This window comes from Loxodonta africana, chromosome 3, assembly GCF_030014295.1.
Source record: "Loxodonta africana isolate mLoxAfr1 chromosome 3, mLoxAfr1.hap2, whole genome shotgun sequence".
NCBI classification, from domain to species: Eukaryota; Metazoa; Chordata; class Mammalia; order Proboscidea; family Elephantidae; genus Loxodonta; species Loxodonta africana.
Genome location: NC_087344.1, coordinates 1,607,108 through 1,728,625, shown reverse-complemented (window position 1 = coordinate 1,728,625; position 121,518 = coordinate 1,607,108). Strand labels below are relative to the sequence as shown.

Below are 121,518 nucleotides of genomic sequence, written 5' to 3'. Positions count from 1 at the left end.
GAGGAGGTGGGGGCCGTGTGGGCTGCCGGGAGAGGGCTCCTGGGTGGACTGTCCTGGGTGTGATCGCTGCACCAGGTTCACACGTGCCTGTGTGTTTACAGGTGACACCTGATCGCACCTGGTCCCTAACATCCAACTGACTTTTTCTGTTCACTTCCTCATCAGCACCTTGGAGAGTCTCCCACGATAGTCTCCTCAGTTTGGCTTGAGAGACTTGGGCCCAGGGGTGTGAGCATGAGGCTCGCGGCCAGCCCTTCTGTCCGCTAGACTTGGAGGCGCGATGCACGTCAAAGCCCAGGGGCAGCTCCAGAGGGACCAGTAGGGCGTGAGGAAAGCATCTGGCTCCCCCAGGCAGAGCATCGACAGGTTTCTTACATGTATCTGCGGTGTGATGTATATCAAGTTGAAATCACAGACTCCATTAAAAAGTACAAAGTAGTAGAGCTAAAAAGCCGATAGGCATCACTTGCTGTTAAGTCGACCCCAACTCATGGTGACCACGTGTGTCAGAGTAGACCTGTGCTCCGCAGAGTTTTCGGTGGCTGCTTTTTGGAAGTAGGCCTTTCTTCCAAGCTGCCTCTGGGTGGACTTTCGCCACCAACCTTTTGGTTAGCAGTTGAGCACATTAGCTGTTGCATCACCCGAGGACTCCAAAAAGCCAATGGAGGAGATAAAAGGAGTTAAAAATCCTTGAACACGAAAAGGAGGAACAAAGGATCAAAGCTAAATCGAAAACTAATAGCAACCGCATCAGAATTATACTAAATGTAAATGGACTAAAGATTCCAACTGGAAGAGGTTGTTCAACTGGATAAGGAAACAAGACCAACTACAGGCTGCTTAGAAGAAACATGCTCTACATACAGGGAGAGGTTGAAAGCAAAAGTGCAGAAAAATAACATCATGCAAACGTGAACAGAGAAAAGCCAGTATCACTATGAAAAGACCAGACTAAGAGACTGAAAGCAATTACTAGAGAAAAACGAAATTTCCAAACATAACAATCCTACCCAGGTATGCACCTAAAAACAGGTTCAAAGCAGAGCAGAAAAAGAACTAAAGTTTCAGTTGACCACATCAGGAAGGTAGCCCAGTTGTAAGGGGTTAGGCAGAATGTTACATTTTGCATTTCCTGTAAAAGTCACCTTTTCCCTACTGAGATGAAATTATGAAGATTTTGAGTCAGGAAATTGATTGCTCCCCGAAGATCCATGTCTGAGGCCTCCACTCTCCCACTGATTTGCCTACTCAGGTGCCAGCACTATTGCTTTTGGGTGCCATCGAGCTGATTCTGACTCAGCAAACCCATGTGATGGAGTAGAACCGCCCCACAGGGCTTCCTAGGCTGTTTTCTGTGGCAGAGATTGCCAGGTGTTTCTCCCCTGGAACCACTAGGTGGGTCTGAACTGCTGGCCTTTCAGTTAGCAGCCGAGCACTTAACTGGTGTGCCACCAGGGCTCCTTGTACAGCCTTGTCATGTTTTAGTAGCTGGCAGGGTAGGTGCTTCCTTCCTCATTGCTCTTTTTCGTGAACATGACTGTTTAATACAGGAGAACCTGCAAAAGCCGAAAGCTGTCAGAGGAGGAAAACACAAGTATCTCCCACTAATTAGAGAGCAATAGAAAGGCGGTAAGACCACAGCTACCACAGCCGCCTTCACCAGACCGAGTCCAGCACAACTAGACGGCACCCAGCTACCACCACCGACTGCTCTGACAGGGGTCAGACCAGGCTTACTGGTCTGACAGACGAGAAATCCCAAAAGTATGGCCCCCAGACACCCTTTTAACTCAGTACTGAAGTCACTCCTGAGGTTCACTCTTCAGCCAAATATTAGACAGACCCCCCATAAAACAAACAACAGTACACGTAGTTCAATCATGTATACAAGGCTAAATGGGCACACCAGGCCACAGGCAAGGACGAGAAGGCAGGAGGGGACAGGAAACCTGGACGAATGAAGTGTGAAACCCAAGGTTGAGAAGGGGAGAGCGTTGGTATGTCACAGCGTCGGTAACTGATGTCACAAAATAATATGTGTATTAATTGATGAGAAAATAATTTGCTCTGTAAACTTTCACCTAAAGCACACACACACAAAAATAAGTAAAAAAAAAAAAAAAAAAAGGAAAGTGTTAAGACTGTACCCTGTTAAAGGCAGAAAACTTGCGAGACCTGGAAAAACAAGGCAGTCCTGTTGAGTTCCAGCTCTCAGGTTTCACAGGATAAATGTACACATTAGAATCTACCCTGCTTTGTCTTTTTGGTATTTTAATGGGGATTACGTTAAAATTACAGATTTATCTAAAGAAAATGGGTAAACCGGGATTTATCTCCTCATTTACTCAAGATTTTCATATGTTCTTCAAATATATTTTGATGTTTTCTTCACAGTTTCTATTTTTCATAAATTTACTACATAGGTTTTTTCTTTAAACTTTTTGGATTCTTAACCTACTGTAAATGAGATATCATCTTTCTTAGACAAACACACTGAGCCAACTTAATGAATTATCTGTTGTAACCTGGGGTTCTCTGGGGATCTCTGTGTTGTTATCTAAAACCCATGCCAACCTTGCTCTTTCCAGTCTCCCCACCGTATGTTACTTTCTCTTGTGCAACTGCGTTACTGGTGGTGATGGTGGACGTGTCTGTCTAATGTAAGATTTGAAGAGAATGCTCTGGAAAGCCCATGTTGCTTCTGGCTTTTATATATTGCTAAGAAAGCATCTATTCTTGTTTTACTAATAGTTTTTTTAACTTTTGGAAATAATTTTAGACTCGTAGAAGAGTTGCGTTAAGTAGTGAGTTCCTGCTTACCCTCCAGCGGTTTCCCGTATGTTACCCTCTCCCATAACCATGGTGGTTACCAAACAAGGGGATTAGCACTGGTACAGTACTGTAACTAACTACAGATCTTACTGGAATTTTATCAGTCTTCCTGTCTGTTAGGGATTGAATTGTGTCCCCTAAAAAGATACGTTGCAGTCCTAACCCCTGTACCTGTGAACGTGACCTTATTTAGAACTAGGGTCTTTGAAGATGTTGTTAGGTTAACCTGAGGTCACAGTGGGGTAGGGTGGGTTCTAATCCTATGACTGGTTTCCGTAGAGACAGACAAAGGGAGGCAGAGATTGGAGTAATGCAGCCACAAGCCAAGGAATGCCTGGGGCCACAGGAGCTGGAAGAGACAGGGATGGATCCTCCCCTGGAACCTTCGGAGGGAGCACGGCCCTGCTGACACCTGGCCTTCAGAGCTGAGAGAGAAAGAAATTTCTGTTGTTTTCAAGCCGCCCACTTTGTGGCACTTTGTCACACAGACACAGGAAACCAGTACAACATCCGTCCTTTTTTCTGGTCCAGGTCTACTTTAGTCGTCACACTTCCTGCCTTTTCAGTGGTGACAGCTTCTCGGTGTCTTTGTGATCTTGATACCTGTGAGGAGTTGAGACCAGTTGTTTTGGGCTTGTCTGATGCTTCCTCATGATCAAATTGAGGTTGTGCCTTTTTTTTTTTTTTTGTAAGAAAACCATTGTGTCCTTCTCAGTGGCCATATCTGGGGGCACGCGGTGTCCAATCGGTCTTACTCCTGGAGGTGCTGAGCAGGTTCTTCACCGTCTAGTTCCTGGTTTTATTCTTGTAATTCACAAGCAGCATCTTGCACGGAGGTATCTGTGCAAATACTTTCTCCTCAAAGTTTTCTAACTGTGGCAGCCATCTATGGTCCTGGCCGGTGACAGTGATCCCGTCCTGATTGCCGACTGGTGATTTTGTATTTCCATCATTCCTTCTAGTCATTAAGTAGAATTCTGCTCAAAGGAAGAGCTGCCCCTCTCTCCCACTTATTCATTCATGTATTTGTATCAGTACAGACTCATGAGCGTTTATTTTATGCTGCAGGTTATAATCCAATACTGTATTGCTTAGGTTGTTGCTCACATTATCTCAGTTTTAGCCACGAGGAACTCTTTCAGGTTGGCTCCTGGGCCCTTTTTGAGCACTTGCTTATGTTCTAGCACTATAGATGTGCCAAGCTCTTCCTGTCTTCCCTGCCCTGGCCCTGGAATCCACCATGTTTCTGAGGCGCCCTGGTTCTTTTTATTGGTGAATGGTAGTTAGACACCATGATCTGGGCTCTGGGCTGCCATTGCTCGCAGGCTGCTCCATGGATGGAACTAGGAGATGCTTGCGTGTGTGCTAACACATGCACACACACACCTCAGTTTCTGCATTTACCGTTTACACGTGTTTATATATTAAAAGCCAGTTTGTACTGATATCCTCTGATTCCAGACCAACACCACAGGGTTCCTTCTTACCTTCCCCCGTCTTTGTTCCTAATTTCTTTCTCTGACTGGGAGAAGCCTGGCTTATGAGGTGGGTACCACACCTTTACTGATCTATTTGAACCAGAACACACATAGCTTGGTTTCATATTTCTGTGAAAATCAAATCCGCAGTATTTATGTACTCCTCCTCTTGTCCTTTAGCCTGTTGTTGCTGTTGGGTGGCGTCCAGTCAGTTCTGACTCACAGTGACCCTACGGAGTAGAGAACGAAACCCTGCCCGGTCCTGCGCCATCTCACAACCATTCTGCTTGAGCTCATTGTTGCAGCCACTGTGTCAATCCATGTGGTCGAGGGTCTTCCTCTTCTTCGCTGACCCTGTACTTTACCAAGCATGATGTCCTTCTCCAGGGACTGATGCCTCCTGACAACATGTCCAAAGTATGTGAGACATAGTCTCAACATCCTTGCTTCTAAGGAGCATTCTGGTTGTACTTCTTCTACAAGAGACTTGTTCGTTCCTTTGCCAGTCCGTGGTATATTCAATATTCTTTGCTAACACGACAATTCAAAGGCATCAATTCTTCGGTCTTCCTTATTCATTGTCCAGCTTTCACATGCATGTGATGCGATTGAAAACACCATGGCTTCGGTCAGGGGCACCTTAGTCTTCAGGGTGACATCTTTGCTCTTCAACTCTTTAAAGAGGTCCTTTGCAGCAGATTTACCCAATGCAATGCGTCTTTTGATTTCCTGACTGCTGCTTCCGTGGCTGTTGATTGTGGATCCAAGGAAAATGAAATCCTTGACAACTTCAATCTTTTCTCCGTTTATCCTGATGTTGCTCACTGGTGCAGTTGTGAGGATTTTTGTTTTCTTTGTGTTACTAGGTTCCTTTTCTTCCGCACTCCTTCAGGGCAGTGATTGTGCATTCCCCGTAGCTGAGTGTGTGTCACTGTGTATGTCCCACTCTGTGTACTCCCCACATCTTGAGTGTGTGTCACTGTGTATATCCCACTCTGTGTACTCCCCACATCTTGATTTTTTTTTTTTTAATTCTGGTTAAGGTATGTTTATAACGAAATTTGGCGTTTTTACCATTTTTAAGTGCACAATTCGATGGCATTAATTACAACACTGTATCGTGTAGCTGCAACAATGGGCTCAAACGTAGATAGCAATGATTGTCAGAATGGCACAGGAGTGGGCAGCGTTTCATCCTGTCAGAATCGACTCGACAACACCTAAGAACAAATGTTGTGTGGCCATCACTACTATTTCTTTTTAAAATTTTTTCATCACCCTGAAGAGAAACTGTACCCTTAGGCAGTAACTTGCCATTTCCCCTCCCCCAGCCACTGGCAACCGCTGATCCACTTCCTGTCTCTCTGTATTTGCCTGTTTTGGACATTTCATATAAGGAGGTAACACAGCGTTTGTCCTTTAGTGTCTAACTCCTTAGACTCAGCATGTTTCCGAGGTTCAGTCACACTGTAGCGTGTATGTGCTTGTTGTAGCTGAGAGTCCGTTGTATGGACGAACCACACTTCATCACTTATCTGTGGTGGACACAGGTTCTCACATCTTGGTTATTGTGAACAGCGCTGTAGGAAACATTTGTGTGCGGGTTTTGGTGTAGAATGTTTCCTCAGGGTAGATACCTAGGTGTGGATTTGCTGAGTCATATAGTAGTTTTGTGTCTAGTTTTTTTTAGGAACTGCAGGACTGTTCCACAGCAGCTAAACCATTTTACATTTCACCACATCCTCACCAACACTTGTTTTTTCTGTCCTTTTGATTTTAGCCATCCTACTGGGTGTGACCCCCACGTGTCTGTCAGTTTGTCGTACTGTGGGGGCTTGCATGTTGCTGTGATGCTGGAAGCTATGCCACCGGTATTCAGATACCAGCAGGGTCACCCATGGAGGACAGGTTTCAGCTGAGCTTCCAGACTAAGACAGAATAGGAAGAAGGACCCAGAAGTCTTCTTCTGAAAAGCATTAGCCAGTGAAGACCTTGTGAATAACAGTGGTACACTGTCTGATATAGTGCTAGAAGATGAGCTCCCCAGGTTGGAAGGCACTCAAAAGACGACTCGGGAAGAGCTGCCTCCTCAAAGTAGAGTCGACCTTCATGACGTGAATGGAGTAAAGCTTCCGGGACCTTCATTTGCTGGTATGGCATGACTCAAAAAGTGAAGAAACAGCTGCAAACATCCATTAATAATCGGAACCTGGAATGTACAAAGTATGAATCTAGGGAAATTGGAAATCGTCAAAAATGAAATGGAACGCATAAACATCAATATCCTAGGCATTAGTGAGCTGAAATGGACTGGTATTGGCCATTTTGAATTGGACAATCATATAGTCTACTATGGTTGGAATGACAACTCGAAGAGGAATGGCATTGCATTCATCGTCAAAAAGAACATTTCAAGATCCTGAAGTACAACGCTGTCAGTGATAGGATAATATCCATATGCCTACAAGGAAGACCAGTTAATACGACTGTTATTCAAATTTACGCACCAACCACTAGGGCCAAAGATGAAGAAATAGAGATTTTTATCAGCTGCTGCAGTCTGAAATTGATTGAACATGCAATTAAGATTCATTGATAATTACTGGCAATTGGAATGCAAAAGTTGGAAACAAAGAAGAAGGATCAGTAGTTGGAAAATAAGGCCTTGGTGACAGAAAATGCCGGAGATCAAATGATAGAATTTTGCAAGACCAATGACTTCTTCATTGCAAATACCTTTTTTCACCAACATAAACGGCGACTATACACATGGACCTCGCCAGATGGAACACACAGAAATCAAATTGACTACATCTGTGGAAAGAGACAATGGAAAAGCTCAGCATCATCAGTCAGAAGAAGGCCAGGGGCCGACTGTGGAACAGACCATCCATTACTCATATGCAAGTTCACCCTGAAACTGAAGAAAATCAGAGCAAGTCCACGAGAGCCAAAACATGACCTTGAGTATATCCCACCTGAATTTAGAGACCATCTCAAGAATAGATTTGACTCATTGAACACTAGTGACCGAAGACCAGACAAGTTGTGGAATGACAGCAAGGACATCATCCATGAAGAAAGCAAGAGGTCACTGAAAAGACAGGAAAGAAAGAAAAGACCGAGGTGAATGTCAGAGGAGACTCTGAAACTTGCTCATGAACGTCCAGCAGCTAAAGCAAAAGGAAGAAACAATGAAGTAAAAGAACTGAACAGAAAATTTCAAAGGGCCTCTCGAGAAGACAAAGTAAAGTGTTATAATGACATGCGCAAAGAGCTGGAGATAGAAAAACAAAAAGGGAAGAACATGCTCGGCGTTTCTCAAGCTGAAAGAACCGAAGAAAAAAATTCAAGCCTCAAGTTGCAATAGTGAAGGATTCCATGGGGAAAATATTAAATGATGCAGGAAGCATCAAAAGAAGATGGAAGGAATACACAGAGTCATTACACCAAAAAGAATTAGTCGATATTCAACCATTTCAAGAGGTGGCATATGATCAGGAACCGATGGTACTGAAGGAAGAAGTCCAAGCTGCTCTGAAGGCATTGGCAAAAAACAAGGCTCCAGGAATTGATGGAATATCAATTGAGATGTTTCACCAAACAGATGCAGCGCTGGAGGTGCTCACTCATCTATGCCAAGAAATATGGAAGACAGCGTCCTGGCCAACTGGCTGGAAGAGATCCATATTTATGCCTATTCCCAAGAAAGTGATCCAACCGAATGCGGAAATTATAGAATATCATTAATATCACACACACACACAAAAGCTTGCTGAAGATCATTCAAAAATGGCTGCAGCAATATATCGACAGGGAACTGCCAGAAATTCAGGCTGGTTTCAGAAGAGGACGTGGAACCAGGGATATTGTTGCTGATGTCAGATGGATCCTGGCTGAAAGCAGAGAATACCGGAAGGATGTTTACCTGTGTTTTATTGACTGTGCAAAGGTATTCGACTGTGTGGATCATAACAAATTATGGATAACATTGCGAAGAATGGGAATTCTGGAACACTTAATTGTGCTCATGAGGAACCTTTACATAGATCAGGAGGCAGTTGTTCGGACAGAACAAGGGGATACTGATTGGTTTAAAGTCAGGAAAGGTGTGTGTCAGGGTTGTATTCTTTCACCATACCTGTTCAATCTGTACGCTGAGGAAATAATCCGAGAAGCTGGACTATATGAATAAGAACCGGGCATCAGGATTGGAGGAAGACTCATTAACAACCTGCGTTATGCAGATGACACAACCTTGCTTGCTGAAAGTGAAGAGGACTTGAAGCACTTACTGATGAAGATCAAAGACCACAGCCTTCAGTATGGATTGCACCTCAACATAAAGAAAACAAAAACCCTCACAACTGGACCAATGAGCAATATCATGATAAACAGAGAAAAGACTGAAGTTGTCAAGGATTTCATTTTACTTGGATCCACAATCAACAGCCGTGGAAGCAGCAGTCAAGAAATCAAAAGATGCATTGCATTGGGTAAATCTGCTGCAAAGGACCTCTTTAAAGCATTGAAGAGCAAAGGTGTCACCCTGAAGACTTAAGGTGCGCCTGACCCAAGCCATGGTATTTTCAATCGCATCATATGCATGTGAAAGCTGGACAATGAATAAGGAAGACCGAAAAAGAGCTGACGCCTTTGAATTGTGGTGTTGGTGAAGAATATTGAATATACCATGGACTGCCAAAAGAACGAACAAATCTGTCTTGGAAGAAGTGCGGCCAGAATGCTCCTTAGAAGCAAGGATGGCAAGACTGCATCTTACATACTTTGGACATGTCGTCAGGAGGGATCAGTCCCTGGAGAAGGACATCATGCTTGGCAGAGTACAGGGTCAGCGGAAAAGAGGAAGACCCTCAATGAGGTGGACTGACACGGTGGCTGCAACAATGACAAGCATAACAATGACTGTGAGGATGGTGCAGGACCGGGCAGTGTTTCGTTCTGTTGTGCACAGGGTCGCTATGAGTCGGAACTGACTCGACAGCACCTAAGAACAACAGTGTGTGTGAAGTAGTAGTAAGTCATTGTGGTTTTGACTTGCATTTCCCTAATGACCGATGATGTCGACCATCTTTCTATGTGCCTGTTGGCCATTTATCTTCTTTGGAGAAAATGTCTATGCAAGTCCTTTGTCCACTTTTTGATTGGGTTGTCTTTTTGTTGAATGTTAAGAGCTCATCATATATTCTGGATATTAAATTCTTATCAGATGACTCCCAGACATTTTCTCCCATTTTGTAGGTTATCTTCTCACTTTAAAAATAAATGTCCTTTGATGCACAAAACTTATTTTGATGGAGTCCAATTATTTTGTCTTTTGTTGCTTATGCTTTTGGTGGCATGAGAATCCAATGCCAAATGCAAGGTCCTGAAGATGTGCCCCTATATTTTAAGACTTGTATGGTTTTAGGTCTTATATTTGGTTGTTAATCCATTTTGAGTGAATTTTTGTACACGGTGTGAGGTAGGGGTTGATTGACCTTAACGTATTTTTGGTTATGGGGAACTTTCCCAGGAGTCATGTTCTCAGAGAAGTGTTATACTCTCTACTCCCTGCATTACCGTGTCCCTACTCCCCTGCTCTTCCTGCCCTGCCCCCACCCTCCACAGGTAACCAGTCTCATTTGTTTCCCCTTTCTTCCACGAAGAGTAGTGTACTGTAGATATTTTGCACCTTGCTTTTCTCACTTTATAATGGAAAAGTGAGAAATCATGCCATAGCAGTTCAGCGTGTGCTGCTTTGCACAGCTGTGTGTCCTTCACCGTGTAGACGGACCACAGCGTGAAGCTGCTCATCCACACTTAGGCCAACAGTACTGGTTTTCCGTAACTTCAACCCGTGCCTACAAAGCAACCAGCGGGCTCATTCTGTTTGATTCCCTTCTCCCTTTTACAGTTGTGTTACTCCTACTTTGTCACAACATAAAACACTGGTCCCTCAGTCTCCCACCCTCATCCTCACTGTCTTATAGATTTTAGCTGCTCACCCTCCGTCATCTTGCTGGTGTTTCCCTCTCCTGGTTGGATGAAGCACATCTTTTAGAAAGCTGCTCAGGAAGGGCTGACGGCTGTAGTGTTTTCCCAAGTTTTTATGTTGAAAATAGATTTTCTGTAGCCTTGATTCTTGAAGGACCGCCTGGCTGAACAGAGCCCTCAGCTCACGTTTTCTTTTACTGAACCTTCCTTTGCATATTGGCTTCGAAGAGTCAGAGGCCAGTCGTGCTTCTTCGCCTTTGTAAATTATCTTTTTGCCTGCGGGCCCTGAGGGTTTTACCACAGGCTTACTAGGAAGGGTCTTGTAGCTGATTATTCTGATTTCGTTTTCCTTGGTGCCCAGTGGGCCCTTTCAATGTGGGTATTCAGGTCTCTATTCCTGGAAGGTTCTCGGGTGATAATTTTAAATACTAGTTCTGCTTCACTTCTCCCAATATTAATGAGAATACTTTTCCCTCTTCACCTGTCTTCCATTTCCTCAATGCTCTTTCTGACCCTTTTTACTTCTTGTTCTCTCTCCATTCTCGTTTTTCTGCCTTTGACGCCCTTTCTTAAAATTTCCACTTTTGAATCTTAGGCACCTTGCAATTTATTTTGAATTTCTCCATCTTTTTTCATTTCTTTCCTGAATTCAATCAGCTGTTTTCCTGATTGTGTCCATTTCTGCTCTTAGCTTTTTAATTTTCAACTTGTGATTTTTTCTTGTATCTTCAAACGTTTTCTAGTCTTTGGTAGAGTATTTGGCTCGTTGGTAGAGTGCATCAAACCTCTGTTTAGGTGTTGACTTCTCTTCTTCTGCTTCTGTGGGTTCTTCCAGGGCTCCTTTGTGGGGTGTGAGATTTTCTTTGTACGAATCCATTTATTTTGTTCATGTTTTTTGCATTGGGGTGTTTCACAAATTTCTAGTTTAATGCCACCTGTCATTGCAGGGAAGTTCAGATTTTCTGGTGGATGTTTTTTTCTATCTTGGCGATGAGAAGGTGGTGGTGTCTGTCCCCATTTCATGGTTCTCTCTTTTCCCCTTCAACAACAAAATTGCCAGATGGTGCCTCACCCTTATGTCTACTTTTACATTCTCCCCCAGAAATGCTGTGTCTCAAAGGCACCCCTGGAAACCGTAGGTCATGCACTTGTTGGCCTGGACTGGCCTTAGCTTTTTTCACACTTAGGTAGACGTGGACTGCCTGGTGGTGTGGCCATGCCCTGGGACTGAGGAGTTTTTCTCTTCCTTCCTTTGGAGGTTTGGGCGTGGCTTTAGTGTAGACCTGGTTTACCCTTATGGTGGTTCTGTGCTGCTTTAGGGGATGGACTAGGTCGCTGCCAATGTCGTCGCTGCATGGAATCCCTGCGAGACGTTTTTGGGTCTGGTGTCCGTGGTGGAGATGATGGCTCCAGTCTGCTCTATCAGTGGGGTGAGCCGTGGGGGTGCAGTGGCAGGGCTGGCTGGAGGTATAGCCTCTAGCAGAGCCCTCTGTGGGTGGCTGGCATTTCTCCTTGAAACCAAGACCTTCCGCTTAGGGTTTCAAGCATGTCTGCATAGATCTAGATTACTGTTTAGGTGCCCTGGGGGCGCAGTGGTTAAATGCGAACCAAAAGACCGGCAGCTCGAACCCACCAGCAACTCCACAGGAGGAAGATGAGCAGTCTGCTTCTGTAAAAATTACAGCCTTGGAAACCCTGTGAAGCAGCTCTACTCTGTCCTATACAGTCACTATGAGTCAGAGTCAACTCGACGGCAGTGGGTTTGGGTTATTTTTTAGTTTGCATGTGTCTGTGGGTTCTGGTCATCTTGATCAGGTTAATAAGCCAAAAGAAAACACCACAGGCTGAGCTCATAAATTTATTTTAGTTCTATCGCTGTTTTCTGTTTCTCATGCCCTGATGTTCCTGTAGTCCCTCCAGTAGGGGCTTACCCTGGTCCCCTAGCCCCACTGCCCTCCACCCAGACCAGAAGGGAGTCGGTCTCTGGGGCAGCTGCCTGCCTCTGAGCCCCTGGAAGAGACACCACACTTGAGATTGGTTTCATTTTTCTTTAATTTTTTTAAAAAAGCCCCTAAGTCCTATGGCTTCAAGGAAGCATCAGAGAAACGTAAATGCCATTTCTGTACACGTTGTAAAGCAAGAACTAGACTCGCACGACTGCCGCCCGCCTGCCTGCCTGCCCGGCAGCTGCGGCCGCCCTGGGCCCTGCAAACGCCCCCGAGGCCGCGCCGGGGACTTTAAGGCGGTTTTGTCACCAGCTGCACCGGACGTGGGAGGAGCCCAGACGGCCACACCAGGGAGGATGTCCCCACAGGTCTGGTGCTGGGACCTAGCCTCTGGAATCAGGTGCATCACAGCCACCTGCCTGGCAGGAGCCGGCCACACACAGGGCCGGGCGAGGCTGAGTGGGGCTGCTGAGCTTTGGTGCAGCATTTTGGTTGGGGTGGCCACGTTCCCACCCCTGCCTGCCCCTTTGGTTTGGGGGGCCCGGGGGCCTCATCCCTACGCACAGGCCCTGGTAAGCACCACCCGGCGGCGCCCCGGCCGGGCCCATGAGCAGCAGCGCCCAGCTCTGCCCCCCCTGAGAAAACGGCCTTTGGATGGAGGGAGATGAGCTGGACTTTATGATACTGCGGCAGAGCCTGCCCCGCTCCTGCCACAGACGGGCAGCAGGCGGCCTCTGCTGAGTTTCTGTGTTTAAATAGTTAATGCTCTCGGAGGGGAGGACTAGACACAGGTGTAGAAATCTCGGCCAAAGTCTTACGTGAAGGAGAGCCCCACGTGGAGTGGGGTCGTGGCATCGTGCCCAGCAGCCCACGTTCTGCATCCGGCGGTGGCAGGTCTGCCTGGGCGGCTGTGGCCTATCGCCAGTTCATGCCCGAGGGGCTCAACGGCAGGTCTGCACCCAGTGGGCTCATTTGTGTCGCTGCAGCGATTTCCTCTTCCTCCTCTTAAAGAAGCAGCAGCACCTGGGGGTGGGGGGCAGGGGGCGGGCAGCTCAGCATCGGAGGGGACCCTGGCGGCCTGGTGTCGCCCCCGTCCCCCCACCCGCAGGCGTACTTGGTGTCATCGGCCACCTCCACCTCCGCAGGCGCCGTGATGGGCGCGTTGGAGTGGCCGGCCGTGGGGTCGTCTGCATTCAGCTCCCCGTTGGTGGAGTTCAGGGCCTGCGTGAGGGGCGACAAACGTCATTGCGGCTCCCGCGCACACCCTTCCCCGTCAGACCCACCCACCCTCACCTGGTGCTTGGGGTGCGGTGGGGCCTTGTCACGGAGCTGGGGCTGTGCGGGCAAGTCAGGGTGCACCGTGCCGATGGGCGTGGGCTGCGGAGGGACGGGCGTCAGGACGGCGGCAGCCCTGGGGCCCCGCCCAGCTCCCCCCGGCCCCCACGTACCAGGGGCTTCCCGGCCCAGTCGTACTCGTAGTCGAAGACAAAGCCGCTGCGGTCAAAGAGGTCGGAAAAGAGCTTGCGCAGGTACTCGTAGTCAGGCTTCTCAAAAAAGTCCAGCCTCCGCACGTAGCGCAGGTACGTGGCCATCTCCTCTGTGGAGAGAGCCCAGCAGTGCCTCGGCACGCCCCAGGGAGTGGCCAGCACCCACGGGTCCCCCCTTACCCGGAAAGTTCTCGCAGAGCGCCTCGATGGGCGTGGCCCGCTTGGTGTCGCCAATCTTCTGGTAGCGCTCCTTGAGCGTGTCCGCCTGCAGGAGGGCAGGGTGGGGTCAGGCCATGCTCCCTGGAAAGGGGCACCCTACCCCACCAGGACCCACCTTGAGCCCTTGCCAGGGGAGGCTGCCACGCAGGAAGTACATAAACATGTGGCCCAGGGCCTCCAGGTCATCGCGGCGGCTCTGCTCTGCAGGGAGGGGGCAGGGGAAGCTCAGTGATGCGGGGGCCGGGCCCAACCCCCCAGCCCACCCTGCCCAGGTGGTGCTGGTGCCCCTCCACGTCCACAGCTCACCCTTGCCCAGGTGGGTGTTGATGCTCATGTAGCGGGCAGTCCCGGTCAGGCTCTTGTGCTCGCGATACGGGATGTGCTTCTTGGTCTCGGGGTCAATGTACTCCTTGGCCAGCCCGAAGTCGATGATGTGGATGGTGTGCTGCCGCTTGGTGCCCGGCCGCCCCACCAGGAAGTTCTCTGGCTTCACGTCCCGGTAGATGAGGCTTTTGGTATGCACATACTCCATGCGTGTAATCTGTGGGGGTGGGCGGGGGGACCTCAGCCACAGCCACAGTCACAGCCTCAGCCAGTCACAGCCACAGCCTCAGCCACGGTCACAGCCTCAGCCACAGCGACAGGCACAGTCACAGCCTCGCCCACAGTCACAGCCTCACCACAGTCACAGCCTCAGCCACAGCCACGGTCACAGCCTCAGCCACTCACAGCCACAGCCTCAGCCACAGTCACAGCCTCAGCCATGGTCACAGCCTCAGCCACAGCCATAGCCACAGTCACAGCCACAGCCTCAGCGACAGTCACAGCCTCAGCCACAGCCTCAGCCGCAGCCACGGTCACAGCCTCAGCCACGGCCAGGGTCACAGCCTCAGCCACAGCGACAGGCACAGTCACAGCCTCACCCACAGTCACAGCCTCACCACAGTCACAGCCTCACCACAGTCACAGCCTCAGCCTCAGCCTCAGCCACGGTCACAGCCTCAGCCACGGTCACAGCCTCAGCCACAGCCACAGTCACAGCCTCAGTCACAGCCACAGCCTCAGCCTCAGCCACGGTCACAGCCACAGCCAGTCACAGCCACAGCCTCAGCCACGGTCACAGCCTCAGCCACAGCGACAGCCACAGTCACAGACTCAGTCACAGCCTCAGCCACAGTCACAGCCTCAGCCACAACTACAGTCACAGCCACGGCCACAGCCTCAGCCACGGTCACAGCCACAGCCACGGCCTCGGCCTCAGCCACGGCCATGGCCACGGTCACAGCCTCGGCCACGGTCACAGCCTCAGCCAGTCACAGCCTCAGCCACAGTCACAGCCACAGCCTCAGTCACAGCCTCAGCCAGTCACAGCCTCAGCCACAGCCACAGTCTCAGCCTCAGTCAGTCACAGCCTCAGTCACAGCCACAGCTACAGCCTCAGTCACAGCCTCAGCCACAGTCTCAGCCTCAGTCAGTCACAACCTCAGCCACAGCCACAGTCTCAGCCTCAGCCAGTCACAACCTCAGCCACAGCTACAGCCTCAGTCACAGCCACAGCCACAGCCTCAGCCACAGTCTCAGCCTCAGTCAGTCACAGCCTGTCACAGCCTCAGTCACAGCCACAGCCTCAGTCACACCCTCAGTCACAGCCAGTCACAGCCTGTCACAGCCACAGTCACAGCCACAGTCACAGCCACAGCCTCAGTCACACCCTCAGTCACAGCCTCAGTCACAGCCTCAGTCGCAGCCACAGCCTCAGTCTCAGTCACAGCCTCAGTCACAGCCACAGCCTCAGTCACAGCCACAGCCTCAGTCACAGCCTCAGTCACAGCCACAGCCTCAGCCACAATCACAGCCTCAGTCACAGCCTCAGTCACAGCCACAGCCTCAGCCACAGCCTCAGTCACAGCCTCAGCCTCAGTCACAGCCTCAGCCTCAGTCACAGCCAGTCACAGCCTCAGTCACAGCCACAGGCACAGCCTCAGTCACAGCCACACAGTCACAGCCTCAGTCACAGCCAGTCACAGCCACAGCCACAGTCACAGCCTCAGTCACAGTCACACACAGCCAGTCACAGCCTCAGTCACAGCCTCAGCCTCAGTCACAGCCAGTCACAGCCTGTCACAGCCTCAGCCTCAGTCACAGCCAGTCACAGCCTCAGTCACAGCCTCAGCCTCAGTCACAGCCACAGTCACAGCCTCAGTCACAGCCACAGTCACAGCCTCAGCCTCAGTCACAGCCACAGTCACAGCCTCAGCCTCAGTCACAGCCACAGTCACAGCCTCACTCACAGCCACAGTCACAGCCTCAGTCACAGCCTCAGTCACAGCCACAGCCACAGCCTCAGCCACAGTCACAGCCACAGTCACAGCCTCAGCCACAATCACAGCCTCAGTCACAGCCACAGCCTCAGCCTCAGTCACACCCTCAGCCACAGCCTCAGCCTCAGTCACACCCTCAGTCACAGCCTCAGTCACAGCCTCAGCCTGTCACAGCCACAGTCACAGCCTCAGCCACAGCCTCAGTCACAGCCACAGTCACAGCCTCAGTCACAGCCTCAGTCAAAGCCTCAGCCTCAGTCTCAGTCACAGCCTCAGCCTGTCACAGCCACAGTCACAGCCTCAGTCACAGCCACAGCCTCAGTGACAGCCTCAGTCACCACCTCAGCCACAGTCACAGCCACAGCCTCAGTCACAGCCAGTCAGAGCCTCAGTCACAGCCACAGCCACAGTCACAGCCACAGTCACAGCCTCAGTCATAGCCACAGCCTCAGTCACAGCCTCAGTCAGTCACAATAGAGCCACAGCCAGTCACAGCCACAGCCTCAGTCACAGCCAGTCACAGCCACAGCCTCAGTCACAGCCACAGTCACAGCCTCAGCCAGTCACAGCCACAGTCACAGCCTCAGCCAGTCACAGCCTCAGTCACAGCCACAGCCTCAGCCACAGTCACAGCCTCAGCCACAGTCACAGCCACAGCCACAGTAACAACCTCAGTCACAGCCACAGCCTCAGCCACAGCCACAGTCACAGCCTCAGTCTGTCACAGGCATCACCATTCACAGCCTCAGTCACAGTTATAGCCACAGTCACAGCCTCAGCCGGTCACAGCCTCAGCCACAGTCTCAGCCACAGTCTCAGTCACAGTCATAGCCACAGTCAGAGTCACAACCACAGTCACAGCCTCAGCCAGTCACAGCCACGGCCACAGCCTCAGCCAGTCACAGCCACAGTCACAGCCTCAGCCACAGCCTCAGCCACAGCCTCAGTCACAGCCACAGCCTCAGCCACAGTCACAGCCAGTCACAGCCTCAGCCACAGTCTCAGCCAGTCACAGCCTCAGTCACAGTCATAGCCACGGTCAGTCACAGCCAGTCACTGCCTCAGTCACAGTCACAGCCTCAGTCACAGCCACAGTCACAGCCTCAGCCACAGCCACAGCCTCAGTCACAGCCAGTCACAGCCACAGCCTCAGTCACAGCCAGTCACAGCCACAGCCTCAGTCACAGTCACAGCCTCAGTCACAGCCACAGCCTCAATCACAGCCTCAGTCACAGCCACAGCCTCAGTCTCAGTCTCAGTCACAGCCTCAGTCACAGCCACAGCCACAGTCACAGCCACAGTCACAGCCACAGCCTCAGTCACAGCCACAGCCTCAGTCACACCCTCAGTCACAGCCAGCCACAGCCTCAGCCACAGCCTCAGTCACAGCCTCAGCCTCAGTCACAGCCACAGTCACAGCCTCAGTCACAGCCAGTCACAGCCACAGCCTCTGTCACAGCCTCAGTCACAGCCTCAGTCACAGCCACAGTCACAGCCTCAGCCACAATCACAGCCTCAGTCACAGCCACAGCCTCAGTCACAGCCACAGCCTCAGCCACAGCCTCAGTCACAGCCACAGCCTCAGCCACAGCCTCAGCCACAGCCTCAGCCACAGTCACAGTCATAGCCACAGTCACAGTCACAACCACAGTCACAACCACAGTCACAGCCTCAGCCACAGCCACAGCCACAGTCACAGCCTCAGCCAGTCACAGCCACAGTCACAGCCTCAGCCAGTCACGGCCACAGTCACAGCCTCAGCCAGTCACAGCCACAGCCTCAGTCACAGCCACAGCCACAGCCTCAGCCACAGTCACAGCCAGTCACAGCCTCAGCCACAGTCACAGCCACAGTAACAACTTCAGTCACAGCCACAGCCACAGTCAAAGCCTCAGCCAGTCACAGCCACAGTCACAGCCTCAGTCTGTCACAGGCATCGCCATTCACAGCCTCAGTCACAGTTATAGCCACAGTCACAGCCTCAGCCGGTCACAGCCTCAGCCACAGTCACGGTCTCAGCCAGTCACAGCCTCAGTCACAGTCATAGCCACAGTCAGTCATAGCCAGTCACAGCCTCAGCCACAGCCTCAGTCACAGCCACAGTCACAGCCTCAGCCAGTCACACCCTCAGTCACAGCCACAGCCTCAGTCATAGCCACAGCTACAGCCTCAGTCACAGCCAGTCACAGCCTCAGCGACAGCTACAGCCTCAGCCACAGCCACGGCCTCGGCCTCAGCCACAGCCACAGTCACAGCCTCAGCCACAGCCACAGTCTCAGTCACAGCCACAGCCTCAGCCACAGCCTCAGCCAGTCATGGCCTCAGCCACAGCCTCAGTCACAGTCACAGCCTCAGTCACAGCCTCAGCCAGTCACAGCCACAGTAGAGCCACAGCCTGTCACAGCCTCAGTCACAGTTATAGCCACAGCCTCAGCGGCAGTCACAGCCACAGCCTCAGTCAGTCACAGCCTCAGCCATAGCTACAGCCTCAGTCACAGCCATAGCCACAGTCACAGTCTCAGCCTCAGTCACTGCCACAGCCTCAGCCAGTCACAGCCTCAGCCACAGCACAGCCACAGCCTCAGTCACAGCCTCAGCCACAGTCTCAGCCAGTCACAGCCTCAGCCAGTCACAGCCTCAGTCACAGTCACAGTAGAGCCACAGCCTGTCACAGCCTCAGTCACAGTTATAGCCACAGCCTCAGTGCCAGTCACAGCCACAGCCTCAGTCACAGCCTCAGCCATAGCTACAGCCTCAGTCACAGCCATAGCCACAGTCACAGCCTCAGCCTCAGTCACAGCCACAGCCTCAGCCAGTCACAGCCTCAGCCACAGCACAGCCACAGCCTCAGTCAGTCGCAGCCACAGTTACAGTCACAGCCTCAGCCTCAGCCACGGCCTGCCCACCTGGTCCCCCCACGGCCCCGCCCTCGGCCCCCCACCAGCTGGATGGCGATCATGAGGACAGTCTTGAGCGTGAAGGTGCGGTCACAGAGGTCAAACAGGTCCTCGAGGCTGGGTCCCAGCAACTCCAGTACCATAGCGTTGTACTTCCCGCACGGCCCGAAGTAGTAGACCTGGGGGACGCCCTCTGGGGACAGAGACGGAAAGCGGACAGATGAGGTGCCGTGGACAGACGGCATGCCCGCCCCCCGCCCCCCACATACCTGCCGTGCTTAGCTGCTTGTAGAAGCGGTACTCCAGGTGCAGCTGTGGGGCGCGTGACTTGATCGGCTCCTGGGGGTGAGGGTGGGGTGGCACCGGGGACCCAGCTCCAGGCAGAGACACAGGAGGGGGCTCGGGCAGACCCAGGGCAGTCTGGCCCTCGGGGCCCCACGGGAGGGGCGTGCTTGGTTGGGGGGTGGGGTGGAGGGAGGGACTCACCAGTTTGATGGCTACGTATTCGTTTGTATAGAGGTTCTTCCCTGCGAGGGAGCAGGGTGGTCAGGACAGCAGGGCCAGGCCCAGGCTCCCCCAAGACCCTGCGTGACCCGCCCCCTCCACAGGGTGGCTCCAGTCCTGCTGCCAACCGATTGGAAGCAAGCCCCCTGCTGTGGCTGTCCTGACCAAACCTGCACCTCGTCTCCCAGAGACCCCATGCTCCGCCCTCATCCCGGCTGCCCCCTCTCTGTGGCCTCAGTTTTCAACACTGTCCAGCTTGCTCCCTTGAGCGCCTCGGCTCCAGCAAGCCTCTGCCCCCTTGGAGCCCATCCTGAGGACCCCCGCTCCCTCCCCACAGGACTGGCCCACCAGCGAACGAGCATGCTCTCGCTTGCCTAAGACTGATCAAAACAGAACACAGCAGCCCTGTGTCTTCCTGGGCTCACTCAGCAGGCTGCTGAGGGGCCTGGCATTTGCCAAATATAGGATGGGGGCTGCACCGAGAAGGGCCCCTAAAGCTGCGTGCGGTCCCTACAGCTTCAGCCACACACACAGCATCTGCGAGGCTGATGGAGGACAAGGCCTGAGGGGCTGGGCTGCACCAGGTGGGAGATGCTGCAGGCCCACCACCCAGGGCCCCTTATCCCAGGACAAGGGCTGGGCCACCTCCCATCATGTCCAACCTCAGACCCGCCCCAACACAGCCACGGGCCAATCCTTGACGGGATCAAGAGAAGCCCCTAAAGCAAAACTCAACTCCTGATGACAACATAAACCCACGCACTTAACCACGAGGTGCCACGAAACAGGGAAAAAGTCGAAGAAACAGAGACTAAGAGGGGCCACAATGAACGAGCAGATGGGAAACCTCGAGAGAGAGAGAGAGAGAGAGAGCACCAAATGGAAATTCTAGAACTGAAAACCACCACTTACGATGTCAAAAATTGACTGGAAACACTCAGCAGAAATTTGTACAATGCAGACAAAAAGGGACCTCACGGTAGGAGGGGACAGGACAGCTGGCGACAGGGAACCCAGAGCTAGAAGGCAGAGTGGTTGACATGTCGTCGAGTTCGTACCAATGTCATACAACAACGTGTGTACTAACTGATGAGAAACTGGTTTTTCTGTAAACTGTCACCTGAACTACAATAAAACAAAACAAAAAAAGTGACCGTACAACCGGGCAACAGAAACCATCCAAACTGAAGGGAGAGAATAGGCCACACGCTCCCAACAGACGTGCAACTGGAATCCAAGAACAAGAAGAAAGTCGTGACAAAAAAATCGGGGCTACACTTTTCCCAAATTTAATGAAAAATACCAATATACAGACCCAAGACGCTCAATGAATCCCAAGCAGGATAAACACACACACAAAACCCACAGTTCGACACAACACAAGTAAATCCTGAGAGCGAAGACAAGAAAGAAAACTTAAAAGACAACCAGAGGAAAAAAGACCCATTACGGGCAGGCAAACAGTACTCAACATCATCAGTCACCAGGGCCGCACAAATAAAGCCCCGAGGAGAACACGACACACCCAGTGACACGCACAAAACTAACGAGGCTGACGCCACCAAGTGGAAACCGCCGCTCTCGCCACAGCCAGTGGGAGTTAAAATGGTGCCAGGACTCTGGAAGGCCGCCTGGCGTTTCCCCATCAGGTTGCACACGCCTGCTGTCTGACCCAACACTTTCGTGAAAACACCATACGGAAGAAAACTCAGGGCAGTTTTATTCACTACAGCCCAAATCTGGAAACAATCCGGAAGACGCTGAGCAGGAAAAGGGACACACACACTCATGGGATGGCCACGATGGGACCACCGCACAGGAAGGAAGGGCAGGGACACACAGGTCCTCTCAGAGAAAAGGTACTGAGCAAGAACCCAGGTGAGAAGGAAGCGACGCTCTTGCCTGTCTCTGCCACCACCTCCCACTGTGCAAGAACAGAGCCATGGAGACCACCTCAAGTCCCCGCAGCACTGCACATCCCTGCTGAGCCACTGGGCCACCCTTGGGCTCCACCGAGGCGTGTCTCCCCAGGGCGGACACCTCCCAACACTGTCCAGCAGGCTCAGGGTCTGAGGCGACCACCCCGCCACCCGCCCTGCGTGTCCCGCCCACCAGCAGACATGGCTTTTGGGCCCTTGGCCCTTACAACTGCCGCTTCCTGGGCCAAAGAGACAGGGCTGAGGCTACACGCCCTGGCCGGCACCATGCCTGAGGGGCCCGCACGGTGGGCGAGCAGACTCGAGGAGGCCTGTGGTCCTAGTCCCAGCCAGACAGGGCACGGGCTCTGGTTCCAGGCAGGGACCTTGACCTGTCCTCGCGGTGAGTCACAGAGCGTGCAGACCAGCCAGCCTGCACTTGGAGACAGGCTCAGCCAGGCGCTTTGCAGCTCCAGCTGCCTGCCTGTCCCTGGCCCGTGGCCGAGAAGCCACACCACCTCGTGGAGACTTCACAGCCACCCCCAGGGGGCAGAGTACCCACGCTCCTCCCAAAACCTCAGGGAATCCACCCGCAGACAGCTCCGTCAGGGAGACCCCTGTGCCCCAGGGACCTGCAGGAGGGGTGGTCAAGTGGGCTGGCTCTCCACAGAGGGGCTGCCCTCCCCACACCCTGCCGCAAGCCGCACAGGGCCACGCCTCACCCAGGCGGAGCTCCCCGAAGTTCCCGCAGCCGATCTTCTTGCCGACACGGAAGTTGGGGCCCACCATCAGGACCCCCGAGCTGGCCCCTGAGCCGCGGACACCGTGGCTGCTCCGGCTGCCACCAGCCTTGGACATCCTCCGAGCCTCCTCCGACTCCCCTTTCCCTCCTTTCTTGTCAAAATCCATCAGTTTGTGGTACCCTGGCCTCTCCACGGTGACTCTGCCGTGCAAATCCCAAGCCTGCGGAAACCTGAGGTGGCGGTGCTTGGTGCTGGCTAGCACACCATCGCAGCCCGCGGTGGGCAGACAGGCGGGCAGGCCCCGCGGCCCAGCTAGTGTGATGGGGGGGCTCTCCAGAGCCCGGCCGCGGCGCTCATCCTGGTGGCCTCGGGGTCGTGCTCAGAGGGTGAAGGCATTCTGCTGGCAGGTCCCGTCGCCCTAAATCTTTCGGCTCCCAGCTGTGGGGAAACAGGCACAGATTAGGGTGGGCCGCAGGCCAGGGACCCCACGGCACAGTCATCAGGGAGGGCACAAGGCTGGCAACATCGCCTGGCTGCCTGGGGGGCAGGAGCTGCCTCTGACCAGCCGCGAGGCCAACAGGGCAGGAGGACCTGCCTCGGGCCAACATCGCAGGGAGCGGGCAGTGGCTCTGGAAAGAGCTTTGGAAGTATGCACATGACACAGCACCCTCGTCCAGGCTCTGGGGGGCCTCCGGGCGCACGGGGCACAGCTGCACAGGATACACGTCTTGTGTAACTGCACCCGCTTTAGGTGGCACTGCTGCTCGTGCTCGAGGGGCCCGTGCGGACAGGATCATGCTGCCCCCAGCATGGGCTCAGGCGTGACGATGCATAGGGCGAGGCCAAGAGCATCCTGAGATCAGGAGGCGCGGGGGCTGCAGCCAGGCCCTCGGGAGAAGGGCGGCAGGAGGACCCAGATGCGCGCCAGCCATCCCCCCACCTGCAGGGGGCCCAATCCCAGGGCCCATGTCTGGGGGGACACACACTGTAGGAGTGTGCTGTGGATGTAGTGTGCCTGGAGAACAGGGGGTGGGAGCTTGGAGCCTGGGTCCGACGAACAATGGCAGGCAGATGGCCTGCTCTTGGCCCAACCACCGACAGAGGACCCTGGCCCGAGAAAACCAGGTCAGGCCCACGGAGGGCACCTGCAGCAGCCGCAGGTCACCCCGGGGTTGGGAGCTGGGCTGCACAGCATGTGGTCTCCAGGTGCAGAGAGCCCCACTGCAACACATCCCCTCTCCCAACCATGCGCATGGAGGACAGTGGGTGCTGGGGCCCCCACAGGACCCCTGGGGGTCTTCCTTGATGGGGTCTGCTGGGGAGGGTCAGCTCACTGGTCAGGGGGCATGTCACCACCTCAGAGCGTCCTGGCCTGAGGAGGATGTCCCCCTGCGTGTGAGGACACCGTCACTGTCCTCAGCAGAGACCCAGCCCAGCCACTGGTCACCTCGATGACCAGCAGGAAAGGCTCTGGCACGTCTCTGCTACTTCACTCAACAGCTCTAGCAGAAAAGCCCGTGGGCCGCTGCCCGGCGGGGACGGTGATGCAGCCAGCCAAGACGCTCTAGCGAGAACACGGCTCACAAGCGTCATCCGCGGCACCGTCATCTGTGTGCAGCAAGGCCCTCACTGAGGAAATCCGCACCTGCGCTCCTATGCGTCTGCACGCTCCACATGGCCCCTGGCCCCTCCCCGCTGGGTGGCCGTGTGAAGGGCAGCCACACCTGCCAGCCCTCACAAGACAAGCCTCACCTGCCTGTGGGCAGAGCCCCTGAGACCCCACCAGGGAGGGACATGGCCAGCCTTGTGTCACAGCAGGAGGCAGAGCTTCACCTCTCTCTGCGGCGAGTGACTCTCCATCATGTGGACAGGCCACCATGTCGCTCTATCACCTGCTGACGGACACCTCGGTTGCGTCCACTTTCTGGCTCCTGCGAATCGTGCTGCTATGAACACACGTGCAGGTTTCTGCCTGGACATGTTTTCGTTTCTCTTGGGTAGACACATAGGAGCAGGACTGCTGGGTGGGACGACTTCCCCGCGTCCTCGCCGGCACTTGTGATCATCCATCTTTTTCACGTAGCTGTCCTCAGGGAAACAGTGGTGACTCCGTCAGGCAGGGCCCAGTCCCCGGCATGGCTGCACCAAAGGACAGCTCCCTGGTGTGCACCAGGAAGGCAAGTGACGGAGCTCATGGGCTGCCTTGCACCACCCAGCCCCACCCCCCTGCTTCTAGAAGCACTAACTCTCCTACTGCTTGACCCTCAGGAACAGTCAACCCTGTGCCCTGGCTTCCCCAAACAGATCCACTCTGACTTTCCTTCCTTCAAGAACGTCTGGAGGAAGGACCTCTTCTCATGACAACGGTGTGCTCCAGAAAGCATAGCCGGTTAGACCAAGGCCTCTCTGTGCATCCGTCTCTCTCCCTCTCAGCAGCTACGTCTTCTGCTTCCAGGCCTCACGGTCACAGTGAGTCCCAAGCGGGGTCCCAAGTGCCTCCTGGCCCGACTGACGGTGCTTTCTGGACCTGGACTGTGGAGGCAACCAACCCCAAGGAGAGGCTGCTGGTCCCAGAGCCGCTCGCCGTGTCTTCTGTGTACGCCCACTCAGAGCAGGGGGCCCGGGGCCTGTGCCTACCACAGCCGGGACGCCCTCTGTGCCGGGTCTGCCGGGCACTGCCATGGCGAAGGGAGCTGGTCCTGGCAGGGACGGCAGCTCCAACGCTGCCAGGTCTGGCTGGAGACAGCAACAGCAGTGCCATCAAGCATTTCCTGAGCGGCTGACCATCACCTCCCACAGCCTCAGGAAAGGTGTTCTCCTCAAGTCTAGAGAGACCCTGTGGGGGGCTCTGTCCGCTCACATGGCCGACCAGGCCCAGGCCCACCCCATACTCGGGGCCCTGCATGAGGCCTGTATCCCTCTGTCTGCACTGCTGTCCTTGTGCTCATGGGTCTCTCGTCAGGACGGAGGTGAGAACCTGCCCAGTTAGACAGGAGATGAACAGGGAACTGAGGTGGCTCAGCAGAGGGGACACGCCAGGACCGGGGATGCCCTTCACCAGCCAGGCCACCCAACAGACCCTGGACCTACCAGGGACGCCCCGCGCCCCCTCCCCAGACCAGGGCCAGGCCACCAGCCCTGCCCCGCCTCAGGCTCAGTGGAGCTGCCTGCCCGCTGCAACATGAGGGCTTGGTAGATGCTTCCAGGAGGTGGCCGGCTTCGGCACAAGCACCCCAAGTGCCAGGCATCACCTGGACTGCACTGCCCCCACCCAGGGGCGTCCCCAGGAGGTGAGGGGGTGTGGGGAGAGTGAGCCACATGTACAACAGAAGAGAATTGGGAACAAAGACACTGATTCACCCGGGCTGTGACCAGCACCCACGGAGGGGCAGAGGCCTGCGGTCACCTCCACCCACACCTGCATGGTCAGCCCAGGATGCCAGGGGGAAGTGAGGCGGGGCAAGCCGCAGGGAGGAGACTGCCACCGTCACACTCACTGGATCTCCCCAGCCCCACCCCCCACGCCAGCAGGCCACTCAGTCATGGCTGACACTGACCCAGGGGCCAGCCCCCTTCCCGGGCTCAGCCTGCCCCAATGACAAGAGCCATGTGCACAGATCGGCCCCTGACAGGGCTGCACGCCCCTGCGCCCATATCAGCAGGTTACCTGCTGTGTCCTCTTGGGGACCCTCCATCTTGTCGGGCCCAAGGTCAGCACCCCCCCAGCGGGGGGCCTTCTCTGCCATCCCCACTCAGTGATGTCACAGTTCTTATGCTGACCTCACCAGCAGCACCCCAGGCCAGGGCTAGGGTGTGGGGGGGACACAGAGCTACAGCCCGCGGCAGGCCTCACAGTGCCCAGGACGGCCCCCGGAGAACAACCCGACCCCATGGTAGGCCTCACAGTGCCCAGGACGGCCCCCGGAGAACGACCCGACCCCGTGGCAGGCCTCACAGTGCCCAGGACGGCCCCCGGAGAACGACCCGACCCCATGGTGGGCCTCACAGTGCCCAGGACGGCCCCCGGGGAACGACCCGACCCCGTGGTAGGCCTCACAGTGCCCAGGATGCCCAGGACAGCCCCTGGACAATGAGCTGACCCTGTGTCAGCAGTGCCGGGGGCAGAGCCTGGGGCAGCGGTGCAGTCAAGACTCCCGTGCACAGGCAGTCAGTGGGACTGCAGACGTGTGAGGACGCCCTGTGTGAGCAGCCCCAGGAGACCAGGCGCCCACCATGCACAGAACACATGCCACCCACGACCCAGGTTCTGACAAGCAACAAGCCTCTGTGCCGGGATTTACGACGGCTCCACTGCCTTGGCCTCATGGTCGCTCATCAGGGAGGGAGTGGGTGGGTGCCCGACCCGGGCACAGGCCAGGGGTCTCAGCAAGCACAGATCAAACAGGAGCCACCTACCCACTGCCCAACACAGGCCGAGCCAGACACTCAGGCCTCCACGGCTGACCCAGGAGAGGGGGCCCTTTCCATAGGGACCCCTGCCCCTGTGGTGGCAGCCAGAACCCAACAAGGCCCAGAGTTCCCAGGCCACAGGCAGGAGCAGCCCCAGCTCTGCACCTCCCTTCACAGTGGGCTCTGGAATGGGGTCACACCCACGGGTATCCCACATGATCTGCCATACTCCCCCTCTCCCCATGACTCGGGCCCACACTGGGAGGGCAGGGGCACCTCAGGACCTTTGCACAGGCTGTTCCGGGTTCCTGGGGGGCAGCTGGCTCCCACAGCACAAACATCTCCAGGTGACACCCCTTCCCAGCCCTTCCTCACCGCCACATCACCTGACACGTGAGGGCACGCGTGTGTGCGTGCTGTCTGCAGGAGTTCAGCGACAGGGAAGACGTGCTGTCCACACACCCTCATCCAAACCACTGACACACGGACACGTCACACTGAAGGGTGGACAGACGGCGGCCATAAGGAGCAGGGAGCCACAGCTGGTCCCCGGGGAGGGCGCAAAACCAACTGCTGTGACAACGGCAGGCCCGCTACCATGCACACCACCCCACGTTCCCCAGCATCGGAGGGTTTCAGTACACGTGCAGTTGTCGTGTGCCGTCAATCCCAACTCATGGCGACCCACGTGGCAGAGAACTGTCCCATGGGGTTTCCTGAGCTGTGATCTTTGTGGGCGCAGATCGCCAGGTGTTTCTCCCACAGAGCCACTGGGCAGGTTCAAACTGCCAGCCTTTCAGTTAGCAGCCCAGCACTCACCACTGGACCACCAGGGCTCCTGTCGACATGTGCACGTGTGCACACCTGGTACTGGCAAGGGGGACGGGAAGCCCTCGGTGGGCAGGTGAACTGGACCATGTCTGGAGGCTTCCTGACAAGCTCTCCCCCGTGCTAACCTGTGGGGACGCCTACCAGGAAGGGGGTCCCATTCACTTCAACGCAGCCGCAGCACAAACCACTGTAATGTCCAGACAGGTCATTTGCAACAGAGAGGAACTAGTAGATAACTAACGCCAGAGCATCCTGTTACAGGTGGGTGTGTCACAGCCTCGCCCACGTGTACACGACGCGTGTCTGCACAGATGCGTGCAGAAAGTTCTAAAAGGAAGGGCAGAGGGCTGTTCACAAGGGTCTCTGGGGGCCTGGTCGCGCAGCAGAGGGGGCAAGGAGGAGCCCGAGAAGACAGGCTGGGTTATTGGGCTCTCACCCTGCCCTTCAGTCCCTGAAGCGCCTCGCCCATCAGCTTTGCAGGTGAGGGGTGAGGACTGGTGAGCCGCGTGCTGCCTGGGGACCTGGGGAAGCGAGGGCTTCCCACCCATGGACTGGTCCCCCACAGCCGCCTCTTTTCGGGAGACTGTCAGAAGGACCCTGGTGGTAGCTGCAGCAGCCCAGCCCCCAAACGCCAGGGAAGCAGCCCACCTGGCGAGGGTCTGGGGGGCCAGAATGGGAGAGATAGGGTGCTTATATTCACCCAGACGTCACAGAGCCAATGTGCTCCTGGGTGGGTGGCCCTGAGCATCCCTACCCAGCCCAGCACCCTGCAGCAGAGCTGAGCGGGCCCACTGCCACCATTAGCTCCCAGAGGCCCAGCCCCTCCCCAGGGACCAGCAGCCCCTCCATCCAGGTGCACCTCTCCCCCTTCGGCCAGACTTGCCACATGACCAGGGATTTCAGCAGGTTCTTTCAGGGTGGGAAGGGGGTGAGCAGGGCCACCAGGTGTCACTAAGCCGCAGGTGGGACCCTGCACAGCAGCCTAACCCCGTCCCCTCAGGCTCCCCAGACACCATGTCATCCCTGTCTGACCGAAGGCTGAGTCGTCACCCAGACTCTCACCACTGGTGGGGGATGACATCATCTGAGGCCACCATGCCACCCTCCTCAGACAGAACCCGGCCTGTGGGTCCCTGCAAAAAGGGGCGCCACAACCAGGCCCCAGAGGAGCAGGGAGGCAAACACGGTGGGCTGTGCAGAAACGCCTCCAAGTATCTCAGACATGGGGGAGAGGGCAGACGGCTGTCTCCTGGACCGGGAGTGACTTTTTAAAAAAGTTCTCTATGCTTGTCAACCCTGGTGGCGTAGTGGTTAAGTGCTACGGCTGCTAACCAAAGGGTCAGCAGTTCGAATCCACCAGGCGCTCCTTGGAAACTCTATGGTGCAGTTCTACTCTGTCCTATAGCGTCGCTATGAGTTGGAATTGACTCGACAATACTGGGTTTGGTTTTCGGTTTGTATGCGTGTCTGTGACGTTATTTTCAATGTGCGTGTATCGCTTTGCAACTTAAAATACCAAGAACCAAGCCAAACGCCAAACCAGCTGCTGCGTAGTCAATCCGCACTCGTGGCGACCCACGTGTGTCAGAGTAGAACTGTGCCCCGTAGGGCTTCCCATGGCTGAGTTTTCGGAAGTAGATCACCAAGCCTGTCTTCTGAGGCACCTCTGGGTGGACACAAACCTCCAACCCTTTGGTCACCAGCCGAGCGCTTAACCGTTTGCACCACCCAGGGGTACCTACACAAACAAGAGGGCAGGGCTCTATTTTGGCCTCCCAAGGCCAGAGGCACCTGGAAGGTTCCATGGGGCCAAGGAGGCAGGATCCCAGGCTGTTGGTCAGTTTCCACGGAGACCAGACCCTGTGCTGAAAGGCTAGTCCACTCTCCTCCAAAGAGCAGGAGGGAGCCAGGCCTGACTGGTCCGCTTCAAAGGCCAGGGCGGTGGACAGGCAGGGGGCGGAATGTTCCGGAAGTAGACTGCAGTGTTGGCTGCACCACACAGTGAAACAGGCACCCAGAGCACCTCAGGCTGTGCGACTCATGTCTCGAGCACTGTCTCGGTGCCACTGGACGGGGCAGCGCCCCCACAGACACTTCAGGCAAGTGGGGGGTGCCACAGGGCATCACAGGGACGGCGGGCTGCAGCCTATCCCCACGCCGCCCCCGGGGGCCACGACTGCCCCCAGAGACCACGCCAGATGCAGTTCAAGACCCTCATCACACCCACCGTGCCCAGGACGGCACCCCCCGAGGCTCACAGGCATGGAAGCCACCACGGACATCAGTGGGGAGGGGATGTCTCTGCCCAGCTCCTGGCAGCTCGTGATACGCACGGGGCCCCACGACAGTGCCCTGGGCAGTAATGGGAGCTACGCCACAGCTCAGGCCCGGCGAGGCGGGTGGACACGTCAGCCCCAAAAAGCTGCACCTGGACTTCTAACTGATTTCAATTTAAACCAGAACACCCGCCTCAGCCTCGGGACTACGGCTCGTGCATCTGAACACACTGGGCGTGTGAGTGTCCATCTCCCCTTTCAGCCATAGGAAGTTTATGAAACGTGGTATTTCTGATGAGAACTCAGCATCCAAATGGGATGACCTGTCAGCGTAAACCACACACCTAGATTTCAAAGCCTTACTACGGAAGTGCCGCCAGAAGGCTCCTGAGACGCAAGAATGGTGAGACTCTGTCTCACGTACCTTGGACATGTTATCAGGAAGTATGAGTCCCTGAAGAAGGACACCATGCTTGGTGAAGCAGATGGTCAGCTAAAAAGAGAAAGACCCTCAATGAGATGGATTAACACAATAGGTACAATGGTGGACTCAAATATAACAATGACTGTAAGAATGGTGCAGGACTGGGCAGTATCTTGTTCTACCCTACAAAGGACCGCTACTAAGTGGGAACCGACTCGACGGCATCCACCTAACAATGATAATATGGAAAAGAAGTGCCCTGGATAACACAATCAGCGAACACGCTTGGCCGCTAACTGAAAGGTTGGAGGTTCAAATCCACCCAGAGACACCTTGGAAGAAAGGCCTGGAGATCTACTTCAGAAAAACCAGCCCCCGAAAATTGTATGGAGCACAGTTTTACTTTGACATGTGTAGGGTCATCAGGCATGAGGACCAACTCAACAGCCCCTGGCTCTTCTTCAATATTTAAAAAAACTAATAAACTACGGCATCCATGACTCTTACGCCGGTTACATGTTGACGTGATTAGCTCCCAGACAAGCCGGTTACCTGTGCTTATCTCCACCTTGCCATTCCGCCACAGGGCTACCTGTACTCTCCCACGTAGCTCATGCTGTATCTGTGGGGCAGTGTCTGGAGGTCTCAAGCACACTTTCCCTCCTGAATACTCGTCACCCTCACAGAGTGGGAGTCCAAGGCCTGGGCAGGCACGGGGAGGCAGCACTCTGTCCCTGCTGAAGCCTCGGCCACCTGGTGGGGAACAGGAAACCCCCAACAAGGCGCTCACCTGGCCTCAGAGGTGACAGGACCCCAGGTGGCCGGATAAGACACATCCCCCAACCCACCAGGCTGCACAGGGTTCTCTGTGTGGGCAGCAGCCTCAAGGCCAGCAGGGCTCCAGCCTCTGGAGGCTCCAGGCAGGAGTCTGAAAGGGAGGACCAGCCTCCCGGGCTTGGGGAGCCAGCAGGTAACCAGAAGGCCAGGTCTCAATCCTCCCTCTGAGGCCTCCAAGGGCTGGAAAACAGGACCAGGAGGCTGCATGCACAGTCTTCAGGGGCCAAGCCGGGGCAGCTGTGAGCCTGGGGTCCTGCATCATGGCACAGGAACGGAGCCAGACACCACACAGAGAAGGACAAATCTCCAGAGATGCCACCAACACCGCTGCAGCTGTCCCACAGGGACCAGAGGAGACACTGCCCAGCATCCCATACACCTGTGTGTCGCCACGATGGAAGGGGGCAAGGCTGGAGAAGGACGCGCCCTGCCTCCTTTCTGAGACCCCTCCCAACAGGATGCCCAGCTCCTGGGCCAGACCGTGCTTCCTGAGCCCAGGTGCGGGCTGCCCCGGGAGCCTGGCATCGGTACCCGGAGGCCCCTTCAGCTCTAACTCCTGGATGTAGGTGCGGGCTGGTGGGAAATTCTCTAGAGGAGTCCTCACCAGGGAGAGAGGGGTTCGAGCCCACGCGATGGCATCTCAGAAGAAAGCTCTGACGATCTGCTTCTAAACAACTGGCCATTGAAAATCCTACAGGGCACCCTTCTATTCTGACACACATGGGGTCGCCACGATCGGGGTCAACTCCACAGCAGTGGGTTTTTATCTGTTTCTACCTCCCCTGACCCCCCTGCCGTGACCCAGGGATGGGAGCCCAGCCCCGCACTGGGGAGCCCCGGGCCTGTCACTGATGTGCAGTGTGCTCCCCCGAGCAGAGGACGTGGGGACACCCAGAAGAGGAACAGGATGGAGGACTAAGGGGCAGGACGCGATGGAATGACAGCAGGGTAGGGGCGGCGGGGACAGTGGATGCTGGGCTGCACGTGGAGCATCTGTGTACAGGGCACAGAAGCACGGACCTTGAGGAAGGAAAATATGTCCATAAGCACAGGGATCCTGCTGCTGGTGGTAGTGATGTTCCATAAAGTGTCGTGAACACCACGCCCATGTCTCCATCCCCTTGGGCTGCCGTGACACAAACATAGTGTGGGCGGCCCTAGAGAATAGATCCACCCTCTCTCAGCTCTGGAGGCCAGGAGTCTGGGGTCAGGGTGTGGGCACTCGGTGCTCCCACCGCAGGCTGTAGGGATCCTTCCTGGTCTCTTCCAGCTCTGGTGGCCCAGACCATCCGTGGCGTCCTTGGCTTGCAGACGGGTTCCCATATGGTGTCTTCCCAGCCTGCGACTGTCTGTCCCTCCCTTTTATGATCTCCCAGCTGGCATCAGCCCCATCCTATTCCAGCACGGCCTCCTTAATGGATCACAGCCTTGAGAAAAGCTCTGTCTCCCCAAACAAGGTTGCACTCACAGTACTGGGGTAAGGGCTTCAGTGTGTCTTTTGGAGACACAAATCAATCCTAACAGCAGCTTTGTTTGACCTCAGCTGGAAAGACACATGGTGGGTGATTCAAATTTTTTGCCTCTCTGTCCACAAAGGACCATGAGAGCACCATGTGGGGGGATTTTGGGGTCATAGGTGAATCTTGGTGAGCTGCAGAGTTTGCAGACACAGAATCGGAAAACTCTGACAACGTGATACTGTTCACACGATGGTCTGCTTCCTTCTCTCCTGGTGTCAGGCTCTCAGGGACCCCCCACTCCAGGCACCCCCAAAGAACCCTGCGTACACTTTGCATTAGCAACTGTGAGGAGCTGCGGGGTGGCACTGTCCTCATGCCAGCAGCCGCTGCAGGGCCGAGGCAGGGTCTCCACTCGGCCTAAGCACCCATATCAGCTAAAGCGCTCCCCTCAGTGCTTGTCTTGCCTGTGAGGAGACACGCTCAGACCGACAGGACCCCAGGGAAGCAACACTGGTGAGGCGACACCAGGAAAAACGAGAAGATGTTAGAAGGTGCTGGGCAGAACCTGAATTATTTAAAAAATGAGCCGAGACTTCTGATTACAGCTGCCGTTCGGGTGACAGAGAAGGTGGCAGGAAGCATGGAGGACATCCCCGGCCCCTGTTGCCACAGTCAACAGCCCATGACACCCTGTGCCCACTATCTGGTGCCGGGGGCAGGGTGACAAGGTACAGGGGGTGGGGACACAGGGCAGAGAGGGGAGGAAGGGGACCAGAGCAAGCAAAGATACGGTGTGTGGAGCACCCTGTGCAGAAGTGACCACAGAGGCTGGGCTGCACTGAGCATCATGTCTTCACCGCCCCCGACGCCAGGCCCAAGTGTCATCAAGTCAGGGACCAAGAAGCCAGCAGGCCCTCCTCAAACCTCATGCACAGGGCCACAGAAATGTTTCAGGTGCACTTTCCTGCATTTGTGGTTAGAAACTGTGCGCTGGGGTTCTCCCGAGGCCCATCCAATGCATATCCCCAACTCTACCCCAGCCTAGGGTGCGGCCCTGCCACTCCTGAACAGGCTTCGAGAGAGGGATCAGGGTGCAGCATTGCCTGGGCAGGTGTGTCCATGCACAGGGTACCTGGACAGGACTCGAGGAGACTCCTCAGCCGGAAGACGAGACATCCCGCCCCGCCCCCCACGGAGAGTGAAAGGCTCAGGTGAGTCAGGCCACAGGCCAAACCCCAGGTCCCCCTGGCCCGAGAGTCTCAGCCTGGACTTGTTATCCGTGAAACAGGCACCCGGCCCAGCTCCTGGGGCCCATGAGTCCCAGCCTGGATTCGTCATCTGTGAATTGGGCTCTCAGCCGGGCTCCCAGGCTATAGACCACAGCGGCTGCAGCAGGGCCCTCATGGTGACGGGGGTACACAGAGCAGCTGTCAGGTGGGCCTTCCCAGCCCCCAGACCTCTGTAGACGTCGCAGTCTTCACTCCATCTGTTTTGGCACCACTGGGTGCCCCATCCCTAGGACTCCGCCTCCTCTAATGGGCACAGTGAGCATCCCACACGGCATCAGCCAAACCCGCCAGGACATAGGACAGGGGGCTGGACACAGGAGAGCCTACGCTGCCCGCCTCGCTGCCATTGCCAACCCAGTGAGCCCCCACCCCTCCGCTGGGCTCCACTGCCCCGAGGCCTCCGTGGAGCAGGCTCCTGTGGGGCAGGGCTCATCCTGCCCCTCTGGGTTTTCGGGGTCCACAGCAGATTGTGGGGACAGTGCCTGCAAAACGTGGACCACACCCACCACAACTGAGGGGAGCACTTGGCCACGGCCAGGACAGTGCCAACTGTCCTGAAGTACGGCCTTGGTCCAGGTCCCTGTGTGGACACGGCCAGTGCCCAAGGAGGCCAGGCCCCAGGCCCCTCTAGAGGGGTATGCCTGCCCACCTGTCAATGCACAGGTGGTCTGGAATAGGCACAACCTCACTACTTGGACGGCTGGCCTCCCAGAGCAATGTGCTTACGGGTGTCCCCAAGCACAGACCACAGACACTAAAGCACTCCACTTAAAAAGGCCTCACTTGCTTCCTCCTGCAACATTCAAGTCACCACCATGTAATTACAGAACCTTCAGACAACTAAGGAAAAGCCTGCAAAGTCCTGCCCTCTCAGCAGTGTGGCCCTGTTGGATGTGAGGACCCACAGCCCTGTACCCACCCTCTCCCTAAGGTGCTCTAGAGAAACGGGAGGTGGGAGTGCGGCCAGCACTTGCAGGCCTCACTCTCACCCCAGCCCCTCACCTCCACCTGGTGAACGCTGGCTGAAATATACCTGCCCCTCCACTGGGGCCGCCAGTCCCCACCCCACTGGCCCCCAGCAGCCTCCATCCGCAGGGCCCCTCCAGCCCTCACGGAGCAGAGGCAACGGAAAACGACTTCCCCTTGGAGCCTGTGGGCCCCGAAGTCAGCTCTTGGAGCAGCAGGTGCCCCCGCCCTCCGCCCTGGGGATTTCCCGGCGCCACCGCCACCCCACACCCCTGCACGCGCGCCCCCACCCCACCGTTGCGTTTCCCCTTGATTTCCCCTAGGCTGAGGCCTGATCGACTCCCACCCCTCACTGAGCCTTTCCTGGGGGTGGAGATCCAGGCCCCCCAGAGCTGCAGCCTCAAGGATGACCATCCAACCGCCTGCACTGATGGGGTGCACCGTGGAGGGACCCCCTCCTGCACATAATGCTGCCGGAAAGAGGTGTAACAACGTCCTCCCCAAAGCAAACTCGGGGCGCGCGAGGAGCGAGCGTGTCGCCAGGCCCAGCGCAGTGGCCCGCCCGGATCCGGTGTTTCCGGAAAACAAAGCCGGTGGCCAGGACGGAAGGGGCGGCGCGGCCGCAGAGAGCCGGGAGTTCCCGAGCAGCGCCGCAACAGGTCCACCCGACCCACCCGCTCGCGGGACCCCGTCCCCACCCCAAGTCGCCCTCGCCCCGTCCTCAAGAGTCCCAGGGCCCAAGAGGGGCGAGAGTGCGCCGTGTGCGGCAGGCAGGGCTGCCGGAGGGGGAAGGGACCAGGTGGGGCCAGGTGGACGGGGAGGGGGGTGGGCTTCAGTATCAGAGGGAGTGGAGGGGGGACGTGATGCCACACCAAGTGGACAGTAGAGCCGCCTGGACCTGGACTGGGGGAGTCAGTGGAAACATCGGTCTGGAGTATGAGGGTCAGAGCTGGGCAGCAGGACGGGGAGCGGGGGGGCGGGGCGGGGGGACGACAATGTTTGCAGTGGCAGGACCAGTGGGGGCGGCTGGACCTGGGGTGGGAGCGTCAGTGGGGACAGGGCTGGAGTGGGCCGTCCATGAAGGTGGTGGACAGGGAGCCTGAACTATGGGGGTCGGTAAGGCTCACTGAGGGCGGCGGGTCTGGAGTAGCGATTCAGGAGATGGGACTAAGCGAGGCACGGGTGTGTGGACTGGGGAGCTGGGGTCTGAACTAGGGGGCGGGGATCTGGACCACCGGGGTGAACGCAGCAGGGGACACGGGACGGGGGTCCGGACCACGGGGGTGAACGGAGCAGGAAACGGGGGTCCGGACCACGGGGGTGAACGGAGCAGGGGACGGGGGTCCGGACGACGGGGGTGAACAGAGCAGGGGACGGGGGCCCGGACCACGGGGGTGAACAGAGCAGGGGACGGGGGTCTGAACTGGAGAACTTATGTGTGGAGTGGGGGATGGGGGTCCGGACTGCGGGGGTGAACGGAGCAGGGGACGGGGGTCCGCATCACCGGGGTGAACGGAGCAGGGGACGGGGGTCCGGACCACCGGGGTGAACGGAGCAGGGGGCGGGGGTCGGGACCACGGGGGTGAACGGAGCAGGGGGCGGGGGTCCGGACCACCGGGGTGAACGGAGCAGGGGGCGGGGGTCGGGACCACGGGGGTGAACGGAGCAGGGAACGGGGGTCCGGACCACGGGGGTGAACGGAGCAGGGGGCGGGGGTCTGGACCACCGGGGTGAACGGAGCAGGGGGCGGGGGTCCGGACCACGGGGGTGAACGCAGCAGGGGACGGGGGTCTGGACCACGGGGGTGAACGGAGCAGGGGGCGGGGGTCTGGACCACGGGGGTGAACGGAGCAGGGGGCGGGGGTCCGGACCACGGGGGTGAACGGAGCAGGGGGCGGGGGTCTGGACCACCGGGGTGAACGGAGCAGGGGGCGGGGGTCCGGACCACGGGGGTGAACGCAGCAGGGGACGGGGGTCTGAAGCCCGGACTCGGAGGGGGAAGGGCCTGGACCGTGGGGTTCGCGGGGTGGGGCGCCGGGGTGGCCACCCTCGGTCCCGGGGCCGGGCGCGCGTCCGCGGCGAGCGCGCGTCCTTACCTCTCGGCCTCCGCCGTGGCCCCGGCCAGCCGCGCTCGGCGGCCCCGACTCGCCTCAGCAGCGCGCCGCGGCCCTGCGCTCCGGGCCCAGCTCCCGCTCCCGCTCCGGCTCCGGCGCCCGCTCGGGCCCCCGCTCCCGTGCCGCCGCCGCCTCGGCCGGCCTCCGCATGTTCGGGGCGGGGGCCGCGTCCCCGCCGCCCGGCTCCGCACCGCGTCTCGAGCGCCGCCGCCGAGGGCCCGCGCGCCTTACGCCGCCAGCGTCGGCCTGGGGGCGGCGGCCGCGACGCGCGCACAGCGCAGCCGCCGTGCGCCGGGCTGGGCGCGCGCGGGGCCGTAACGTCACAGCGCGGGGCGGGGCCGCGCCAGGCGGCGGTGCAGCGCGTCGGCCCGCCGCCCGCTTTGCGGCATCGGGCGCTCCGCGCGACAGCTGCCGCGCTTTATGGCCGCTCCGGGGCCGCAGAGCCCCTGCCCGCGGGGCCCCAGGAGACGTGCGATCGCGGAAGGAGCCAAACGGCTCTTACGCTCGAGGGGCGGGGCTTCCGGTGCCCGCCTGGCCCCGCCCCGCCGTTGCTATGGCGACGCGTGGCCGGTCGCCCTTGCGCCACCGCCCAGCCACCGCATGTGTGGCGTCATGGTCTCGCCACCTGACGTCACCACGGGGCGGGGTTGTGCGTGGCGCGGCTCCGTGGGCGCCCGAGGGAGGCTGGGGACCCCGAGTGGGAAGCAGTGGGGCCTCCATCAACGTTGCAACGACAGGCTGCGGAACGCCGTGGTCCAATGCAGTGCCGTGGCTTACGGCCAAGAGAAATTTTTCACCTGAGTATCATGGCCAGGCTGCTGACCAAAAGGTTGGAGGTTCGAGTCTACCCGGAGGCGCCTCGGAATGAAGACCTGACGATCTACGCCTGAAAATCAGCCCTGGACAACCCTGGTGTTGAGTGCCGTTGGGGGCCATCACGTCGATGCCAACTCATAGCGACCCCATGTGACAGAGTAGAAGTGCCCCGTGGGGGTTTTCTAGGCTGTAGTCTATGGGAGCTGTTGGGTGGGTTCAAAGCCAAGGTTTCCGTCGGCAGCCGAGTGTTTAACCATTGGGTAACCGGGGCGCCTTTATTGAAAACCTCAGGGAGCACAGTTCTGCACACATGGGATCCCGTGAGTCGGGGCTGACCCAAGGGTAACTGGTTTTTTTTTATTTCGGATGGTGCAAACAGTGAACGCTAACTGGAAGGATGGAGGTTCAAGTCCACCCAGAGGTGCCTCACAAGAATCTTCTGGTGATCTTCTGAAAAAAATCAGCCACTGAAAACCCTGTGGAACACAGTCGTAGTCTGCACACATAGGGTCACCACGAGTTGAGGCCACTCCACGGCCGCTGGTTTTTGGGTTTCATGACCCAGGAGGGGGAGATGATTCTAAAATACGGTGCTGGTGGGCTTGTCAGGATCGTGACATACGCAAGACCAAGGAGAGGGTCCTGGCACAGGGAGCGACATCGGCCCCTGCAGGGTGCCATGTTCGAGATGCAGCACCCGAGGCACCCGGTCAGTGGTCTGCTGGGTCTCTGGTGCCAAGTACAGGACCTGGCCCACAATGGACGCTCCATAACTGTGCTTCTCAAAGTACTTGCTCATACATCGTTAGACTCGCTCCGTGACTGAGGAGGGACCCTGGGGAGGGGGTGACTGGCCAAGGCCCCACACATGAGGCTCTGCTCTACCAGGACAGGGCCTGGGAGCGGAAGGGCAGAAACGCTCATGGCCTCCCGGTCTTTAAAGCTGGAGGAATCATAGCAATTCAAATATTTATTAAGTGCCTGCCAATGTCTTTAAGAATAGAACAGTAAGCTAGTCTCTTGGCACCATCTCCCAGAGAGTCCTCAGTCCTGGGGGGCTGGGGGAACAGGACAATGGACAAAATGATTTCAGACAGTGTTATGGGGTGGAGCATGACAGGGTGGCTGAGGGTAGGTCACTCCTTGGGCTGGATGGTTGGGCAGGGTGACCCCTAAGAGCTGAAAGCTGGATGGGAGAAGATAGGAAAGTATCTCGGACTTTCCTTATAGTGCTGCCGTACTGTAGCTGGATAGGGCTGCCAAAAAAAGGCAGGGCTCGGGGGGGTAGAATTAAACTGGAATGTGAAGGCTGACACATTTTAGGGACAAACTAAGCCCGTGCAAAGGAACCCTGGTCACACAACAGTTCAGCCCTCAGCTGCAAATAGAAAGGTCAGTGGTTTGAACCGACCCAGCAGCTCCAAGGGAGAAAGACCTGGGGATCTGTTCCCATAATGATTACTGTCCAGAAAGCCCTATGGGGAAGCTCTAATTTGTCATGTGGGGTCGTTATGAGTCAGAATTGACTCAGTGGCACCCAACAACAGCAAGCCCTTGGAGAGGCAGGTTCTAGGTCTTGTTCAGCAGCAATGTGGCAGAGGAAGCCTGAGCCATGTTGGTCTTCGGCACTGTACCCTCCTCCCTTCCCTGATGGCAGTGAAATGAGTAAATGCCACGGACCTCACAGGTGCTGGGAACTCGGGGTTGTGTCCGCTCGGACTTCCTTTTCTCCTCTCTCTTAGTCTTTTCCATTCTTGGCGTTGAGGGAAGTCAGCTTTCAGGCACTCGAGCCCCCGGGAGGACAGCAGGCATCTCCTCCAGTGCGTTTTGCATTGTAAAAGGTGGGGCAGCTCCTGCAGCTGAAAGAACAGGTAAAGTGAGGCCAACCCTGCGGTTATGCCAGCCAGATGCTGTGTGACCACTTACCCTCTCTGGTTCTCTTCTCTTCGTCTGTAAATTGGGGCGAACAAGACCCCCACGGGTATATTGTAGGAATCCGTGAATTACTGAATGAAAAATTACCAGCATGGAAACTTCTGCCTCAGATGACCATATTTCCCTCTAATCACTTGAGTTCTCTAAAAATTGAAATGGCTTCGGTGCTTCCTCATTTATACGCCACTTCAAACATGGGCCACTTGTCCTCACTCCTTTTGGCTTTGTGGAGACGCTGTTTGAGAAAGGTGAGCGTGAGAAACTGCCCCTTCAAAACTTTCAGTAAAATAATACGAGCGTTGAAAAAACGATGAGCTGGTCTCCCCATTGCTGCTTCGCCCCAAGAAAGTAAAGCGATATCCCAAACGAAAAACCAAACCTACTATTGTGGAGTTGATTCCAACTCACAGCAACCCTACAGGATAGAGGAGAACGGCCTCATGGGGTTTCCAGGGCTGTAATTTTTACGGAAGACAGACTGCCACATCTTTCTCCCACGGAGTGGATGGTGGATTCGAACCACGCACCTTTCTGTTAGCAGCTGAGTGCTTAAACACTGTGCACCAGGGTGCCCCCAAAAAATCCCAAACAGCTGTGAGGCAGGGAAGGAGACAGACAGGAAGCACTCCCTTCTGTTCTGTTCCCAAATTCTTCAAGGAGACATTTCCATCTGTCTCCACCTGCACGGGGGACACACTGGGTGGCACAAATAGGTAAGTGCTGGGCTACTAAACAAAAGGTCGGTGATTCAAATCCACCCAGGTGCCTCAGAAGAAAGGCCTGGCACTCTACTTCCAAACAATAACCCATTGAAAACCCTGTGGAGGATAGTTCTACTCTGACACACACTGGGCCACCCACGGGTCAAGGCTAACTCAACGGCAAATGGTTTAACTTCCGTGGAGGGACCCTGAGCTCGGCTGCTAAGCAAAAAGTCGGCAAACGACCGACAGGCAGTGGGTTTGGGTTTGGTTTTGGAGGGACCCTGAGGACAGTCCAGTGCCGATCCAGGCACAAACCTGAACTGCTCAGTTGACATGTGTTGAATGGAGTTGAATTGAATTGACTTAGTGCTCCCTCGAGCCAGGCCTCTCCCCCCACAGGAAGGGGCTCTGACCTGTGTATTTCCCATTTTGCAGAGGTTTGGAGAAGTGAAGTGACTTGCCTACCACTGTCACCTGGATTCAAACCTTCAACACAGCCACCCTGAACTGGCGGGCAGTGCTGCCTCCAGGTGTTCTTTCGGGGGCGGGGGGCCAGCACCTCCAGCCCAGTCCCAGTGGCTACACAGGCCGAGGTCCCTCCGCCCTGGGACAGGGTCCAGCACAGGGCCTGTGACTAAGTCTGCCACATCAGTTGTCACTCTCGGAGAGCCGGGAGCTGTGGAGGAGACGCTGAGGCTGGGTGACAGCTGTCCACGAGCTGGGCCAAACCCTCAGGCCCAAGAGGCCACGGCACCCAGGACGACTCCAATTACAAAGGGCTTTCCCGCCTGCTGGGGCTCTGCGCCCAACTTCGGGCCTCCAAGGGGGCATCAGTCATCATCTCACGGTCATGGTCAAGTGCAGGGGTCAAGTGACTCACATCCAGGGCTGAAGATGCATGTGACCCTGAATCCGCTCCAGGAACAAGTGGTGTGAAGCTAACTCCCAGGAAACGAAATTCCCAGGAGTGGTGGGTGAGGGTAGGGGCTGTGCCCCAGAGTTACCCGTTGGCGGGTCACTGGGTCTCAGCCTCCTTGTCCATCTAAGGATGGGATCGGATGTGGTCTGAGCTGCCAGACGGACTTCCTCCCAGCGCCTCTGGATTTGACTGGCGATGTCTGCTTTAAGGACAAGAGGAAAGTGACGGAGTCGAATATTACGATATTCTGTGCTTCATAGGATTTTCATTGGCTGGTTTTTGGACGTAGATTGCCAGGGCTTTCTTCCTAGTCTATCTTAGTCTGGAAGCTCTGCTGAAACCTTTCCACCGTGGATGACCCTGCTGGTGTTTGAAATAGCAGTGGCATAGCGTCGAGCATCACAGCAACATGCAAGCCCCCACAGTATGACAAAGGGACAGACAGGGCTGAGGAGGTTGGGATGGGGGGACATCTCATTACCTTTGCTATATTCTATTGGCTAGAAGCAAGTAACAGGTTCTGCCCCAACTCAAAGGGAGGGGATTACAGGAAGGCATAAAACCCACTGCTGTCAAGTTGATTCCAACTTATAGCGACCCTGTAGGACAGAGCAGAACTACCCCATAGGGTTTCCAAGGCTGTAATCTTTATGGAAGCAGACTGCCACACCTCTCTCCTGCAGAGCAACTGGTGGGTCACACCATTGACCTTTTGGTTAGCAGCTGAGCACTTAACCACTGCACCACCAGGGCTCCTCAGGAAGGCATAAGTACCAGGAAATAGGCGTCGTTGCAGATCGAATGAGGGTCTCTGTGCCGCAGCTATCCATATCCACGGCCCTATAATCCCAACAGGTTAGGGTGGAACAATGAGAAGAGCTTAGCTGCTAACTGAAAGGCAAGAGGTTTGAACCCACCGGCGCCTCTGCGATAAAGACCTGATGATCTACTTCGGTAAAGAATAAACCCATTGCCATTGAGTTGATTCCCTGGTGGCACAGTGGTTAAAGTGCTCAGCTGCGAACAGAAAGGTGGGTAGTTCAAATCCGCCGGCTGCCCCACGTCTGCTCCCGTGAAGATTTCATCCTCGGAAACCCTATGGGTAGTTCTACGCTGTCACACGGGGTCACACAATGACAGCAGCATAATTCCACCACTAGAAATTTGCCTGTGAACACACTTGTGGAGCTTTGTCCAGCCATTTGCCAAGAATGGTCATTGCAGCCCTATTGATGCTGGCAAAATGGCCGGAAACCAGGAGATAGCCAGGGGCAGGTGCTGGCTCAAGTCACAGGTAACCTTCCAAAGAGACGTGGCAGCCTGGGAATGGGGGAAGCCTGTGGTCATGAGGCGGCAGGATCGATGTCCATCTGGTAGGGACAGCCCCTGAGATACTCATTAAGGGGAAAGAGCTGCTTAGAACACTGTGTGCACTGTGACCTTCTTGGTCCAGTAGACACGTGGATTTGGGCCAATGAATGAGTTTCACATCTTTCCTGGAAGGTGGCCCACAGACTCTTCTCAGTGATTTCCATAGTCGCGAAATGGGAGAGCAGGGAGGGGGCACTCAGACGACCAGGGTCTTGATCCTGGTTTCCAGTTCACTCAGTTTGCTCATCTGTGGCACAGGGGTAAGAACAGCCCGCAGTGGGCTACAGAGCTGGGTGAGGTCTTGGCCTCCCACACTCTTGGCTTCTCATGTTGGGACTCTCATCAAGGGTTATGAATTGAAATGTGTCCCTCCAAAAGATATGCTACCGTTTTAACCCCTGTGCCTGGGAACGTGATCTTGTTTGGAATAGGGTCTTTGACGATGGTATCAGTAAACATGAGGTCATACTGGAGTGAGGAGCTCTGGTGGCACAGTGGTTAAAGCACTGGGCTGCTAACTGAAAGGTCAGTGGTTCAAACCCACTAGTCGCTTCTCGGGAGAAAGACACGGCAGTCTGCTTCCCTAAAGATTAAAAAAAACTCATTGCCATCAAGTTGATTCTGATTCATAGTACCCTATAGGACAGAGTAGAACTGTCCCATTGGGTTTCCAAGGAGCAGCTGGTGGATTCAAACTGCGGACGTTTTGGTCAGCAGCCAAGCCCTTAAGCACTGCGCCACCAGGGCTCCCCATAAAGATTAGAAACTTGGAAGCCCTATGGGGCAGTTTATTCTATAGGGCTGCTATGAGTCGGAATCAACTCAACGGCAGTGGGCCTGGGCTTGGTCATACTGGAGCAGGGCGGATCTGAGTGGTGTCCTTATTCAAGAGGAAGAGACAGAGAGACACAGGGGAAGACGGCCCCGTGGAGACACAGCCACACACCAAGGAACACCAAAGGCCACCAGAAGCTGGAAGAGATGAGGAAGGATCCTCACCTAGTAGCTTTGGACAGAGCTTGGCCCTGCTGACACCCTGAATTCGGACTTGCAGCCTCCAAAACCCTGAGACAATACGTATCTGTTGTCACAGGCCGCCCAGTAGGTGGACGTTGTTATAGCACCCCAGGAACTCCTTTGGGGACCCACTTGTAAAGTAGTTGGAACTGCGAGTTTGTGTTTGGAAGTCGTGAAACGTCCAAAACACATGGTCTCCATCATGGCCTACAGGGGTGTGGAGGAAGCTGCCTCCAGGAAGCAATTGTGTGTTTCTTCCTGGACTGATGGGATTTACAGACATTGTCTCCAGAGGGGGGCGAGGAGAGTGTTGGCTGAGAAGGGCTTGACAGAGGGGTTGAGGAAGGTGGGCAGGGGATGGATACAGCGGGGCAATGCAGCCCCCCCATGGCAGAGCCCTCCAGCTGGCCTTGTCGCCTGCTGGTCCCCAAACACCTCCCTTTGCTCTTGCAAAAACGGGGTTCCTTGTGGGTTCTTCTTCAAGCCCTTGAGTGCTTGCTGCCTGTGTGGTGCTCTCTCCTTGCAGCCACCCCCCAGACTCTGCATGGCCCCCTGGGCTGCGGCCAGCCTCAGGGAGGGGCCCTGTGCAGAACCTGGGACCCAGCACCTGGGCCAGTGCTCTGGGCCAACGAGGGAGCCCGCTACTACAGGGAAGGGGGACAGGTGTGGGATGTGAGCCTGCGCCTTTCCAGGGACATGAAGGACACAGCAAGGAGCTCCCCAAAGGAGGAGATTTGGGCAAAGACTGGCCAGCTGAAGTTCTCTCTGTACCTGCTGTGAGTGGCAGTCTGCCCAGGCTCTTAAAGAAAAGAGAAGAAAGAGAGCGTTGGCCAATTCAAAACAGAAAATACAAAAATTTTAAAAATAAAAGAAAATGAATGAAATACAATAAATATAAAATAAATTAAGGTAATTTAATAAGTTGAATACAAGTAAAATTTAAGTGGAATGAGTTCAAATTAAATTATTGAGATAAGTAGAATAGAATAAAAATTGAATACATTAAATTAAACATTGAAGAAATATAATAAATAAAATAACATAAAATAGATGTTAAAAAATAAAATAGAATAATTAATAAGATAAATTACCTAAAATAGAATAAAATAAGTAAAACAAAATTGAATAAATAGAAAACAAATTAACCAAAACAGAATAAATAAATAAAATGGAATTAGTTAAGTAAAACAAAACAATAAATAATTAAAATGAATTAAATATTGAGTATATAAAGTGAGATAAATATACTAAATTCAGAAAATAAATTAAATTAATACAATAAGTAAATAAAAATGAAATAAAGTAAAATAAAATAAATAACACTAAATAGATTAGAATTAAAAATACTAAAATAGAATAAAAATTAAATTAACTAAAATAGACTAAATAAATTAAAATTTAAATAGGATAAATTAACTAAAATAAAATAAGCAGAAGAAATTGAATAAAATAGATTAAATGAAATAAAGTAAAAATAGAATAAATTAAAATTAAATTGAATAATTAAAATAATAAATTAAATATAAATAAAATCAAATAGAATATATAATACAAATTAAAACCAATAACATAGAATAAAATTAACATAAAATAGTATAGAATAACTAAAAGAATGATAAATATACTAATAGAATAAATTTAAAATAGAATAACTAAAATTTTTGCAACACATATGATATAGAGCTAATTTACTTGATAAGGCTGATAAATCAACGTTAGAGATATACCTGTAAGAAAAAAATACAAAAGGTCAATAAACGTGGGCAAAGAGGCTTAATCTCAGTCCTATTTTTCAAAAAAGCCAGTTGCCATCTCGTTGACTCCTCATGCAGACCCCGCGCAAGTCAGAGCAGACGCAGGCTCTGCAGGGTTTTCAATGGCTGATTTTGAAAGTAGATTGCCAGGCCTTTCTTCCAAGGCACGCCTGGGTGGACTCCAACCACCAACATTGCAGACAGGAGCAGAGCTAAATTTGGAGCTAGGTTTGCCCCACCTGAGGACTCTGCAGTCCTGGTAAGGAAACAGGAACTCTGGCAGTCACAGCGGGTTTTCTGGTCAGACCGGAGGAGATGGAGGTGGTAGTGGACACCAGGCAAGGGCCGGGCCTGCTGCTGTCGCTGCCGGGAGTGAAGCCTGCTGAGCGCTTCCAACAGGAAGACTGGTAGGATCTGCCTGAACTTTCCTGCACCATCCCACGGACGAGGATTCACCTGGTGGGAATGTTTCCTGGACAGCATGGGTAACAAGCACCCACCCGGCAGGAGAGCTCCCGATGGCAGAGTCTGCAGCAGGACGCTGGGACAGCCAGTCCCCAGCCATGGGGACAGTTACACAGGTGAGCACGACACACCTGTTCCAAACTGGGGCAATGCCCGGGAAGTGTCCAGGTAAACAGGGCAATGGGAAGAGGGAGCTCTCAGACTCCCGGGTGGCCGTGGGGCCTCTGTCTCTGAACTTCAGCACAGACGTGCTGGTCACTGGGCCGTTCCGTCTCTGTATCTGAGGACGAGAAACCACTGAGGCAGCTTTCCTACAGCCTTGAGAAGTCAGCTTTGAGCTCCTGGGAAGGTCCCCAGAAAACAGGGCTCCTGGGGACAAACCCTGTGGAAGGTTCACTCACCACTGATGAGGACTCTGGGTTTGCTCCTTCGTCCATTTGACGGGGGAGGGAGACTGAATAGAAGGTGCATTCTACAATCCAGGGAGGCCCTGGGTGGTGCAAACAGTGAACGTACTCAGCTGTAACTGAAAGGCTGGAGGTTCAAGTCCGGGCAGAGGTGCCTTGGAAAAAGGCCTGGCAATCTGCTTCTGAAATATCAGCCACGGAAAACAGCCCTACTCTGACACAGTTGGGGTCACTAGAGGTTGGAATCGACTTGAAGGCAACTGCTTTTTCCTACTCTCAAGAGTCACGCGCAAATGATCACTCACAAACCCACAAGTTTTGGATTGAATTGTGTCTCCAAAGAGAGACGCTGAAGTCCTACCCCTGTACCTCCGTGACCATGCTGGGAATAGGATTTCTCTTTTGTGGTTGTTAACTTAAACGAGGTCATACTGGACTAGGGTGGGTTCTAATCCCCCGCTTTTTTAACATTTTATATGTACAGGTCAAGTTAGTTTGTCATTCAAAAACGTATACACATATTATTATTCTGTGACGTTGGTTGCAATCCCTGCAATGTGTCAGCACTCTCCCTCTCTCTACCCGGGATTCCCCGTGTGCATTCATCCAGTTTTCCTGTCCCTTCCTGCCTTCTCGTCTTTGCTTTGGGGCAGGTGTTGCCCATTTGCTCTCGTGTACTTGAACTCAGAAGCACGTTCCTCACATGTGCTCGTTTTTGTTTTATAAACAAAGGCCTGTCTAATCTTTTTCCGAAAAGTGGGCGTCGGGAATGGCTTCACTTCTGAGTTAGCAGGGTGTCTGGGGGCCTTAGCCTCGAGGGTTCCTCCAGTCTCTGTCAGACCAGTAAGTATGGTCTTTTTTTGTGGATTTGAGTTTCGATCTACGTTTTTCTCCTGCTCGGTCCGGGGCTCTCAGTCGTGATCCCTGTCAGAGCAGTCGGTGGTGGTAGCCAGGCACCATGTCGTTCTGGGCTCAGGCTGGTGGAGGCTGTGGTTCATGGGGCCCTGTAGTCCTTTGGGCTAATATTTTCCTTGTGTCTTTGGTTTTCTTCATTCTCCTTTTCTTTGAATGGGATGGGACCAATAGATGTATCCTGGATGGCTGCTCGCAAGCTTTTAAGACCCCAGACGCTACTCACCAAAGTAGGGTGTAGAACATTTTCCTTATGAACTATGTTATGCCAATAGACCTAGATGTCCCCTGAGACTATGAGTGCTGTCTAATAAAAGGGAAGGACAGACATGGGGACAGGGCCACACAGGGGACACCACATGACGATCCGTCCACAAGCCACAGAATGCCAAGGATCGCCGCAGCCCCAGAAGCTGGGAGAGAGGTAAGGACATCTCCTCCCTGAGCGCCCCCAGAAGGAACTGACCCAGCTGAGGCCCAGATGTGGACTTCTGGCCTCCAGAACTGTGAGAAAGTTAATTCCTGTTCTCTTAAGGTGCCCACTTTGTGGTATTTTGTAGAATTCTTGCCTTCTGTGCAGAACTGAGTTCAATTTCTGATGAATGTAGCAAAGGCTGGAATGTAGCGAAGACTGACTCACTAGCCAGAGGCTCTCTGTACAGATATTTTGAGTGAAAGTCGGCCCGGGGTCTTAAAGAAAAGACAGGGAGCATTTGTCAATTCGAAAAATAAAAAATAGAATAAATAAAATGATAGGGATAAAATGAAATAAATAAAAGAGAAATAATGAGATAAATAAAACAATAATATTAAACAACAAAATTAAATTAATAAAATAAACTAGAGAATAAATAAAACAGAAAATAATAAAATAAAATTAAACTAATATAAAAAATAAATAAAAACTATATTAACTTTAAATACAATTAATGAAATTAAATTAATGTAAAATAAACACAAATAACAAAATATTAATTAACATTAAAATAGATTAATAAAATATAATTAAAATGAGATAAAACCAAGTAAAATAAATTTGAATATATAAGATAAAACTAATTGAAATGCATAAAATAAAACAGAATATGTAAAATAAAATTCAGTAAATACAATAAATTAAACTTAAATAGAATACAATAAAATGGAATGTAAAATACAATAAAATACAATAAATGAACTGAAATAGAATAAAAACAATAAAATAGATATAAGAAATAATTAATTAAAAATAAAATTGTTGTTAGATGCCAGCAAGTCAGTTCCGACTCCTAGCGACCCAATGCACAGCTGAACGAAACCCTGCCCGGCCCTGCGCCGTCCTCACAATCATTGTTATGCTTGAGCCCATTGTTGCAGCCACTGTGTCAGTCCATTTTGCTGAGACCCTTCCTCTCACTCTTCCTCATTTTCGCTGACCCTCTACTTTACCAAGCACGAAGTCCTTCTCCAAGGACTGGTCGCTCCTGATAACATGTCCAAAGTACTTGAGATGCAATCTTGCCATCCCTGCTTCTAAGGAGCATTTCTGGTTGTACTCCCAAGACAGGTTTGTACATTCTTGTAGCACTCCATGGTATATTCGATATTCTTCACCAACACCGTGGTTCAAAGGCATCAATTCTCCCATCTTCCTTACTCACTGTCCAGCTTTCACGTGCATATGAGGTGATTGAAAACACCAGGGCTTGGGTCAGGTGCACCTTAGTCTTCAAAATGACATCTTTGCTTTATAACACTTTAAAGAGGTCCTTCGCAGCAGGTTTGCCCAAGGCAATATGTCCTTTGGTCTCTTCACTGCTGCTGCCATGGTTGACGTACTGCTGCAACCACTTTTGAATGATCTTCAGCAAAATTTTACCTGTGCGTGATATTAATGATACTATTTGGTAATTTCTGCATTCTACTGGATCACCTTTCTTTGGAATGGGCACAAATATGGATCTCTTCCAGCCAGTTGGCCAGGTAGCTATCTTCCAAATTTCTTGACATAGAAGAGTGAAACTCTCCAGGACTGCATCCATCTGTTGAAACATCTCCATTGGTATTCTGTTAATTCCTGGAGCCTTGTTTTTCACCAATGCCTTCATTGCAGCTTGGACTTCTTCCTTCAGTACCATCAGTCCCTGATCATATGCTACCTCTTTTTGGTAAAGTGACTCTGTGTATTCCTTCTATGTTCATTTGATGCTTCTTGTGTTGTTTAATATTTTCCTCATAGAGTCCTTCACTATTGAAACTCGAGGCTTGAATTTTTTCTTCAGTTCTTTCAGCTTGAGAAATGCTGAGCATGTTCTTCCCTTTTGGTTTTCTAATTCCAGCTCTTTGCACATTTCATTATGATACTTTGTCTTCTCAAGCCACCCTTTGAAATCTTCTGTTCAGTTCTTTTACTTCATTATTTCTTCTGAATGCTTTAGCTACTCGACATTCAAGAGCAAGTTTCAGAGTCTCTTCTGATAACCATTTGGGTCTTTTCTATCTCTCCTGTCTTTTTAATGACTTTTTCCTTTCTTCATGGATGATATCCTTGATGTTATTCCACAATTCCTCTGGTCTTCGGTCATTAGTGGTCAACGCATCAAATCTTCTTGAGATGGTCTCTAAATTTAGGTGGGATATAATCAAGGTTGTATTTTGGCTTTTGTGGACTTGGTCTGATTTTCTTCAGTTTCAACCTGAACTTGCATATGAGCAATTGATAGTCTGTTCCAAAGTCGGCCCCTGGCCTTGTTCTGACTGATGATACTGAGCTTTTCCCTCGTCTCTTTCCACAGATGTAGTCGACTTGAATCCTGTGTATTCCATCTGGCAAGGTCCACATATATAGTCGCCATTTATGTTGTTGAAAAAGGTATTTGCAATGAAGAAGTCATCAGTCGTGCAAAATTCTGTCATGCTATCTCTGGCATTCTTTCTATCACCAAGGCCGTATTTTCCAACTACCAATCCTTCTTGTTTGTTTCCAACTTTCACATTCCAAGGACCAGTAATTATCAATACAACTCGATTGCATGTTTGATTAACTTCAGACTGCAGAAGTTGGTAAAAATCTTCAATTTCTTCATATTTGACATTAGTGGTTGGTTAGTAAATTTCAATAGTTGAATTAACTGGTTTTCCTACACGTATGAATATTATCCTATCATGGACAGCATTGTGGTTCAGGAAGGACCTTGTTCTTTTTGACGATGAATGCGACGCCATTCCTCTTTAATTTGCAGCATAGTAGATCATACAATTGTCTGATTCAAAATGGCAGATACCAGTCCATTTCAGCTCACTAATGCCTAGGATATTGATCTTTATGTGGTCCATTTCATTTTTAACAACTTCCAATTTTCCTAGACTCATACATTGTACATTCCACGTTTCGAGTATTAACGGATGTTTGCAGCTGTTTCTTCTCATTTTTGAGTCATGCCACATCAGCAAATGAAGGTCCCGAAAGCGTGACTCCATCCACGTCATTAAAGTGACTCTACTTTGAGGAGGCAACTCTTCCCCAGTCGTCTGAGGGGCTCATCTTCCGGCACTATATCAGACAATGTTCCACTGCTATTCATTAAGTTTTCACTGCTCAGTTTTTCAGAAGTAGACCACCAGGTTCGTCTTCCTACTCTCTCTTAGTCTGGAAGCTCCACTGAAACCTGTCCAGCAAGGGTGACCCTGCTGGTATTTGAAATACCCGTGACAAAGCTTCCACCATCACAGCAACATGCAAGCCACCACAGTACAACAAACTGACAGACACATGGGGGAAAAAATTAATAAAATGGGAAAAATTAATAAGATAAATGAAATAAAATATGATAGCATAAACATTTGCATCGTGTATGAAAAACAGCCAATTTACTTAATAACGCTAATAAATTAATGAGAGAGATATGCCATTGGAGGAAAAAAAACACAACAGGTCAGCGAATATAGGCAGGGATGATCGACTTCAGTCCTGTTGAAGAAAAATTGCTGTCAGTTTGATTCTAACTCCCGGCCACTCCATGTGCGTCATAGAATTGTGTTCCACAGGGTATTCAGCGGCTGATTTTTCAGAAGCAGGTCTCCAGGTTTCTCTTTCCTTTTTTTTTTTTTAGGTGAAAGTTTACAGAGCAAATTAGTTTCTCATTAAACAATTAATACACAATTGTTTTGTGACCTTGGTCAAGTCTTTCTTCAGAGGCACCTTTCGGTTAGCGGTAGATCAAATTAACGGTCTGTGACATTGAAGTAGTCTTCAAAGTAGTCACGAACAACAGCAACCAAAGAACCAAACCTATTGCCATTGAGTTGAGTCTGACTCATAGCGACACTATAGGACAGCGTAGAAGTGATGCTTAGGGTTTCCAAGGCTGTGATCTCTATGGACAGTGTTCCACTGGTATTCATACAGTGTTCACCAGCCAATGTTTTCAGAAGTAGACTGCCGGGTCCTTCTTCCCAGTCAGTCTTAGACTGGAAGCTCTGCTGAAACCTGTTCACTACGGAAGACCCTGCTGGTTTTTGAAATACTGGTGGCAAAGCTCCCAGCATCACAGCAACACTCCAGCTAGCACAGTGAGACAAAACGAGGGAGGAGTGATGGAAGAACGGGGCATCAGGATTGGAGGAAGACTCACTGACAATCTGTGTTATGCAGAGGACACAACCTTGCTTGCTGAAAGTGAGGAGGACTTGAAGCACTTACTAATGAAGATCAGAGACCACAGCCTTCAGTATGGATTACACCTCAACATAAAGAAAACAAAAATCCTCAGAACTGGACCAATGACCAACATCATAATAAACAGAGAAAAGATTGAAGTTGTCGAGGATTTCATTTTACTTGGATCCACAATCAGCACCCATGGAAGCACCAGTCAAGAAATCAAAAAATTCAAGGAGACATTCAAGTAGCTAACAGACACATGAGAAAATGCTCGCCATCACTAGCCAAAAAATTAGAGAAATGCAAATCAAAACCACAATGAGATATCATCTCACCCCAAAATTAGTGGCACAAATCAAAAAAACAGAACACAACAAATTTTGGAGCAGCTTCAGGGAGATTGGAACTCTTATACACTACTGGTGGGAATGCGAAATGGTACAACCATTTTGGAAAATAATGTGGTGCTCCGTTAAAAAGCTAGAAATAGAAACACCATATAATCTAGGAATCCCACACCTAGGAATATATCCTAGAGAAATAAGAGCCATCACACAAATAGACTTAGGCACACCTGTGTTCGTTGCAGCATTGTTCACGATACCAAAAAGATGGAAACAACCTAGATCCCCATCAACAGATGAATGGATAATCAAACTGTGGTACATACACACGATGGAGTATGACCCAACGATAAAGAACAATGATGAATCAGTGAAGCATCTCATAACATGGATGAATCTGGAGGGCGCTATGCTGAGTGAAATAAGTCAATCACAAAAGGATAAATACTGCATGAGACCACTATTATAAAACCTCATGAAAAGGTTTACACACAGAAAAAAATAATCTTTGATGGTTATGAGGGAGGGTAGGGGTGGGGAGAGAAAAACACTAAATAACAATAGGTAAGTGGAAGCTCCGGTGAAGGGTAAGACAATACACAGTCCTGGGGAAGCCAGGACTTGTCCAAGGCAAGGTCATGGAAGCTCCATAGACACACCAAACTCCTTGAGGGACCAAATTTCAGGGCTGAGGGCTCTGGGACCACAGTCTCAGGGAACATCTGGCTCAGTTGGCATAACATAATTTATAAAGAAAACGTTCTGCATTCTACTTTGGTGAGTAAAGTCTGGGGTCTTAAAAGCCTGTGAGGAGCCATCTAGGATACTCCACTGGTTTTACCCTGTCTGGAGCAAAGGAGAATTAAGAAAACCAAAGACACAAGGGAAAGTTTAGTCCAAAGGACTAATGGACCACAACTACCACGGCCTCCACCAGACTGAGTCCAGCAGAACTAGATGGTACCTGGCTACCACTACCAACTGCTCTGTTGGGGATCACAATAGAGGGTCCTGGTCAGAGCTGGTGAAAAAGTAGAACAAAATTCTAACTCACACACACAAAAAAAGGCCAGACTTACTGGTCTGATAAGAGACTGGAGAAACCCTGACAGTATGGCCCCCAATACCCTTATAGCTCAGTTATGAAGTCACTCCTGAGGTTCACCCTTCAGCAAAGATTAGACAGGCCCACAAAACAGAATGAGACTGAAGGGGCGCACCAGCCCAGGGGCAAGGACTAGAAGGCAGGAGCGGACAGGAAAGCTGGTAATAGGGAACTCAGGGTCGAGGAGGGAGAGTGTTGACATGTCCTGGGGTTGTTAACCACTGTCATAAAACAATATGTGTACTAACTGTTTAATGAGAAGCTAGTTTGTTCTGTAAACTGTCATCTAAAGTACAATAAACAAATAAATAGAATAAGCGTCCTCCAAAAAAAAGACGCACTGCATTGAGCAAATCTGCTGCAAAAGACTTCTTTAAAGTGTTGAAAAGCAAAGGTGTTAGCTTGGAGACTGAGGTGCGCCTTTGAATTGTGGAGCTGGCGAAGAATATTGAATATACCATGGAGGACAAAAAGAGGGTCAGCGAAAGAGAGGGAGACCTTCAACTAGATGGATTGACACAGTGGCTGCAACAACGGGCTTAAGCATAACGACGACTGTGAGGATGGCGCAGGACTGGGCAGCGTTTCGTTCTGTTGTATATCGGGTCACTGTGAGTCAGGACCAACTTGACGGCACCTAACAACAACACACTAATGGGGAGACGAAGTGGGACAGGTAAAGGGGCCCATGACAGCCACCTACAAACCAAGGGCCTCAGACCATGCAGGCTGGGCCGAGCTCCTGAGAAGGGAGGAGAGAGGAGGCTGGCCCAGCCCTCAGGCAGAAATCCATCAGGTTAATTTTAATCGTTTAGTTTGCTTCCTTTCCCACAGGGTGGGGGTGGTCCGGTGATAGAATTCTCACCTTTCCTGCAAGAGACCCGGGTTCATTTCCCGGCCGCTGCACCTCACGTCCAGTCACTACCCATCTGTCCATGGGGGCTTGCGTGTTGCTATGACACTGAACAAGTCACAGTGGAGCTTCCAGACTAAGATGGACTAGGAAGAAAGGCCTGGCTATCGACTTCAGAAAATCCACCAATGAAAACCGCATGGATTACAATGGTCTGATCTGTAACCGATCACGGGGACGGCATAGGAGCCGGGAGCATTTCATCCTGCTGTGCATGGGGTCACCACGAGAAAGGGGCCGACTCGAGGGCAGCTAACAACAGGAACAGCAAACACTACCATCTACAGGGTGAGGCTAGACCAGACTGTTAACCTGAAGGAAATGTTGGCAAAGACTCAACAGCCAGAATTTTTTCCTATAGATGCTGTGAGTAGCAATCTGCCCAGGGTCCGTGAAGAAAAGAAAAAGAGACTATTTGCCAATTCAGAAAACGTTGTTAGGTGCTATCGAGTCGGTTCTGGCTCATAGCGACCCTATGCACAACAGAACGAAACCCTACCCAGTCCTGCGCCATCCTCACAATCGTTGTTATGCTTGAGCTCATTGTTGCAGCCACTGTGTCAATCCACCTCGTTGAGGGTCTTCCTCTTTTCCGCTGACCCTGTACTCTGCCAAGCATGATGTCCTTCTTCAGGGACTGATCCCTCCTGACAACACGTCCAAAGTATATAAGACGCGGTCTCGCCATCCTTGCTTCCGAGGAGCATTCTGGCTGTACTTCTTCTAAGACAGATTTGTTTGCTCTTTTGGCAGTCCATGGTATATTCAATATTCTTCACCAACACCACAATTCAAAGGCGTCAATTCTTCTTCAGTCTTCCTTATTCATTGTCCAGCTTTTCCATGCATATGACATGGTGATTGAAAATACCATGCCTTGGGTCAGGCTCACCTTAGTCTTCAAGGTGACATCTTTGCTCTCAACACTTTGAAGAGGTCCTTTGCAGCAGAAATAAAAATAAAAAATATATATAAAATAAAAAAATATAGTAAACAAAATTAAATAGTATGAATAAAATAAAACACAGGAATTACATTATAAGCTAAACATATAAAATAAAATTAAATCAATTACAATAAAATGGAATGTAATAAATAAAACAGAAAATAAATAGAATAAAATAACAAAATTAATAAAAAATAGAGAATAAGATAAAGTAAAACAATAAAATACAAAAGAATAAAATTTAATAAAACTGACTCCTAAAATAACAAAATGAAATAAACTAAATAAAATACAATAAATTGAATTAAATAGAAGAAATGAATAAAACAAATTTAAAAATAATTAGAATTAAATGAAATTGAATAGAAAAAATTAACAAATCAAATTAAAGAATGAAAATGTTTTAACCCTTTCAAGAACCAATTACTTCTGCTTTGAATTTTTTTGGCAGTCGTGGAATGCATGCTGAGTCCTTGTGTTTAAATTTTGGGTTGGTGATAGAGACGTTGAGAAGTATTTTGTGAAAATACATGATTCGTGGGAACCCATCTGGCCCACCAGTCATGGGTAGTAGGCTTATTGCAGGGTGCCTTCCATTTGAATACATGGGGCTCCTCTGGTTTTGCCTGATACCCCAGCTATTTTGCTTCAATGAACGTTCTTTCACCTTTCCACAAGTCTCCACTGGACAGAAGCAAATACATTCAACGGGACAGACTCCCAAAGAACTCCAGAGACGTGAAAAGTGGGTGGGATACCACATGCTCCGTGAGTCACAAAAGGGTTTAAAGTCCTGGGTGAGGCTGCGTGCAGCTGCTTCATGTCCCAAGAACATCGTGGGGGAATAGGTCTGGGTGGAGGGCATCTCGGGGTCCTGCTGCACCATCTTCCTGCCTTCACCTGTGATAACCTGTGTGTGGACTTCCTGGGTGGAGTGAACAGTTAACATGGTCAGCTGCTCATGGAAATGTTGGCAGTTTGAACCCACCCGGAGGCACCTTGAAAGAAAGTCTTGGCAATCTACTTCTGAAAAAATCAGCCACTGGAAACCCTACGGACACACGGGGTCAGGATTGACTAGATGGCAACAGGTTTCTTTTCTTTTTGAACTGGTATCTTTTTTTTTTTAATTGTGCTTTAGGTGAAAGTTTGTAATTCAAGTCAGTTTCTCATACAAAAACTTAAACACATTGTTATATGACCTTGGTTGCTCTCCCTACAATGTGACAGCACACTCCTCCTCTCCACCCTGTATTTCCCATGTCCATTCAACCAGCTCCTGACCCCCTCTGCTTTCTCATCTCACCTCCAGACAGGAGCTGCCCACAGTCTCATGTGTCTACTAAAGCTAAGAAGCACACTCTTCACCAGTATCATTTTATATCTTATAAAAAAAAAAAAAATAGTCCAGTCTAATCTTTGTCTGGAGAGTTGGGTTCGGGAATGGTTTTAGTTCTGGGTTAACAGAGAGTCCGGGGGCCATGTCTTCTGGGGTTCCTCCAGTCTCAGTGAGACCATAAAGTCTGGCATTTTTACTAGATTAGAGTTCTGCATTCCCATTTTCCTCGCTCCGTCAGGGGTTCTCTGCTGTGTTCCCTGTCACGGCAGTCATCAGTGGTAGCCGGGCACCATCTAGTTCTTCCAGTAGCAGGCTGATGTAGTCTCCGGCTTACGTGGCTCTTTCTGTCTCTTGGGCTCCTATTTTCCTTGTGTCTTTGGTGTTCTTCATTCTCCTTTGCTCCAGGTGGATTGGGATCAATTGATGTGTCTTAGATGGCGGCTCACTAGCTTTTAAGACCCCAGAGGCCACTCACCAAAGTGGGATGTAGAAGATTTTAATAAACTTTATCATGCCAATTGACCTAGATGTCCCCTGAAATCATGGTCCCCAGAAGTTTTGTTTTTTTTTTTGGATGGTTGCATAACTGCTGAATATCTAAAATGTACTGAGTTGTACATTTTAAATGGGTGAATTGTATGACAAGAGTCATATCTGAAAAAAGCTGCTGAGAGAGAGGAGTGGGGGGAGAAAATCTGACCTCTTGCGGTTTCCTCTCTCCAGCCCAGAACCCACCCAGGAACCACAGCCCTGTGTGCCCCCCTCCTTTGCCTGCCCTACCCCCTCCCCAATCCCAGCCCCACTGGCCCCGGGACAAGTTCTCCAATGCGTGTCCCAACCCATTTTCCGGGCATGTGGGTGCACCCCTAAATGTCCAAAGGTTTGTATATTTCCTCCCCGAGTAGCCTGGGATGTGGAATCCCTGCTTCTGGATCCCCTAATGCTGGCTCTGGGCCCGCCAGGTCTCTCCATACGGGTCCCAGCCACTCTGTTGGGGGCAGAGGCTCCGTGGGACAGCAGACCTGCTCTTTCCACTCCGCCCAGGAGCAGGCTGTCAGGAAGAGCCAGCCTCCGCCCCCAGACTCCAGCGGCTGTGAGCCTGCCCACTGGCGTGCCGGGTGATGCCGCACTCCTCTTGTCCCAACGATTCTAGGACGGCTGCTCATTTACAGCCAGAGATGCTAGTTTCCTGCAAGTTTCCTTTTTCATATTATAAACTTTGGGCGTGAAAAACACGGATTGTTTGAAGGAAAAACGGAGACCTCCTTTGTCCCATGGCGGTGGAGTGAGGGAACGGTGTGGGGTGTGAGGCTGGGTGCAAGGACCATGCTGGGGCCCTGCTCAGCTCCTCCCCGAGCCTGGGAGGTAGGACAGGCGGGTGGATCTTGGCGTGACTACCTCCAGGGCTTCGGGGAAACACGGGGCGGAGGGAGCTGCAATGAGGCCGCCTGGGGACAAGGACCATGGTCTGTGCACCAGTTCAATTCTGGTTTATGCTGCCAGGGGGCATGCACTCTGGCGCTCTTTGGTGGAGTGGCCAGGCCAGGCAGGGAAAATGCACACACACAAGCATGTACTGACAAGCTCGTGCACACAGGCATGCACATACTCATGCACACATAGGGTCACGTACAGGCTGTAAACACACGTACACACTGTACACGTCCTTGTACACGCACACATATGCACGTTCACATGGTAACACGCACACACACGCACAACCACAGCCCGCCCCAGTCAGTGTGATGCAGAAAAAGAACTTATTTATTTCCAGCATATTTTCATGTAACAAACAACATTAACGAGAGTGCAGAACACAGAAGTAGAGGCGAGGGTTTGTTAGCACCCCCAAAGGCGCACCTCCCACGCCAGGTCGGCTCGACTCTGGCACTGTGGTGTTGGAAGGTCGCAGCAGCACTGAGCTGTGAGTGTGTGAGCTGCGTGCCTCTGGCAGGAAGCCGCTGGACCATCCCTGGACACCCAGTGGGTCCCGCACCCCTCTCATTTTCAGACAACAGCCTGGCCACCTTTGGATGCTGAGTGGCTTGGGGGGCTTCTGGCCCCGGGAAGTGTGTGTTGGGACGGGCAGTTAGGAAGGGCAGTGCTGGGGGCACCACCCGCTCTCGCAAACAGTACAGAAGGGCTTGGCAACGAGTGTTAAAAGGTTATTGGGAAAGGGTTCTGTCTGCCCCACCTGTTCCCAACGGTGCTGTAGAAATCCTACAAGACATGCTTCCCTTCCACGCAGTCAACGCCATGTCAGATGGAGTGAGAATTGGAAGAAGAACAGAAAAAGACGCCTACAGTCGACACCAGGTTTAAATTCCTCGATAAAGCACAGGCTCACGAATTCTTGTTTCAAGAGGCTGTTCTCCTGAAAGAGTCTGGGAAAACTGTCTCCTGAGAAACTCCAGTCCCCATGCTTCCTGCCTGGATGGAGATGTCTCCTCCACAAAGTGATTCACTCTGAGTCAGAATCCAGAAAGTTCCTGGTCTGAGTGGGGAGACTCTGCCCCACAACCTGACCCCCCAAGTCCTGCAACCTGTCAGTTATCTGGGGAGGGTGTGTCAATCACAGGACGCGAGTGGGGTACTGGATGTGTGCGGACCAGTGGCCTGGCACAGCAGGCAGGAAAGATGGGGGGATGGTTCACACTGGCGCTCTGGCTGTGGGTAGCAGGGGCCCCAGGGGACAAGAGGCCATCAACCAAGTTTTCTGCCACCCACAGGGGGCCTGGTGCCACCCACCAGGTCTCCTCCTGGCTCGAAGCCAAGTGGGGTCTCTGTGGGCAAGGTTAGACGGTGAGTGCGGGGCTGGGGGGGTCTCTCAGCTCTGAAAGGAGGACAGAGGCCAGCCTGCTACCACCTCCGCTGTGGGGGTCCCACCAGTCAAGCCCCCACAACCTGGAGGGAAAGGGCTGCACGCAGGGACAAGATGGCGAGTGTTGTAGGGAACGGGGGTCCCCCTGCCCAGAGGGCACAGGCTGGGAATCCCCAGGTAGTGCTGAGCAAGATCTGCTCTTGGAAGTGAGATGAATGTGACACAGCCCCAGCAGACCTCCCATGTCCACTGGCCTGGCTGGGGGACCCAATCCACCGGCCCCCCTGCCAGCCTGCTGGAGAAAGAGTGGCATTGCCTCCTGGGGAGCCTGCGGGGATGGACGCTCAAGGCCCCATGGACCTGGGCAGCGGTGGCATTGACAACGTGGGGGAGGGTGGGTGGAGGCGGTCGCAAGGGCAGGGGGCAGGGCCAGCCGGCTCCCTCAGGGCCACTGGCCGCCGCCGCCGGGGTAGTTGGGCACGGTGGGGTACTCGGGCAGGCTGTTCCCCGAGAAGTTGTTGTACTGGGCCTCCCGCGATGGCGGGTTCCTCCACGTGCCTGTGGTCCACTCCGTCTGTGCCTTCTGGAAGCTTCCGCCGGCCCCTCGGTAGATCCCGTGCACCTGGAGGGAAGCACGAGGAGACAGATTAGGGCGTGTGTGAAAGAGAGAGACCTGCTCCTCCTTAAAGTCCTGCTCCTTCTTCCAAAACTAACTACAGGTGACAAGGAGTCTCTGCGGAAACTCCAGGAAATGTGAATAGGCCGCACTTGCGTTCTCAGGCGCCCTGAAGTGAACCACCATCGGCCCCGCCTCAGGGTGCCCCGAGGTGAGCCACTGTCCTCCCTGCCTGTGTACCCTGCGCTCACTCAGGGTCTGAGGGTCCCAGGGCTGTGGAAACCAAACCCCACAGATGGGGGCTAAGAGGAGCAGACGCTCCTGCCCTCATGGGTCTGCAGGCCAAGAACCCACTTGGCGTCGGCAGTGCCTCGCTCCCTCCGTAGGCTCTAGGGGAGGATGTATCCCTTTCAGCTTCTGGGGCCTCAGGCATTCTTTGTCTTGCGGCCACATCACTGCCATCTCTGCCTCATCTTCACACGGCCGTCTTCACTCTGTGTGTGTGTCTGTCTGTCTGTCTGTCTCTCTCCCTCTCTCCCCTTCTTCTAAGGCATTGAATTAGGGCCCACCCTTCCCCAGCATGGCTTCCTGTTAATGAGTTACATCTGCAAAAACCCCCTCTCCAGACAAGTCCACACTCTTGAGGTTCTGGGTGAACACGGATTTTGGGGGACACTAGGTTTGGCAAGGAGCTCTGGTAGTGCACCGGTTAAGGGCTCGGCTGCTAACTGAAAGGTCAGCAGTTCAAGCCCACCAGCCGCTCTGTGTGAGAAAGACGTGGCAGTCTGTTTCCATAAAGACTTACAGCCTTGGGAACCCTATGGGGCAGTTCCACTCTGTCCTGTAGGGTCAGCATGAGTCAGAATAGGGCTTCAGAAGCAGTGGGTTTGGTCTGCGTTTTCTAGGCCTGGTGATCTCTTTCCAACAATCAGCCAATGAAAACCCTATGGATCCCAACAGGACACTGTCCAACTCCCTTGCCCTGGACACGTCATCAGTCACTGAAGGAAGACATCACGTTTGGTGAGGGAGAAGGGCGGCAAGGGTGGGCGAGAGCCTCGGTGAGGAGTAGGCACAGCAGCCGCAGGAGGAGGACATCACGTTTGGTGAGGGAGAAGGGCGGCAAGGGTGGGCGAGAGCCTCGGTGCGGTGGAAGCACAGCAGCCGCAACGATGGACTCGATCACACACGCGATTGTGAGGATGGCACCGGACCAGGCAGCGTTTGCGTTGCACTTGAGATCGCTGTGAGCCAGTCAACGCAACAGCAGCTATCTATCATCCATCCACCTCCCTATACATATATCCCTATCTACCCATCTACCTCCCTCTCTCTCTCTCTCCCTCCGCCTCCCTCTCTCTCTCCCTATTTATCTCTCCCCCTCTCTACCTGTCTGGTCTCTCTCTAACCTACCTATAGGACACTGAGTCACAATTTTTTCTCTGAGGCAGACTCTGTTTCATGACCTGTCTCTTCTCACTGCAGAATCTTCTCTTCCACCACCACTGCTCACCCGGGGACCGCCTGGCCCTGGCTGACACGTCTTGCCTGTGTCCCCAACGGCGAGGCACTCTCGTGAAGCCCTGAGGACAGCACTTAGCGTGCACACACGCTCCGTAAATCCGTGGTTCTGACTAGCCTGGAGCCTCAAATCCCACGTTGTAAACAGCCATCTTGGGGTGCGTCTGTAAACAATGACTTCCTCAGCAGGGCTCCCTGGTGGGGGTGGACCATGTTCTCAGTCGTCCAGGAGGCTGAGCTGGTCTGTCCCGGCTCCCCCCAGCCCTGTCTGCCCTCTGGGAACTCAGGGCTGTGTTATTTCTAGAATCATGGCAAACTCAACAAGCAAAAAAAAAAGGATATTGTTTTAGTGTGATGTTCTTGATTAGTGAGGCTGAATGCTTTTATTAATTTCCTCTGGAATTCCTTTCTTCTTCTGTGCAATTGTCCACTAAAGATCCGTTTACCCTGGTGGAGACTAGAAGACTACCCGAGATTACTGCCTGAGATATGCTTCAAACCTTGAACCGAAACTAACCCAAGGTCACCTTGTACCTAAATAACAGATTGGTTCAAAAAATAATGAATACCTACCAAAAGCCATCTATACATATAACGCACTTCCGATCCAAATTCCAATGTCATATTTTAAGGGGATAGAAAAACAAATCACCAATTTCATATGGAAGGGAAAGAACCCCCGGAGAAGCAAAGCATTACTGAAAAAGAAGAAGAAAGTGGGAGGCCCCACTCTACCTGATTTCAGAACCTATAATACAGCCACAGTAGTCAAAACAGCCTGGTACTGGTACAACAACAGGCACATAGACCAATGGAACAGAATTGAGAACCCAGATATAAATCCATCCATGTATGAGCAGCTGATATTTGACAAAGGACCAGTGTCAGTTAATTGGAGAAAAGATAGTCTTTTTAACAAATGGTGCTGGCATAACTGGATATCCATTTGCAAAAGAATGAAACAGGACCCATACCTCACACCATGCACAAAAACTAACTCCAAGTGGATCAAAGACCTAAACATAAAGACTAAAACGATAAAGATCATGGAAGAAAAAATTGGGACAACCCTAGGAGCCCTAATACAGGGCATAAACAGAATACAAAACATTACCAAAAATGATGAAGAGAAACCAGATAACTGGGAGCTCCTAAAAATCAAACACCTATGCTCATCTAAAGACTTCACCAAAAGAGTAAAAAGACCACCTACAGACTGGGAAAGAATTTTCAGCTATGACATCTCCGACCAGCGCCTGATCTCTAAAATCTACATGATTCTGTCAAAACTCAACCACAAAAAGACAAACAACCCAATCAAGAAGTGGGCAAAGGATATGAACACACATTTCACTAAAGAAGATATTCAGGCAGCCAACAGATACATGAGAAAATGCTCCCGATCATTAGCCATTAGAGAAATGCAAATTAAAACTACGATGAGATTCCATCTCACACCAACTAGACTGGCATTAATCCAAAAAACACAAAATAATAAATGTTGGAGAGGCTGTGGAGAGATTGGAACTCTCATACACTGCTGGTGGGAATGTAACATGGTACAACCACTTTGGAAATCCATCTGGCGTTATCTTAAACAGTTAGAAATAGAATTACCATACAACCCAGAAATCCCACTCCTTGGAATATACCCTAGAGAAACAAGAGCCTTCACACAAACAGATACATGTACACCCATGTTTATTGCAGCTCTGTTTACAATAGCAAAAAGCTGGAAGCAACCAAGGTGTCCATCAACGGATGAATGGGTAAATAAATTGTGGTATATTCACACAATGGAATACTACGCATTGATAAAGAACAGTGACGAATCTGTGAAACATTTCACAACATGGAGGAACCTGGAAGGCATTATGCTGAGCGAAATTAGTCAGAGGCAAAAGGACAAATATTGTATAAGACCACTATTATAAGATCGTGAGAAATAGAAAAAACTGAGAAGAACACATACTTTTGTGGTTACGAAGTGGGGAGGGAGGGAGGGAGGGAGAGGGGTTTTTATTGATCAATCAGTAGGTAAGAACTGCTTTGGGTGAAGGGAAAGACAACACTCAATACAAGGAAGGTCAGCCCAATTGGACTGGACTAAAAGCAAAGAGGTTTCCGGGATAAAATGAATGCTTCAAAGGTCAGCGGAGCAGGGGCTGGGGTCTGGGGAACATGGTTTGAGGGGACTTCTAAGTCAATTGGCAAAATAATTCTATTATGAAAACATTCTGCATCCCACTTTGAAATGTGGCATCTGGGGTCCTAAATGCTAACAAGTGGCCATCTAAGATACATCAATTGGTCTCAACCCACCTGGAGCAAAGGAAAATGAAGAACACCAAGGTCACACAACAACTAAGAACCCAAGAGACAGAAAGGGCCACATGAACCAGAGACCTACATCATCCTGAGACCAGAAGAACTAGTTGGTGCCCGGCCACAATCGATGACTGCCCTGACAGGGAGCACAGCAGAGGACCCCTGAGGGAGCAGGAGATCACTGGGATGCAGACCCCAAATTCTCATAAAAAGACCATACTTAATGGTCTGACTGCGACTAGAGGAATCCCGGCGGCAATGCTCCCCAGACCTTCTGTTGGCACAGGACAGGGACCATCCCCGAAGACAACTCATCAGACATGAAAGGGACTGGTCAGCGGCGGGGAGAGAGATGCTGATGAAGAGTGAGCTAATTAAATCAGGTGGACACTGGAGAGTGTGTTGGCAACTCTTGACTGGAGGGGGGATGGGAAGATAGAGAGGGAAGACGGCAAAATTGGCACGAAACGAGGGACTGAAAGGGCTGACTCAATAGGGGGAGAGCAAGTGGGAGAAGGGAGTAAGATGTATGTAAACTTACATGTGACAGACTGATTGGAATGGTAAATGTTCCCTTGAAGCTGAATAAAAGTTAATTAAAAAAATAATAATAATAATGAATATCACCTGTAAGTACTGTGCGCTTTCAAAAAACCACCAGTATGAAACCAGTCAGCAATTTAAACAAAGATGAGAATGTAAGGGGGCCAGGAAACTAGATTAATGGAAATGAAACAACCAGAATGGAAATAATAAGAATGTTCACACTTTGTGAAGAATGTAATCAAGGTCATTTAACACCTTGTGTAGAAATTGTTGAATGGGAACCTAAACTACTATGTAAACCTTCACCAAAAACAAAATCATAACATTAGTTGGAAAAGAGACCTGTTTCTGTCTTTTCCTTTGGGGGAGCAGTGGTAGAGGAGAGACAAGACCTCAGGCCTGTCTGCGAGGAAAGGCCTGCTTGCAAGGTGGCCCCCAGCTAGGTTCTGCGAATGTGGCTTTTGGGGGTGTTCCCACCACGCTAAGGAGCCCTGGTGACGCAGGAGTTAAGCGCTTGGCTGCCAACCAAAAGGCTGGTGGTTCGAACCCACCAGTCACTTTGCAGGAGAAAGACCTGGTGATCTGCTTCTATAAAGATTACAGCCTTGAAAGCTCTACGGGGCAGCCCTACTCTGTCCTGTGGGGTTGCTATGAGTTGGGACTGACTCGACGGCAACGGGTATGTCTTCCTGGTTCTTCCCATCACCCTGATAGGGGCGGCTCTCTGTGCCTGAAATGCTTGCACGAACAGCCAGGTTGACGTTAGACACCTGCTTTCCTTCTGTTGGTGCTCAGTGCTGTCCAGTCGATCCTGCCTCACAGCAGCCCCACGTGACAGGGTACAGCTGCCGATAGGGTTTTCTAGGCTGTGATCTTCATGGGAGCTGATGGCCAGGTCTTTCTCTAACGGAGCCACTGGGTGGGTTTGAACTGTCAATCTTTCAATTAGCAGCTGAGCACTTAACCACTGCGCCACCTGGACTCCCTGCTTTCATTCTGGGGTCTGGAATTCTGGGATGTGCCAGGGAGAGGTGCCCACGTGGCCAGCCCCCAATAACATCCCTGGGCACTGGTCTCTAGGGAGCTTCCCTGGTGGCCTGTTATGGGGCATAAAGTACATCCCGTGTGACTCCACAGGGTCCCTGGTGCTGCACATGGTTTGTGCTTGACTACTAACCTAAAGGTTGATGGTTCAAACCCACCCGCTGGTGCCACGGAAGAAAGGCCTGGAGCTCTGGTCTCATAAAGATTACAGCCAAGAAAACCCCGCGGAGATAACCTCTCCTCTGTAACACGTGGGGTTGCCGTGAGGTGGAATAGACTCAACAGCAATAGACCTGGTTTTTCTGTGTGACTCCACGGGGCGGGGGCTCTGGAGAGCTGCGCCTGGTGTCCCGGGACCCCACGCCCTGTGCCCTCTCTCTTTGCAGATTGTGCTGTGTCTTCCCGATAAGCTACCGCCGTGGGTGTGACTACCTGCCGAGGCCTGGGAGTCCTCCTGGCTAAGCACCGGACCTGGGCGGGGGCCCAGGGACACCAAGACAGGGGTCATCTCCCTCTCGTGTTTTGGGAGCACCCACTCTATTTTGAGGCTCTCACGCTTCACCAACACTTTCAGGGCGTCATTTGCATTTTAGCTTGGTGATGTTTGTTGCTGAGTGGAGGTTCACGGCTGGAATTTCTTTAGCTCTCCTCCGTGGACTCGATTTGGAATCTTGCCGTGATTCAGCTAAGGCGTCTTCAGTACATTCAGTTTGTTTTCTGGTAAATCACCCACACAGGTGGAACGGACTGCACCGTTCAGACAAAGTGGGGCGCAGCCAGCTTTCCCCTTGTCTTCCCAGGCAGCGGAGTACAGTGTTACATGATCTAGGTGGGAGACAGGTTTAACAACAAGAATCACGTCACAAGGTGGCCAAGAGGTCCCCTTCTTCATGAGACAAACACATCAGGGCCAAGGTGGCTGTTGTGGGTTCAACTGTGTCCCCCAAAAAGATATGCTGAAGTTCTAACCTCCGGTGCCTGTGAACGTGACCTCCTTTGGAAACAGTCTTTGTAGATGTAATTAGCTGACCTGAGGTCATACTGGAGGAGGGTGGGCCCTGATCCACTGCCTGGGGTGCTTGGGAAAGAAATCTGGACACAGAGACACAGACGGTAGATGGCCGTGAAGAGACAAAGACAGAGCCTGGAGTGATATGGCCACAAGCCAAGGAAGCTGGGGTCACCAGGAGCTGGAAGAGACGAGGAAGGACCCTCCCCTAAAGCCTCCAGACAGAGCATGGCCCTGCTGACACTCTAAATTTGAACTTCTGGCATCCAGGACTGTGAGAGGATGAACGTCTGTTGTTTCAAGGCTCCCACTTTGTGGTACTTTGTATGGCGGCCCCAGGAGTCCACTCGGCTGTCTAAAGCTGAGACGTGCCACCTGCCAGCCCCCGTGGATGCAGAGGCAAGTCCTGTCTTTGGTTCTTGTGGGGGAGGTTGTGACAGCTTTGTTGTGGTTGTTGCTAGCTGCCACTGGGTCAGCCCCCAGAGCACAGTGACCCCGTGCATTATGAAGGAAACGCTGCCAGGTCTGCGCCATCCCCATGATCCTATGTGGACAGGCCCATTGCGATCCAGAGGGTTTTCACCGGCCAGTTTCGAAGCTGATAGCCAGGCCTTTCCTCCTCGTCTGTCTTAGTCTGGAGGTCCAGCTGAAACCTGTTCAGCGTCACAGCAGCACGCAAACCTCCACTGACAGCAGGGTGGCGGCTGCACATGGGGTGCACAGGCTGGGAATTGAAGCCAGGGTCTCCCACATGGAAGGTGAGAATTCTACCACTGAGCCACCAATGAACCCGACAACTTGGTGGATGTTTGTATCCTCAGGCCTCTCAGGGTTGTCAAGAGTCCGGAAGACTGGTCCTAGCTTTGCTTCCCTGTGAAGCACCCACTGTGCGTACAGCCAGAGGACGGCCAGGGCAGCTACCCCTGGAAGGGCCAGCTCTGGTCAGCGCGCCCTAGGGCTGCCTGCTCCTCAGCCTCATCCGCCCCCACTGGGTGGACACGGCTCACAGATATCCCGCGTGTGCAGACAGGCCTCCCTAACTACAGCGCAAGCACTGCTGGCTGCGGAATCTCCAAGTATCTGGAGCAGCACCGTCCAGTGGGACTTTCTGGAGCGATGGAGACCTTCTCAACCTGCTGTCCTGAATGGGCGCCACCAGCAAAGGCAGCCGAGCCTCTGAAATGGGCCTGTGCGACCAGAGGATGAGCGTTTGGTCTGTCTTCCCTTTACTTACCTCGCATCTGTGTACACGGCAACACGTAGCCAAATCGCCAGAGCAGACTAAACTGCAGGACGCATGTGCTCCCACCTCTCCACCACCATGCCATTTCCCAGCCCTTCCGCCTTGGAAGGTGGCCACGGCAAAGCGGGAAGGGTCTCTCACTCTGCCTGACCACCTGGGGGTTCTTGCCAGCTAACAGGCATCTGTCAATTTCCCAGATAGTCAGTTTCCGGCCCCTGAAGCTGGGATAAGACAAGCTCCCGGGGCTCACGGGAGCAGATGAGACAAAACGTACAAAGACCTGGCTGACCTGGGCTCCCCGGGACCCAGAGCGTACCTTCATAATCGCGATGGCCATCATGGCAGCTGACACAGAGAACATGATGGCCGGGACCAGCATGACCACGGCGGCCCCGACGCTTGTCTGGAAGAAGCCGATTGCTGCCAGCCAGCCGCTGCAAGAGGTCAGAGAGAGCATGAGTGCTGACAGGCACGCAGACAAGGGCCTGCTGTCCTTCAAAAGAAAGAAAGATGAAGGACTAGCAGAGAGATGGGCAAGTCACATAAGGACTAGTGGCTGCCAAACTTTTGAAATGATGCTCAGACCCACCAACGAAGACATGCGAGGAGGACGAGGCATGGTTTCCTAACGACCATGCCAGCAAACTTCACTTGGCTAAGGGAATGGGGAAATGAGTGCTACACTGCTGGGGGCGGGGGAGGTATGCCCTTATGGGGGGAGATGAGGCGCCATCTGTAAACGGTTGAAATGCTCAACCCTCCCACCCCGACAATGCCACAGGCAGTCCCCAGGTTATGAATGTCCAACTTACGTACAACCCGGTTACGATCCAACACCCCCCCATAAAGCCTGTTATATTAAAAATCGGGGGTACCGACAATGGTTCGTGATAAGACAAAGGGGCTCCTTTGCAATGCGCGTCAAGACATCGCTGTTGCTATTACTGTCTTACGTTAGAGATGTTTCAGCAGACCTGCATAGGCAGGTACACTATGTACCACAGACCCACTGCCTTCGAGTCGACTCCAACTTACAGCGACCCTATAGGACAGAGCAGAACTGCCCCATGGTTTCCAAAGTGCACCTGGTGGACGTGAACTGCTGACCTTTTGGTCTGCAGCCGAGCTCTTGATTGCCGTGCCATCAGGGTTTCCATATAACTATACATTTGACTAACTGACGTTAGATACGAGCCGTACCTAACTGTTCCGACTCACATACAAATTCGACTTAAAGACAGACTTAGGAACAGAATTCGTGTACAATCTGGGGACCGCCTGTACTTCTAAGAGTTTATCCAGTAATTGTTTCTAATCATGAAAAACCAGACAAAACATGGTGAGAATAACACAAACATCAATATGCTACGGCCACCCAGCAGCTCCACGGGAGAGAAGACCTGGCGATCTGCTCCCATAAAGATTACAGACTATGAAACCCTACAGGGCAGTTCTACTCTGTCACACGGAGTTGCTAGGAGTCAGAATTGGCACTCGATGGCACCCAACAACAGCCACCCACGTAATGGAACACTGAAGAAATAAAAACAGGACGAGAGAAAAAAGAACGCACCGCATCAGCAGGTGTAGCACGAGCCTGTGGGCTGTCACCTCAACAGACAGCACAAGGACACAAACCCACCTCATTATCCACACTTCCCTGGGCTGGGGTGGGGGTGCAGGAAATATGGCATTTCTGACTTATTTTTCCAAACAGAAAATAAACCACACGGTTCAAAATTCCGAAAATGGAAAAGAATATGTAGCGAGTGGTAGACCCACCCCCACCCAGCCCACAGGCCACACACCTCAATGGAGAACATAGTGTGGTCCAGGTATCGCCTGGCCGTAAAGGGAGTGAGGTTCTGGTACACTCTACGTGGATAAACCTGAAAACACCATGCTGAGTGGGAGAAGCCAAACGCTGTAGGATCCCCCTGCCACAACACGCCCAGAACAAGCGAATCTACAGAAACGAGTGTGTGGATCGGTGGTGGCCAGGGGCTGGGGCGGAGGGGGAAATAACACGGGGTGAATGCCAGTGGACATGGGCTCTTTCTGGTGATGGAGAGAAACGGAACATTCTGAATTTAGATTGTGATGTTGATCCTTCTAATGGACTGAGTTGTGTCCCCCCAAAATGGGTGTTGTAAATCCTAACCTCTATGCCTGTGGTTCTAATCCCATTTGGGAAGGGTGGCCTTTGTTATGTTAATGAGACGGAGCAAGCAAGTGAGCAAGCAGAGACGGGGTAAGATGGATGCCAAGCCACATGGAGATCTCCAAGGAACGAGCAAACAGAGGCTGAAGAGACAAGGACCTTCCCACAGGATCAACAAAGAGAAAGCTTCCTCTTACAGCTGGTTCCCTGAATTTGGACTTCTACCCTCCTAAACTGTGGGAAAATAAATTTCTGTTTGTTAAAGCCACCCCCTTGTGGTATTTCTGTCATAGGAGCACAAGATGACCAAGACGATCGTTCGACTCTGTGAAACACTAATAACGCTGAACCATACACTTCAAAAGGGTGAACGTGTGGTGTGAGAATTACACCTCAGTAACACCGCTACTGAAAAATCCAACTTTTACAGAAGTAGAGGATGTCTTAAAGTGAACTCCTGTGCCCCATCTCCCGGCTCTGAAAACTCCCAGCTCACAGCTGACCTTGCTTCAGCAACTTCCCACTTAGCCCCATACTGGGATGTCTAGAAGCAAACTGCAGGCCTCACGAGGCTTCGTGTGTTAGCAGCTCTGCCAGGATCTCTGAACGGACAGACTTCTTGGAGCACAACCACAGTGCTGCTGCTGTTGTTGGGTCCCATCAAGTCGATTTCAGGGAAATGACACGGGATAACTGAGGAGTGTCTTCAACAAATAAACTGCAAGGAAAGGGGGAGGAGCCTATGGATTAAGGGGAACTAAGAAGTTCCGCCACCTGTGGAAATGCGCGGACCTTATTTGGCTTCTGGTTTGAACAAACTGCCGAAAAGGAGCTTAGCTAAACGCGACATGGAATCCTGAAACAGAAGAGAATGTTAGTGGAAAAACCAATGACATTCCAATAAAGTCTGGAGGCCAGGAAGCGAACCAAAAGGCTGGAGCTTTGAGTCTACCCAGAGGTGCCTTGGAAGAAAGGCCTGGCAATGCACTCCAGAAAGATCAGGCATTGAAAACCCTATGGAACCCAGTTCTCCTCTGTTGTGCATGGGGTCACCGTGAGGCGGAGTCAACTTGGCACACCTGGTGGTGGTTAGCTCACAGTGTCAACGGTGGTGAGGGGAAGCTGGGTGAGGAGAGACAGGATTCTCTGTCCTATCTCTGTAACTCTTCTGAAAAAGGTGAAGGGTCCTAAAGTAAAAAGTCTATTTAAAAAAAAAAAAAGAACCCCAAGAGTATGGCCCCCAGATACCCTTTTAAGCTCGGTACTGAAGTCACTCCTGAGGTTCACCCTTCAACCAAATATTAAACAGGCCCATAAAGCTAAAGGGGCCCACCAGCCCAGGGGCAAGGATGAGAAGGCAGGAGGGGACAGGAAAGCTGGTAATGGGGAGCCCAAGGCTGAGGAGGGGAGAGTGTTGACATGTCGTGGGGGTGGCAACCAATGTCACAAAATAGTATGTATTAATCGTTTAACGAGAAACTAATTTGCTCTGTAAGACCCTCATCTAAAGCACAATTTGAAAAAAAAAAAAAAACAAGTGGAAAAGCACGAGCTTCCCTACCTCGATGACATCAGGAAGCTGTTGTTAATTTTTTTAGGTATGATAACACCATTATGGGCCCTGGTGGTGCAATGATTAAGTGCTTGACTACTAACCCAAAGGACGGTGGTTCAAATCCACCCAGAGGCTCCATGGGAAAAAGACCAGGAAGTCTGCTCCTATAGAGACTACCACCTAGGAAACTCTACTGGGCAGTTCTACTCTGTAAAGCGTGGGTTGCTGTGAGCTGAAATCGACTTGATGGGACCCAACAACAGCAGCAGCACTGTGGTTATGCTCCAAGAAGTCTGTCCGTTCAGAGATCCTGGCAGAGCTGCTAACACACGAAGCCTCGTGAGGCCTGCAGTTTGCTTCTAGACATCCCAGTATGGGGCTAAGTGGGAAGTTGCTGAAGCAAGGTCAGCTGTGAGCTGGGAGTTTTCAGAGCCGGGAGATGGGGCACAGGAGTTCACTTTAAGACATCCTCTACTTCTGTAAAAGTTTAAAATCTTCCTCAGTGAAATGTCTGGAAAAATCCAGACCAACAAGTAATTGCGGGTGATGCCCGCCCCCTGGCGGCCAGCTGCAGAACTACCAGACAGCCCTGGCCCAGAAAGGCGGGGGGAGAGGGCTGGGATGGGGATGGGCAGGGGGTGGCCTGGCGCTGTCTGAGCACCCCACCCGCCACACAGGCGAGGAGGCAGGACGGAGCAGCAGGGAGGCATCCCCATGGCAATGGGGGGAGCTGGGCTGAGCTCGCTGGAGCCCTGGTTCCCTCATCTGTGGAGTCGGGGGCCCAGAGCACCGAGGCCGCCTCACAAATGGAACCCGAGTCCCCCACGTGGGAGGCGAGGACTCCACCATTGCGCCTACGTTGTGGCACTCAGCCCACACTAACACACCTACCGCGTCCAGAGCCCTACGATTCCCACGTATTACATTTGCAAAGCTTTTTGATAAAAGACCCTCACAGGTCGGGCTTACCACGCGCCCCATCCAGAGAGGCCGATGGCCTGGATGACGGTGAGGACAAACTGGGCCCAGAAGATGAAGAAAAACGCCATGAAGTTAAAGGAGCTGTCAGCCCTGGGGGTGGAGAGAAGGCACGACTGTGGCTGTGGGCCTGGCCTTGAAGGTACTGCCCAGAGGCGCAGACGGAAGCTCAGGGAGGGCAGGGACAGAAACCGGCTGACATCTTTAACCAGCTGCCACTGAGCCAGCTCTGACCCATGGCAACCCCACGTGTGTCTGAGCAGAAATGTGCTCCATGGAGTCTTCAATGGCTGGTTTTCAAAGCAGATCACCAGGCCTTTCTTCTGAGGCACCTCTGGGTGGACTCGAACTTCCAGCTTTCCAGTAAGCTGCCAAGTGTGCTCCATTTGCTCCACCCAGCGTGTCCACACACAGGTTATTACAGGTGAAAACAGGAAGACTGAGTGTCAGGGACCCAGTGACGCCCTCCACCCAGACCTACTTCTCCCTGATGTTCTTGGGATGGGGGAGAGTTGCAGGGGGCCTCGCCTCAGGACGTCCCCAGGGACTGGTGGAGGTGGGAATGTTCTACAACTAAAAGAGGTGATGGCTGCACAACTCTGAGGAGATACTAAAAACCACTAAGCTGTACACCTTAGAAAGGTGAATCTGTGCTGTACCACCTCAACAATGCTGACGTTAAAAAACAAAACAAAAATAACACACAGGCAGCAGCTGGGTTTGGCCCATGGGCTGCAGTTTGGGACTTGACACAAACTGTCCTCCAAACTGGACACGAGAGAGAGGTAGCTGCCAGCCACTGAGCCAGCGCAGACCAGGCCAACGTGGGCCAACTGGGACACATGCTCCCTCTGCAAACGAGGGAGGGGCTGCAGAATTCGGGGCACAGGGGTGAAGGCTTGGGTACCCTCTGGCATGACTCCTGCTCTGGCCGGGCCGCTCCCACTCACCGGAAGGCCTTGTAGACGGGCCGGAACCAGCACACGTAGCTGCAGGGCGAGAAGAGCAGCAGCCAGACGAAGGCCAGGCCAAAGTTGGCCCCAGAGCCGCCACCGATCCACCAGGCCAGGCAGGCGACAAGGTTCACCGCCAGGGTGGCACAGTAAACTGGGGGCAGGACGTGGCAGAAGAGGCTGAGCTGGGGCCAAGGACGGGGCTGTGCCAGGCACTGGGGACAGGAGGCTTTGCCCATCCCCTCCCCCACCCTGGGCGCACTGGCTCCTTGGAGCAAGGCGGGGACCAGGGTTCTCAGCCTCTTGCTTCCTCTGCCAGGGAGGGCCAAGCTGGGCACTGACCCCGTCTACTCCATTCCCTCCCCATCCCGGGCGCACTGGCTTTTGGAGCAGGGTTCTCAGCCTCTCGCTCCCTCTGCCAGGGAGGGCTGTGCTGGGCATCGACCCCGTCTACTCCATCCCCTCCCCATCCCAGGCACACTGGCTTTTGGAGCAGGGCAGGGAGCAGGGTTCTCGGCCTCTCGCTCCCTCCACTAGGGAGGGCTGTGCTGGGCATCGACCCCGTCTACTCCATCCCCTCCCCATCCCAGGCGCACTGGCTTTTGGAGCAGGTCCACTGCCCCACGCCAGCCCCGGGGTGGAACTTTATTAGAAACACAGGTGGTCAGTCCCCAGAACATCGCTAAGCAGTGCTGTCATCTGGGCTCCTGGGGGGGACTTTTCTCCTGTCAGGTTGTCTTGGCCTCTGGAGCATCAGGGCACCCAGGAGGGGGCGGGGCGCGGCTACACTCCCTCCCACCCACCCCCTGCTGCAAAGGGCTTTGGGAGCTGGGGGTGGGGGGGCTCACACATCCACAGGTGGTAGATGCGCTTCACCAGGACCTGGTGCTCGATGGGGATCTCGTCCGAGAAGTTCTGGTAGAAGCAGGGCTTCACGGGGATGAACTTGGGCAGCGGTGGGAAGTTGTTTTCCTTTTCTGCAGGGACAGAAACCACCACAAAGTGAAACGCCAGGCCAGGGTAGGGGGTTAACAGCCCCAAGACGCCCCGTCCTGGTCCTCAGAGCCTGTGCACATGGTACCTCGCACGGCAAAGGGACCCTGCGGATGGACGAAGTGAAGGGTCTTGAGACCGCAGATGATACTGGATCACCTGGGTGGCCCACGCGATCACAGGGTCCCTGGAAAAGGGAGGCAGGAGGATCAGAGAAGTAACAACCGTGTTTCTCAACCTTTATTATTACCTATTCTCTATCCGCTACGTAGTCAGAGGAAATATAAGGACCGAAAAGGGGAGATAGAGAGAGAGAAACTGACAGATGCTCGCTGCTGGCTCTGAAAACATTGGAAGGGACCATGGGCCAAAGGACGAGGGCCCTCTAGAAGCTGGAAAAGGCAGGACACGATTCTCCCTGGGGTCTCCAGAAGGAGCCAGCCGACACCCAGGTTTCAGCCCTGTGAGACCCACTCCGGACTCCCAGAAAGGTGAGAGCATAGGAAGGTTCCGGCACACGGAGCGTGTGTCCACATCGCACCTGAAGACTTGCAAAGTACTTTCGGGTCAACACTGACTTACTACGGCCAGACCGTGAACAAGACAGGTGGGAACCCTGGAGCGTAGTGGGCAGGGCAAGGCCAGCCCAACTCCGTGCTCACGGGCACCCTCTGGTGGCCACGGGGAGAACAGACTGAGCGGGGGCAAGGGTGAAAAGCACATGGGTGTCTAAATAAAAAAAAAAACTGTTACCGTCCAGTCCGACTCATAGCAACCCTACAGGACACAGCAGAACTGCCCCGTAGAGTTTCCAGGAAGTGCCTGGTAAATTCGAACTGCTGACCTCCTGGATAGCAGCCGTAGCACTTAACCACTACACCACCAGGGTTTCTAGGTGGGTGTCTGGGGAAGGGCAATCCAGGAAAAGGAAACGGCTAATGCAAAAGCCCTGGGGCAGGACTGTCTACCAGGTCTAGGAGCAGTGAGGGGCGGGGCAAAGCACCCAGGAAGCGGAGGACTGAGGTCAGCGGTGGGGTGGCATCCACTTTGAGGGACCCAGAAAGTCCAGAACATCCTGAGAGACGGGCCTCAAGTGCCTTCATGTTGGCCACACTCCCCCAGTCTGGGCTTGCTTGCATGCCCCCTCAGGCACCCGGTGACATATTCATGGGACACATGGTCGGGGCCCTGCCAGTTCACCCTCACAGGGAGCCACCACCAGCCAAGCCCCAACCCCCCAGAAATTAAGGCCTGCCATGCCTCTTGGGGTCACCCCAGTGGAGGCCTCACCACCTCCATGGGGTCATGCACCTCTGCCAGCACCGTCCCCATCATGACAGGAAGGAGGGACATCGCCCACCAGGAGCCACTCGCTTCCATGTGGAAGAGGCGAGACCCACGTCTGCATGCATGGCTCTCCTGAGCCCTTGCTCCTGAAAGGTCAGAGCCTGGGGCCCCGGGCTGACAGCAATGTTGCGGTCAGGTTCTGGACTCTGGAGGCCCAGGCTCAGACCTCAGCTCTGCCACTGGCCAGAGAGCCTCCGGGTGAAGGCAGAGCACTGTGGGTACACAGGGATGACCCAGCATGGATGATATGGCATAGGCCGTCCTCCCACTCCCTGCTCTGACAGGACGCCAGCACACCGCGGGCCTGTCAGGTCTCCTCAAACGCACTCCACGCCGACAGGACGCCAGCACACACGGGCCTGCGTGGTCTCCTCACACACACTCCCCACTGACAGGACGTCAGCACACACGGGCCTGCGTGGTCTCCTCACACACACTCCCCGCTGACAGGACGCCAGTACACACGGGCCTGCGAGGTCTCCTCACACACACTCCCCACTGAGAGGACACCAGCACACACGGGCCTGCGTGGTCTCCTCACACACGTTCCCCGCTGACAGGACGCCAGCACACACGGGCCTGCGTGGTCTCCTCACACACACTCCCCGCTGACAGGACACCAGCACACACAGGCCTGCGTGGTCTCCTCACACACACTCCCCGCTGACAGGACACCAGTACACACGGGCCTGCGTGGTCTCCTCACGCACACTCCTCGCTGACAGGACGTCAGCACACACGGGCCTGCGTGGTCTCCTCACACACGCTCCCCGCTGACAGGACGCCAGTACACACGGGCCTGCGAGGTCTCCTCACACACACTCCCCACTGAGAGGACACCAGCACACACGGGCCTGCGTGGTCTCCTCACACACGCTCCCCGCTGACAGGACGCCAGCACACACGGGCCTGCGTGGTCTCCTCACACACACTCCCCGCTGACAGGACATCAGCACACACGGGCCTGCGTGGTCTCCTCACACACAATCCCCGCTGACAGGACGTCAGCACACACGGGCCTGCGTGGTCTCCTCACACACAATCCCCGCTGACAGGACGCCAGCACACACGGGCCTGCGAGGTCTCCTCACACACGCTCCCCGCTGACAGGACACCAGCACACACGGGCCTGCGTGGTCTCCTCACACACGCTCCCCGCTGACAGGACACCAGCACACACGGGCCTGCGTGGTCTCCTCACACACGCTCCCCGCTGACAGGACGCCAGCACACACGGGCCTGCGTGGTCTCCTCACACACGCTCCCCGCTGACAGGACGCCAGTACACACGGGCCTGCGTGGTCTCCTCACACACACTCCCCGCTGACAAGACGTCAGCACACACGGGCCTGCGTGGTCTCCTCACACACACTCCCCGCTGACAGGACGCCAGTACACACGGGCCTGCGAGGTCTCCTCACACATACTCCCCACTGAGAGGACACCAGCACACACAGTCCTTGCTGACAGGATGCCAGCACACACGGGCGTGGGTGGTCTCCTTACACACACTCCGTGCTCTGACAGGACACCAGCACACCACAGGCCTGTGTGGTCTCCTCACACACTACTCCCTCTGATAGGACGCCAGCACACTGCGGGCCCCCACCACCATCAGCACTGAGGGAATGAGGAAAGAACCCCGTGTGGGACCTTGGGCAAGACTCACCTGACATGTCTGCAGCGGCTGACAGAGCGTGGCTAAAGCCACGATCCACCTGGAAGAGAGGACAGTGACAGTCAGCTCCCATGGCCACAAGGAGCATCTGGTGCCCAGTGCAGGCCCAGGCTGCTGCCGCATGAAGGGGCCTAGCGGCCAGGCTACCCTCAAGAACAGAGAGCCCTTGACTGTGCTTTGGTCTCCCAGTGTTGTGGGCTCTCACTGAAGGGCCAGCCCAGCTCACCTGCAGGCTCAGCTGGTGCCTGAGACCTAGGGTCTGCGCCCTGTTATTACCTCCCCTCAGGACCCAGCCCCTCCCCTCCAGCCCTGGAGCCTAGCAGGCAACCCAGCAAAGGGAGCCAGAACCGGTGCCCCCCTCTGCCCCCTCCTCCAATAGCTCTGTGGCCCAGTCTGAGTCACCAAGAGCGAGGTCCTTGGCCCGGAACTCACGGCTATGATGTTGGGCAGCCACATACCCCTCTCTGGGACCGTTCATGACCCCATGAGTTTCATGGGGCCCAGAATCCTGACTCAATCCAAGTGAAGCACCTGGTACCACAGCAGCACCCGGCAGGCTCCCGGACGGAGCCCACAGCCCAGGTTGGGGCAGTGCTCTGCCCACCAGACCACACCGATGCCATGCCCGAGCAGAGCCCAGTTGGCTCCAGAAGGGCCAGGTGGGTGGACCAGGCTGTTTTCAGGGAAAGGGTCAGCCAGCAGAACACGAACTTCCTGATGGAGACGGTGAGGAAGTCCTGATGACACCCAGTTCTCCCTGGCTCGCTACTCACTGTCGGCCCCCTGCCTAGGCTGGAGTGGGGCATGCCCACTTGGGGGTCCTCACACCCCCAACCCGGACCAAGAGAGAGCCTACGCAGGGAGCCAGGATGGATGCCGCTGCCTTGTATCCCTCCGCACCTTTCCATCATTCCAGCCAGGGGCCCCACCTGCCACCTTGTACCCCTCCACACCTTCCCAATGCCTGAGCCAGGGGCCCTACCGGCTGGCTCCTGACACAGGTGTGGTCCACTGCCTGGAGGCTGGTGCTCACAGTCCACCCTCTCGGCTGTCCACTGTCTGGCTCCTCCAGATGGAGCCCCGATGGGATGGCTGGGACTGTCCCCCAAGCTCAGGGCTCCTCACAGCCCCGACGGCTCACACAGTCACCAATCACATTTGGCGCTAGCTGGATGGACAAAGGCCTAACCTGTGCCCACAGGCAGACGTGGGCTCTGCCCTCATTATCCTGGGGGAGCCTATGCCACCCCTTCTGGGTCCCCTCTCTCCATCTGATGGGGGGGGACATGTGGGACCTAAGGAGCCTTTCAGATCAGCTGGTATCAGACACAGTCAGCCGGGCAGCATCCCAAGCTCATCTAGAATCTTCCAAGCCCAAGAAGTGGGAGGACAGCACCACTGAAGTCCCTCTGCCCACTGGAAACCACTCTGAGCCCCAGGTAACTCTCGGCTGTGGCGCTCATGAACCAGAGGGCCTAGGGCGGATGTGCAGACTCTGCCCCTGCAGAACGGCTATGCTGCCCAAGGACTGGCTGGCCACCACGCTGCACCTCCACTGACACACACGAGCCTGGTTTGAGTTGTTTATTTCCACATATCAAACCCGTCTTCTGACACCTGAGACAGAAGGGCATAATCACGGCAGCCGTGATTACTTCAGGGGGTTGGGGCCAAGCCTCTTGGTGGGGCCAGAGAAGAGAGCCCAGTGCCAGGCGGCCCACACACTCCAGTCCAGGAACCGTGTGCTCTGAGCAGGAGCCAGCACCCCAGAGTCACCGTGTGGTTGGTGGGAAGAGTCGGGCTCAGGCCAGAGGTGGAGGGCGTCAGTGGGATCTCCGAGGTGGTTGCTGCCACCGCTTGTCCATGAATCCAGGGGATGGAAGAGGCTCTGGGCAGACAGGAGTGTCCACAGACTCCAGGCATCGACAGAGGCTGTCCAGGAGAGGCGGCAGCTAGGCAGACAGGACGCCCATGGGGTGTCTGATGGGGCCACAGCTGCACTCTGGCCATGGACCCCAGGTATCGGGAACAGGAGAGGCCTGGCAGCTGCAAGCCTACGTGTCTGGGTCGAGTCGGCGGCACTGGTCCTCCAGCACACCACGGAACACTTGGAAGCGGTGGTTGAGGTCCGGCCGGGCATGGAGGCGGAAGTGGGTACCCAGAGCACCGTCAGGCGAGGGTGCCCCGTAGAAGACTCTGCGGATGCGAGCGTGCACAAGGGCCATGGCACACATGACGCAGGGCTCACGGGTGACGTAGAGGTCGTAGCCAGTACACACATACGGGAGCCCGTCCTCACCGTCCTTGTCACAGCAGTCCAGCTTCCGCACGGTGCCCGGCCGGATGGCCTGGGGAGCTGCAGCCAGCGCGAAGGAGCAGGCGGGGTGGGGCCTGAGGTCGTGGGCACCGCGGCCCTGACCCTGGGCCACAAGGTCAATGCACACCATGGTGGCATGCAGCAAGGGGGTGGCTGCACTGCAGCAGTCATGGCCCGTGGCCAGCACGTGGCCGGAGCCCGGGTCCACCACCACAGCACCCACAGCCCGCAGGCCCCGTGCGGCTGCCCGCTGGGCAGCCCGCACGGCCTGCTGCATGTGGCCCTGCATACGGGCTCTCTCCTGCGTCGAGAAGAGCCGGCCGGCCAGTGCACGCGTCACCTGCTTGTCCTCGTGGAAGGTCGAGGGCCAGTGGGCCCGCGCCGCCTCGAACTGGGCCCGTGTCAGAGGGGGCCGGGCAGGCACGGGCACCAGGAAGGGTGGCCCCAGCCCATGTGGGTCCACAGCTGGCGGCAGGAGCTCACTGAGCGTGCACGTGCCTGAGTCGTCTCCTGCCAGGCACAACAGCAGCTCAAGCGCGTGTGGGAGGCTGGCGTCCAGGTTCGGCCTCACCCGTTTGAGGTGTGGCTGGGCGGGCAGTGGGAGGGCGGCCGACACCTCCCGGACAAGGCGGGAGGTCTGGCGCGGGTCGAGCACGGGTGCGGCGTACGCGGGCACCAGCTCCACCGGCCCGCTCTGCTGCTCCGACAGGATGGGCAGCACTCGCCACGGTGACGGTGATGACAACAGCTCTTGCTCCGGGCTCCCGGCCTCCTCCTTCCCGTGTGGCTCCATCCTTGGCCGGGCTCTGACTGTGGAGACAGAGACGGGAGCAGAGCGTCATCCGCCAGCACGGGTGAGCTGAGAAGTCCGTCCCGGCAGGTGCCAGATCTGAAGGTCGTGTGAGAGCTCCAGCCCCCAAGAACCGCACCGCCAGGTACACTCTCACTCACATCCTAACTTCTGGTTTGCAGTAAACCACTGTCGTCTTTTTTTTTATTAATCGAGATATAACTCATACACCATACAATTCGCCCGTTTAAAGTGTACAATTCAATGGTTTTAGTTAATTCACAGGATTGTGCAACCACCACCACTATCTGGTGCCAGAACATTCCATCCCAAAAGGAAACCCCGCAGCCATTAGCAGTCACTCCTCAGCTCTCCCTCCTGAATCCCTTGGCAACCAGTAATCCACTTCCTGTCTCTGTGGATTTGCCTGTTCTGGACATTGCATATATACGATCAAACGTGGCCTTTTGGGTCTGGCTTCTCTCACCGGATGTCATCTTTTCGAGGCTGATCCACGTCGTAGCGTGCACCACAGCTTCATTCCTCTTTAAGGCTGAGTAATACTCCATTGTGTGGATAACAAAACAGCCACTGCCGTCTGCCTTCTCAGACCCGGAGCAGAGTCAGAAGTAACAGGGCAAAAGGAAGCTACCAAACACAGGCACTCTCACCCCAAAGTCCCAGCTTCAGGTCAATAAAGAAATGGGAAAGAACAAGTTTTAATAAAATAACCTAAACCTCACCCGTCTGAGGCTGTCGGCACAGGGCCGCGTCACGGCCAAGAATCACCCGAGACCTCCTAACACACTTGGATTCCTCTGATGTGCCTGAGTCAGTCACACTCAAAGTGTTCTGCCTAACTTGAGAATCGTTTATAAAACCCCAGAAACACTAACGTGGGAAGTGCCTTTTAGGAACGCCTCCTTTCTGCAGAGAAAGTAAAAGTAAAAACTGCTCTTGCACTCGGGCGGTGGAAGCCCACGTCCAATGTGGTGCTGTGAGTGAAACGCCTACTCCCGTGTGCCCAGCCCTGCGTACCTCACACTGCTGGTGGCCAAGATGGCTCCTGTGTGGCCCACGAGGCCAGGGCAGCAGTACCCCCAGCCTAGGCAGGGGGGACACTGGGCAGTGGCTGGGAACAGCACAATAGGAGGCTCAGGATACAAAGTCCCAGGAGAGAGTCTGACTGGCTGAGCTTGGGCACGTGCCCGCCCTCTGGCACGTGACCTGCTGAGTTCAGGCAAGTGCCCCTGCCCAGTATCTGACTGGCTAAGCTCAGGTGTGGACCCACCCGCTGGTATCTGACTGGCTAAGCTCAGGTATGTACCCACCCCCTGGCATCTGGATGGAGTGACAGTATGACGGCACAGTCCCAGGATGAAAACAGCCATGGTCCTCAGCAGAACTGGGTGCCAGGAGCCAGTCCTGCCACACCCCCCTGAGCCTCCCTGCTCTGGGGATTGTCCTCTGGGTGCCTGGCACTGCAGGAGTGAGCCACTCAGCAGGAGGGAGCCCCCTCCCTGCTGGGGGGACCATCCCTGGTCCTGATACCACCAGCCCACAGACTCTGAGCACCCAACAGTGACAGTGATGGGCTGCACGGCTGGGACTAGGTCGCATTACGCACGTGCTGACCCTCAATCGGGGGTCACCCGGCTGCCCAACGTAACCACGTCTCCAGGAGTAGGAGATGAGCAGCACGTGGCTGGAAGGGGACAAGGAACAGGGCCTCTGGAGGCTGAGGATGCACCCACCGACAGGCCGTGAGGAAGCGGGATGACCACAGGCTATAGCCACAAGGAGCTGGATCCTGCAGCACCTGTGTGACCCCGGAAACAGACGTCCCTGGTCATGCCTCCAGCTAGGAGCATGGCCTGGTGGCGCCTGTGTTCCTGAGCCGTGAAACCAGCCACAGCATGCCCGAGCCCCTGCCCCAGAACTGGGCACTCGTGAGCAGGTGTGCGAATTCATTATACAGCCAGAGGAAATGACCTCGCCAGTGTGGGGGACGTGGAGCTGCCGCCCAGCACAGTAGTCACCTGGGACACTTGCCCGCAGGTCTGGTTTCTATGAATGGTCCTCAGCTTGGTCTGCAAAGGGCTGGACAGAGAAACGGGGGACCTCGGGTTGCACCCTCCCCTACGAGGCTTGGGCTGCCTATCCTCTGAAGGTGCCCCCAGGCTCCTCGCCCTCCCGCTAGGACTGCCACAAAGGAGGCTGGTGGGACATGCCCCACCTCTAAGACGCAGAGATGGGTGGTGGGCCGCTGCCTTCACAGAAACTGACTCAGGACTGGGGGCTACCCCATGTAGCCAGCCTCTCACAGGGATGGACAGACAGGCGGATGAAGCAGCGGCGTCCATGTCCCAGTCCCTTTCCCCACTGCCCAGCAGTCCCTGGGGCTGCCCTGAGTCCTCTTTGACAAGGATGTCTTCCTCATTTAGGCAGTACCTGCCCCATGCTCCTCTCACCCCCACCACCACATTTTCACGTCACACACCTCTGCTGACCCCTCGGTGCACGGGGCCCAGCTGGAGCTCTGGACACACGCCCACCCCCTCCGCCATGGCCACAGGAGCAGGAAGACAGGAACGAGGGACCGGCTCCTTCGCTCAAGTGCACGTGGCAGGCAGGGCCAACGCGTGCTGTGGGGACTCCCGCCCAAAAGGTGTCGTGCTGGGGGCTGCGAGGCAGGAAGCCCCAAGGAGAGCCCCACGGGGGCCGTTTCCTTTGCAAACCAGCTGCCGACCAAACCCGCTGCCACCCAGGCCTGCTGCTGACCTTCGAGTTGATTCTGACTCATAGCAACCCTATATGGTTTCCAAGGTGGCAAACCTTTAAGTAAGCGATTGCCACCCCTTTCTCCTGCAGAGCACCTGGTGAGTTCGAACCACTGACCTTCTGGTCAGCAGCCGAGTGCTTAACCACTGCACCACCAGGACACCTTTCCTTTCCAAAACACAGTTATTCCTCGTTGGCTTAGAGATGCAGGTCTCTGGGTGGCACAAACGGTTTGCACCTGACAGACTGAAGGCTGACAGTTCAAGTCTACCCGGCAGCATTATGGAATAAAGACCTGGAGATCTGCTTCCCCAGAGACTACAACCAAGCTTCCTGGCTCAAGTAGACACACGAGACTATGTGCGCAACTCCTGTCTGGAGGCAAGATGAGAAGGAAGCAGGGATGAAGGAAGAGGGGACCAGGAGCTAGCTGAATGGACACGGGGAATACAGGACGGAGAGGAGGAGTGTGCTGTCTCATTAGGGGGAGAGCAGCTGGGAGTACACAGCATGGTGTGTATACCTTTTTGTATGAGAGACTAACTTTATTCGTAAACGTTCACTGAAAGCACAATAAATAAATTAACTTAAAAACAAAACAAAGATTACACCCAAGAAAACCCTGTGGAGCACAGTTCTACCCTGACACAGAGTCACCGTGAGTCCGGCAATGGGTTAGATGCTTCCGGTTGAGAGAGACATGCTGAAAATACCGAGAGCCAGAAATCCCACATTTTTTGCATCCCTAGAGCTTTTGCAAAGATGTCGGCTGAACTCGGCCCACGGGGAGCTGGTCTGGGTGAAATGGTTATCTTTAGGGTCAGAACCAACAGTGGGGTGTCTGGACCACCAGGCTGCAGACCAGAGCAGGTGTGAGGACCTTACCGTTTGACAGGCCCAGGGTACAGAGAGGGTAAGGCACTCACCCACAACCACACAGCATGTCAGGTCCATGTTAGAGAGAGAGCAGCATAGACGTGGCCCGTGGAGGAGGGACAGAAACTCACCCACCCACGGAGCACGCGCTTCCTCCCAGCCTGAAGTGTTCCAAATAAGTAAAAACTGCGTTACCTCCCTGCTGGTACTTTCAGTGAAATGGATTCAGCCACGGAAGGCTGGCAGGCAGGAAGGAAAGGAAGGCGGCAGGGGGGTGGGGGATGCTGGCCAAGGAGGTCTTGGCAGAGCTGGGGAGAAGCTGCGTGAGCCAGATCTAAAGGGCTGGTCCTGGGTGGGCCCACAGGCGCTCAGGCACGTAGCACTGGGCTGCTACAGTGAGAACAAGGAAAACCCGACCCAACGCTGTCAACGTGGCTCTGACCCAGGGCGGCCCCGCGTGTGTCAGAACAGAACTGTGCTCCGCAGGGTCTGCAGCAGCTGATTGTTAGGACGTAGGTTGCCAGGCCTTTCTTCCAAGGTACCTCTGGGTGGACTTGAACCTCCAACCTATGGGTTAGCAACAACTGTGAGTTTTTATGCTCACTCCTTGGCAGAAAAGGTGCCCTGCACAAGGGACGCTCAACATGCCAGTCCCTTCAAGGGGCACAATGAAGTCGTCTTCCCAAAGCCTGGCAATCATACAGCCCCGTGGGTGTTCATGGACGCTGGGAGACAAGGTAAGGTGTGGAAGTGGCACCTCACATACTCACAGGCACCTGGTGTCACCGCAGCTGCTGCTGTCCAAGGCCTCCGCCAGGGGGATCCATGCAGCTGGATCGGTGGAGCCCCCTTCCTCACACACCACGCCCAGGGTCCCCCGGGCTGCACGGCTGGCCCCAGCCACACATGCACCCACTGTTTCCAAGGCAAAAGACAAATGCTGCCTTGTTGTCGCCCAAAAGTAAATCTCTGTCTGACAAAAAACAAAGCAAGCGAGGACAAAAGCAGGCTGCTGTTGGCACACAGCTGGCGGGGGCTGCCAACGTTAACATCAGGGGGGCAGCTGCCATGTGAGCCAGCAATCCCCACAGGTATCCACCCGAGAGGACTAAAAACACACGTCCACACAGAGGCCTGCACACGTGCGTACACAGCAGCACGGTTTGCAGGACCCAAAAGGTGGACACAACCCAAGTGGCCGTCAACAGATGGATAAACATGCTGGGGCCCATCCACACGATGGAGTATCCCCCAGCCACAAACAAAAGTGAAGCAGGGTCACACACCACGACATGACGAACCTCAAAAACACTATGCCCGGTGAGCGTGGAGAGACACACAAAAGGTCACACGGTGTCCGATTCCACTCATGGGCAATATCCAGGACAGGCAAATCCACAGAGTCACTGGTGGCCTGGGGCTGGGGGTCGCCGCTCAAGGGTATGGGTTCTTCCTGGATGGAATGTTCTGGAATTCAGTGATGGTGATGGCTGCACGGCCAGTGAATATGCTAAAACCACCGAGTTGTATGCTTTAAGATGGAGCAGATGGTCTGCACTCAACTACTAACGAACGCAAACAACCAACATGTACAGCTAAAGGTCGTCATTCTGAACCCACCCAGCGGTGCTGCAGATCTGCTTCTGTGAAGATTATACCCTGGGTGTGGGGACCATGGTCTCAGGGAACATCTAGCTCAACTGGCGTAACCGTTTACAAAAAAAATGTTCTACGTTCTACTTTGATGAGTAGTGTCTGTGGTCTTAAAAGCCTGTGAGCGGCCATCTAGCATACTCCACTGGTCTCACCCCTTCAGGAGCAAGGAAGAATGAAGAAAACTAAAGACGTGAGAGAAAGGTTAGTCCAAAGGACTAAAGGACAACATCTACCAAGGCCTCCACCAGACTGAGTCCAGTACAACAAGATGGTGCCCGACTACCACCACTGACTGCTGTGACAAAGATCACCACAGAGGGTCCCAGACAGGGCTGGAGAAAAATGTAGAACAAAATTATAACTGCAAAATAAAGACCAGACTTGCTGGCCTGACAGATACTGGAGAAACCCTAAGAGTGTGGCCCCCGGACACCCTTTCAGCTCAGTAATGAGGTCACTCCTGAGGTTCACCCTTCAACCAAAGATTGAACAGACCCATGGAAAAAAAACAAGACTAAAGGGGTGCACCAGCCCTGGGCCAGGGACTGGAAGGCAAGAGGGAACAGGAAAGCTGGTAATATGGAACGCGGGGTTGAGAAGGGAGAGTGTGGACACATCGTTCCGTTGTTAACCAATATCATGTAACAATCCGTGTACCGTTTGATAAGAAAACTAGTTTGCTCGGTAAACCTTCATCTAAAGTTCAATAAAAAAAAATTACAGCCTAGGAATCCCTGTGGAGCAGTCCCACTCTGTCACCCGGGGTCACTACAAGTCAGCAAGGAGTTTATTTGGTTTTTTGGTTCACTTTAAATGGGCTGGTATCATCACCCGTGAATCTTAACTCAATAAAGCTGTTATCGAAAATAAAATCCTGGGGCCTGGGGAAGGCCATCTGACAGTCACTAGGGTGGAGGCTCCAGACCAGGCCCAGTACCTCAGAGGACGTGACACCTTTCACCATTACCGTCACCACCACTGGTGCCCACAGAGCATGCCATCAGTACCTGATGCTCCTGGGGACTGGCCTCCTCACGGTCCCTGTACCCTGGGAGGGAGCTATGGGTGCTGGCCCCATCCTACAGACGAGGGGGATGTTCCGCAGAGTCAGCGTCTGAGCCTGGACCACGGAGCCTCAGCCTCTCCACCTTCCCAGTCCACACCAGAAAAGCTCTCTGCAAGGCAGTGCCATCAGCCCACTCTGCGGTTGTTGTTGGGTGCTGTTGGCTGGTCCCGGCTCACAGAGACCCCATGTGACAAAGCAGAATCGCCACATAGGATTTGCTAAGGTGTAATCTTTACCCTACAACATAAAAACAAAAGACCAAACCCGTTGCCATCGAGTTGACTCTGACTCATAGCGACTCTACAAGACAGAGTTGAACTGCCCCATACAGTTTCCAAGGAGCACTTGGTGAATTCGAACTGCCGACCTTCTGGTTAGCAGTTGTAGCTCTTCACCACTGTGCCACCAGGGTTTCCTGCTCAACATAAAGAAAACAAAAATCCTCACAACTGGACCAACAAGCAACCTCATGACAAATGGGGAAAAGACTGATGTTGTCAAGGATTTCATTTTACTTGGATCCATAATCAACACCCATAGAAGCAGTAATCAAGAAATCAAACAACATATTACATTGGCCAAATTGCAGAAGTCCTCTTCAAAGTATTAATGAGCAAAGATGTCACTTTGGAGACTAAGGTGTACCTGACCCAAGCCACGGTACCTTCAATCACCTCATATGCGTGCGAAAGCTGGACGTGAATAAAGAAGACCAAAGAATTGAGACCTTTGAATCATGGCATTGACAAAGAATACTGAATATACCATGGACTGCCAGAAGAACGAAGAAATCCATCTTGGAAGAAATATATCCAGGGCGCTCCTTGGAAGCAAGAATGGAGAAACTTCATCTCAAGAGCTTTGGACGTTTTCAGGAGGGACCAGTCCCTGGAGAAAGACATCTTTTCCCGTAAGGTTGAGGGTCATCAAAAAAGAGGAAGACCCTTGATGAGATGGACTGACACAGTGACTACAACAATGGGCTCTAACACAGCAACAACTGTGAGGATGGGGCAGGACCAGACTGCGTTTCCATCTGTTGTACACAGGGTCGCTATGAGTCGGCCCTGACTCAACTGCACCTAAAAACAACAGCAATCTTTATAGAAGCAGATTGCCAGGTCCTCCCTCCCGTGGAGTGGCTGCGTGGGTTTGAACTGCCAATCTTTCCGTTAGCAACTGAGCGCTTAACTGTTGAGCCACCAGCGCCCCTTGAGCTCATTCAACAAACTGAAAACAAAACGGCTCAGGAACACGAGAACCTGCTCACACGCACCGCCGTCTCTCAGAGAGTTCTGATGGCCAAGCTGCCGCAGGGAGCGCAGCCCAGCCTGCAAACCCTGAACCCACACCCCGGACGCCACCCAGGCACAGGCCAGGACACCAGGAGTAACTGCCTTAGGGTGCTGGCGGGAGGGCCAGGGAACCTTCTGGAACACAGGGAGGAGCTGTTTAAACACATCAGGGGAATCTGAAGTGTGGCCGGGGCGTCTCTGCACCTCACTCCCCCTCCTCGTCCTCAAAGCCCCCGTGCAGGCCTCGGGGTCCCCACTCCAGGACTACCTGACACAAGCCCATGGGTTCTGCCCGGCTCACGTCCCTCCCTGCAGGCATCGGCACATCTCCCTGCCGTCGTAATAAAAAACCCCAAACCTGCTGCTGTCAAGTTGACTCCAACTCACGGTGAACCCACACGTGTCAGAGTAGAACTGAGCTCCACAGAGTTTTCTTGGCCGTGATCATTCAGGAAGCAGACCGCCAAGCCTTTCCTGGGTAGTTGCTATAGGTGAGTCCAAGCTACCAACCTTTAGGTTAGTCAAGCACAAACTGTCTGTACCACCCAGGGACCTGTGGCTAAAAGCACCCACGATCCAGTCTGGAGAGCGTCTGCAGAGAAGCTCATGGAAAAGACCCCGGAGCACTCGAAGAGACAATGGGGGTGGTGGTGTTCACATTCATTGCTGTGGTGCCGAGGGCCAGCCTCAGCACTGAAACCGCTGTCACAGGTAGGGGGCTCACCTGTAAGAGCAGCTGCTTCCTCACCCACTGCGACCCCAGGAGGGTCCAGTGAGCCTGGGTGACAGGAACCCTGACAGCAAGTCCCCTGAGTGACCAGGACCACTGACCCACAGCACCCATCCTCTAAATGGGCCTGCCCTGTCCCCACAGCTGGACTGTGGGCTGGGTCCCAGCAAGGGTGGGTCCAGGTGGGTCTGGTGGTGAACAGTGGGATGGCAAGTGGTGTTTATTCAGCTCGGCTGTGAGTCAGGTTCTGGGTAGTAATATTCCGGGTAACTTTAGGCTAGGGGGCCTTATCTTATCAGACAGAGAAAGAAACTGGGACCAGAGTCAGAGCTTGACCCCGGGTGTGTCTGCCTGGAATGACACCCTGTCTGTCCTGGCCTAGTACTTCCCCAGCTCTGCTGGTTCCTGGCTGCTTCATACTACTATAACCCTACAGATGCTGCTCACAACTGAGCTTTGCAGCAGAGTCTTGTTAGGTGCTGTCCAGTCGATTCGGACTCACGATGACCTCATGTTTTACAGAGTACAACTACCCAGGCGGTCTTTCTTGGCTGTAATCCTTACAGAAAGGAGCCCTGGTGGCACAACGATTAATTTATCAGCTGCTGACTGAAAGGCTGGAGGTGTGAACCCACCTAGCAGCTCCTCGGGAGAAAGCCTTGGCGGTCTGCTTCCACAGGGATTACAGCCTAGGAAACCCTATGGAAACCCTGGTGGTGTACTGGTTAAGAGCTACGGTTGCTAACCAAAAGGTCAGCAGTTCGAAACCACCAAGCGCTCCTTGGAAACTCTATGGGGCAGTTCTACTGTCACATGGGGTCACTACGGGCCAGAATCAACTCGACCGCACCCAACAAATCTTTACCGAAGCAGATCGCCGGGTCTTTCTTCCACAATGCTGCTGGGTGCATTCTAACTGCCAACCTTCGTATTAGCAGTCTGGCACTTAACCATCTTCACCACCCAGGGACACAGTGGGACCAGGAATCTGCATTTCTGACAAGGTCCCCAAGTGGGCACCCTCAAACATGAATTTTGAGATAAATGACTATTTTGGATTTTTATTTTAGCATAAATACATCCCATGCCCTATTTGGGATATTCTAACACTAAAAATTTTTCCATCATTCACCTGACATTTGAATTTAATAAAATGTCTTCTATTTTTTTGATAAAGTGTCAACCCTTCAAGTGGTCCCTCTGTGTTTGAAAGTTTGAGACCCCCGAGCATGCGGAGTGTAGGAAAAAACTCACTAAAAGCCCTTGAAAACTCAAAACTTGCAATAAATATTAGGAATTACCAATCATTACTAGTAGTATATACAAGAGCAAACCCATGGTGTGGAAGGGGAGGACACCAGCGGGGCACGACCAGAGGGCCGGGTGGGAAGCTGGGATGCAGGGGACTGACGGCAATGCCCCGAGGACACAGCGCACCGGAAGCAGCTGGGGCGCACGGGGTCTCCAGCGTCGGGCCTCTGGGGGCGCGCACGCGCAGAAGAGACGGGCCCAGGGCCCAGGGTCTCGCCGCCCGACCCGCCCTGAGCGCACGCGCACTTGCGCAGCCTCCTCGCGCCCACCGCACGCACCCGCCCGCCCACCGGCCAGCCAGGCGGCGTCATCCCGGCCTGTCGCACCTTCCCCGCCTCTCCGCCACCTCCACAGCCGAAAGCCCCGCTCGCCCTCCACGGACCCCCCAGGAGAACCCGAGACCCCTGAGCTGCGCGCTTACGTGAGGGAGACGGGCGCGAGCGCTGCGCTTCACCAAGTCTTAGCAACCGGCCCGCCCCGCCCCGCCTCCGCTCCTGCCTGGCACCGCGGGGCAGGACGGGAGCGCAGTTCCAGCGGCGACGGCGGCACGAGGCGGAGGCAGGGACCGGACTACAATCCCCAGAAGGCAGCGCGCGGGGCCGGCTTGCCCCGCCCCTCGCCAGAACTGGACTCACATGACTGCTTGGGGTCGGTCGCCGGCCTCTCTGGTCCGAGAGCCGCGTTATGAGTTCGAGACCCATGCGGGGCCCGGATCAGTCGGAGCCTGGAGGCCGACGGAGAAAGGAGCAAAGCGGGGAGACCGAGGCAGAGAGGGGACACGATACCTGTCTGCAGTTTGTCCGCTAGCCCGGGTTGTCACGTGGTTCGGGAGGGGTGGTCCAAGTAGACTTGGGTGGGTTCGGTTCAGATCCCGCTCTCTCTACGTCGCAGGTGACCCAGTCTGGGACCTGGGCCGTGTCTGGGCCTCAGTTTTCCCATCTGTACAGCAGGCGAACAGGATCTCTTGACTCTCCTGGGCACCACTGAGTCAGAGACGGGGTTGAGTAGTGTGGTGGGGTGGGCAGCGCCGCCCCATACCTCCTCACCGTGGACCTTGAGTAAGGAGGGAGCCCCTATAAGCCTCCTTCTGAACGTGGGGGTGATGCACCCAGCTCACCGAAACGCTGGGAGAGCAGAGTAGGGAGAAGTGGCCGGCACGAAACATACCAGGCATTTGCATGGTCGCCAGGAATCTTGTCCCCGCTTCGTGTCAACTGGCTACAGACGTGGGCACAGGGGAGGGGGTGAGACCAGAGCCTGGGGGACGTCTGGAGGTTGGGGCGGTGGTCCCGGAGCAGCGGGGGGGGGGGGGTCAAGGGGCTCAATAAAGAGTGCAGGTTCGTTTTATTGCACTTTAAAAGTTTACAGAGCAAATAAGTTTTTCATTCAACGATTTATACACAGTTTTGTGATATTGGCTGTAATCCCCGTAGTGTGTCAACACTCTCTCCTTCCACACCTCAATTTCATGTTTCCATCCGTCCATTTTTCCTGTCCCTTCATGCCTTCTCTGTCGATATTTTTGGGCAGGCGTTGCCATTTTGGTCGCCTATACATGATTGAACTAAGAACCATGTTCCTCACAGGTGTTACTGTTTGTTTTACAGACCTGTCTAATCTTTGGCTGAAGGGTGAACTTCCAGAGTGGCTTCAATTATGAGTTAAAGGGTGTCCAGGGGCCATAGTTACGGGGTTCCATCCAGTCGAGAACACAGCTTCTTGAGTACTGTGCCCTGTTGAAGAATCCCCTACTGAGATTGAGATGACAACAGCTAACTAGCACAGGTAAACCTTTAATGGGCAGAGTCTAAATTAATGGAGAAACAATAGGGCAGGGACCATTACCCAATAAATGAGACACATGGGTTTGTGCATATTTACTAATCTGTCTTGCAAAATTTCACTTGTTTTTCACCACATCAGAGACGTGTCTTCTGCATATCACAGGTTGTTGATGAGTCTTTCTCCAATCCTGATGCCCAGTCCAGCTTCTCGGATTATTTGCTCAGCATACAGATTGAATAGGTACGGTGAAAGAATACAATCCTGACGCACACCTTTCCTGACTGAAACCACGCAGTATCCCCTTATTCTGTTTGAATGACTGCCTCTTGATCTATGTACAGGTTCCTCATGAGCACAATTAAGTGTTCTGGAATTCCGTTTTCTGCAATGTTACCCATAATTTGTTATGATCCACACAGTGGATGCTTTTGCCAAGTCAGTAAAACACAGGTAAACATCCTTTTGGCATTCTCTGCTTTCATTTAGGATCCATTTGACATCAGCAATGATATCCCATGTTCCGTGTTGTAAAAACAGCTTGGAGGCAAAGTCTGACCTCCTTTTAACTTCACAAGGGGAAGGAGAATCAAGATCAACAGGTCCAAGGCTGATTCCTATGAGGTGAAGGTCAGACAGGCCTCCTCTTTCCACCGTCTTTACCAATTCTGACACCAACCATCCCTCCCATGGCACTCTGTACTTCTGTGCTGGGTCTGATAATTCATTACAATGGCCTCACAGAACTCAGACCATACTCACGATTATGGTGTTTATTAAGAAATTAATTAACAGTTACAGTTCAGGCTCACGAACTTTCAGGATACAGTTCTCCCGTCAGGACTGCCTCTTCCCAGCCCTGCTCGTAGGCACGCTTCTCCCTGGCCCTCAGCTTCTGCCCGAAGGTATTCAGCTTTCTCTCTCGTGGGCCAGGAAGCCCACCATGCCATCTCCTGCTGCCGGGTCTCTGCCACCACTTTTTGCTGTCTTCAAGATGACAGCTCCCTCTCTGTCTCAGCCCAGGAATCCTGGGTCCAAAGGGCGTGGTGGCTCGTGGCTGTTTTTCCTTGGTGGTGGTGGAATTCTCCTTTCTTTCCCACCTCTGGTGTGGCTCATATTAAGCCCAATAGGGTGGCAAAACTGACCAATCGCTTTGGTGGGCCGCAATTACGCTGTCGCATAGTCCTGCCCAATCACTTGGGTGGGAGTTACAAGACCACGGCAAGAAAGGCCACACAAAAGTAATCAGTGGCACCACACATGACCTCCTCTGCACCCAGCTCGAGTATCTGGCAGTTACCGGTCGATGTACTGCTGCCACCATTTTTGAATGACCTTCAGGAAAATTTTATTTAGTGTGATATTATTGAAAGTGTTCGATAATTTGCACATTCCGTTGGGTCACCTTTCTTTGGAATGGGCACAAGTGTGGATCCCTTCCAGTCAGTTGGCCAGGTAGCTGTCTTTCAAATTTCTTGGCATAGACAAGTATCTTAGGCTGGGTTCTCTAGAGACGCGAAATCAGTAAAGCATCTATATAGACAGATTTATATCAAGGCAACGGCGCACGTGGTTTTTAGAGGCTGTACTGTCCCAAGTCTGTGGGGCAAGAAAGAGGATTCTCCCAACTCATGTACCCACAGGTGCTGGCAAATCCAAGATCGGCAGGCCAGAGAGCAGGGCTATTGCAGGCTGTGAAGATTGATGTATCTCAAGATTGACAAGCAACACCACAGGCAAGCTGCCAGCTCAAGTCCCAAGAACCAGAGGTCAGACAAACAGGAGCTAGCTCCAGAATCCGGAACAAGCAAAAACCCCAGCAAAGCAAGCAGGAAGGAGCTAGGCAGCAGACAGCAGAGAGATGAAGGCTGAGGGGGTGGTGAGCCGCCACAGACCCTGTCCCCACCGGTACCACTCACAGAATACCCCACTGTGGGGGTGATCACGTAACAAATCTCAACAGGGAACTGATCACATTATATGACTGCCAAAACGTTGAGAGTCATGGCCCAGCCAAGTTGGCACACAATCTTAACCATCACGACAACTGAGCCCTTCCAGCACTGTATCTGTTTGTTGAAACATCTCAGTTCGTATTCCATCAATTCCTGGGGCCTTGTTTCTCACCAGGAGCGCTGGTGGCACAGTGGTTAGGTGCCCAGCTGCTAACTGAAAGGTTGGAGTTTAAACCCACCAGCTGCTTTGCGGGAGAAAGATGTGGCAGCCTGCTTCTGTAAAGGTTTACAGCCTTGGAAACCCTATGGGGCAATTCTACTCTGTCCTATAGGGTCGCTATGAGTTGGAAATGACTGGATGGCAGTGGGTTTGGGTTTTTTTGTTTTGTTTTGTGTCTCGCCGGTGCCTTCAGCGAAGCTTGGACTTCTTCCTTCAGTACCATCTTGATCATATGCTGTCTCCATTCTTTTTGGTACAATGACTCTGTGTATTCCTTCCATCTTTTTTTTTTTTTGTAATAATTTTTATTGAACTTTAAGTGAACGTTTACAAATCAAGTCAGTCTGTCACATATAAGCTCATATACACCTTACTCCTTACTCCCACTTACTCTCCCCCTAATGAGTCAGCCCTTCCGGTCTCTCCTTTTGTGACAATTTTGCCAGTTTCTAACCCTCTCTACCCTCCTATCTCCCCTCCTGACAGGAGATGCCAACACAGTCTCAAGTGTCTACCTGATACAAGTAGCTCACTCTTCATCATCATCTCTCTCCTACCCATTGTCCAGTCCCTTCCATGTCTGATGAGTTGTCTTTGGGAATGGTTCCTGTCCTGGGCCAACAGAAGGTTTGGGGACTATGACCGCCGGGATTCCTGAGAATTTGGGGTCTGCATCCCACTGATCTCCTGCTCCCTCAGGGGTTCTCTGTTGTGCTCCCTGTTAGGGCAGTCATCGGTTGTGGCCAGGCACCAACTAGTTCTTCTGGTCTCAGGATGATGTGAGTCTCTAGTTCATGTGGCCCTTTCTGTCTCTTGGGCTCATAGTTATCGTGTGACCTTGGTGTTCTTCATTCTCCTTTGATCCAGATGGGTTGAGACCAATTGATGCATCTTAGATGGCCGCTTGTTGGCATTTAAGACCCCAGACACCGCATTTCAAAGTGGGATGCAGGATGTTTTCATAATAGAATTATTTTGCCAATTGAGTTAGAAGTCCCCTTAAGCCACAGTCCCCAAACCCCCACCCTTGCTCCACTGACCTTAGAAGCATTCAGTTTATCCCAGAAACTTCTTTGCTTTTGGTCCAGTCCAGTTGAGCTGACCTTCCCTGTATTGAGTATTGTCCTTCCCTTCACCTAAAGTAGTTCTTATCTACTAACTAATCAGTAAATAACCCTCTCCCACCCTCCCTCCCCCCTCCCCCGTAACTACAAAAGAACGTGTTCTTCTCAGTTTATACTATTTCTCAAGATTTTATAACAGTGGTCTTATACAATCTTTATCCTTTTGCCTCTGACTAATTTCACTCAGCATAATGCCTTCCAGGTTCCTCCATGTTATGAAATGTTTCACAGATTCGTCACTGTTCTTTATCGATGCGTAGTATTCCATTGTGTGAATATACCACAATTTATTTACCCATTCATCCGTTGATGGACACCTTGATTGCTTCCAGCTTTTTGCTATTGTAAACAGAGCTGCAGTAAACATGGGTGTGCATATATCTGTTCGTGTAAAGGCTCTTATTTCACTAGGGTATATTCCGAGGAGTGGGCTTTCTGGGTTGTATGGTAGTTCTATTTCTAGCTTTTTAAGGAAACGCCAGATAGATTTCCAAAGTGGTTGTAGCATTTTACATTCCCACCAGCAGTGTGTAAGAGTTCCAATCTCTCCAGAGCCTCTCCAACGTTTATTATTTTGTGTTTTTTGGATTAATGCCAGCCTTGTTGGAGTGAGATGGAATCTCATCGTAGTTTTAATTTGCATTTCTCTAATGGCTAACGATCAAGAGCATTTTCTCATGTATCTGTTGGCTGCCTGAATATCTTCTTTAGTGAAATGTGTGTTCATATCCTTTGCCCACTTCTTGATTGGGTTGTTTGTCTTTTTGTGGTTGAGTTTTGACAGAATCATGTAGATTTTAGAGATCAGGCGCTGGTCTGAGATGTCATAGCTGAAAATTCTTTCCCAGTCTGTAGGTGGTCTTTTTACTCTTTTGGTGAAGTCTTTAGATGAGCATAGGTGTTTGATTTTTAGGAGCCCTTCCATCTTCTTTTGTTGCTTCCTGCGTTGTTTAATATTTTCCCCATAGAATCCTTCGATATTGCAACTCGAGGCTTGACTTTTTTTCTTCAGTTCTTTCAGCTTGAGAGATGCCGAATGTGTTCTTCCCCTTTGGTTTTCAAACTCCAGGTCTTTTCACATGTCATTATACTACTTCACCTTCTCGAGCTGCCCTTTAAAATCCATTCAGCTCTTTTACTTCACCATTTCTTCCATTCACTTTAGTTACTCGAATTTCAAGAGCAACTTTCAGAGTCTCTTCTGACATCATTTTAGTCTTTCTTTCCTGTCTTTTTAATGACCTTCTGCTTTCTTCATGTATGTCTTTGATGTCATTTCACAGCTCGTCTGGTCTTCAGTCATTAGTGTTCCATGCATCAAATCTATTCTTGAGATGGTCTCTGAATCCAGGTGGGATATACTAAAGGTCACACGTTGGCTCTTGTGGACTTGTTTTAATTTTCTTCAGCTTCAACTTCTGGACATAGCACCCTAATTTTTCTTGGAAGGCTTCCCCTCCTCCACCCCCAGTCCATGTAATTCCAGGGATCCAACTGCAAGCTCAGCACTGTCAATCAGAGCATTTCCCTTCCCCTGGCCACAGTGATTGGTTCAGGAGCGGACATAGGACCTACATGGGACCAATGAGTCAGCCCTAGGACACTGGCTAAAATGTTAGCAGAGTTACTTTCATTCAGCTATAGTGTGTAAGTCTGAGGCTGTCAAGAGTCATCTTTGCCACCCAAAGGTGGAGCATGTCTGAGAATTAAGTCAACCTAGAGGAGAGCCGGACCCAGAGTGAAAGAGAGGTCCACAATTTGACAACATGGTTTGAACACCTGGATCCAGCTATGCCTGAATCAGAGGGTCTTGACCTTCCCTGTTATTTTTCTGGCTTAAGCCACTTTGAGTCAGGATTTCTGTCTCTATAAACCAAGATCCCCGAGTGACATGGTTTGTTTTGGTATCATCACCAAGCTTTTCCCGAGTAGCAGGACCCTCAGAACTCATAGCAACAGGTTAATAACGTCTGGCACCAAAAGACTGCAAAAACTGCCCTGTGGGATCGTTTCCCCAATTCCCTTGTAAAAGCTCTTCTCTATATGCCAGTAAAGGAAATGAGCTCGAAAGAGGAAATGGGCTTCCCAGACACAGGCTCCCCCCGCCTCCCTGGGGCTGAGCTGAAATCACATTTTCTGGTGCCAAAGTGTGGGGTCTTTTGTTTGGGTGATCATTCTGTTGACTTTCTGAGGTTGCTATGGGTGGCGTTAATAGGCTGCAGGTGTTTCCCCCTTTGTGGCGATCCTCAGGCCAGTGTCTTCCTGGAAGTGGGGTGGGCACACTTCCTTCAGCTGCTGGTGGGAGGTGGATAAAGTCCCCTAGACCCCACCAGGCAGGGCAAAGTTCCCACCTCCTGCATCCTGGGGGTTGTAAGACACCTCTTGCTATCCTGCAGCTGCTGTAACAAAGTACCACAAAGCGGGTGGTTTTAAAGAGCAGAAATGTATGCTCGCAACTAATTTGCTCTGTAGCATGTCATCTAAAGTACAAAAAAAAAATTTTTTTAAATATCAAACTATGAGCTGAGACAGTCATAACTGGAAATATGTGAGTATTAGGGAAGAAACAAGCTTTGAAGTATGAGGAGCCAGAAGCTAGCCTATGGAGAATTCTTCCAGTCCTCCTATGTACGAAATTAGAAACAGACAATTTAGTTTTCATGAATACCTAAACATTTTTTATAATCTGAATGTTTTTGTTGTGATTTGCTTCTCGATGCCAGAATAATTTCTATTGTTTTTTTCATTGCTGAACTTCAAATTTTTGCTTTATGTTCCATTATCTAAAATTTCTCTAAGATCTTTAATACATAAATTTAAAGTTAAAAAAAGGAAGAAAGAAATTTATGCTCACACTGTTCTGAAAGCCAAAAATCCAAATCCGGGTCTCGGCCACGTCAGTTCCTCCTGGGGCCTGCCTCCTAGTTTCTGGTGGCTGCACCGATCATTGCGCTCCTTTGCTGCTTATAGGTGCATCCGCCTCTGTCCTCACGCGGCATCTCCCCGTGTGTTCTTCCCTCTGTCGTTGTTAGCTGCCGTTGAGTCAGCCCCCAAGTCATGGTGACCCCATGCACCACGGAACTAAGCTCTGCCCAGTCCTGTGCCATCTTCACAGTCACCTGCATGTTTGAGTCCATTGTTGCGGCTTCTCTGCCAATCCATCTCACCAAGGGTGTCCCTCACCCGCCCTCGCTGGCCGTCTACGTCACCCAACAGGATGTTTTGCTCCACTGATTAATCCCTTCTGATGACATGCCCACAGCAAGCAAGTCAGACAACAGTCTGTTGTGATTAGTGAGGTTTTCACTGGTTAACTCTTGGAAGTAAATTGCCAGGCCTTTCTTCCTCTGTCTCAGTCTGGAAGCTTCATTGAAACCTGTCTACCATGGGTGACGTTGCTGGTATTTAAAATACCCGTGCCATAGCTTCTGGCATCAAAGCAACAGGCAGGTCACCACAGTATGACAAATTAGCACAGAGGTGGTGGTTAGTGTCTTTTAAAAAAAACAAAACCCATTGCCGTCAAGTCAATTCCAACTCACAGTGACCCTACAGAGCAGAGTAGAACTACCCCTTAGAGTTTCCAAGGAGTGGCTGGTGGATTTGAATTCCAACCTTTTGGCTAGCAGCTGGGTTCTTAACCACTGCACCACCAGGGCTCAGTTACTGTCTTTAGAGCAATTAAAATATATGTTGGAAACATTTTATCTTGAACGTCTGCACTCCCTGAGGGCTGGGAATTTTGTTCACTGTGGTATCCCCACTGTCTAGCTCAGAGGAAGTGCTCAATGCATGTGAGACTGATGTTATTCTGTTGTTTTTTGGGCGAGACTCCTGGGACCACCGAAGCCCTGCTTGGGGTAAACCCTGCACCCACCCGCACCCCCATGTTCCAAAGATCAGAGGGTACTGTCGCCATCTGCTGGCCAAAGGCAGCACCGGCCTTATGAATCCGGGCTTCCGTCCAGATAAGAGGCTGAGCCGGTAATCTGAGCACATCCTGTGGGCACCCACCTCCACCCGCCTGGTCCCTCAGGTCCCAGCAGTGGCAACTTGCTCGGCTCAGGGCCACTCAGAGAGGCAGGGCTGGGGCGTGTCAGCAGTGGGTCTCCAACTGGGATCCCTCAATCAAAGGCAGCATTACCTGTTACAAATGTAGGTTTTTGGGGCCCCACCCTACAAGCACAAAATCAGTAACTCCGGGCTGTAAGGGACCCTCCAGGAGTGTCTGGTGGGAGCTCAAGTTTGAGAACCACTACCCTAGGGCAGGGGTCCTCACCAGGGGTGATTCTGTCCCCAGTAGACACTAGGTGATGGCTGGGGACATTTGTGGTTGTCCCGCGACTGAGGGGTACTACTGGCATCGAGTGGGTGGAGGCCAGGGAAGCTGCTCAACACCCTACAGTGCACAGGATAGCCCCATCCTCAGAGAATACCTGGCCCCCACGTCAGCGGTGCCAAGGGGGAGACCCTGAGGTAATTATTTGGAAAAATTTTGGTTTGGTCCCTGCTCACAGTGTACACCAGAATAAACTGCCACTGGGTCAGACGGTATAAACCAGGGGGACTGTCCAGCTTCTCTGATTTCCCTCCTCCCTCCTCAGTGTGTGGATTTAAAGGTGGGCAACGTCGTAGGAAGTCGGTAGGTCAGATGATTATGGGACGCGGAGTCTCTTGGGAGCCAGTGGAGTCCCCTAACCCAGGGGTTCTTACCTGCCTGCGATTCTGCCCCCAGGGGACACTGGGCAACATCTGGGGACATTTGTGGGTGTCATGACTAGAAGAGGTGCTACTGGCATCGAGTGGGTGGAGGCCAGGGATGGTGTTCAACACCCTACAGTGCACAGGACAGCCCACAGCATGTATTTACATGTGCAAATTAATTGAGCCACCCAATTAAGATTTGGGTACATTACTGTATGTAAGTTATACCTTAACTAAAAAAAAATAAGAGTGTGTTTTCAGTGAAGGTTTACACAGCAGTTCAGGTTCCCAGTCAACAATTTCTACACAAGTTGTTCAGTGACATTGGTTACATTCTTCACAATGTGTGAAAATTCTCAGTATTTCCGTTTCGGATGTTCCATTTCCATTCATCTAGTTTTATACCTGGAGCCCTGGTAGCGCAGTGGTTAAAAGCTCAGCTGCTAACCAAAAGGTCGGCAGTTTGAATCCTTTAGCCACTCCATGGAAACCCTATGGGGCAGTTCTACTCTGTGCCAGTTTTATACTTTAATTTAAAAAAAAAAAAAGCTCCAAGGCAGATCCTCCCAGCATCGCCCTCTTTTAAACCCAGCACCTGGGGTGGAACAGGTCGGGGACAGTGGGTGCTGGGTCTGGCTGTGTAGGGAGAAAAAGGGGGTGGGTGCTGGGGTGGAGGGTCCTCTGCTGGTCTGCAAGTCCCCTGGCTTTGCCTCCCTCCAGTGCAATGTCCTGCCCCCACCTCTGGCTGGCTGGGTGAGCAGAGCTATTTTAAGATACCCCCATTTCCTTCCTGGCTGTGCGGAACCTACTTCCTGACCCCATCCTTCACTCTCTCCCCTTCACCCTTGGGGGCATGAAAACAGATTTGCAAGTAGGGGTATTGCTCACCAATCCCCAGATTTTCCCAGACCCCCAACTAGGCCACCCTGTTCTTTCCCCAAGCCAGAACCAGCCCCATACTTGGCAGGACCCAGTGCGAAATGAAAATGCAGGGCCCCGGGTTCAAAATTTGTTAGGAATTTCAAGACTGCAACAGCACAGCATTAAACCCAGAGCAGGCCCTTCTGACCCCAGCCCTGGAAGCCCGCAAAAACAGGTCTCAGCCCACAAAGCCCGCCCTGCCTCAAGCACCTGCCTCAAGTATTCTCCCCCTACCCCAGGGGCTTTGTAACCATTCATTTACGTGTGTGTTGCATTTTATGGTGGTAAAATATGTCCAGCTGGGCAATTTGGTTAACCATCTTGAAGTGTACAATTTAATGATAATTACATTTGCCACATGATCCGACGAGCACTCCTATTTCCAAGGCAGAGGCTTGCGGAGGCAGGAGGCTCTGGGGGCGGTAGCCCCCTCCCATATAGCCGGAAATGTGGCTGCTGAGCTGTGCTACCGACACCGTGGGAAACCAGAAAACAGGCCGGAAACCACCTCCACAGCAGAGCCCCCACCCCCAGCTGTGCCCTGAGGGGAGGGCCCGCCAGATCCCGGGGCCTCAGGCTTATCTCTGTAAAATGGAGCCAAAGATTAAAGCCCCTGGGGACAGGGGCTGCGGCTGCCTACAGGGGGAAGGGACTTATGAGTGGGGTGTGGAGACAGGGACAAGGCTGCAGGTAGAGGCAATGGTATGTGCAAAGGCCCCGGGGCCTGGAAAGACTTGCTGGCCAACTAATTCTGCAGTCCTGCCCCAGGCTGGTCTTGTCTGCCTCTGCCTTGTCCCTGTCATCTCTCAGACAGGTTTCCCCAGTCAGCCTCTGCCATGCTTCTCGTTTTGTTCCCAACCCTCATCCTCAGCCAGTCTCTTCTCCCCGTTCATTGTGTTAGTATCCGCCTTTCTCCCTACAATGTGACCCTCCAGCTGGGCCCGGACTGGGGTGAGGGCTCGAACTGAAAGAGTGTCAGAGGTCTCTGGGTAGTGCAAACGGTTTGCTCTTGACCAGTTTGAACCCACTCAGCAGTGCTGCAGAAGAAAGGCCTGGCGATTTGTTTCCTAAAGATTACAGCAGGGCTTCGAACCGGTTCGTTCCAGTTTGAACCCCTGCTGAGAATTTAAATTTCCGCCCCAGATATACTGAATCAGAATCTACATTTTAACAAGATCCCTAGGTGATTCTTATGCATAATAAATTTTGAGAACCACTGTGCCACTGCTGGGACCCTAGTGGCGCAGTGGTTAAGGGTTTGGCTGTTAATCAAAAGGTCAGCAGTTCAAATCCACCAGCCGCTCCTTGGGAACCCCATGGGGCAGTTCTACTCTATCCTAGAGTACCTACCAGTCAGAATTGACTCTACGGCAGTGTTTTTTTTTTTTTTTTTTTTTAGAGCTCTACCAGTGCTTCTCAGAATTGGTCCCTAACCAGCAGCATTAGCAACCCCTGGGAACTTGTGAGAAATGCAAATTCTCAGCAGGGGTTCCAACTAGAATGCATCAGTTCAAAGCCCTGGACTACAGCCAAGAAAACCCTAGGGGAGCTCAGTTCTACTCTCTAACACATGGGGTCCCCATGAGTCGGAACTGACTACATGGACTCAACGGCACTGGGTTTGGTTTTTTACATGACAACGAGGTAAAAAATTCATTCATTTATTAACATATACATATTTCAATGTAATATTTTAAAAAATCAAAATTAACTTAATAGAACCCATGATAAAATTTCAGCCTTTTAAATAAAAGCAGAAGCACTTGCACAACCTTACCCCACTGCTTCACCTTAGTCTGGGCCGTTTCTAATAAAACTTTATTTACAAAAAGAGGCAGCCAGCTGCAGGCGCCAGTTTTCCAACTTTTTTAATAGAGGATTGTAGTTGTCTTTATTTTGATAACTGAGATTTTGGGCGCGCCCGCACAGCGCCCTAAAGAGGAAAAAGCCTCACACGCCTCACCCTAGTCCCGCCCTCGAGCGAGTGGAAAGTCGTGTCCGCAACCCGGAGTTCGAGCCCCGCCCCAGGCTGGGACCCAGCCCCGATGCGCGGAGCCCCGCCCCCAGCAACCAGACCACGCCCCCGGACGCGCAATGCGCCGCCGCTAGGGCCTCGGCCCACGCGCGCTGTTTGCGTCACTTCCGGGGCGGTGGCGGGAGCGACGCTCACTTCCGCCCGCGGGAGAGCGGCGGTGCCGGAGGCCGGGCCGGGGCGCGGAGGGACCGACGGAGGCACGGGCGGGCGGCCGGGCGCCATGGAGCGCGGCCCCGGGGCCGGGGGGCGCGGACTAGGGCGGTGAGTGTCGGGCAGGACGTGCACGGTGGCGCGGAGCCGGCTTGCTCCGCCGGCGGCCGTTTTGGGGGGCCGGGCCGGGCCGCGAGGCCGGAGCAGCCCAGTGGACGCCCCTGGGACCCCCGTATTCTCAGGGGCGACCTGGGGTCCTGCCCGGAGGGCCCTCGGGCCAGGGCGGAGACCGCGGGTGGGCGTGTGTGGCCGTGGCAATCACCTGCCCCCTCACCCGTTCAGCCCCCGACGTGGGGTGCGCGCCCACCGTCCTGGGGTCGCGGGTTCTGCTCCCCCCGGGCTTGCCCGCCTAGCCGGACACCCGGCCTCCACTCTGTCCCCCGCAGCCAGTCAGTGGTCGAGCCTTGATGCTGAGACATCACCCCAGATACGCCTGCACCTTCTCCGGCGTCTTCCTGGCCCGGTTCCCCCGCCCCACTACAGTCCGTTTCCCGGGCCCCAGCCCCTAGCCCGTGGTGTCCAGCCCCGGCTCAGGACTCCCCCGTGGCTCCCCGCTTCCCTGAGGATGAAGCCCAGACTCCACCGCAGGGATCACAGGGCCCTGGCCTTGGCTTCCTTTGGGACCCCTGTGCTTACGGCGCCTTCCTCCCGGGCTGGGCTCTGGCCAGAACGAGCCACCTGCAGTTCCTGGAATACTCTGTGCCTCTGGGGCTTCGCACATGCTCTTCCTTCCTCCCCGTGCCATGTCACCTGGCCACATCCCTCTGCAAGCTGCAGACGGCTCTTTCCAGGCAGCTTTCCCGACCTGACTGGCTGGGTGAGGTGCCACTCCAGCCATCTGTATTTAGGCCGTCTTGTAGTGTTGAAATTGCATAGTTGCTTGTCTGTCAGCTGCGTTAACTCCACCAGCCAGCACCAGGCCTGACAGTGGGGCTTCCAGGGTGTGCTTGTGGGTGGAACTGATGGGGTCTTGTGTGCCGGGTGAGCAAGGGCATACTCAGTGATGCACCGCACAAGACTGTCCCCTCAGAGGGCCCCCCTCCCCTGTTGTATCAGCCAGGGCTGTCCAGAGAAACTGAACCAGTAGGATAACATCTGTATGTAAATATCTATGTATATATGTAGAAGGAGTCCGGGTGGTGCAGTGGTTAAGAGCTCGGCTGCTAACCAAAAGGTTGGCACTTCAAATCCACCAACCACTCCTTGGAAACCCTGTGGGGCAGTTCTACTCAGTTCTCGTTGGCCGTGGGTTTGGTTTTTTTTTCTTTAATGTGTATATATGTAGAAGGAAGGAGCCCTGGTAGTGCACTGGTTAAAGCACTCAACTCCTAACTGAAAGGTCAGCAGTTTGAACCCACAGGCTGTTCTGCTGAAGGAAAATGTGGTGGCAGTCTGCTTCCATAAAAGTTTACAGCCTTGGAAACCCTATGGGGAAGTTCTAGTCTGTTCTGTAGGGTTGATATAGTTGGAATCAACTCGATGGCAACAGGGCTTTTTTTTTGGAGTGTATATAGAAAGAGGAACCCTGGTGGTACAAGGATTAAAATGCTCAGCTGCTAACCAAAAGGCTGGGGGTTGAAACTGCCAGCTTCTCCACGGGAGAAAGATGTGGCAATCTGCTTCCGTAAAGATTACTGTCTAGGGAACCCTATGGGGCAGTTCTCCTCTGTCCGATGGGGTTGCTGTGAGCTGGGGACCAACTCGACAGCAGTGGGTTTGGTTTAGTTTTTGGTATATGTACATGCAGAGAAAAGGTCCCTGGGTGGTGCAAACAGTTTGCATTCAACTGCTAACTTGAAGGTTGGTGGTATGAACTTACCCAGCAGCACAGTGGAATAAAGGCCAGGTGATCTGTGATCTCGATACACATTAGAGCCAAGAAGCCCTGTGGAGCAGTTCTACTCCGTAATGCATGGGGTCGCTGTGAGTTGGAGTCAATTTGAAGACATTGGGTGTGTTTACACAGAGGTGGGGAGACGGATGGATTTTAAGGAATTGGCTTGTGAGACTGTGGGGACTGGCTAGTCTGAATCTGTAGGGCCAGCCAGTAGGGTGGAAAGCCCGGCACGATTTGTAGGTCATTGTCTTGAGGCAGGATTTTTTCTTCGGGAAACCTTAGTTTGTGCTCATGAGGCCTTCAATTGATGGGGTGAGGCCCACCCCACCCAGATTATCCGGGGTGATGGCCTTTACTTAAAGTTTGCAGGTTGGAGGTATTAACCCCATCTGCAAAGTGCAGTGCCTCCACAGCAACACCTAGGGGAGTGTCCCCTCGGGAGAGTGACAGAGACTGATCCTCACACCCGTCATACCGGCCCACCCTGGAGGCACCTCTTTCTCTCCTGTGGCTTACCCCTTTCCGCTTTGCCACAGACCACAGTCCGTTCAACAAGTATGTGTTGTTGTTTCTGGGTCCCACTGAGTCCTGACAGTAGAACTGTCCCCTAGGGTTTTCTTGGTTATAATCTTTACAGGAGCAGATTGCCAGGACTTTCTTCCAAGGAACTGCTGGATGGGTTCACTTAGCTGCCGAGTGCTTAACTGTTGTGCCATCAGGGCTCCTTCAAGACGTACTTGCTGAGCTGAAAAACCAGATACGGGTCCTGACCAGGCACTCCTTGGAAACTCTATGGGGCAGTTCTACTCTGTCCTGTAGGGTCACCGTGAGTCAGAACTGGCTCGACAGCAGTGGGGTTGAGGTCCTGCCCTCGAGGAGTGTCTAGGGGGGTTTGATTTATGGTTAAACATGTAACAAATAAAAAGCGTGGAACCATGAGAGTGTGTGAGGGGGTCCTAACCTGCTGTGGGGAGTCCTGGGCAGGTTTGGGGGTCCTGATTGTGTTTGGGGGGTTCAAGAAAAGCTTCTTGAGGAAGCTCTCTAAAGGGTGGATAGGACAGGGGAAGGACCAGCTGGCAAGATTGGAGAGAGGTGACCCAGGCGGGGAGCAGCATGGCTGTGGGCTGTGGAGAGCAGGGTGGTGAGTGGGGGGCAGGGCAGGGTGGGGGGCTGGGGCGGTGAGGCCTGAGAGGTCTGTGAGCAGGAAGCAGGCCCTGGAAGGGTTTGGCCTTCATCCTGACACAAGCGTGAGGCCCTGGGGCCACCCCAGAAGGGAGTGTGTGACCAGATTGGTGTTGCAGGAAGACCCTTTGGCTGCTGGGAGTAGATGAACCAGTGTATGGTAGGGGCGGAGTTTGAAGGTAAAGCCAGTAGATGAGGCCCCAGTGATGGGTGGGGTCCAGGGGGGGTAGCGGGAGCTGGCAAGGACAACTATGGGTTTCTGGCTCAGTTTGTGGAGCCTTGACCACCCTCAGGTGCCCCTTCGTTCCTGAGGTTGCCAAGAGCCTCCTACCTGCCACACTGGGCTCTCAGCCAGGCTTTCCTCTCAGACTGACCTTCTATGGTGCCACCCCAAACTCCAGAACCCTCAGCACACTGCAGCTTCACCTTTTAGGGCCCAGACCTCTTTGAGCATATGGTAAAAGCTGTAGCCCAGGGTCCCCCTCCACCCCAGCATTGCTGACATGGGGGCTGGATCATTCCCTGCGGTGGGGCTGTCCTGTGCACTGTAAGGTATGGAGCAGCACCTGTGGCCTCTACACACTCCACACAGCAGAGCGTCACCCTCCTCCCAGTGGAATGTCTCCACACATCACCCAGTGTCCCCTGGGGGCAGAATCGTCTCCATCCAAGAACGTCTGCTGTAGACTACAAGGAGCCCTGGTGGCGCAGCAGTTAAGTGCTCGGCTGCTAACCAAAAAGCCGGCAGCTCAAACCCACCGGCTGCTCCGCAGGAGAAAGATGTGGCCGTCTGCTCCCGTGAAGATCACAGCCTGGGAGACCCTGGCGGGGGCGGTTTTACTCTGTCCTGTGGGAACTCTAGGAGTCGGAATCAACTCCGCAGCAGTGGGCTTGGTTTTGGTTTTTGCAGTAGACTACATGCTCTCTGAAAAATAGTCTCACATAAAATTTGCATCCTGTTTGGGGGCTCGGGGGATCCCTGAAGCTGTCAGTGCCCCTGGCTTGCCCCGCTGCCTCCTTGCATGCCTCAGTATAGTGATTGCCGCCGTGTGCCCCCAGCATCCAGTCTCAGGTGGCAGGTCTGGGGATCAGGTCTGTTTCTGGGCCTTGGAGGAGGTGGCTGTGTGGCAGCAGGACCCCTTGCTCTCCTGTGGGCCTGAGACTATGAACGGGTCCCGTGTGGCTCTTTCTGCCTCTCAGTACGTGCCTCTCCAGCCCAGAGGTTGTCAAACACAGTGACCCAAGAGCTAGATGTGTCCGGTGCTCTGTCTTCTCACACGGGGTTGCGTGCGTGTCTCCGTCCCTTGTTCTTCTCTGCGAGTGGGTAGACTTGTCTTAGGGCTCCGTATTGTTTTTGTGATTGCCTGTTGGCTGCTCTGCACACGACTATAGCTGTTTTAGCCCTTTGTTGTTATTGTTGGGTGCCACCGAGTCAATTCCACCTCCTAGCGACCCCATATGATAGAGCAGAGCTGTCCCATAGGGTTTTCCAGGCTGTAATCTTTATGGGAGCAGATGGCCAGGTCTTTCTCCCACGGAGTCCTGGGTGGATTCAAACCACTGACCTTTCAGTTAGCAGCATAGTGCTTAACAACTGCACTGCCAGGGCTCCTTTTTAGCCCTTTAGCTGTTTTCAGTTTAATGTGACATCGTTTCCCAGTGTTCTTCTCTGATCCAGACCTGCACTGGGCCCCTGTCATCTCATTTACCTTCCTGAGCAGTCCTGTGGGGTTCAGATGAGGGGACTGAGACCCCAGGGGTCAGAGGACTTGCCCCCATCACAGAACCCCTGTGTGGCACTGCCTCAGGGGTCAGATGACTTCCCCCAGTCACAGAACCCCTGTGTGGTGCTGCCCTGGGGGTCAGGTGACTTGCCCCCAGTCATAGACCCCTTGTGTGGTGCTGCCCCCGGGGTCAGGTGACTTGCCCCCAATCACAGATCCCCTGTGTGGTGCTGCCTCAGGGGTCGGGTGACTTGCCCCCAGTCACAGATCCCCTGTGTGGTGCTGCCCCGGGGGTCAGGTGACTTGCCCCCAATCACAGATCCCCTGTGTGGTGCTGCCCCGGGGGTCAGGTGACTTGCCCCCAGTCACAGATGCCCCGTGTGGTGCTGCTGAAGCAGACACCCGTGTTAGATCCTAAGGCTGCTGCAACAAGTGGCTCAAAGACAACAAAAATTTATTGGGCTATTTCCGGAAGCCAGAAGTCCCAAATCAAGGGTTGTGCTCCCTCTGGAGGCCTCTACCAGCTTGTGGTGGCTGCCAGTAATCCTTGGCGTTCTGGGTCTTGTAGACGCAATACCCCAGCCTCTGCCTCTGTCTTCACGTGGACGTCTTCCCTCTGTGTCTCTCTCTGTGTCTTTACACAGCCTTATAAGGACCCTTGTCATTGGGTTTAGGGCCCACCCTGACCCAGTGAAGGAGCCCGAGTGGCACAAAGATTAAGCACTCAGCTGCTAACCAAAAGGTTGGCAGTTGGAACCCACCCAGCAGCTCCATGTGACAAAGAGCTGGTAACCTGGTCCTGTAAAGATCGTAGCCTAAGAAACCCTACGGGGCAGTTGTACTCTGTCACATGGGGTCTCTGAGTTAAAAACTTGTTGGCACCCGACAGCTAACCCAGTATGGCTTATTTCCAAACAATGTCACATTCTGAGGTTGTGGGTGGACATGGCTGCCCTGAGGTGGGGGTGGGGCAAGTCTGGGTGTGCTGTGCACAGAAACATGGTGGAGACCAAGGGGGTCCCTGGCCTGGAGCAGGAGGTGTGCGGGGATGTGGCTGGAGGGTCGGGTCTGCTCACCACGCCCTGTACACGGAGGGTGGACTGAGGAACGTGGCTTCCAGGGCAGGATTTGGTGATCCCCAGCTGAGTGTCCCGGGGCTGCTGGAATAAACGACCACAAACTGGTTGGCTTAGGACAGCAGAGTTTTATTTTTTATTGTCTCACGGTTCTGGCCACTGAGCTGACCCTGACTCATGGCAACCCCAGGTGTGGCAGTAGGACTGTGCTCCGTAGGGTTTTTGTTTTTTTGTTAAATAATTTTTATTGTGTTTTAAGTGAAAGTTTACAAATCAAGTCAGTTTCTCACACAAAAACCCATATACACCTTGCTACACACTCCCAAGTACTCTCCCCATAATGAGACAGCCCGTTGCTCCGTAGGGTTTTTAATGGCTGAGTTTTTGGAAGCTGATCGCCAGGCCTGCCTTCCAAGAGGCCTCTGGGTGGACTGAAACCTCCAACCTTTTGGTTAGTAGCCCAGTGCGTTAACAGTTTGCACAACCCAGGGACACCTCTGGAGGCCAGAAGTCTGTATTCAGCGTGTCGGCAGGACTGTGCCCCCGCTGTGTGCTCTAGGGCAGGACTGCTCCTTATTTCTTCACTTCCCAGGGTTGTGGATGGTCCTTGGCCATTGGCTCCATCACTCCTGCCTGTGTCTGCCTTCGCATGGCCGTGTTCCCTCCATGTGTCTCTTAGGAGGACAACCCTTGTGTTGGGCTAGGACCCACCCTTGGCCAGTGTGACTTCATCTTAACTCGATCACATCTGTGAAGACCCTGTGTCCAAATAAAGCCACCTTCCGGGTTGCAGGTGGACGTGCATTTTGGGGGACACTAAGCCTAGGGCGCAAGCCCAGGAAGGGTGCTAGCCTGAGGGCGCAGCGCACGGTCAGCAGTCCTTGGGGCTCCTTCCTCCCGGGGATAGTGGCTGGACCCCTGTGCGGAGGGGAGCACCGCTGTCTGGGCAGGACAGGGTGCGGCTGGGCTGTGGGGTGCCCTGCCCGGAGGTGCCCACATCTTGCTCTCTCCCACAGGGTTTCCCACTGCACGGTACGGCGGCGCGCGGCTGCGAGGCTCCCGAGGGCTCGGCGTGGACCGCGATGGGGCCGGGCTGCAGCCTCCTAACGGGGCTCTTGTCTGGGGCGCAGGCCGAGGGGACGCTCGCCCCCCCGCCCGCGGCTCAGAGCACCCCCACACCCCCCCTGCCGCGCAAGGTCGGCCGGCGTCGTCGGCGGGGGCCCGGCACCCGCCATGAACGGCCTGTCGGTGAGCGAACTCTGCTGCCTCTTCTGCTGCCCGCCCTGCCCAGGCCGCATCGCTGCCAAGCTCGCCTTCCTGCCACCAGAGCCTACCTACTCGCTGGTGCCCGAGCCCGAGCCGGGGGCTGGCGTCGCCCCCTCAGGCACCCTGCGGGCCTCAGCCGGCCCCCCTGGACGCTGGAAGTTGCACCTGACTGAGCGGGCTGACTTTCAGTACAGCCAGCGGGAGCTTGACACCATCGAGGTCTTCCTGACCAAGAGCGCCCGGGGCAGCCGTGTCACCTGCATGTACGTGCGCTGTGTGCCTGGCGCCAGGTGAGCCGCGGGGGCAGAGGGTCTTAAGGGACACCGGTCAGCGTGACCCCCTTCTGCAGGCTTGTCCTTACTCCTCTGGGGGGATAAAGGTCATGATCACTGCAGGCAGTATGGGTCCGCTCTGTACTGGGTACTGAGAACGTGACTGAGGGTCCTGGTGATCCCATTTCACAGAGGGGAGCCTTGAGGTTCAGCTGGCCATCCCTGCCTATGCATCATACTGCCAAAGGGTGGGGACCGTTCTTACCTGATCCCCAAATAAGGAAACTGAGGCTCAGGGTGGGGCTGGCTGACCCCATGCCGCAGCTCCAAGCGACCATGTTGCCCGCCTGCTCCGCAGGGTTGCCAGCTTTTTTGTCTCAGTGCTCAGCTGCCTAGGAAGCTCTCCCGGGTCCTGGGGGCCCAATGAGGCCTTGGTATCCTGGCAGGCAGCTTGGGACACCATGGCTGTGTCCACATTAACAAGGGTACATGGCCCAGGTGGCGTCACAGGTCCTGGGCCACCAGGCCTGTCTTCATCTGGGGGCTTGGGCAGCTCCTCCTGGGGTCATGGGTGGAGCCCGGCAGACCAGGTCTGAGTCCAAAGGGCAAGCCTTCCCAGTTTGGTTCAGGGGTGGGGCTGGCGGGTCAGTGGGTGGAAGGCTCCAGGGCTTCCTTGGACAGCCAGCCCATCCCTTACCCTTCACGTGACCTGGTGCAGACTTTGCTCCCACAGGACCACCCTGGGACCCAGGCAGCAGGGCATGAGGGGCAGGACTCCTGTCAGCTGTGCATGAGTAGAGGGTTGACAGCTGATCAGATGCCACCCTCCTACTCTGGGAGGTTCTGAGCAGCGGGTGCATGCCTGTGCTGTCCTCGGGCAGGTGAGGCCTCTCCAAAAGGAACAGCTGCAGAGGAGACGTGGGTGCTGCCCAGGGATGAAAATGACCCATCACCCTGCAGGTCCGCTCTGTGCTGAGAACGGGACCGATGGTCCTAGTGACCCCGTTTCAGAGAGGGGAAGTCTGAGTCTCAGTCGGCCGACCCTGTCCAAGGGACAGGAGGAAGGAGGGGCTCTTTGTGGCACAGGTGCCTATTGCCCTGCCAGGGGGACAAGCCACAGAGGTGGAGGTGGCCCAGCCTCCTGCCTCTCCACCCCCCTTCCCCACCGGCTGTGTGACCTCTCGGGAGGGACGCACCGTGGTGACCTGTCCTCCTGGGTGCGGGCCGCCCTGACCTGTGCCCCCAGGTACACAGTGCTCTTCTCGCACGGCAATGCCGTGGACCTGGGCCAGATGAGCAGCTTCTACGTCGGCCTGGGCACACGCATCAGCTGCAACATCTTCTCCTACGACTACTCCGGCTACGGCGCCAGTTCGGGCAAGCCCTCGGAGAAGAACCTCTACGCCGATGTCGATGCTGCCTGGCAGGCCCTGCGCACCAGGTGGGCCACAGGGCCAGGTGCTGCCCCCAGGACAGACCCAAGCCTCAGGGCAGGGGCTGTGCAGCTCTGCCTCAGCCTGGGGCTGGGGGCCAGTCCCCAGCTCCCGACTGGGAGGGGTCAGCCTAGAGTGTATTCTCAGAGAGGTGCCCAAACCTAGGGACACCTGGGTAGGGCAGGAAGACACCCACCAGAGGGGCGGTGCCTGGCTGCTGTGCCCTCACTTGGCAACAGGTGTGCTCCATGTGTGGAGCCCAGGTTGGCTGGTGCTGAGGCAGAGGCCCGGCAGACCTCAAACCCCCTGGGCGTAGGACACGGGTATGGTGCCCTGCCATGGGAGCCCTAGCATGGGAGGAGGGGCAGACATTCCTGGCACCCCCCTGGGCAGGGTCAGAGTGGTGGGGAAGGACCTCTGGTCACCCGGGGGTGGGTACACAGGCTTGTGGGGTGCCGCAGACTCCTGGGGTGCCCATGCCAGTACAGTCCTGGCAGCAGCAGGTTGGCGAGGTCCCTCCAGGCTTGGCCACTGCTCACAGCCACACACTGAGCCGCGGTGCCGCTACTTCAGCCTGTCCCAGCTTTACTGCAGACTCTTAGTCTTGAGCTCTTTTCTGCCCCATCCCCGCCCTGCTGGCCACCAAGTCCCCCCACTGATTCACATAGCTTGTTCTCGTGACCAGCAGTGGCTGAATCCTGTGCCCAGCCCCTGCCCTCCTGGAGGTGGCACCTGCCCCCCTCCACACACACACCGGTTCTACCTGCTCTGGTGGGAACCAGGTGTGGCACAGCAGAGCTGGCCCTCGGGAGGTGGCAGCCCAGTTGCCATGGCGACGTACTGGCTGCAGGCCCTAGGAGCAGCATCCCCTGGCGCCGTGGCTCTGGGAATTTGTCCTGGGCTTCCTGGCTGTGGGTCTGCCAGCACCCAGCCCTGCCTCTGGTGCCCGTGTGCTCCTGCTCTCAGCTGTTTCTAGTCCTTTCTCCAGTTAGGCAGTGAACACTCGCTAATGCCCCCTCTGTTGTGGCCGAGAGCCCTGACCTCCATCAGTCTGCCAGCTTTGGCCTTCAGAAAGGCCTTCCCTTAGCCTCAGGGGCTGGGATGGGACTAGGGGAGAGGCCACCGCATCAGCACATGTTCTCTTGGTTGGTGTTGTGATGCCCAGGTGGCATTTGGGCCTCCCTGCCTGGAGCTGAGTGGTCAACTGGGCTTGAGCTCAGCACAGGTGGCCATGGCAGCTGGGGCAGCAGGCCAAGGGTGGCCAGGGCAGCTGGTGGGGCTTGGAAGAGGCCTTGGGTAAAGGGAGAAGACCAGGTGCTGAGATTGAGTCAGGTCGCCCAGGCAAGGCCCTAACTAGCCCTGGCCCTTGTCCACTGGGAGGAGGGGTGTCCTCATGGGGCCCCTTGCAGCCAGTGGCCTGGAGCTGAGTCAGCTGCTGTCAGGTCCCAGGTTCTGGAAGGGGAAGCTGGATGCTATACTCCCCCGGGTGTGGCGGTAGCAGGTCTCTGGAAAGTTCAGAGTCCAGGACGTGTCCACCACGTGGGGCTGGTGCTCAGAGAGAAGGTGGGCCCCAGCCCTGCAGCCCCAGGTTACCTACTGTTCATCTGGGTGGTTCTAAGCACTCAAGCACAGGACTGCTCAGGCCCAACCCTGTGCGAGGAGACCGCTGGGCATGGCTGCCCCTCAGATGCCCACGGCCAAGGGGCAGGGGTGCAGAAGGAGCCCAGAGAGTCTGTGGGGAACCCCAGGTGTGACCGGAAGGGTGTTCTAATCCCGGAGCAGAGAGGCCGGTCGCTGCTTCCAGATCAGGAGGCACGGGATTCCCAGTGTCTGCCCTGGTCTGGCTGTGTGTGAAGGGTGGGGGTGGAGAGGACACCAGGGCCTCCCCTGTCCGAAGAGCACAGCGCAGCCCTTCCACACGCTCACCCCCGCAGGTGCTGGGGGGGGCAGGGAGGATCCCTGAGACCCTTGGGGAGTGCAGGCATGGAAGAGTTCTGCAGGAGGAAGGGGGGGTGAGCGTGCGGCCCTGTGACTGGCGGCACTAACCCCGCCGCGCCCCGCCCCCGCCAGGTACGGCATCAGCCCCGACAGCATCATCCTTTACGGGCAGAGCATCGGTACGGTGCCCACCGTGGACCTGGCCTCGCGCTATGAGTGCGCCGCCGTCGTGCTGCACTCCCCGCTCACCTCGGGCATGCGCGTCGCCTTCCCGGACACCAAGAAGACCTACTGCTTCGACGCCTTCCCCAAGTGAGCGGGGGGGGGGGGGCACGGGGGCGGGGCCACAGGGCCTGCGTGGGGGAGGGGGAGGGCGCGGAGGCCTGACGCGCTCCTGCCCCGCAGCATCGAGAAGGTGTCCAAGATCACGTCGCCGGTGCTCATCATCCACGGCACGGAGGACGAGGTGATCGACTTCTCGCACGGGCTGGCGCTCTACGAGCGCTGCCCCAAGGCCGTGGAGCCGCTGTGGGTGGAGGGCGCCGGGCACAACGACATCGAGCTGTATAGCCAGTACCTGGAGCGCCTGCGCCGCTTCATCACCCAGGAGCTGCCCAGCCAGCGCGCCTAGCTCGGCAGCCGCGCCGCGAGCCGGCCTGGACCTCAGCAATAAGGACCTCGCCCCGTCCGCCCCGCCGGGGGCTGCATGAGAATCCCCGGCCGCCCGCGCGGCACGGGCAGGGACAACCCCGCCTCGCCCCAAGGGCCGCGGGCCTTGGACAGGCAACGGAGCTATGCTCTCCTTTCCTTCTGGAAGCAAAAAAAGCCCTGAAAAGAAATTAAAGATTTAAAATTTTCGGGCTCCTCTCCCGGCTTCCATGGCCCGAGCATGCCGTGGTTCGGGACTCTGAGAGCTCTTGGGACTTCTGCCCCCCAAGACCACCTCTTCTGGGGCTCACAAATGTAGCTTTCTCCGGGGTGAGGTGGGGGTGGGCCCAGACTGCTGATTGCAAGGGCGGGGGGAGGCGGCAGCATTTGCACCCAAGACCACCTACGTACTTGCCCTGGGCGCTCGCGGGTGGACGCGGTGCGTCCGTCTCCAAGGCAACCCTGGGCCCCTGTAGCCAGTTCGTGTCTGGGCTCAGCCTGCAGTTTTCACAGGGGCGCTGTTTTTGGCCCCGACCCGCCGCCTGCCCACTCTCTGGGCCCCCGATGCAGAGGGGGCAAAACCCACCCTAGACCCTGGTGCCGAGCTCTTGGCACCTCAGAACCCAGCCGGGCCGCTCCTTTGAAACGGGCAAGTTTAGGGCAGTGGCGGGCCCGTGGCTCCCTGGGGTCTCCCCAGGGAAAGGCAGCAGAAGCTAGGGTTTAGGTCGGGGTCCCGGGGCGCACCCACCCCAGACCCAGGTGTCATCCGCTCCAGCGATACGCCAGGCGCGCCCTTCTGCCAGTGGGACCTTTGAGCCCCGTCCTCCCCCAGGAATGCCCTGGAGGGAGGGCCGGGCTCATCTTCAATTCCCGGAGCGCTGTCTGCAACCTTCGGGTGAGAAGGCTGCTCCTGCATGCGGTCTGCTGCCCACCGCACAGAAGACGGAGGGACGCCAGGGGCCGAGCCGCCAGGATTGGGGGCTGCCTCCGCCCGAGTCCGCTCGGAAGCCTCGGCCCCTTTAAAAGGGGGCGGTCCTACATTCTGGGGGGAAGGGAACGATGGCGCTGGGGCTGGAGTCACGTGCTGAGGCCGCGGATGGCGCGGAAGCGGAGGTGGCGTCCTGCGCGCGCGGAGATGGCCGCGGGGGCCGGGTTCCGAGCGCGGGGCCGGCGGCTCGTGGCCTCGCTGTAAGTGGTGGGCTGCGGCGCGGGGCCGCCCGTGGGGTTCCTGGGAGGGCGAGCCTGCTGCGAGGACGTGGAGGTGGTGGGACAGGAGGAGCCTGGCTCTGCGCAGCGGCCCCGCCGGCTCGCCGCTCCCGGGAGCTGGGTGACCATGCACACCCACCCGCCAGTTGTATGGCAGTGCGGGATTACACCCCCACCAAGCTGATTGAATTGTGTGGGAAACTCCAGGAGAGAGGAGAGAAAGTAGTGCAGCTTGCTTATTACGTCTGTGGGATATTAGAGGAGACGGCGCCTCTTTACGTGGAGATGAGACAGAACAGATGAGCGGTATGACCACCCACCCCGCCCTCTGGCAGCGTTTACAAGCTGCTCGGAACACAGAGGGCACACACACATGGACTGGTTCACCTTGTGTTGTAGAAAGGTGTGGCCAAATGAGGGATCTGCCAGGTAAGTCTGGGAAATGGTCTGCGGTGGAGTTACAGCAACTCACACTGGAGCTAGGGATGCGCCACGCCGTTTATGCCGAGCACTTCGGGGACCAGATAGTGAACTCTGCTGCAGGAGTGACAGCAAAGACCGTCCAGGCGGCCGCACCCTCCTACGGCAAGCTGGTGGGTGTAGGGAGAGCCTCAGTGGGCTAGATGTTCTACCAGGTGGGACAAGCCACAGCAAACTCGGGTGAAACTCAGAGGGCTAGAGAAAAGGGGGCGGGAGCTGTGAGAAGAGAGAAAGGAAAGGATGAAAGCACTGCAAGACGACTGTACAAGGACCCCTTGAGAGCACCCCGGAAGTAGATGTAGGTGGACTTAGAGGCTGTGGGATGGCAGTAGAAAAGATAGATAAACAACAGAATGCGGTTTTGATCAACGTTTGGAAGAACCTGAAGCCGGAGTAACAGTACTGCCCTTTGGGTCCCACTCTCCCCCTCAAGGAACTTTACCTTGCCGCCAGGTGGGCCCTGCCAATCCATAGGGACTAGGAGTGGAGCTGAGGTCACCTGCAGGTCAGGGCCCTGCAGGTGGACCGGAGGCCCCACGTAGAGGTCATAATAACATTGGTCAGGAGCAAACAGTGGGTGCTAGCTCTGGTTGACACAAGGGCAGAATGCATCCTTGTCTTTGGAAACCCTGAACGGTTTTGAGGACCACCCCCGCAATTGATGGGTATGGCAAAAAGACTATCCATGTATGTCACGTACTCCTGACCCTACAAATAGGATGTACTCCCCCTAAACTGTATCAAGTTTATATTTCCCCAATACCAGAATACATCCTAAGGATGGATGTCTTCATGGGACTGACTTTGACCACGTCTGTGGGAGAATTCTGATTGCTAGTGACGGTGGTAAAGTTAGCCCTGAGGGAGAATGTGGCATGGGAACCAGTGGCCCTGCCACACCAGGAAGGGTGGTAAACATCAAGCAGTATAAGTTGCCCAGATAATATAAGGAAATCAGTGACACCGTTTTGGAATTGAAGAGGGTAGGCATCCTCCAGGAAACCTGCAGTGCTTTTAATAGCCTTGTGTGGCCTGTGAAGAAACTAGGTGTGTCCAGGTGGATGACCCTAGACTATGGGGAGCTTGACAAGGCGATCCCTCCTATACATGCTGCAGTCCCGAACATAACTTCTTGTTAGAAACCCTTAGTAAGGACCTAGGCGTGTATCATGCTGTGTTAGATCTGGTCAGTGTGTTCTTTAGCATCCCTCCAGCCCTGTCCACCCAAAACCAATTTGCCTCCACCTGGGAGGGGCGGCAAGGGACATTTCAAGTGCTCCCCCAAGGGTATTTGCATAGTCCCACTACTTGCCGTGGTGTGGTGGCTAGAGACCTAGCTCCTTTCTTCCCTGCCGCTCTCCATTGGTTTGATCACACTGATGACATCAGGTTAAGTGCTGAGGATGCTTCTCTGTTACAGGGGTGTCTAGACGCCCTAATCATCCACCCACAGGGGAGACGATGGGCCACGAGTTCCACAAAGTGCAGGGGCCGAGAATGTTGGTGAAATTCGTACTGTGGTGTCTGAAGCCATAGGTGCTAAGACACAAGCTCACCCCACCCCTAGGACGCCAAAAGAAGTGCAGGCCTTTGTGGGTCTTTTGGGGTTTGGGAGCATATTTATTCCCCACTTGGCCCAGTGTTTGAGGCCACTCTATCAACTGTTAAAAAAAAAAAAGGGTGCCTCTTGGGATTGGAGTAATGAACAGCAGCAGACTTTTGAGAAGCACAGGTGTTGGTTGCAGGAGTGAAAGCTCTGGGCACAATACGAAAAGGGTTATCCCTCTTCTTAGACGTGAGCAGCACCGAGGACGGCTTTGGCCAGGCCGTGTGCCAAGACCAGGGTGGAACTGAATCACCCTAGGGTTTCGGTCCCAACTGTGGAGGGGGGCAAAAAACCGATACAGACTCATGGAGAAAGAAGCATTGGTGGTCTGTGACGCTCCCTGCCAGGTAGAGCTGTTAATGGGGGAGGAGCTGCCATCTTTTGCAAAGCTTTGCTCGTAGATGGGTGGGCCAGCAGGGTGTTTTCCAAGCCATCATCAGCCATTGCCCAGGCAGCTACACTGACCAAATGGCATGCATACCTGCAACAGCTCAGTGTCCTCTGCCCGTCTGTCGTCCCAGAGTTACAGGCTGTACTTAGTCCAGTGACATACTGAGATGATATCCTGGCACATGCTAGTGCGCCAGCGGAGCTGCCTCCACTCTCTTCCAAGATGGGGAGGCCTGCTGCCAGTAGATGCCCGGTACACAGATGGCTCTAGCCGAGGTATGCCACCACTGTGGACGGCGGTGGTTGAGCAAGCCTCCACTGATGACATTTGTTTTGAAACTGGCTCAGGGCAAAGCAGTCAACGGGACAAGTTAAGGACCGCATGGATGGTCATCACCCATAAACCCTGGCCCTTAACCCTGTGTATGGACAGTTGGAAGTAGCTTGCGGGCTGACTATGTGGATAGGACAGTGGCATAAGGAGCAATGGACAATAAGTTGGTAATATCCTGTGGGAGAAAGCCTTGTGGCAGGACATCTGGGGTGGCCTTCAAGCCCCGGATGCTGACCTGTCTTCCTTCCCCCGCTGGGAAACCAAGAAGCAGATGCTGTAGCACAAGTTAGAACAGTGCATCCCAACGGGGAAGCCACTCACCAGAGTCACCAGAAAAGCAGCCGCTGTAGTGCCCATATTGGTTGGCAAGAGGGAGGCACAGCAGTATAGCGCTCTGGTGGGTGCTGTACAAAATTGCCTGGAGTGCTCACGCCAACACCCGAGGCGTCTGCCACATGGTCCTGGGCAGATACACACAGGAACACAGCCAGTGATGGACTGGCCCCTACCCCCCAGTGAAGGAGCAAAGGCCGCTCTCTTCTGTGTGGACGCCATCACCAACTTGAGGTAGGTGTTCCCGTGTAAACGAGCAAACCCTGCTGCTATGATAAAGCAGTTAGAAAAATGGAGTGTTAAAGTACAGGACAGCCCAAGGGTTGACAGTGACCAGGGGACACACTTTACAGGTCATGACGTGCGTGAATGGGCAGCTGAGAAGGCAATACAATAGCATCACCGCCTGCCCTACAACTGCCAGGCGTGGGCCTGGTGGACAGGAAGAATGATGTTCTAAAACAACAGATACGAACCTCGCAGGCCAGACTTTGCTGGTGGGGTGGACCAAGGTGCTGCCTGAGGCTCCGAGGTGGCTGACTTTGGCCCCAACTGGGGCTTTAGCTCGTATGCCAGACCAGAAGCCTCGAGTGACCCTCCAGCAACAATCCAAGGGATGTACAAGCTCCAAAAGCATATCCACCAAGGTTGTGGCCGGAAAACAACAGCTTGGTTCTCCACACACCCCAGGACCTGGAGCTGAGAAGCAGAACCATTTATTGGCCCTGTCATGGGTCACCCCAGTGGGGTGGATTGGCTACTTCATCCCTCTGGAGACGGAGGAGCTGGCCGACCTAATGTGGGAGCCCGCCATCCTACTGCATGGAGGGCCTCAGCAGTCACACTTCACCTGGAAGGGAACGACGGCTATACCATGACGGGTGGAAGGGGTTTCTTTTTCTGACAGACAGCAAAATGGGTGACTTTACCCACAACCCCTCAGGTGACCTCCCGGGGTGGCATGTATGGCACACCCAGCCAGGGAGAGTGCCTAAAGCAGCTGCTGTTCTCACTACCTGAGGGGAAGCCACTAGTGTGATCCTAATAGGAGGGGAATATTAACCCCTCTTGGAACCTACTACACACCAATCTTTCCAACCATTGTTGTTGTTAGGTGCCATGGAGTTGGTTCTGACGCATAGTCACTCTCTGTATCACAGAACGAAACACTGTGCGGTCCTGTGCCATCCTCACAATCATTGTTATGCTTGAGCTCACTGTTGCAGCCACTGTGTCAATCCACCTCGCTGCGGGTCTTCCTCTTTTCCGCTGACCCTGTACTCTGCCAAAGCATGATGTCCTTCTCCAGGGACTGATCGCTCCTGATAACACGCCCAAAGTATGTGAGACATAGTCTCGCCATCCTTGCTTCTAAGGAGCATTCTGGTTGTACTTCTTCTAAGACAGATTTGTTCGTTCCTTTGAGAGTCCATGGTATATTCGATATTCTTCGCCAACACCACAATTCAAAGGCATCAGCTCTTCTTTGGTCTTCCTTATTCATTGTCCAGCTTTCACGTGTGTACGATGCAATTGAAAATACCATGGCCTGGGTCAGGCGCACCTTGGTCTTCAAGGTGACATCTTTGTTTTCAACACCTTAAAGAGGTCCTTTGCAGCAGATTTTCCCAACGCGATGCATCTTTTGATTTCTTGACTGCTGCTTCCATGGCTGTTGATTGTGGATCCAAGTAAAATGAAATCCTTGACAACTTCAGTCATTTCTCCGTTTATCATGATGTTGTTCATTGGTCCAGTTGTGAGGATTTTTGTTTTCTTTATGTTGAGGTGTAATCCACACTGAAGGCTGTGGTCTTTGATCTTCATTAGTAAGTGCTTCAAGTCCTCTTCACTGTCAGCAAGCAAGGTTGTGTCATCTTCATAACGCAGGTTGTTAATGAGTCTTCCTCCAATCCTGATGCCCCGCTCTTCTTCATATAGTCCAGCTTCTCGGATTATTTGCTCAGCATACAGATTGAATAGGTATGGTGAACGGATACAACACTGACGCACACCTTTCCTGACTTTAGACTACTCGATATCCCTTTGTTCTATCTGAGCAACTGCCTCTTGATCTGTGTTCATGTTCCTCATGAGCACAATGAAGTGTTCTAGAATTCCCATGCTTCACAACGTTATCCATAATTTCCGACCATAGGTGTGGGCTATTTTGCTTTCTTCCCTTCAGGGCTGCCAACATCTTCCTAAAGTGGGCTCACAGCTTCGCTGTAGTCCACAGCAAAAGCAGGTGCTGGGTCTGTGGACAACAACTTTCTCAAGTGCCGAGGGCATGCCTTGGAGCATGGAGCCCGATCCGAACTGATTGGGCAGCTCACGGAGACACGGGGGTGGGGGAGCATTAAAACCTCTCTAACTAATTGGGGTATTAACAGGAGGGGGGCACAACATCATTTTTTTCTGGACGCAGACTGTCGTAGACACTGCATCTTGATAAGAGACCACAGCGCCTCTTGGTTGCAGCCACGAGAGGGTAGTTTAGGTTGATTGGTACTCCAACAGGGTGTGTTAGTGAAACTCGCTTCTGTCCGTTTTGAACCAAGTAAAACCCCATGGGTTCCCCTGTCTCCCTCCAATTCCTCCTCCCGCATAGTGAGCTGGAATTCTGCACCCACTGTCAACAGGTGATAACACCTGACACCACTGAACTGTCGCAGTGTAAAAACCTCAACA

At 53.8% G+C, this 121,518-nt stretch overlaps 4 protein-coding genes across 8 annotated transcripts; 1 reads left to right on the top strand and 3 right to left on the bottom strand.

The window, feature by feature from the left end:
* Window positions 1-3,498: 3,498 nt before the first annotated feature.
* On the bottom strand, window positions 3,499-37,028 carry CSNK1G2 (casein kinase 1 gamma 2). 3 transcript variants are annotated; one of them, XM_064280139.1, is made up of 12 exons: window positions 36,930-37,028; window positions 22,320-22,778; window positions 19,664-19,704; window positions 19,447-19,516; window positions 19,222-19,370; window positions 14,266-14,500; window positions 14,075-14,160; window positions 13,921-14,005; window positions 13,702-13,850; window positions 13,547-13,630; window positions 13,368-13,474; window positions 3,499-13,276 (listed from the first exon to the last, which is right to left on the bottom strand). In XM_064280139.1, the coding sequence occupies exons 2-12, from the start codon at window positions 22,504-22,506 to the stop codon at window positions 13,222-13,224; spliced, it is 1,248 nt and encodes a 415-aa protein (XP_064136209.1). In that variant the 5' UTR covers window positions 22,507-22,778; window positions 36,930-37,028; the 3' UTR covers window positions 3,499-13,221. The 3 variants fall into 3 exon arrangements, with proteins under 3 accessions (XP_064136209.1, XP_064136210.1, XP_064136211.1); XM_064280140.1 differs by lacking the exon at window positions 13,547-13,630; XM_064280141.1 differs by lacking the exon at window positions 3,499-13,276 and having other exon boundaries at window positions 13,366-13,474; window positions 13,727-13,850.
* Window positions 37,029-58,262: 21,234 nt separating this feature from the next.
* SCAMP4 (secretory carrier membrane protein 4) lies at window positions 58,263-90,660 on the bottom strand. Of its 2 annotated transcripts, XM_064280138.1 has the most exons (7): window positions 90,573-90,660; window positions 77,321-77,369; window positions 74,160-74,288; window positions 73,309-73,465; window positions 72,350-72,451; window positions 67,981-68,098; window positions 59,694-59,979 (listed from the first exon to the last, which is right to left on the bottom strand). In XM_064280138.1, exons 2-7 carry the CDS (start codon window positions 77,325-77,327, stop codon window positions 59,800-59,802), a joined length of 693 nt encoding a protein of 230 aa, XP_064136208.1. In that variant the 5' UTR covers window positions 77,328-77,369; window positions 90,573-90,660; the 3' UTR covers window positions 59,694-59,799. The 2 variants fall into 2 exon arrangements, with proteins under 2 accessions (XP_064136207.1, XP_064136208.1); XM_064280137.1 differs by lacking the exon at window positions 67,981-68,098 and having other exon boundaries at window positions 58,263-59,979.
* On the bottom strand, window positions 77,321-100,451 carry ADAT3 (adenosine deaminase tRNA specific 3). Its single transcript, XM_023541250.2, has 2 exons — window positions 98,087-100,451; window positions 77,321-80,456 (listed from the first exon to the last, which is right to left on the bottom strand). The coding sequence occupies exon 2, from the start codon at window positions 80,437-80,439 to the stop codon at window positions 79,384-79,386; it is 1,056 nt and encodes a 351-aa protein (XP_023397018.2). The 5' UTR covers window positions 80,440-80,456; window positions 98,087-100,451; the 3' UTR covers window positions 77,321-79,383.
* A 2,630-nt stretch (window positions 100,452-103,081) lies between these two features.
* On the top strand, window positions 103,082-114,686 carry ABHD17A (abhydrolase domain containing 17A, depalmitoylase). Of its 2 annotated transcripts, XM_064280136.1 has the most exons (5): window positions 103,082-103,153; window positions 109,938-110,477; window positions 111,706-111,900; window positions 113,963-114,142; window positions 114,236-114,686. In XM_064280136.1, exons 2-5 carry the CDS (start codon window positions 110,155-110,157, stop codon window positions 114,459-114,461), a joined length of 924 nt encoding a protein of 307 aa, XP_064136206.1. In that variant the 5' UTR covers window positions 103,082-103,153; window positions 109,938-110,154; the 3' UTR covers window positions 114,462-114,686. The 2 variants fall into 2 exon arrangements, with proteins under 2 accessions (XP_064136206.1, XP_010599769.1); XM_010601467.3 differs by lacking the exon at window positions 103,082-103,153 and having other exon boundaries at window positions 106,121-110,477.
* The last annotated feature ends 6,832 nt before the right edge of the window (window positions 114,687-121,518 follow it).

Coding starts and splice junctions, on each gene's coding strand:
- CSNK1G2 (XM_064280139.1), bottom strand. CDS start 22,506: ATGGATTTTGACAAGAAAGGAGGGAAAGGGGAGTCGGAGGAGGCTCGG. Junction 19,517..19,663: donor AATACGTAGCCATCAAACTG/GTGAGTCCCTCC, acceptor CCTCACCCCCAG/GAGCCGATCAAGTCACGCGC. Junction 14,161..14,265: donor CAACACCCACCTGGGCAAGG/GTGAGCTGTGGA, acceptor CCCTCCCTGCAG/AGCAGAGCCGCCGCGATGAC.
- SCAMP4 (XM_064280137.1), bottom strand. Junction 72,452..73,308: donor CCCGTCTACAAGGCCTTCCG/GTGAGTGGGAGC, acceptor CTCCACCCCCAG/GGCTGACAGCTCCTTTAACT. Junction 59,980..72,349: donor CTCTCTGGATGGGGCGCGTG/GTAAGCCCGACC, acceptor GCTTCCCTCCAG/GTGCACGGGATCTACCGAGG.
- ADAT3 (XM_023541250.2), bottom strand. CDS start 80,439: ATGGAGCCACACGGGAAGGAGGAGGCCGGGAGCCCGGAGCAAGAGCTG.
- ABHD17A (XM_064280136.1), top strand. CDS start 110,155: ATGAACGGCCTGTCGGTGAGCGAACTCTGCTGCCTCTTCTGCTGCCCG. Junction 110,478..111,705: donor CGCTGTGTGCCTGGCGCCAG/GTGAGCCGCGGG, acceptor CTGTGCCCCCAG/GTACACAGTGCTCTTCTCGC. Junction 114,143..114,235: donor TGCTTCGACGCCTTCCCCAA/GTGAGCGGGGGG, acceptor CCTGCCCCGCAG/CATCGAGAAGGTGTCCAAGA.